Genomic DNA, 144,179 nt, shown 5'->3' with positions numbered 1-144,179 from the left:
GACAAACGAAGGAAAATAAAGAAAGCAACTCTTAGAGGTATACTCCAAAACAGAATAGAGCAGATCTGCCTAGCAGAACCCTGTTGGGCCTCCAGACCCTGATGCCCCAGGTGTCATATATGGAAATAGAAGATATGAGGCTGAAAACAAAAGGACAATGTAATGTTTGCTTCATGAATTATTTTACTTTCCCACCTCCATTTACTCTTAAGTACAGAACAATTGTACTCAAGTCCTCTATACAGAAAATAATTCAGAGGCTTCTTGAGTAAAGGCATTTAATTAAATTTTTTGGAGGAGAGGAACAGCTAACGTGAATGTTGGCACCTTGTCAATCTAGAATTTAAGGCTCCCACAACGTTAGGATGCCTGATCAAGACAGCTAGTGGGGCTGAAGCATTGCTCACACTCTACTTACCAAGTCATGTGCTAGGTCTACATTTTTCCAGAGAAAAGGTTGTCTTTTTAAAATTTTACCAAAGGCAACTTACGGCCCTCCAATCAATCATTCCTTCATCTTGTGTTTAAGTATGAAATTATACACAGGGGTTATCAGATACTTTAAGGAGTAAGTAAAAGAGAAAAAATACAAATGAAAAAGAAAAAAAAAGATTAAATTGAAACATAATTTAATGAATATAAATAGAAAAATTAAAAAATATATTGATTACACCTAAAGAATAAAAAAATGCCATGAGTAAAGAGTAAATGGCCAAGAAAGAGCTGTTTGAAATTTAATGTACTAAAGGAAATCCCTGAACATGCCAGGAGTATTAGGTTGCTCGATAACAGGTGAAATTATTGGATTAATACTTTTCTATAGTTTGCAATTTTTCAACAACAAACGTATTTATTTTATAATCATCATTTTTTAATGGCCATCAAACTTGTTAACATAAGGAACATTGCACAAGCTGAGGATTTCTTACATGCGTATGTTCTTAGGCAGGTGTGTATATTTCTTCGTATATATTTGCATGTAGTTACCAGGAGTTCATGTTTCAATAAATGAAGCTTTTGTGTGTCTCTTAGACATATAAGCAAGGATGTGAAGTAGACAGTTTCCCGTACTGCACTGAATTTTTGTAATACAGTTTCTACTAGATATAAAAACTTGGAAGTTATCTATTTACAAATGGCAAGTCAAGTCATGGAATTGGATGAGTTCAGGGAGAATATGAAGTGAGAAGACATCTCTAGATTCTAAGATAAATTCCATAAAGTCTAAACATACACTATAGATTGGGTGCCAAATATTCAAAGTTTCACATAAAATCAGAGTCTCATTGTAAAAACAAATATAATCTTCAGATAAAGAATAACATTTTTTTTTCCTTTTGAAACACCAAGAAGAGCACTTAGAATTTAAAAAATCTCAAATATAAATATGCACCAGGTTTGAATTTGTTAGACTGACACTTGTCTTTACAAAAAAAATGATAGTTTCTTCAAGGACTATTGCATAATAAATGTGGCTTTCATCTCCATGCTTAATATCTAAGTGTTCCATAAAAATAAAACAGTATTTTACTTGTTTCCATTGTTTTGTATTTATACTAGACACTTCTTTTAAAAGATTTTTTTAAAGATTTTATTTATTTATTTATTTATTTATTTATTTATTTATTTATTTATTTTATTTGTCATAGAGAGACAAGCAGGGGAAGTTGCAGGCAGAGAGAGAAGCAGGCTCCCTGCTGAGCAAGGAGCCTGACATGGGACTTGGAATCATGATCTGAGCCTAAGGCAGCTGCTTAACCACCTGAGCCACCCAGGCATCCCTATACTAAACACTTTTTAAAAGAACCGAGCATGGCGTTCAGGATGGACTCCCGATATGTGGCTGGATAAAATGACGGAACACTAAATAGATTCAGAACATGATGTCTGCAGAAATGTCGGAACTTGTCAGAGTTGATACATACTGAAGCTTTTATTTTGAGGAGCTAGAGGAGAAAGTGGGCAAGTGTTTATATAAAGAAGCATTGTAAGAGAGAAAAATGAGTTAATGGAAGTAGACTGGACTGCCCCTAACACCATACTCCATGTTTTTCTCAAAATATTTCAACTCTCTTCATAAAGAAGAAATTTTCTGAAATTATTTTCACAAGTTTAAAAGAAATAGGTCAAAAACTAATTATTTAATTTAATTCAGTTTTCTTTCTTATTTGTAACTGGATTCTGCCACAAATATTATTGAAATACAAAGGACAAAAATAAATATTTGAATCTCTATTGTGGATAATGTATAAGAGATTTTCGGTACTGTGTTGGAAACTCAACCGAGGAATCTCATATTCTCTCAGGGAAAAAAAAAAAATGCCAATAGGACCTCAGGCAAGAATTACGCTCCAGCCAGCTGTACACTACTCCTCACCTAATATTCTCAAAATATCTCCTCTGTAGTTGGTCAGCTCTTCCCCTGTGTTCTTTATGAATACTGAACAAGCTCCCATTCTTGCAAATTACAACACAGTACCAAGTACTATAACATACATGCACTTTTGATTCTCCTGCTTGACTGTAAGCACCTTAAGAATACATTTTATCTTGTTCCTGGTATCTAGCAGATAAAATGATAATTAGAAAGTACTGAAAAAAAACATTTGCTATATGAATAAATGAATCTGAATGGATGAGAAATGGACATTTGTTGAATCTTGTGAAGATAATTATCCTGTTGAAGTGTGCAAAAGAGTAGAAATGTTCCAAATGATCTCCTCCCCACACCTTTACCTGGGGCAGAGAGAGGAACTGGAGTGTAGAAAGAAAATGGAATATCAAAAAAAAATTAAAAAATGACTGAACATTAGAGTTTAAAGAGATTTTTCAAGATGACTTACCCTATTATCTAATTTTACAGAGGAGCAGACATTTTAAGTGACCTCCCAAACCACAGCTATTTAGTAGCAGAAACAGAATTATAACTCTAGTTTTTAGCCTCCAAGTCCTTTTTTTTTTACAACAATTTTCAAACTTACTAAATAAAATGGCTTTTATTATTTTGCACATAGTTTTTAAAATATCATTTCAATAAAACAAAGTGATTTTAATTAATAACTTTTCTTGCCTTATGGTTAACAACAATGCTTAATAATATATTTTATCAGCAGAGAAATTAGATATTAAAATCAGTTAATTCCTGTTTTAAAAAGAAAACATACCTTTAGTTCATAAAATACTAAAAAAATAAAATTTAGATTTACAAAAATATTAAGAATAGTTCAGACTTTTATGACTAATTTTGCAAAGCTTAGAGGTGCAAGGATTCTGGCTAGAGCTCTTTTACTACATTCTAATGCTTACAAATGGTGTTTTCCTTTGCTGTGCTGTCACCAATGCTAATATGCTGGTGAGCAGACTTCTTACATAGTGACCTATGGTTCTGAAGAAGTGCTTCTATGCCATTGAGTTTTTGAATAATTTCGAATTTTAAAGTAATGGCATTTAGTGAGAATATCAGTAGATAATGTTCAGTGAAGATACCCAGCAAATAATCAAAGAAATTATAATAATTTAAACTATAATAACTTTCTCATTACAGAACCTGTACATTTGCTACAAAACATGAAAAATCATTGCTCATGTATCTTATTTTTCCCATGTCATAGGGCTGGACTGGTTGATGAAGTGAGTATGGAGGATGTTGTAGAACATATGGACAATATTTAACTTCCATTCTGGTGTCTCCCCCTCTTTACATAACCCCCACAATGAATGCTACTAGAGTCAAATAAACAATAATAAAAGGCTATATGTTATGAAATTTCTCTTATTTAAAATTGTAAGTCTCTTCGTCTCTTGAGGAATTACCTTACCTAGGTTGGGATGAGGTTTAAACACTGAATATGCCAAATGTTTTCCAATTACAGACATCACTCTCTCTATACATTCTATCCCTGAATATCAGATGAAAAAGTGAAAGTATCTATGACAGAGAATAATTTCTTTTTTTATTTGCTTGATTGTTGGTAGTCTACTCACCTTCCTTCACATTTTACTATACTGCTAGGAATCACATGGGGCATATTATTGTTAATTAACATTATCTTAAAATCACTAGCTAAAGGGCACCTGGGTGGTTCAGTTGGTTAAGCATCTGCCTTCGGCTCAGGTCATGATCCCAAGGTCATGGGATCGAGTCCCATGTCAGGCTCTCTGATCAGTGGGGAACATGCTTCTCCCTCTGCCTGCTGCTCACCGCTGCTCGTGCACTCTCTCTCTCTCTGTTGCATTCTCTCAAATAAATTAAAAAAAAAAAATCTTAAAAAAACCATTAGCTAAATATAAATTAAATAAGAATTAGAAATATCATTGTATCTAATGTAGTGGGTACTGTGGTATACTGCCCAAAACTCCCTGCTTTGGGCCCTAGGTACCAACTTCCCCATCAGACCGCAAATTTTTGTAGGGTAGTTCTATTTTCAACTTTTTGAGGAAACTCCATGCTGTTTTGCTGCACCAGTTTGCATTCCCAATAATAGTGCAAGAGGGTTCCCCTTTCTCCACATCCTTGCCAACATCTGTTGTTCCCTAAGTTGTTAATTTTAGCCATTCTCACAAGATGAAGTGGTATCTCATTGTGGTTTTGATTTGTATTTCCCTGATGCTGGGAATTTTTTCATGTGTCTGTTGGCCATTTGTATGTCTTCTTTGGAGAAATGTCTGTTCATGTCTTCTGCCCATTCCTTGATGGAATGGGAGAAGATATTTGCAAATGTCTTATCAGATAAAGGACTAGTATCCAAAATCTATAAAGAAGTTACCAAACTCAACACCTAAAAACACAGCTGAATCCTTTCTTCAGGAATTGACCTCAACTAGAAGTCAGTGACTGCATTCAATGCTAGTTGACCTGAGGATAAATCCTAATTATAGAGACATCTTTGAAGGCCATCCAACTTGATAGCTTCCTATGGGGCTAGAGTGCACTGCAGTTCAACTTCTCCTTTATCCCAATGAGCTTTCCTCTCCCACTTATAGTATTGTTCCTGAGGATAATCCCCAATAAACTCTTCACACAAACCCACATCTCAGAGGCTGTTTCTTGGGAACTTGACCTATGACACCTATGTGTTTCTTAATAGCTGCAATGCTTTTCCTTATTAGCATTATTTTCCTTATGTGACTAAGGATTTCTTCACGCCAGTGGAAAGATTTGTTTTTAAACACTTAACAGGAATTTTTTAAATTACCTTCTAAAAGCTTATTGAATACATAACTCTACATATATCTAATGTATTGATAAGGATTATTTTGATTGCAAATAACCAAGACCTGACCTGAAATAACTTGAAGAAATTGGAAAATGTTTTATAAAGAGAACTGGAATAGAACTAAGTCCAGAAAAATGGTTTTGAGGAGTTAAAATTTGTCCTTTCTTTCAGTCTTTACCAATTCTGTGAGACTGCTTCTATTTCCACTCACTGATTTTTTTTTTTGAAGCTGTATGGAAAACATGGTTGCCAATAGCTCCCACATAGAAATTTAACAGTCCATTCACTCAGAAGAGTGATGGACTTTTCTTTTTAGATTACATTTACAAATATCACAGAAAAGGACTCATTTCCTTGAATGAGTCAGATTCTCTCCCCCAGAGAGCAATAAGCATTGGTCAGGCTTAGCAACGTATTTTATTCACATGAGAGCTTTAATAATTATGTAGATAGTGTGTGGGGCAAGAGTAATCTCAGATTACGACAGAGGTGGATAGGAAAATACACAAATTAAATAATAGATATCAAAGCATGGTGTATGCCTTAAAGTTAAAAAGAAAAGAAAGAAAAAGAATTTCTTAGTTCGTAGAACTCTTCAGGAAAAACCCATATTAACAGGCAGAAGATTGTAACACTGATTACTTTGTCCTCATAAGCTAGATAAGGGCAAAAGGCAGTCAGAGCCACAGCTGCAATTCTCAGTGACCTCATCTTCCATCCTAAACAGAAGCCCTTAATACCACCACCATACCTTAAAAACTGTATTTCACTCTCCAATTCTAGGAGAAAGATCTTACTAATAGTCCTTTACTGGGCTTGTAAAACAATAAGGAGATAACACATGCCTATGGGTTACCCTGAAGTCAGGAGGATGTTGACTTTTATGTCATTCTTAACTATGATAAAGGGATGAAACCACATCAGAGTGGTGGTTAGTGGGAAAAAAAATAATGTCACAATAATAACAGCTATTGGATAATTGCACTCCTTGTACTATGCCTATACTGCAGTCATAGTCAGAGACTGCTTTTCTTACCCCTCTGCCACTCCTCAATGTTGCAGCTTGGCAGTCTCCCTTTTAGGCTTTCCCTCAAACCGTTTGGGCCATGTAAAAATATCATCCTGCATTTGTACTTCTCTTTGAAAACCATCCAAATCAAATTCAGCAAAAATTAGTATAAAGAAATCATTAGTCAAAAGGTAAATTGTGAAAAACACTGTAGGAATTTGATAAGTTACTAAATATATGGTATGTGAAATCACTAAATTCATATATGAATACTACTAGACAAAAGGGATGCTAATTTTAATATCAGCATTACTTCACATATGGTTCTAAAATTCATGAGTATATATATATGAACATATACATATATATACTCTATTACTCTACTATAATAAAACCTGTATATACTCTCTTAAAATATACTATATGTATACAACTGTATACACTTATTTAGTTTACATTTCTTATATTGATTTATTTATATTTATATTTCTGCTATATATTATTGTGTGTGTATATATATATATATATATACATATATAATTGTTTTAATCAAGCAGACTTTGAGTCAAGAATACATTCTCATAAAACCAGAATAAAATCATGCCCTCTTGCTAATTTCAAACCTAAAAGTGGCTTGTGTATGAGATATTGAGCATGTATAGACATACAGAATGTTCAACACCAAGACTACTTAGATTAGGGATTAGGGAAACGATGTGATCCCCCCTCCCCAGGTTTAGACAAAGTATTTGGTGAAGCATTGGCATTTAACTCCCTTTTGTACAGCTTCACCAAGTGAACTTATTTTCCATGCACATTTTCTGTGATAGGCTGAGTTTATATGTTCAATTTCTTAGTAGAAAGAGGTATTTTTTTAATTCTTTTTTTTAAAGATTTTATTTATTAATTTGACAGAGAGAGACAGCCAGTGAGAGAGGGAACACAAGCAGGGGGAGTGGGAGAGGAAGAAGCAGGCTCCTAGTGGAGGAGCCTGATGTGGGGCTCGATCCCAGAACGCTGGGATCACGCCCTGAGCCGAAGGCAGATGCTTAACAACTGCTCCACCTGGGAGCCCCCCCCTTTTTTTAATTCCTTTTTAAAAGCTTTTATTTATTAATTTGACAGAGAGAGACAGCCAGAGAGGTATTTATAAAGAAATCAATAAGCTGTACGGGGGGGAAATAAAATACTATAGCAGTAATTACAAAGAAGAATAATACATTATCCCATTCCCTGTCATCAATATGTATCTTCTTTTAAGACGTATTTTGGTGGTAATATTCATATTTCTAAATAGTATTTAATAACTTTATATAGATTCGGTTAACCATAATGAAAGATGAAGATTTAACTCACATGATTTTCTACCACTCTTTTCTATTTATTCCAATTAAAAAAAAAATACTACATTTTCATTGTAAATGGGAAAGATGCTAATAATTATAAGGAATTAATGCAGAAATTAAAAAAAAAAAAAAAAAGATTTCTAATCCACTCTGACCCTAATAATATATCCATATATATATCTTTTCTGTATTTGGTAAGAGGTGGATAGTGAGAGATGGAAAGGAAAGATATAAAGATGTGCTCATAGAAAAATATCATAATGCCATACCTCTTAAAACTTAAAAAAAAAAAGACATGTTAAAAAAAAAAAGAAAAAAAAAAAAAACTCATGTTAAAAGAATTACTCCACTAAAGATAACTGTAACTTCATCTCAAAGGATAGATGTTACTTCCTAAAACATCTTTTTGTTAAAAAAATAATAATAGTAATTTAAAAAAAAAACACCATGTATTGCCTAATTTATTGGCATATAGTTGCTTATAAAACGTTCTTATAATTTTTTGTATTTCTTTGGTGTTGGCTGTGATCTCTCCTCTTTCATTCATGGTTTTATTTATTTGGGTCCTTTCTTTTTTCTTTTTGATAAGTCTGGCCCGGGGTTTATCAATCTTATTAATTCTTTCAAAGAACCAGTTCTTAGTTTCATTGATCTGTTCTACTGTTCTTTTGGTTTCTATTTCATTGATTTCTGCTCTAATCTTTATTATTTCTCTTCTCCTTCTGGGTTTAGGCTTTATTTGCTGTTCCTTCTCCAGCTCCTTTAGGCTGTGTATTTGAGACCTTTCTTGTTCTTGAGAAAGCCTTGTATTGCTACATGCTTCCCTCTTAGGACTGCCTCTACTGCATCCCAAAGATTTTGAACAGTTGTGTTTTCATTTTCTTTTGTTTCCATGATTTTGTTTTTAATTCTTTAATTTCCTCATTGCTCCTTCAGTAAGATGCTCTTTAGCCTACATGCATTTAAGTTCTTTCCAAATTGCCTCTTGTGATTGAGTTCCAGTTTCAAAGCATTGTGGTCTGAAAATAGCAGGGAATGATCCCAATTTTTTGGTACCAGTTGAGACTGATTTGTGACCCACTATGTGATCTATTCTGGAAAAATGTTCCTTCTAGGAACATTTGTGTGCACTTAAGAAGAATGCGTATTCTGTTGCTTTAGGATGGAATGTCCTGAATATACCTGTGAAGTCCATCTGGTCCAGTGTGTCATTCAAAGCCATTATTTCCTTGTTGATCTTCTGCTCAGATGATGTTTCCATTGCAGTGAGGGGGTTGTTAAAGTCCCGTACTATAATTGTATTATTATTGATGTGTTTCTTTGATTTTATTATTAATTGGCTTATATAATTGGCTGTTTCCATGTTAGGAGCATAAATATTACAATTGTTAGATCTTCTTGTTGGATAGACCCTTTAATTATGATATAGTGTCCTTCCTCATCTCTTATTACAGTATCTGGTTTAAAATCCAATTCGTCTGATGTAAGGATTGCCACCCCAGCTTTTTTTTGATGTCCATTAGCATGATGAATGGTTTTCCACCCCCTCACTTTAAATCTGGAGGTGTCTTTGGGTCTAAAATGAGTCTGTTGCAGACAGCAGATTGACGGCTCTTACTTTTTTATCCAGTCTGACACGCTGTGTCTTTTGATTGGGACATTTAGCCCATTTACATTCACAGTAACTATTAGAAGATATGAATTGCGTGCCATTGTATTACCAGTAAAGTAACTGTTACTTTATATTGTCACTGTTCCTTTGTGGTCTATGTTACTTTTGGGCTCTCTCTTTGCTTAGAGGATCCTGTTTAATATTTCTTGTAGGGGTGGTTTGGTGATCACAAATTTTATTTGTCCTAAAAGTTTTTTATCATTCCTTCTATTTTGAATGACATCCTAGCTGAATAAAGTATTCTTGGCTACATATTTTTCTCATTTAGCACCCTGACTAAATTATGCCAGTCCTTTCTGGCCTGCCAGGTAGGTCTGCTTCCAATCTAAAGTTTCTGCCCTTGTAGGTTACAGACCTCTTGTCTCAAGCTGCTTTCAGGATTTTATGTTTCTGAGATTTGTAAGTTTCACTATTATATGTTGAGGTACCGACATATTTTTATTGATCTTGAGTGGAGTTAGGCAATCTGGAGGAAATGGATGCATTCCCAGAGATGTACAAACTACCAAAACTGAAATAGGAAGAAATAGAAAACCTGAACAGACTCATAAGCAGCAAGGAAATTAAAGCAGTAATCAAAAATCTCCCAACAAGTAAGAGCCCAGGGCCAGGTGGCTTCCCAGAGGAATTCTACCAAACACTTAAAGAAGAATTATTACCTATTCTTCTGAAGGTGTTTCAAAAAATAGAAAGAGAAGGAAAACTTCCAAGCCCTTTCTATGAGGATAGCATTACCTTGATCCCTAAACCAGACAAAGACCCCACCAAAAAGGAGAATTACAGACCAATACCCCTGATTATATGGATGCAAAAATTCTCACCAAAATACTAGCTAATAGGATCCAACAGTACATTAAAAGGATTATTCACCACAACCAAGTGGGATTTATTCCTGGGCTGCAAGGTTGGTTCAATATCCACAAATCAATGTGATACACTACATAAATAAAAGAAAGGACAAGAACCAGAGGATCCTCTCAATAAATGCAGAAAAAAACATTTGACAAAGTATGGCATCCATTCTTGATGGAAACTCTTCACAGTGTAGGGAGAGAGGGAACATACTCAATATCATGAAAACCATCTACAAAAAGCCCACAGCAAGTATCATTCTCAATAGGGAAAGACTGAGTGCTTTTCCCCTAAGGTCAGGAACATGGCAGGATGCCCACTATCACCACTGCTGTTCAGCATAGTACTAGAAGTCCTATTCTCAGCACAGACAACAAAAAGAAATAAAAGGTACCCAAATCAGCAAAGAAGAAGTCAAACTCTCACTCTTTGCAGATGACATGATAATCTATGCAGAAGACCCAAAAGACTCCACCCCAAAATTGCTAGAACTCATATAGGAATTCAGCAAAGTGGCAGGATATAAAGTCAATGCACAGAAATCAGCTGCATTCCTATACACTAATAATGAGAAAGAAGGAAGAGAAGTTAAGGAGTCGATCCCATCTACAATTGCACCCAAAACCTGTGAGATATCTAGGAAAAAACCTAACCAAAGAGGCAAAGGATATTTACTCAGAAAACTATAGAACACTCATGAAAGAAATTGAGGAAGACACAAAGAAATGGAAAAACGTTCCATGCTCATGGATTGGAAGAAAAAAAATTAACAAATTGACAATTTGTTAATTTGTAATAAATTAACAAATATGCTACCTAGAGCAATCTACACATTCAAGGCAATCCTTATCAAAATACCATCAACTTTTTTCACAGAGCTGGAACAAATTATCCTAAAATTTGTATGGAACAAGAAAAGACCCTGGATAGCCAAATGAATGTTGAAAATGTTGAAAAAGAAAACCAAAACTAGTGAGATCACAATTTCGGACTTCAAGCTCTATTACAAAGCTATAATCATCAAGACAGTACGGTACTGGCACACAAACAGACACATGGATCAGTGGAACAGAATAGTGAACCCAGAAATGGACCCTCAACTGTATGGTCAACTAATCTTCGACAAAGCAGGAAAGAATATCCAATGGAACAAAGACAGTCTCTTCAACATATGGTGTTGGGAAAATTAGACAGCTACATACAGAAGAATGAAACTAAACTACTTCCTTACACCATACACAAAAATAACTCAAAGTGGATGAGAGACCTAAATGTGAGATAAGAGACCATCAAAATCCAAGAGGAGAACAGAGGCAGCAACCACTTCGACCTTGGCCACAGTAACTTCTTGCTAGACATGTCTCCAAAGGCAAGAGAAACAAAGGCAAAAATGAACTATTGGGAATTCATGAAGATAAAAAGCTTTTGCACAGCAAAGGAAACACTTGATAAAACCAAAAGACAATCGAAGGAATGGGAGAAGATATTTGCAAATGACATATCAGATAAAGAGCTAGTATTCAAGATCTATAAAGAACTTATCAAACTCAACACCCAAAGAACAAATAATCTGATCAAGAAAAGGGTGGAAGACATGAACAGACATTTTTCCAAAGAAGACACTGAAATGGCTAACGGACACATGAAAAAAATGCTCCACATCACCTGGCATCAGGGAAATACAAATCAAAATCACAATTAGATACCACCTCACCCCAGTCAGAATGGCTAAAATTAACAAGTCAGGAAATGGCAGAAGTTGGCGACAATGCGAAGAAAGGGAAACACCCCAACACTGTCGGTAGGAATGCAAGCTGGTGCAGCCACACTGGAAAACAGTATAGAGGTTCTTAAAAATTTTGAAAATAGAGCTACCCTATGATCCAGGCATTGCACTACTGGGTATTTACCGCAAAGGTACAAATGGGGTGATCCGAAGGGGCACCTGCACCCCAATGTTTATAGCAGCGATGTCCACAATAGCCAAACTATGGAAAGAGCCAAGATGTCCATCAACAGATGAATGGATAAAGAAGCTATGGTATACACACACACACACACACACACACACACACACATCAATGGAATATTACTCAGATACCAAAAAAATGAAATATGGCCTTCCGCAATGACGTAGATGGAGCTAGAGGGTACTATGCTAAGCAAAATAAGTCAATCAGAGAAAGACAATTATCATACGATCTCACTCATATGTGGAATTTAAGAAACAAAATGAAGGACCATAGGGGAAGAGAGGAAAGAATAAAACAAGACAAAACTAGAGAGGGAGAGAAACCATAAGAGACTTTTAATCATAGGGAACAAACTGAGAGTTGCTGGAGGGGAGGGGGTGAAAGTATGGGGTAACTAGTGTAAGCAATATATTTAACAGTGTAATAGCTGCATACAAATGATAGGAAAGAAAAACATAAAATAATCATAGCATTGGAAGGAGTCAGGGTAGCAAAGGGAAAAGAAACTGCTGAAAAGAAATGAAAAGACAGGGAGACAATGCCTCCTCCCTCCCCCACCATTCCCCTAGGATGCCCAGCTCCCACTTGGCCTATTAGCAGTCAGCAGACAGATCTGATATAAGCCAATAGCTCCAGACCTCAGACCTCGAGCACTTGCATGACTCTGCTGAGGCTTTCCTCAGCCACAGGAACATGTTCTGCCTGGATTATGGATGTGGCATGTTGGCCCAAGTGTTAATTATTCAGGAGGTATCCACAACCAATCAAATAGAGGAAGGTGGAGAAATATCTCAGGTTTTTCAGCCCATACTCAAATTGAAGTATTTTCTACACGGACTCTCAGAGGATGAAACCCACTCATTAGCACACTCTGAGTTTCCTTCCTTCTTTATGCCACTTCCCTACTCCTTTTGCTTCATTTTATAAGATCATTTCCCAAATACACTACTTGCCCCTAAATTTTTGTAACAAAGTTTGCTTTTGTGGAAATACAAACTAAAACAAAATGAAGATGATAAAAATAAGGCATTATAAATAAAAAGTAAAAATTTAGAAATAATGTATATGCACTGAACATAATCAGAGACCTAAGACACTTATAATTGGAGTGCCCAAAGACCAGTATTTCCAAGTATTTCAACTTTTCCAGGTCAGAGAATGATTTTTAAAATTTCCAGATTCCAATATTTATGAGAACAAAGCACTGACACCCTAAACTTCAAGAATATAGCAGCCTCCCAAAAAATCTATAGACATCTCACTTATTGGTAAAGATAAAATCCTAACTAGAGTATTATTAGACAGAAAAAAAAATATATATATATATCATAAACTGGAAGGTAAGAATGGTTAAATAGAAGGAAATCTATTAATATAATTAATCACATTAATAAATATAAGAAATCATATGATCATTTGGTTTATATATTTTGAAAAAATCAGTAAAATTAAACATCATTATGGATTAACAACTCTAACAGAAACAGAAATAGGTTCTCTCTTTATTCAGCAGCAAACTTCAGAATCAATATGAATGTTCTCTTTTTTATCATTATTACTCTAGGCCACATGGCATAGGACTACTCCTTGATGAAATTTAATATGACTTATAGCTTCAAACAGCATGCCTATACTTATTTCAAAATTTCTGACCAATTTAGGGACATTCATATTCCTGCTTTGGATTTGAATACCACATTGGGAAAATTATATCAACTTGGCAGAAATGCCAAAATATTTAATAATATTTATTTGCTCTTCTATTTTTTCCCATGATACTTAAAGAAATTCTCTTGGATTATGTCACGTACCTTCAAAGTCAGTTTTCTTATTTAAAAGACCTAAAAACAAAAATCTAATCCTTTAAATTACTTAAATCATTGTATAAATACATGGTATTTTCTTTGTACCTGGTATTTACTTTTTTAGTATCACTTAATTTTTGTTGCTGCAAATTTAGAAAAAAAAAATATTTGGAGGTTACTAAAACTGCTTTCATGCTCATTTGAGAAAACCAATAGCAAGTTAAAAATTCCATACTTACATTTTACCATTTTTTGTCTTTGGGATATAGCACTTATTTATAAAGAAAAAAAAAAAAATCTGTGCTGGGGTGCCTGGGTGGCTCAGTCAGTTAAGCATCTGCCTTAGGCTCAGCTCAGGTCATGATCCATCCAGTTTCCTGCTCAGCAGAGAGCGTGCTTATTCTCTCTCGGGCTCTCTCTCTTTCAAATAAATAAATAAAATCTTTTTAAAAAAAATCTGTCCAAATAGCATTAGGAGTTCCCACTAAAAAAATATTTTAAAATAAAATGTCTTGTTCTCTACTTGCTAAACCGATTTCATTGGCATTTATTTGTGTTATACTCATTTACCACTGCTATTTAAGGAATTTAAATTCTTTCTAAGTAAGTTTCCATGATTTTTTCCTCCAATGTTTAAGTATGTTGCACAACGACCAAGAACAGGAGATTTTAGCAGGTCAGATCAAGGAAACCTTTTGCTAAGTGAAAATATGTGTGTATATGTACCAGAGAGAAAACTGGATAGGAAGAAAGATAAAAAACTGAAGAAAAAATGAGTCATAAAAATTAAGTTAACGGTTATTCCGTGTTAAAAAAAAAAATCCTAGAAAATAGTTTAGTCGTACTTAATACTTCCTTTTTTTTTTTTTTTAAGATTTTATTTATTTATTTGACAGAGAGAGAGACAGCCAGAGAGAGAGGGAACACAAGCAGGGGTAGTGGGAGAGGAAGAACCAGGCTCCCAGTGGAGCAGGGAGCCCAACGCGGGGCTTGATCCCAGGACCCTGGGATCATGACCTGAGCCAAAGGCAGACACTTAACGACTGAGCCACCCAGGTGCCCCTACTTAATTCTTCCTAAATATCTTAAGACTTTACATATTTGCAAGTAAATATGTAACTGTACTGTTACAATTTATTTATTATTTTATAGGACATTCACCCATAAATAGTCATGTTCACGAACGACCTAACTATGCAGCATCTACTTAAGGAATATTCAATCATGATCTTTTCTAAGAGTTCATTCATTGGTTAGAGTTTTACATTAATGAGAATAATATTTCATCTGTTTTAATTATGAAATTTAATTAAGCACTAAATTAGCTATACACAAACCATGCATCCTTGTCCAATGTTTCTATTATCCATCCTTTTATTATTTGCTTGTCATCCTAAATTTCTAACCTTATAACTAATGCTCTATTATCATAATCCTCCAAAACTTTCTCTAATCTAGTATGTTCTTTCTCACCTCCATCTTTCCTTCTCTATTCCTTCTCGATTTAATACCTTTGAACGTATTCTTTTCTGATTGGAAACTCTTCTCTCTCAACCTACTTTATCTAGCTAACTCCAATTCACACTTTGTGTTGATGTTAAATATCAGCTCCCCTAACCCTTACTAAACTTAAAGCTCCCTATTACACATTCTCAGATTAACTTTTGCTTCAAAACAATTGACAAACTCTAAATACTTAATTTATTACTTTGCTTAGTATTTGCATTCTTCCTTAGACCATTAGTGACTATGTCTATCTTACTGACAGATGAAAGCCAGTGCTAGACACATAGTGGACAATTAATACTTGTTCAATATTAAAGGAATTAATTGGGATAGGGAGTGAGAGAGTAGAGGGGGAGATGTGGCAGTAAAGACTATGCATATGAGAAGGGATGGAAATAATATATGAAAGGAAAACATAAGACTTAGAATGTGAGGATGAGGGGCACCTGGGTGGCTCAGTCAGTTAAGCACCCAACTCTTGTTTTCAGCTCAGGTTGTGATCTATGGGCCGTGGGATGGAGTCCCCCGTTAGGTTTTGCATTCAATGGGGAGTCTGCTTGAAGATTCTGTCCCTATGTCCCTCTCCCCACTCATGCTCACTCTTTCTCTCTCGCTCTCTCAAATAAATAAATAAATCTTAAAAAAAAAAAAAAAAGAATGTAAGGGTGATAGGACAATGTGAAATCAGGAATGGTTCATTATTTGACGTTTTTATAGGTTGTATGTATTGGAGTATTATGATTATTAAACTGTCAATTTTCAGTACAAATCATATCACTTTAATCATATAACTGCTAACAATGGATTAGACTTTAGAAATTTACTGTAAGTCACTGGCTTGATAAATAAGGATACTAGACCAGACAGAGGAAATACTTTTCATTTTTAAATGGATTTATCAATAAAATAAACATGCATGGATAATGCATTGCTTATAATACCGATTTTCTAAGCTGAAAACTTTATTTAGAATATATAATGCTAAAATCAAGTGTTGATAGTTTTATAAAATGAAATAGTGGTAATAGTGCTATAAATACATTAAAGTTTATATTTCCAAAATAGGCATACTCTTAAGTGGGTCTGCTAAATATCATGTTTTTTGGCTCTTGAAAATAATTAATAGCTTAATATTTACTGTTTTTGGTTAAGAAGTTTAATGTAAGTAAATTTTGAATATCACTGACTTGATATACACTTGTATTAATATAATTTTTGTTATTTTTCAGTTTGATAAGTACACTTAAAAATTAATTTCATTTATTTCTAATTCATCAGTTTCTTATGTGAACATATTAGTGACTCATTTAACTGCATCCTTTTTTTTTTAAATAATGAGGCTACATTCAGATGCAATGTGAGAAGATTATAGAATAATGTGTATAAAGCACCTACATCTTGGAAGAAAACCATCCACGTAAAAGTACTTGTTACTTTGATGCTTGTATACTGAACTATATTATGTAAATGTGGGGTCCCAAGACTATAATATGTCTACTGTTTTATTTCTCAGAGGCAGTAACTTTTTGTTTTTCATTTTTGTTGCAATAATTGTAGGACTTTTTTTTTGATGTTTACAGAAGGTAAGATTGTTTGTTTGCTTTTTCTGCGGTAATAAAACCTTATTTTATCGCCTATTCTGTTTCACAATAATTATTATGACTTTGAAACCCTCCTGGCATTTTGTAAGTTACGGAACAAATAAAACCATGTTAACTTTTCTGTTTATTGTAAAATTCTAGTACTTGAAAGTTGGTTGATAAGGGACTGTGAAGCTCAGAGGTTTTATAATTGGAAAAATATAATTCAGCTCTTCAGCTGTGTTTCAAACATACCAGGACAGCTGTGATCAAATTACTAACTACTTCAATGATAGTTATTCATAAGGAAAATATATATGCAACTATAAATAAAGCTATATAAAACAATTTTGTGTATACTATACCAGGAATGTAACTCATTTTCTTCAATGATGCTGGGTTAGAGATATGTTCATATTCTGTACATAAGATTACCAGAGTTATTTATAAGCAAATTTGAATTGAAACCTATCTTAAATGCAGTTTTTTAGCATAAGCCATCATTTTTAAACTCATTGTAGCTTGTCCAAACCTATTCTAAAAACCCTCCTGGTGATCCTGACAGGCAGCAAGCTAAGAGCCTCTGATTTAAATGGATATAATTTGTTTACATTATTTAGCATGCTGCCTCACACATGGTAAGCAGATAGTAACTATTCATTATTAATGGTGATGACTATAATTTCAGTTCTGTCATATCTAAGGGTACTTGCTTGCAAGGACGTGCTTGGTTTGGTTCTGTTTACTAGCACAGTTTCAAAGTGTGAATTTGGTCCTCATACTCCACAAGCCCTTCCTAAATGTGGCTATTCAGAAAATAACAGACAAAAGGTAATGAAATATTCTTTATGAACACCTGTGTAAGCATTCCATGGTGCCCCAGTATAGGACTCCTCTTGTAAGTCTTGCCAGGCTCATGACATAAGGCACTTCCTCAACTTGAGGTGACTGAGTCTACAGAGCAGACCCTGGCTTCTTCTTTAACCACCTACATGGATAAGGATGGCCAAATGCACGGCCCTGAGACAACAAAACCTGTTCTTAGAAGCTAGGACCAGAACATGTGAAAGAGTGGGTAAAGTGTTTGCTCCTTCCTTTCTTCCTTTTTTTTTTTTTTTTTTTTAAGATTTTACTTATTCATTTGAGAGAGAGAGAGGCAGAAGGAGAGGGAGAGAGGCAGAGGGAGAGGGAGAAGCAGACTCCCTGCTGAGCTGGGAGCCTGACGTGGGGCTCCTTCCCAGCACCTGGAGATCTTGACTTGAGCCTAAGGCAGATACTTAGTCATCTGAGGCACCCAGGTTCTCCTGCTCCTTTCTTTAAAGAATAACTTTATTATCCATTCTTAAACCTGGCTCAAAGAGTGTGCTGGGCTTTGATTAATTAATTTAGCAAGGCTTCCTCTCTGGAAAAGAAGTAAGAGTGAGATGTAGTCCCTGCATAGGGAGAAGAGAGCAATGAATGTTTGAGGGCAACTGTTAATGTATGTAAAACATAGGCATACAAAAAGAAGAAACCATCTTATGGTTTAGTTACACTTAACTGTAGTTTTTGGTTGCTTTGGAGAAAATGTGAAATAAAAATCATGATACAAATCTTCAAATCCTACCTCTTTCTACTTATTAGAATTCATCTTGAAAATAATCTTGAAATACCTAATAATATTACTTTCTATCCATAAATTGGTTTTAATATTAGTCATATTTTATGAATTTGTTAAGAATCAAGTCAGACGGACTTCAAGGAGTAACATGTAAATCATTTACATGTTACCCATAACAGTAAAAGGGATCCACAATCAACTATGTTTGAGATGTATTATCTTTATCAGATGCTTTAATATGCATTGTAAATTTCCAGGGAGGATGTGGCAAGATTTTTTCCCAAAATTATTTATCCATAGAACTTCCTTTTTCAAAGAGCATTTCCAGAATTAATAATTTGCTAAAAATCCTTTGGGAACATTGAGTTAGGCATCATAAGTAAAATGACTAAGAAAGCACTTAGTGTATTATAACTTTTGTACTCTGTGACTTGTGAACAATGCATATTTTGTGTTAACCACACCCTTTGTATTAAGTTATGCTTTTGAAATGGTAACAATTGTGTAAGATTCAAACATTATGTGAATTGGAGATTTCAGGAAAGAATGGTGGGCACCAGAGTTCCACCAGAAAAGAGCAGTGGGCTGCGAGACATAGGAATAATAGGTCTTTTAATCTGAATGTCTCTTAATCTGAGGGTTTTTTAAAAATTTTTTATAATAATATTTTTTTATTATATTATGTTAGTCACCATACAGTACATCCCTGGTTTTTGATGTAAAGTTCCATGATTCATTAGTTGCGTTAACACCCAGTGCACCATGCAATCCATGCCCTCCTTACTACCCATCACCAGTCTATCCCATTCCCCCACCCCCTCCCCTCTGAAGCCCTCAGTTTGTTTCTCAGAGTCCATAGTCTCTCATGCTTCATTCCCCCTTCTAATTACCCCCCTTTCTTTATCCCTTTCTTCTCCTGCCGATCTTCCTAGTTCTTATGTTCCATAGATGAGAGAAACCATATAATTGTCTTTCTCTGCTTGACTTATTTCACTTAGCATTATCTCCTCCAGTGCCGTCCACGTTGCAGCAAATGTTGAGAAATCATTCTTTTTGATAGCTGAGTAATATTCCATTGTATATATGGACCAAATCTTCTTAATCCAGTCATCTGTTGAAGGGCATCTCAGCTCCTTCCACGATTTAGCTATTGTGGACAATGCTGCTATGAACATTGGGGTGCATATGGCCCTTCTCTTCACTACGTTTGTATCTTTGGGGTAAATACCCAGTAGTGCAATGGCTGGGTCATAGGGTAGCTCAATTTTTAACTTTTCAAGGGACCTCCACACTGTTTTCCAGAGTGGCTGTACCAACTTGCATTCCCACCAACAATGGAGGAGGGATCCCCTTTCTCCACATCCTCTCCAACAATTGTTTCTTCTTGCCTTGTCAATTTTTGCCATTCTAACTGGCGTAAGGTGGTATCTCAGTGTGGTTTTGATTTGAATTTCCCTGATGGCTAATGATTTTGAACATTTTTTCATGTGTCTGTTAGCCCTTTGTATGTCTTCATTGGAAAAGTGTCTATTCATATCTTCTGCCCTTTTAATGATTTGTTTATTTGTTTCTTGTGTATTGAGTTTGAGAAGTTCTTTGTAGATCTTGGATACCAGTCTTTTATCTGTAGTGTCATTTGCAAATATATTCTCCCATTCCGTTAGCTGCCTCTTAGTTTTTTTGACTGTTTCCTTGGCTGTGCAGAAGCTTTTTATCTTGATGAAGTCCCACAAGTTCGTTTTATCTTTTGTTTCTCTTTTACCTTTGGAGATGTGTCATGAAAAAGGTTGCTGTGGCCGATGCAATCTGAGTTTTGATAAAACTCACAGGAGGAAAAAGAAAAAAAGGGGGGGACATGGCTCTTCATCAAGTCAAGAGTTTAGAAATAGAGTTTTACGAAAGACTGGATTAAAATTAGGCTAAAAAGAGACAGGAAGGAAGGAGGGACGAGAGGGTGGGAGGGAGATCCTTAAAATAAAGGCAGAGAGATTTTAGGTTAGGAATTATACAACTGAGGAGAATCAACAAAATATTCCACAGCAATGAATTTTCCTGTAAAGGTCAGTAATTTTTTTTTTTTCTCTTGAATTGAGGGAGTCTAGACTCTTTTGTTCTACGTATGAATACTATTTATTTCTGGAAAATTCTCATATATACAGTGAAGTAATAGCTAGGTTTAGAGAGAATAGGAAAACACTGTGACTATAAGACCAAAGACTAGAAAGAAGACCGTCCAGCTTCTTGAGCAGTAATAGTTGTGGGCATAAAAGTAAGAATAATATCGGTAAGATAGAGAGCACCCTTCGTCAAAATACCGAGATGTTTCTTCCTGGTGTCTCTTACAGTCCTCCTTCACTAGAGAAGAATTAGCATCTTTGTTTCCTTATTTATTATGATATCCCATAAACTAAATATCAAAAGGCAGTACAATTTATAAGTCACTAATTCCTTAGTGTTTCTGTTCTTCTACCTTTACACTAAAATAATATTTAATCATTTAATTATCAAAAACATATTCTGAAATACTAGAAATCAAAAAAAAAAAAAAAAAAAGAACAACAACCCTACATGAATGTAAACTCTTACTGTAACCAAAATCTAGGTTAAAGGAAAATAGATCCTTAAGCTCTGGCTTTAAGAACTGCTTCCCATTGTTATATGGCTTCATCTGCACCCTATTCTACTACATGCTGCTGAGTGATTTCACAACCCATTTCCCACTCCACTCAGTGTAACTTCAATGAGCATAATTTCATATCTGTTACAACTAGAGTGTTCTGATGAATAAAAAGATATTTTAATGAGAAAAAGAAAAGAAAACCTATGATCCACTTCAAGGAAAGTCTGCCAAATACTATTTAAAATGCTAGCATTTCTCATTCAGAAACCAATGTAAACTAAAATATAGATGACTTTATTCATGTTCCGTTTAATAAAGTTTCTTAATTCCACCAGGCAAGAAATCCTGGACTGACATTTAGTTTTGCAGTAAGAGGAAATGCAGTATTATGCAGGAGCAAATAAAATAGTATTACAGTGCACCATTTTATATTCTTCCTCTAAAAGTCTATGAGATAAGTGTCACTGCTAATTGTGTGGCTAGTGCTCAGGGGTCAGGAACTGGAGGTTCCTGATGTGACAAGCTGCGCACACACCAAGATTAATCATAGGAAATGCTAAATATATCCGATTCTCCTAGAGAGAAAGTAAGAAAAAAATCCATTGCTTGTGGATTAGCAGGATTTAAAAATATCTATAAAAATTCAATTGTATGAATATTTTCTGCACTAGCTCAATGTAACCAGTATTGTAATACAAGGATGGTTGTCAAAGGGAAGAAAAACTGACATTGTAAGTCTTCCCAGTGCAATAACATGGATACAGGGACTGGAATTTTCAACAGTGAATATTTGAGTTTTATTCCTATGGTCTCTTTAGCTCAAAATGCTTCAGGTCCACCCACTGTTTGTTGAGGAAAATGAGGATATGCAAAAGGGCTATTCCAAAAGGTGCTCTGGACTCAGTCCTGTGGGGCTGCTCCATTTCTGTCTCTTCAATCTCACTTCAATTTGCTTGCTTCTTTGAGAAAGATCCCCCACTACTGCAAGTCCTCTTTAGCTACAATAAATGTAAAGCAGCTCCCTTTAGTCCTGTGTTAAGAGCTCAAGGCCATGTCCTGACTGGGAATTTGTGAGTAGGAGAGAAATACTTCCCATGCATTTTGTAACTCTGTTAAGACTCTTTACTTCTGAAATACAATTAGTTCTTCAGCTTAATAATCTTGGTTCTTTGCATCTGCCTGCAGCAATATTTTCCAAAATAATAACACTCCCATGGGGGATGTTCTCTGCTATTTTTCCCATAGACAGCTCTACCATGTATCATATGGACATAGGACAGAACTACAAGGCACATATTTGCTTACCCAATTCCACTGTGTGGTCCCTTATTAAATTTGCTTCTGTAGTTGTAGGTCTTGTTGCATGAGGTAGCTTCCACAAGTCATCACACACAATGCTTGTGATAGTTTTTAATTTATTGCATCTCAGCTCCAAATCTACTTATCATTGCAAAAAGGGATCTAAAGCTTTTAAATGTTTTTCCTTTGTCAGCTGGCAAGGTATAAAGCTTTGTCAGTATAGGGTGATAGAGATAAATACAGGAACTTGCATTCATGGTTCTGATTTTTTTTTTTTTTTTTTTTTTTTTTTTTGCAAGCTCCTGCAGCACATTAGGCTTTATCAGGGTCCACTCCTACAGTGTGGTACAGTTTCCTACTACCAGCCCTTGCCACACAGGCAGCCTCCTCAGTGCTCAGTTTCTATAGTACACAGCAGTCAGATACATCCGGTGACCAGTAGCTTCCCTGGATCCCCACTTCAGCAGTTCCACAGAGTGACTCTACTGTGACGTTATCTTCTATGGCAACCTAGAGGATAAATTTCAAGTAAGTTCCACTGTGCAGCAACACAGCTACTTCTCTGCCATTCAGGGGGGAATAGCCATTCATTTGCAAGGTCTGAAACTCAACCCTGGGAGTCCAGAGGTCTCTTCTTAAGGTGCTCTATCTTAGCTCAAGGAGTTGGCTACTCCTTATATCTGTTTTTCTTACATTCTTTAGAGTTTTTATTACCTCTCGCTAGCCATAACAGTTAATTCTATTTGTGAAGCTGGCTAGATTATGCTAAGCAGTCAATTGGTCGAACACTGCTCTAGATGTTGTTATACAATTGTTTTTAGATATAATTAACATTTACAATTAGTTGACTTTAAGTAAAGCAGATTGCTCTCCATAATAGGGGTGGGCCTCATCCAATCAGTTGAAGGTTTTAAGAGAAGACTGTGGTTTCCTGAAGAGGAAGGAATTCTGCCTGAGTTTTCAGTATTTGGAATAAAACTGCAACATCAACTGTGACCTGGATCTCCAGACCACCAACTTGCCCTACAGATTTCATTTGCCCTCACAATCCAATTCCTCAAAATAAATCTTTCCATGTCTTTCTCTATCTTATTTGCTCTCTTTCCCTGGAGAACTCTAATAAGCCAGTCCTTCATTAATCAAATCCCTTGTCTGAGTTAGTAATTTCTTATATTAAGCTTTTCCTATACATATTACTGTGTCTCCTGATTGAACCCAACTAATTCAATCCTCTTACAATATTCTGACAGCATATACATTTGTGAGAAAGTTTCTAGTAACAGAGTTGGGATACTGAAAGATACCACCTACTATCAGGAAAGTTTCACATGTTTCCTCTATGTGTATTCCTATTTATATTTTTCTAGGCTTCTGGTCATCTTGGTTTCAGGTGAGGTAGGTGGGACAGGGAGCAAGAACCCAAAATTACTACCTAAAGCAATCAGGGTTACACATATACTTTAAAAACTGAATTGGAGTCATGTGGCTATTGTTTTTGGCATACATGATTTTCCTGATTTTTATTGTGAATATACTTGAAACAAAAGAGAAGAGATAAGGGAGAGTAATCATTCACTAATGAGAAAGGACATCATATTCTAATAATGTAGGTAAACAGAATTATCAAAAGTGGTAGAGTAATAGAAGATCAGCTTAGAAATAAGTCTAGAAGAGCTCACAACTGGAAACATACATGAGGAATAGGAAATAAACTTTAAGTTTTTTTTAAAAATTTTAAAGAGGTAATTCTATGAGAAAAATAGCTTAAGAGTTCCTTCATTCTTTTCTTTTTTAAAGAAGATTTTATTTATTTATTTTAGCAAGAGAGAAAGAGAGAGAAAGAGGGAGAGAGAGAATGAGGGAGTGTGAGCAGGAGGTGGAGCAGAGGGAGGGGCAGAGGGAGAGAGAATCTCTAGCAAACTCCATGCTGAGAACAGAGCAACACAGGGCTGGCTCAGTCTCAGGACCCTCAGATCATGACCTGAGCCAAAACCAAGAATCATATGCTCAGTGGACTGAGCCACCCAGGCACCCCAAGAGTTCCTTTATTCCTTTCAATCTATATAAATATGCCTCCAGTAACCAGATACCTGGGAATCTTTTTTTTTTTTTTTTTTTTAACATCACCTCTCTTAAGTCACTATATCCAATATTTTGCAAAGTTTGGTACCTATTAGCACAAAAACATATCTCAAGTCATTCCATTTCTCTCTAATTGTACATACACTACACCAACCCTTAAATTAGTAGCCTTAGCTAATTCACTATCATTTCTCTCCTGGATTATTGCATTGGTTTCCTGATATCCTCTCAGATTTAATTATTGCCTTCTTCAGTCCAGTCTTTATAATCAGTCCGGGTGATATTTGAAAATGTCTACAGTATCATGTCACTCTGCAACTTTAAACTGATGATTATTCATACTTTTGAAAATGAAAACGAAACTCGTTAATATGAACTTAATTAAGAACAAAAGCAACTGCAAAAACTAGCATTTATTCCACTTTTACCTTAAGCCAGACACTTTTCTAAGTACCTGCATATATTAAATGATTCATATTTCACAATGACCTTATGCCTTAAGTTATGTAGATTGTATTATTACTATCATTATTATTTCATAAGTGAGAAAAACAGGCACAAGAAGATTAAACAATTTGCTCACACAACCAATGACTGGTATGGTCAGAATTCAAACACAAGCTGTCTAATTCCAGAATCGACAATATTAATCCACATGCTTTACCCAGGCTGTTGCTCAGCATAATTTTCCATAAGCTTCTCATGCAGTACTCCCTATGTTCTAACCTCACTGGTATTTTTAATGTTTCTACAATGTATCAAACTCCTTTCCTTTTCAGGCTTTCCCACTTGCTGTTTCATCTTCCTGGTATGCTTTTCCTCCCACTGTCCACATGATTATTTTTACTCATCCTTTAGGACTAAATTTAAATGGCACTCCTCTAGAAAATGTACAGATCACTGTTCAATCTAAAAAGGTCCTATATTTTTTAACGTATTGCACTTATACTTTAAAGTGTATATATTTTTCTCCATTTGATTAATCTCTCTTTTCTCTAGTAAAATAATATAAGGATGAGGATTGAATCTGTTTTGTTCACCAAAAGGCTTCCAGTGCAAGCAATAAATAGTTTGTGGATGACTGAATAAGTGAGGGGTGGAGGCAGAATGCTTGATAGGAACCCGAAGGGGTTCCCATCTGGCAGCTTCTGTTATTTCTGAATACAGGACCTTTTGTTCAGTGAGGAATGGGAAAGAATCGGGAATGTGAGAAACATGAGAAGATTTAATACACTGTTGCATAAGGTGAACAATGAATATGGAGTGTTAGCAATCTGTCCCATGGTATAAATATTTTTAAGTATCACTCATTTTTGGTAGTATGAGGGGGGAAAAAACAAAACAAAAAACAGAGTGTAGTGATATTTGGGTTTGGGATACATGGTCAAGAAGAAAAAACAGAGGTCAAGAAGCAACCCTGAACTGTAGAGCATTAGAATGGACACCATGTATTGGGGATGGAATGTGGGTGTTAAGACAAGATGACTTTATGTTCCAATCATGTTATGAAACAGTTGTAATCAGGGTGGTTGGGCAAACACACAGGAAAGAGAAATGTTGTGCTAAGAGTGGGATATTTAAGCTCATGAAATCAGAAGAGCTCTATTAGAAGCAGGTGGCTGTGGTATAATGAAGATGGTCACTGGAGATAAGTCAAGAAACTGAGGGTCCAGTGTCTGTGTACTGAGTGGGCAAAGTTGAGGATGAAACCTCCCAGGATAAAGAGAGAAGTTGAGCTAGAGATGAACACTGAAATAAAAGAGTTTTTCCAATAATTCAATGGAACAGTGTGGCATCAATAGGCAATTAAGTCATCAATCTCAGCTCTGAGTCATAGGATACAAAAATAAACCACCCAGATTTTCATAGAGTTATTCAAGAAATAGTCTATGAGGTAAATATAAATTTTGTTTTTGGCAAAGAGATGGAAATGCTCTCTGAGAGATATCAAGGATGTAAGTGGTTTTAGAATATAAGAGTTTTGGAGAGTAGGGTGGTAGATTTGGGAGAAAATGTGAGTTAGGTGAGTATCATTAAGGTAGAGAATTATGAAGATAACACAAAGGAAAACACTTAACAATTAGTAGAAGGGATGGAGCTTTATAGTTTGCTCATTTATTTAGGAAAACACATGATAGGCAGGGTGAATTTCATCTTGATATTCTAGTGTACAATTATGAACCACTGAACCTACCATGATCTACAGTTCTAGTACAGAATTAAGTTCTTGTAGTTGTGATATAAGAGTAGCTATTGCTTTCTTCATAAGCACAGATATTGGCAGCTGCCATGTCTATCCATGGGCTATACTTAGAATACGGGGGAGGGAGCATAAGGACAAATAGTCCTAAATACATCAGATAGTACTTAGTGTAGTCTGGTTGCACCTTTACCATGCCTGGAATAGTACGACACTCTCTTTACCCTTTCTCATTATTTGCCCAGCTTAAAGTCTATATGTTCTCTAAATATAAATATTGAAGGTTTTTGAAAGTTTGTGATTTTTAAATATTTCTCACTTCAAAAGTCATTATTACTTTTCTTGTATAAAATATCACAAATGTTTCTGTTTTATCCTGTATCAAGTACAAAGTTCAGCCCTTATAAAACATAATAAATCGATACCTACAAAGCAATGGTTACTTTTTCACTCTCCTGTTCATATTTTCTCCATAGCCCATCTCAGGCCCATCTGCTACATCACACCTTACATAAAGAAAAAGTGCTCGGGGTGCTTATGTGGCTCAGTAGGTTAAGCGTCCAACTCTTGATTTCGTCTGGGGTCATGATCTCAGGGTCCTAAGATTGATCACCCCCAACCCCCATCAGGCTCCATGCTCAGTGGGGAGTCTGCTGGAGATTCTCTGCCCTTCCCCGTTCCCCTCACTTGTACTCACTCTCTCTTTCCCTCTCTCTCCAAAAATAAATCAATAAATCTAAAAAAGAAAAGAAAAAATGCTTCAACTTTTTCTCTATATTGAAACCACTTTTCCTATCACTAAATCGCAAACCAAGCTCTCCTTAAAATCCTTTCCTGGCATCCCAAAGAAAGATGCAACCAAATATGCCAATGATTGGCCTAAGACAACTTCTACCATAGCCAAGTTTTTACTTTTTTGTTATTGTTTTGTAATTTGTATAGAACATCTCTTCTATCTTCTGTCCAAATACAGAGTTATGTGTAATAGTCAATCCAATTAAATCATTTTATAACCACTACAAGACATATATGACGGGTATGCACTATTATTTGATGAAAACTACATGAGATAAGAAGTTCCTAGATAGAAATATCTATATATGTCTATATACCTATATATTTATATAGATATATGTATATATGGTAAAAATAAATATTACGTTAATTTTGAATATTTACATAGGAGAAAATTGTGACATAATCCATTTATGATAAAACTAATTTTAAAGAAATTTCTAAACAAAATAATTTTAGAACATTTTTAGAAATCTATACAACATAAATGAAAAAAAAATAGAGATTATAATTTATTTCCCAAAAAGACATCTATTAGTACAATGACTGTTAATGTCTCATATTCCTTTAGAATTCAAAGCTATGAGTATATATAAGACCCTTTATTTTCTAGACATAGGAATAGTGAAAGATACATTATATTCATTTAAATGCTAGAAAATGAGTATGTCTTAAATTACATGGATAATTTAAGTTAGCTAGCTCCTGTATCTAAAGAACTAACACTGGAAGTTCCCCCCAAACAATCTTAAATGTCTTTAATTTTCTACTGTCCTTCTAACTTCTAGTTACTTTCGAACTCAGGTTCAGTCTATGAAGTATCAATTTCAAATATGGGAACCACAGAAAATGAGAATACATTAAAAATTATATGGTCTTCCAACTTGAAAGATTATAGAATTATTGGTATACACATCCCTAAGACCATATGACCCTACTTTAAAACTTTACAGTAACATGATTATATTTCATATTAGTAATCAACTTTAGATCTTAGACCACATGACTGATGGAAGAGTAAGGACATTTGGCTAACACCTTGATTTTAACACAATGTGATCTTTTGCCAATTTATATAATCTTGAAAGGCTTTAGTTTCCTTGGATACAAAAGGAAATTACAATATCTACTTCACAGCAATGCTTACTATATTGAAAAAAGGAAATGAAAGTAAAGGCACAATGCAAATAGCTTTTATTAGTAAATTCATCAAATCTTCCTAACTGACAAAAGTATTGGTAATGCTAATTTTATTGAGAGAGGGGTTGTATCTCAAGTGCAAATCTAACTTCAAAGTGAAAAAGGAAGTTAACTGTATTTATTTCAGTTATATCAACATTTCAGAAGAAAAAATTTAATGGCCTATAAAGAATAGCAAACAAATGTTTCTATTTAATTACATGGTAATCAAATTAAATTAAGGACTTTTGGCTTCTACCAAGGATAAAAGTCCAGGAAAAGCTTCACTCCCATTCACATGACAAAAATATATGAGATAATCTAAAAACTCACAATTTTCTTGTACTTCCAAGAGAGCTAATGGTACAGGTAAAAAATCTAGGACAGCTAAAACAATTCTGAAGAACAAAGTTGGAAGAATCACACTACAAGATTTAAAGACTTACTATAAGGCTATAATGATAGCAGTGTGATATTAGCAAAAGGCAGATACATAGATCAATGAAAGAAAATAGAGAATTCTTAAAAAAAAAAATCACCCACAAATACAGTGAACTGATTTTTGACAAAACTTAAAGGCAATTCAAGGAGAGAAAATAGTCTTTTTGACAAATGCTGCTGAAAGAATTGCATGTCCATATGAAATCAACAAACAAACCTCAACATACACCCCTCACTTTACACAAAAATTTACTCAAAGTAGATCAGAAATCTTACTGTAAAATGAAAAACTTAAATATTCTAGTAGAAAATATGTAAGAATATCTGTGTCACCTCAGATTGGTATTAATTTGTCAGACACACTTTCAAAAGCACAATCTATGAAGAAAAATACATAAGTTAACTGCCAAAATTAATTAATTAACTTCATGAAAGTTATTAAGAGGATAAAAAGACAAGGCACAGGCTGGTAGAAAACTTGCACACTATAAAGCTAATGTTAATTCCCAGAATACATTCTACTTTTTTTCTAGAATACATAAAAAAAAATGCTTTAATAAGAAAATGAATAACCTAGTTTTTAAAAGTCACAAGAATGGAATAGACTCTTTATATAAGAAAGCATATAGATTGCAAATAAACATATTAAAATAGTCTCAATATCATTAGCCATGGGAAATGTAAATAAAAAGCACAGTGAGGTATCATTCCGTATCTAATAAAATGTCTAAAATCAAAATAAGTTGATAACAGCAAAAGCTGCCAAGGACGCAGAACCACCAGAACTTGGATACAATGCAAACTGGTACAACCACCTTGAAAAGAGTTCGGGAGCTTCTTGTAAGGTTAAACACTTGCCATATGAACGAACAATCTGATTCACAGGAATTACCCAAACAGAATTTCTGTCTTTCAAAAACTGGTATGCAAATGTTTATAGAGGCTTTAGTCATAATTGTCCAAACTGGAAATAACCCAAATGTCCCTAATTAAGGAAAGATAAACTAAAGTACATCAATACAAATAGTTCTACTTAGCTTTTAAAAAAAGCAGTGATCTATTAATCTGTGTAACAGTATAAATAAAATTTAAATGAAATTATGCAGGAAGACAAATTTAAATTTAGATCCTGTAAGATTCCATTTTATGGCATTCTGCAAAGGCAAAACTATATTATGGATAAGTAGCTCCTAGGGCTGGGGACTGGATGAATGATAGAGTGTATGGTGACACAGAGAATTTTGCAGTTGGTTGAATTATTGTGTATTTTGTTACAGTAGTAATCACAAACATACATTTGCTGATACTCTCAAAACTATGATTAAAAGGGGTGGACTTTACTATTATAAATTATGCCTTAATTTTAAGAAAACTGAAAAAAATTAGAAACAAAATGTTTCTATATAAAAAGTAGGCGGACCACATGAGTTATTCCATTTATTTATAAGGTAAATAAGACTAGATGTGCTTGAGATGCAATAAAAGTACAGAAAGAGAATAATTTACCATTTTTATATAATAAAAACAATAACCAGAATCTAGCCATAACTTAGATCTGGAATACAGAGAATGATATTTACTGTGGCACACACAATATGATATCACCTAATTGAGGTCTGCTAAAAATGTTTAACTCAACTTCTCAGTATGAGTTAGTCACGAATACAAAAATTAGTTCTCTTTGCAGGAAATAAAGGAGAAGGCATAAGCAGAAAAAGGTGGGGGGGGGTAAAGAGGGAAGAGATGGAAACAAAATATAAGGAAGAAGAGGAACAAGTGGAAGGACTTGAATGTCTCTCAGTAATGCCACATTTTCAGAATATGAATAGAAATAAAGAAAATATGATTAATTAAAATAAAGCATAACTAAATACTAAATATGTGTTTCCAAAACTACTGTGCCCAAATGTTAATAGTTACAGAAAGGTGGTATAGCATGAAATTCCATGAGAAGGACTAACACGGAACCTATACAAAAAGATGCAGCTGTAACTTTTGCTATTTAAGTTCAAATTTTGGGTACAATTCCTATACATTCAAGTTGTAAGTTGTTCATTAATAATTATTTCAGAAATATGGCCTATCAAAACAAAAAAAAATATTACTGCCCATAATGTTCAGCAGTATTTCATCTTTATGATGACTCAAGCACTTCCAAAGCTATTCATGCCCTACGAGTGGATAAATAAAACCCTTTCCCCAAGTGTGGAGAAGCAGCAAACACATCCTGTATTATTACATGAAAGATTCCACCTTTCTTCATTTTATCTTTAAGAATCTAAGACCTAAAGGAAACAAAAGTCACTATGCTTGCTTCCTCCCATTCTATATATATTACCAACATAAACCCACCCAGGACACATCCATCAACATTTCTGCTATGTATTTCCCTGCCAAATTATAAAGAGACTCTGCCTTAATACATTTTTAGTCAATAAATGGTGAATCCTGGCACTCATGTTTACTACTCTCTAGCTTTACAGAGTCCTGGTTATGTCAGTTCTAAAATACCTTAAGAGATCACCTTCTTCTATTATTTCAATGGGATGTAGAAAAGTGAAATTAAGAAATCAAGTAATTTATTCAAAATTCCATAGATACTCTGTGGAATAGGAACAAAAGCTTACCATTAAGGACTTTCTCCCCATCTGTCAAAATATGTCCATTTTAACCATCACATCTAGAGGCAATGAATGCCCCCCATCCTTGTGCTCTAACTCAAAGAAACAAATCTACTGTTGGACATGTGAGGCCAAATGGAAAGAGAAGGTGGTTATAACAAGCTGGAGAAGATAGTGTCAGTAATTTCTTATGCTACTCAGATTCCAGGATGCCTAAGGAATGAACCAGGGTGGGCCAGTATAATATGATAAATGAGATGAAGTTGTAACAGTATATTGATTCTCTTGCAAGCTGGCTGGTGGATTCCAGGAGGCGAATCTGTCGTATGTGTCCCTTTATATGACCAGAGTCAGTAATCCTTTGTCCTTCTTCCCCCTCCATCTTTAAACCAGACTGAAAGAGCCTTGACATTCCACAAGCAACTACTGAGAGATGGTAGGCACCTGGTATTAATTATTTCCCAGAAACTGGAATGACTTTCAGCAGACTATAGGAGGACAAGCTTGCTGATACAGCACATTGTCCAGGGGTACTAGTCCCTCTAGTGGACTGGAAAAAATTCTTGAAACATTCAAATTGACCTTTTCCTAGTGGCAAGTTTATAATGGTATTGTCAAAAGAGTTTAATTTTCATAGACTTTAATAATCTTTTTGATTTATACTTTTAAACTCAAAGCTGCACTCTCAACAGATTTGCCTAGATCCTCTATTTCCTAAACTTTTCTGTCTTGGAATTATAAACCATGTTTCTGGACCCTATATTTTCTGTCTTGGACTATTCCTGATGTCTCGCTTGGGAAAGTTATTAACTCCTCTCAGTCTTAAATTTCTAGTCTGTAACATGAGCACAATTACACCTACTATATACAGAATTGCTGTGAAAATATAATGAATTTAATGAAATAAATATAAAAGTTCTTAGCGTAATGGCTGGCACATTGTGAAAAATGATGTAAGCAGAACCAATTTTAAATAAATCCAGAGTAGCCATATCACAGGAACTGCCTTGCACATTCTGTTTTCTAAACTTTTAACTGGGCCAAACCACCAACATTTGCGTAAATCAGAAAGACCAAGAAACTCCTGTTTGAAAAGGCTGATAAAAGTGAACTCTGGCCTACTGACCACAAGCCTGACCAATCAATGAAGTGCAAATCTAACTCTGCTTTTCAATACCAATGAACTCTTAGTAAAACAACGTATCAAATCTTCCTTTCCTTCCGCCCATGAAAACTCTGATTTCACCTCCTGTAATTGGCACACCATGGGTTTCTACCTAAATCTGTGTACTCCAAAATGTAATTCTTTGATCCCTCCCCCCAGAAATTCTTTGCTACTTGAACTTGGCTTCTTGTTTTTAGGTTGACAACACATTCTGGCATTCAGACCCCAGCAGAGTGCCTAACGTATAGTAGACCCTGGTTTCATGTGTACTGAGTAAATGTATATGCCTTTGATATATTTCTCCCAGCAAGTAAGCTTACGTAATTTCTAAAAATAGTTCTTTTATGTGGCAATCTCTTTTTGTGATGAATCCTAAACAAACAAACAAAAAATCTGTTGGCAGTCTTTAAGAACAGGAACATTGTTTAAAAATTATTTGCATTATAACAGTGTAGTAGTTTGGTTAGACATCCCATTATGTAATTGCCTATCGTGAAAGGAATTCCAACAGAGTTGAATTCTTTTCTCAAAAGATAATAAACTCCATAGGAGAATGTACTGTAAATGTGTGTGTGTGTGTGTGTGTGTGTGTGTTAGTTTGCACAAATATTATGTGACTTGGTTTAAATATTATTATTTTTAGCCATTTCTTATTTGGGAATCACTAAATATCATCTTTATCATGTTACCTAAATGTTAATTTTTTAAAGTTAATTTTTGCGATTGTCTCATTCTATGTTTGCTTTGGCCAACTGCTCAGCTTACTTTTTATTGCTTTTAAAAGCCTGCTTGGCATATGTCCATGCTTAGAGCTTTAGTTCTGTTGAAATATGCATTCACAAATTTATGTGCTTATTTGAATTTTACCATAACATGAAAATCTATACTTTGAATTATTTTAAGTAAATCGTATTCTTTCATTCCTACAATCTATTAGTTTTAGCAGATTGTCTTTGAATTTTAAGTTTCAACTTAATTGATTTTTTTTTTTAAAGATTTTATTTATTTATTTGACAGAGATAGAGACAGCCAGCGGAAGAGGGAACACAAGCAGGGGGAGTGGGAGAGGAAGAAGCAGACTCATAGCAGAGGAGCCTGACGTGGGGCTCGATCCCATAACGCCAGGATCACGCCCTGAGTGGAAGGCAGCCGCTTAACTGCTGTGCCACCCAGGCGCCCCACAACTTAATTGATTTTTGTAGTTGTTTTTTGATCTTCACATAAGAAACTTCATTGATGGAACTACAATTCAGAACATTTATTTTTTTATTCCCTCATTTCCCTCTTTTAACTCATGGAATTAGATAATTACTAAAATTCTAACAAAAAATCCATAACATTTCCATTTTATATTCTACTCAAAAATACTTAATTTCTAGCATGCATTTTATTAGATTCAACATAGAATACTTATCTATTTGGTATTATGATCTTTAAAAAGGGACATGAGACCAAATTATATTTAAAACTCTGATAGAGGTAACAATTCTAATCATTGACACTGACTACCCATCTAGATACTTTTTAAAACACCATTAAATTCAAGAGCTATTTTAATTTAAGATATACAAAAAGTCTAAATTCTATTTGCTTCAGTGTAACAAATAACTTTTTTAAAAGGTTATTTAGTCAAAGATTCTTATTTCCTGCTGTCAATCCTATCCTGTAAGGAAGTAAATAGACAAAAGGTAAAAATCCTATTGTTGCCATCTCAATTTGCTTCACAGAGTTCACTCATCTGGCATTAAGGGAGTTACACAAATTAAGCATGATTGTGGTATGTTAGTCTTATAATTAGTACTTTCTAAATCTATTCACAAGAGGCAACCACCTAGGGTTCTTAGTCACATCTGATCTACAAAGCAAGAAATTTGCATGTGGTAAATGGCAGTACTTTCCAAAAAACAGTTAATCATTAAAGGGGAAAAAGCCTCTTGGCATTTATTGTTCACAGCACAAGAGAAAGGTATTAATATGGCTGTAATTTTCAATTCCAAAAGAATTTCTTCACAGTTGAACATAGATTAGTGCCCAAATTCCATTAAGAGTTTCTATAACATTCTGTTAGAGACTGGAGCTCTTATTATACAAACCGATGAAATTTTTGTGCTGAAAATACCGGTCAGGTAACATTTTGAGGTACAAAGAGACAATCAGTAATTTAAAACTACTGTTTTGTTACATTGCAGAAAAAGAAGAGAACTTCTATGTTGGTGAGTAACTGGTTACTAGCTGAAGAGTTCACTGACAGGTTGTCTGTAGTTTTCTCTGCTTCTAGTTACCTAAGAAGAAATGGTCATCATGGATAACCTTACTCTTTGTGAGTAAAGGAAAGGCCTATTATAGTAGCCTAGGCAAGTAATCCCTGTATCCATAGCAGAAATCAAAGCAAATGGAGACCTTGTCATCAGCCTAGCTATTATCCATGAGTAACATCAAGAGCATCACACAATCTGTATTAAAGCAGCTAAAGTAATTGTTAGCCCATTGACTTGCAAAATTATAGTGGTAAAAGACAGGAGCATGAATACCCATAATTGGAAGGAGATCCAAACCCCTCTCTAACAGTAAGTGATGTCTTGACAGAAAATCGAATCTGATTAATTTTCACTTTCCCAAATTTCAGAGTGTGGGTCATTTTCAATTGTATTGTTATCAGGTCCAAACCTTTTATTTTTCCCCTTATTTTCCTTTGCCACCTCCTTCTTTTCTAATTCTTCCATTATTTCCAACTCCCTTCCCCACTCAAATTTCTACATCTTTCACTAAGTAGTATCAGTGAGTGGTTTTAAGATACGCTACTATGTGAATCTGATGTCCCTATAAAAATCAAGGACATTTTTATAAATCTTGACCCCAAGTGAATAATATATATTAAGCTCAGGATGGACACAAGGAAAGAAAATGGTGGAGATTTCCAAACCACCTTATCAGGGACACTAATCTGTCTTAAAAATAACTATCCTAAAATCAAGGTGTCCTTCTTTCTCTAAAACACTTTTTGTGAAAATGCTTTAAAAGCTTATTCAAATGTAAGAAGTAACACAAATGCATTGTTGTGTCATTAATATTGTTATTAATATGCCCCCTGTTGCTAGCTAGATGTGTGTTTTTCTCTCTTTTAACCATGCTCCATTTACACATTTTTCTACACCATAATTTCAGCCAATTTGTAAATAAGGGCAACAGAAAGTAGTGTCTGTCTTCTTTTCTATTATCATTGCAACTACTCAAAAAAAGGAAGAAAGAAAAAATACAAACTCAGAACAAAATGTGCATTAGGAAGAGCCCTGGACTTAGGTATAGAAGTGAAACGCTGAATGAGTTTTGGATTTTTGAACAAGATATCTGTTCTTTGCAACTTTTAATTTTATTTGTAAAATAGGGATGATACCTAACTCAAACTGCTATGGTGCACGCTACATATGATGGTTTTTAAACTATTTTACACATATAGAATAAAGTGCATAAATAGCAATAACATGAACCTATCAATTATATTTTTGTTTTATAACTACATACAGACTTATACCTATTCAATGCATTTTTAAGATAATTTTCCAGGAACCGTTTGGTTATGTTATTGGACAATTGACGTCCGACAATTTCAAGTGTATTTTCCAAGCACTGAACATACATTTTTTTTCAAAATCAGTTAGTAAATATAGCTTTTTCTATATTTTAAAGCATACATTTCAATGTATACATACATTGAAAGTTCAGAAAAGAAGTATCACTCTAGATGTCTTAAAAGCACATTATGTCAAAGAGTGGTTAAATAAAATGTACTATAATAAAGGTAACTTTAACCTGGTTAAGAAATCTAGAAAATTTAACATCATCAAAAGGAAAGTATATTTGAATTTCTTTTCATAACAGGAATTATCATCCTATTTTGTCTGTTGTTTTTCTTTATATTACATGCTAGTATGCCTGGAACACACTGATTCTTTTTCTCTAGTGGCGTCTGGTTTCACAATAAATAACTAATTTCAAGAAGAAATATGTCTTCTATAATATATTCAGATTATCTTTTTGAGTTTCTAAAATAAACTCCTGTGGTTTACTGGATAAGATGAAAATTGTATGCAATTGTTTAACCATTTAAAATCTGGATCTTATTGGAACTGAAAAATAATAAAAGGATAATAAATTACACAGAAATAGTAGAGAAATCAGCATCTGTTCCTGAAACTAAGAATGGCATTTTTATGCTAGATACTGAAAAAAAGAATAGTTCCAATGTAATACAACTAGCATCAGATTAAAGAATGCGCTAAGCAGAATTTTGACTTACTATAGTAAATAGAATGACCATTATTTGGGGAGGTAAGTAAATGATATGATAGAAAAAACTTGCTATCATGGAACATTGCATCAAAAACTGGGGATGTACTATATGGTGACTAATATAACAAAATAAAAACTATAAAAAAAAAAACCTTGCTAAAATTCTTAACTAGGAAAAGGCCATGGGTTGCATATAAGGAAAGTAGGTTTTACAATCTAAGTTACTCCAGAGCATCTGGTAACATATCAGAGAATACATCACTCACCCAGAGGTGAGCTCGATTCTACCAACACTTCATACTTGACACAGTTTAAAACCTGCGCTGTCCAATTGAGTACCCACAAACCACTTGTGACTATTGAGCACTTGAAAGTGACTAGTTAAAATACACCAAATTTCAAAACAAACAACAAAACAGTATATAAACAGAATTTAAAGTGTCTCTTTAATTATTTGTATATGGATTACATTTTGAAATAACATTTTGGATATATTAGGTTAGGAAAAATATATCATTAAAATAATTTCACTTGTTTTTTCTTACTTTTTTAAAAGTAACTACTAGACAATTTAAAATTATACGTGTGGCTCTCCCTTAGTGTTCACATTATGTTCCTACGGGACAGCGCTTCTTGAAGAAGAAAGAAGGACATAACATCATGATTCTAATTAGCTCATGACAGGAAAATAATGTCATACAGAAAGCAGGGAGTAAGGGCACTGTATCTAAGATAGCGCCAAAATGTCCTGATGATGCAGAAAACAAGCAAGCATAGGATGCTGGCAAAGTAACACTGTTACATATGAGCATTTCAAACCTTATATGGGTGTTAAAGATTCAGGACAGAAAACAACAGAATTTCTTAGAGATTTAATCTAATTTCTACTACTGTGTGACTGTACAATTCCCTTTATAAGCATGAAGAAACAGAGTAATCATGAAGAGTATGAAAATATATAGCAATTCAAAAGAGGAGAATATGGGGAAGGACCAAATCAAATGTCTTCTTATGAAATAAAATCTCTGCATTCAGTAATAAGAAGATTCAATGGAACTCTGTGTCTTATAGCTAGAAAATCCAGAGACAAAGACAAACAATAGACCAGGATAGACTGTGTCAAGACAAAAATATTAAAAACTAGTATGTCAAGTACAATGGAGGCAGGGATGAAGTTATCAAGGAGCTAATAATGCTTAAGCTTCAAGGATCCCCTCCTGCCAAGGTTGTTTTCTAGGCTTTGGGAGATGCTTTCTAATTTTTTAAAAAGATTTACTTATTTATTTGAGAAAGAGAGAGCATGTGTGGGGGCAGGGGGTTGAGGAAGAGGGAGAGGTAGAGAATCTCAAGCAGACTCCCTGCTGAGTGTGGAGTCTGATGCAGGGCTCAATCTGAGGACCCTGAGATCATGACCTGAGCCAAAATCAAGAGTAGGACACTTAAGTGATTGAGCCACACAGGTGTTCTGATGCTTTGTAATTTTGTATTTGCGTCTGTATATTTATTTATATATTAATTTTTCTTGCTCTTTTTAAGACTTTATTTATTTGAATGAGAGAGAGAGAGAGAGTGCACAAGCAGGGAGTGGGAGAGGGAGAAACAGGCTCCCTACTGAGCAGGGAGCCTGATGCGGGGCTGGATCTCAGGACCCCAGGGATCATGACCTGAGCCAAAGGCAGACACTTAACTGTCTGAGCCACCCAGGGGCCCGATTAATTTATTTTCTTAAAGAGGATCCCTAATTGTATAAATTTCAGCATCTACAAAGTTTGTATCAGCTCCTAGTACACTGAGGGACCGATAATTCACTGTAATCATTCATCCATATTTACCCACAAATAGTCACAAAACACCTGATTCGTGTCTGACATTCTTGGGAGAAGTTGTGGTCTCCCATATATTGATGACCGTGCCCTAATGAAACAAGTTTTTCCAGCAACAGAAAACAGATGATAGACATGTTATGATTGTTTAATATAGACCTACAAACAATAGCGAAAAAAGTATTAGAAAGAATACGTTCACCTAATATATCGGCTTATTTCTTTTTTCGAATTGGCTATCAAGATATAACACACAAATAAGTTAGTCATTTTCTCAGAATAGACCAGATGACAATCTGAAAAATGACTATGCTGAGTGATTTTCATCCTGTATATGTAGATGTAAACACACATATGTATACACACATATGCATACGCATAAAGCATGTATTTTATTATGGGGTTATGGATTTTTTTTTTTGTTTTCTTCATTGCACTTTGCTATGTTTTCAATTTCTAGAATAAACATGTATTACATTTTAAACAAATAAAATAAATAGTATTAAAACCCTAAGTTTTCCTTATAACAAAAGTTTTTGGTTTCCCCCCCTCTCAGAATCTCCTACTATGGAAGTTATTATAATTTTGTTAGTATTGCTTGCATTTGCATTGATACCGAGGCAGAATTTCATAGATTATGTCACAGTTTAGACATTGCCAGAATTCAACAGTGATCTTCACATACAATAACAATTTCTTGGCCAACTGGGAACAAGAGATGTGAGGAGACAGGAGGGTACTGCTTCTCATTTTTTGTTTCTCTACTTAACTCTCTAAATGATTTCCTGCCACACATGCCAATCCAGCTTTCTTTTTACCTTAGGAAGGTAACATTATTTACCTTAGGAAGGGGACTTCTGTAGAAAACAGATGAGAAAAAATGTAACTGCAAATGTCAATGAGTTGATGCACAAAAGCAGATGAGTAGATAAGTATATACTTTGAATATTTTCATGTTATTAACTAAGTAGAATGAAGAAAAAGAGGTAGACAGATTGAAGAACTGAACACATGCTTCATAACAGGTACCATGAAGCAAAGGGCATATGCAAATTTATTATGTAATGAGTGATAGTAGCAAAAGCAAACAGTGTTTTCAGAATCATTTATATTCATTCTTTAAAACTGATGAATGAAGAAAACTGATGAAAAAGTAGCAATCAATTGAAATTGTATTTCTTTGTTCAACTAAAATGATTTTGGCATGCTGACAGCGAACCCCATTTTCAGGTATTTGTCTGATTTGTGGCTACCCGTAAAATGACTGTCATATCCAGAGTTCAGAGTCAATAATTTATGAGTAGATATGTGTGCTGCCAGGACTATTCTTTCTTGTTGGCGAGCACTCCATGTGGTCTGAATGCAGCTCACCAGGTAGCTTTCCACACTCAAAATTACCCCTCTTGGTAGCTGCCAAATAACCTGATATTCTATTAGTGGAAATTTTTTCCTATGTAGTTAAGAATTCAAATGCTAATATAAAGAAGAGGGCAAATGTAAAACTGTAGTCCATATTTAATACATTATTAAGTCACATCAGATACTTTCCAATGGCAGATAGCCAAGAGCAAGAAGTGACCTGGAATAAAATTTATAGTAGATAAGCACTGATCGACCAAGATAGACAAGCATTGAGAGATCTAGAAGTGCTTCAATGTGATGCCAAGGGTGGGATAAAGGAAACATGCAGGGGTAGAATGGGGACCTAACTGTATAAATGAGGCTAATGGGAAGAGAAGGAAGTTTTATAAATGGAAAATAAACTTTATCATAGCTAGCAGTAATTGAGATCACTTAGCCTAATAAAAGGTGACCAGAAATGGAAGACTCGCAGAGGCAGACTATAAAGGGAAGTCTGATAGATAATAGAGTTGATTAGATGAATCTACAATGAATATGAACAGGGTATATTAAGGTAAGTAAATAACAATATATAAAATCCAATCTAGAGTTTGGAGCTTACCAGCCCCCTTCTTCATCATGTACCATTTCTCCTTTCTCCCTAGACTTCCACACACACAGCTGCTCTGCCTGTGGGTAGGAGGATAGCGATTCTTCCTTCCTTTATTTCTGTCTGATTCAATGATGGTCATGAAAAATATTAAAGCTGCCCATTTTTAGAGGACAAAACACCTAATGGAATCAATTCATGTTGGTTTTATGTTGGGTTCCAGAGAGCCGATGCTGAGATGTTTCTTAGGAATCAACAGTTGCAAGGGAAAGGGGAGCAAGCAGGTTGAGCAGAGGAAGAAGTCAAAGTGCGCTATAGGCCTAATAAACCCTCAGAGAACTTGGTGAAGAGCTCTGGAGCATGAAGATTGTCCCATGTTAGGGTGAAATGGCTGGAGCCTTTATGCCAGGGGTCAGCAAACTATGACTAACCTGCCATCTACTTATCTATGTCCTGTAAGCTAAGAATGGTTTCTGCATTTTGAAATGATTTAATAAAAAACGAAAAATAATATTTTGTGAAATGTAAAACTTAATACGAAATTCAAATTTCAAGGTCCATAAATACAATTTTATTGAAATACAGCCATATTTATCCATAATTTATTATCTCTGGCTACATTTGAGCTACAAGAGCAAAGTTGAATAGTTGTGACAGAAACTCTAGCCTATGCAACCTAAAACATTTACTATCTGTCTCTTTACAGAGAAAGTTTATGAACCCCTCCTTTGTTCCCCTGCCTTACACATTCAGCCCTTGGGTGAATCAACCCTCTGCTACGAGGCAAACCCTTAGCTGATAGCCAGAAACTGTCTCCTGATGTCACTCCAGAGTTGAGCAGCAAACCCCTTCTTTAAAAGGCTATGGTGACACATCCTTGGTGTCTACCACAATGCTAATTTCAGCAGATCATATGCCAAATGAAAGCTATCAAACTAGAAACTGTCACATTTAAAATATAATTCTTTTTGCAGTTGCTTCAACATATTATGTGAAAAGAGATGTTAGGATAGTAAGGGAAAAATTTATCCCCCTGTAGTTTCAGCAAATATATATAAGCTTCTCAATAATTGTTTTATTTTATTACTACGTGTGACCTTGCTGAAAAGGAGGAGTGCTATAGGACTTTTCAAATATCAAGTATTGTCCTGTCATTATGTAAGAACTGGCCTTGTAATTTTTTCCTGAGCCCCAAGAAGCATCCAATTGTTCCAGTTTTCCCTCCCCGATTATTGTTCCCCTTGTTCCTTTAGCTACTTTCATGGATTCCATTCAGAGCTTTTCCTATAATAGACTTTGCTTTTGTCATTATTTTCTCTGACAAATCAGATTCAGTTCTTTTTTTTCCCATTAATTTGCATTTTTTGGTCTAATTGCAGTACTTTTCATTCTTTCTTACAAAACACATGAGCTTGAAAGAGGGTTTTTACTGTTGCTTTAATAGTGACTAATATGCAATCATCTAATAAGCACTGTCCATTTTAAGAATATTTTTGTTAAATTCCCCATTAGCCCATTTGCAAATTGGCCAAAGTGACCACATCCAGTTCAAAGGAACAGTTTGAATTTCAAGTCCTACGATTTCAAGATGTTAATTATACTATAATTTTATTCATAGGCCTTATCATAATTATGGGTATGTCTTGATTTTATTTGGTCAGTTTATTGATTTATTGTGTTTCTTTTACTAGAGTATAAAGGCAACAGTCATACTGTCTTGCTTATCACAGTATACCTGGGAAATAAGGGATATTCAATAAATATGTGTTGAGTTGAAATAAGTTACAGATATAAAGTTAGGAGTCATTTGCTTATTGATAATATTTCAAGCCTTAGAGTATATAAAATGACCTAAAGAGTATGCTAACAATATAAGCTTGGATCAAATAATGTAAGGCAACAATAATAGGGGAAAGAAAGAGACAGAAGGAACTGACACAGCAGAAAGGATCACAGAAAGGAAGGGAGTGTTTTAAGAAAGAAATGTTTGTGTTGAATGCTACAGAGACTCAAAGTCACTTGGGAATGAATATGCTCCTGATTAATATAATGATGTGAAAGTTATTGGTATTTTTAGTGAGACCTGATTCAGGAAAGTGATGGGAACAGAAGAACAATGAGTGGGTTCCAGTTGGAGTGGAAGGTGAAGAAATCACTGCAGAATTGATTATACTTCTAAGGTGTATGGTTGTAAAGAGAAAAGCTGTGGGGGTGAGGTGGGAGTGTAGAATGACTGGTTAAAAGCCACTTCTACTGCAGCTTGCATGTACATATTAATGGCCTTTTACCTACTTAAACACGTATATTTCACACGATCCAGCTAGTATATTTGAGCAAGTTGTCAGCATCTGATTTCAAGTGAAAAGAACCTTATTATATCTCATAAGGCCACCTATCAATACTTAAGAAATTTCATGGATATTTATGATGGAATTTCCCATAAATAACATTCCCTAGAAAACACAAATAATTAAACAAATGAAAACATCCATTACTAGTTAGGCATTAATTTACACTTGTCCTAAAAAAATTTTTCTGTAAAGCTAATATCCACAGGGCATTTTAGAGCTATACATAGTTCAAAAACACCCTAAGAAGATGTAGAATTACTCTACTTTATTTTAATTAGACAAATTACCTGAAGTAGTAAGTTTTTATTTATAAGGAAATTGTCTTGCTTTGCAGTAATGCCTTCTCAAAAGGGAAAGCAAAAATCATGTAATTGCTTCCCATTAACATAACAACCAAGTTTCAGATAAGCCTTTGAAAGAGAATATTATGTGACAGGTGTGTGCACACACACACGTACACACACAAATCTCAGCACAGATATTAGGAGTGAAGATTACTTCTAAATCAGGTAATATTAAGTTACCTGTAGTTCCCAGTGTACATCTAAAACTATTTTGTTTTTTGAGAGGACGCAGCCTGTATCCTCAGGTTATGAGAGAAGTAGAAAAGGAATCCCTGTGCAGTCTAAAAGTAATTTCTCACTACAATATGTAATGATCCTCTTCATATACTCCACTCCATTATTTATGGCTTGACTAAGTAAATTATTGTCCAAACTGGGCACATAGACAGTAAAAAGAAATAGTGTTAATTATCATGGCATGAAAATACGAATAACCTGGGATTTTTCCAGGCAATCACCTTAAGTATGCTCACTGAAATTATTCATGCACCCCTAATATCACTCCTAATACATGAACTATGGCAAATTAATTTAACTTCTCTAAGGCTTGGTTTTATAGTTTGTAAAACATTCATACCTCTTAGAGTGTGATGAAGTCTGATAATTTATGTAACTTCTAGCATAGTAAAAATTCCCTATATTCCCATATATTTGTATATATGTACATACACATATATTTGTATCTAATCTATTATTTTCTATTATTATTTTATTATTTAAGTAAATACTATGAGGGTAGTATTTTGTCTTAATGCTGATACTCTGTAATATCGTTCCTAAATTACTGGCAATTTTCTACCACTTTTCTTCTAAATTCTTCAAGATTATTAGGTATAACTTTACCTTTGAAACAAAAATTATTGATTTTTTTTAATGATGTGCCTTCTCTGAAAATTGGTAGCCATTAAAAAAAGGCACCAAAATGGCATAACAGAACAAAAGAAGGAGTATGAAAGAAAGCAGAAAATATCTTGAGAGAATGTTTGCCTATTATCCATTGTACACATTACTAATTTTAGATGAGATACTCGAGAAACATGTGTATTTATTCCACAAATGTGAAAGATGCTTACTATGGTGTGGATGTTTGTGTTCATCCAAAATTTACATGTTGAAAACCTAATGTTCAATGGATGATATCAGGAGATGGGGCATCCATGCGGTGACTGGGTCATGAAGGAAGTCACATGAACAGTATTAGTGCCCTTAAAAAAGAGGCTCCAGAGAGCCAGTTTGCCCCTTCCACTATGGGGACACACTGCAACCTGTAAGAGGACCCTCACCTGGCCATGCTGACACCCTGACCTCCCTCTTCCAGCTTCTGGAACTGTGAGAAATAAATGTCTGATATTTACATACCACCCTGTCTGCAGTATTTTCTTACAGCAGCCCAAAAGGACTAAGACAATGTTACAAATGCAAAGATAAAGAAGATGCAATTTTGTTTCCAGATATTGATCCAGGACATAATTTTCCATTCTTCCTTGGAGAAGGCTACATGTTACATGACAAAAAGGGTTCCACTGTCATGTAAATGTGAAAAACCTTAAAAACATACAGAGAAGCTAAGGTTTGTTTATTTGTTTGGTTTCTCCCATATAATTTCTGAGAGTCATTAATGCTCACTATATATTATAAATCTTCAGAGTTGGAGATGGAACAGGGACTTTTCCAAATTTAGTTGACTCAAAAACTTATTTGCTAAAAAATCCTCATTTAATGCTTTGCTGTGTCCTAAGAACTCTTGCCATGGGATTACAGTTGTTTGTCTAGACTCCAAATTTCTGACTGCGTGCAGGAAATCTGGATCACTGAGATCTTGTTCTCTTCTTGGCTTTTGTAGATATGGAAAGTCTAACTCCCTCAATTTCTTATTTTAAAATTTAAAATATTCAGTTTCATCCTTCCTTACTCTTAAGTTATGACTGAAAATATCCAATCACAATCGATATTCTTTGTCAATGATATATACAACTAGAAAAACACTCAATATATTGGCTAATGTGTCAGCTTCTAGAAAAAAAAATGCAGTGATATATGGTATTTTCTTTTGCAGAGCTTATTTAAGTCATCATAGGTCTAACCCTCAGAACATGAAATGCCCAAATAAAGCTTTTCAGAGGAACTATTTGTTTATGTCTTAGACTTTTATTGCTTGGCATTTTCCTAATCTCCTCTGTTCTCTCTCATCCTGGAGGAAAGGCAAGGGGATGATTGGATGAAACTATGTGTTAAGACTCTACAGTATCTCCAGGCCTGCTTTGCAAAGTTTCCACAGTACTGAAAGAAGAAAGAGCAAGTCTTTACTGGTAATTATTTAGTAAATAAAGACTTCCTTCCCAGGTATGAACTCTATTCATGGTGCTAAAATTGCTCCATTAGGGCAATGAATCAAAATCTACTGAGTTGCTAAAGCATTAATATTAATTTCTGCCTATTCCAAGATTATTTTCATTACAAAGGACTGTAGCATTCCACAGAGTTCTGCTTCCTAGGCTATAAGGTTATCCAACACTCAAATTCTTAGCATCATGGCCTGCAGGAATGGATCAAGTTCTGCCTAAGTTAAATGTCTGTGAGGATGGCTTCACACAGACAATTTCAATTATTGATTATTCTTTAGAAATGTTCAAATCTCCCCTGCTGCCTGCCCCCCCCCCCCATATTGTTTCAGGACCTCATACCTGATCCCGTGATGTAGCTGGTCTTCCTGTCTCTGGACTTCCTCCCTCCCCTCAGATCCAATCTGTACACTGCAGCAAAGTTATAAGCAAAGACCTAATCATGTAATTCTCCCACTTAACTAGGGTGGCTGTTATTTATAGTGCAACTATTTATCTCTTATCTCTCCAGCTTCTCTTAGACTTTTATTTCCTTGCTGTTAGAAAACCTTTACTTCAAACTCAATTCAAAAGTCTTTCTGTTCTTGGGGGCGCCTGGGTAGTGCAGTCATTAAGTGTCTGCCTTCGGCTCAGGACGTGATCCCGGAGTTCCGGGATCAAGTCCCACATTGGGCTCCTCTGCTGGGAGCCTGCTTCTTCCTCTCCCACTCCCCTGCTGTGTTCCCTCTCTCGCTGGCTGTGTCTCTGTCACATAAATAAATAAAATCTTAAAAAAAAAAATAAAAAGTCTTCGTGTTCTTTTATTCATTATTTATTCAGCCAAAAATTTTGAGTTTATATTATATACATTTATACATTTATTCATTCACTGAATGTTCACTGAACACCTCTTTTATGCCAGGTACTTTTCAAAACACTAGAGATATATCAGGGAATGAAAGGGACAAAATCCTCTGGCTTCATAGAGTCAATAAATAAAACATGTAAGTGAAGTATATGATATAGTAGAAGGTAATACATTATGTAGATAATAGACAAGGAAAGGGACTAGAGAGTACCAGAAAGTGTATGAAGGGTTGGCTTAATTTTAAATCAACTAGTTAGGATAAGCCTCCCTGAGAAGCTAATATTTCAGCAAGTACATGCAGGCTGTGTGTGGGGAGGGGAGGGGGCGGGCAGGCAGGGTGGTGAAACTAAATGTTGCAATTGAAACTAAATGAAAGCCTTGGCAATGGAGGGAAGAGCCAATGCAAAAAAGGCCTTTGGGTGGGAGGAGGCCTGGTGTGTTTGAAGAACAATAGGAAGATCAGTATCACTAGATAGAACAAACAAGGATACTGATAGTAAAAAAAATCACGAATTGAAGGGGATCCCAATGAATTACCCTGTAGGCCACTAAAGGTCTTTGGCTTTTACTCTGAATGAGATTGAAAAGTACATCCAATGAGAGGATACACTATAGTATTTGAGCAGCAGTAAGAAGCTTTTTCCCTATGTATTTCCCTTTCCTTTCGAGAACCCTAATACTTTGGATATGCATTAGCTGAAGGTGTCTGTTTCTCTAGACCGGGTTTTTTGAAGAAAGAGAGTCAATGCTTGACACACAGTAGGGATTCCAGACGAGATCGGGCTCGTTCAGGGTGGTATGGCCATAGGCCATAGTAGGGATTCCATAAAGAATTTACTGAATGACCCTATCAGTCAACATATTTTTACTAAGGGCAATTTAAGATTTAACTACGCAAAAGCATCAAGTGAAACTTTAATTGGATACCTAAAAATCAACTGAATGAGGACAAATTGTTGAAGCATTCTAATTATTTCATCTATCTGCAGCATTTCTCCCAGACAGCATATTGTTAGGATTAATCATAAAGTCCAAACCGGTTTGCATTGAATCGAGTACCTTTAAAATAGTTTGTTATGAAATCCAATAGATATTTTTGGTTCCTAATTATTGTAACCTCACAAATTTGACCAAAACACATTATCTAATATTTTGACCTGTAAACATAATATTGCCATCTTAGAAATACTCGAGGGAGAATTCACAGTTAAGCTAATTTATTTTTCATACGTCCTATTATAACTAACAGCTTATGAGTCAGTTGCTTGACAGAGCAAAAAAAATCTATTTGTAAGTCCGAACTTTTTTATTTCTATGTTTTAATTGAAAAATAAAAAGAAAAGAAATAAGAAGCATTCCTCCCTCAGGACTGAAAATAATGAAGTGTTTAAAATAACATTTAGTTATTACCTTGGGGGTGACCAGTTCTGAGGACATGTTCTAACCATTTTTTACTCACTGATACAGATGTGTGAGATACCTAACATTTGCACTTGGATTTCTCCCTTGATTGAATCATACATTTAGCAATGAAATTTGTAGCAAGAGAATATATGCTATGTTCTCATTGAGCCTAGTCAAATTCACACTCAACACATGAGAATGAGAATGGTTAATGGCACTGAAAGTAATAGTAAACAAAACAGACATAATTCTCTTGCCTCATACAATTTATCTTCTGGTAGAGGGAGAAAGACTAACATAAAGGGAATATGTATGTTAATTATGGTATGTTAGTTTGTTAGTATGCTGTTAATGATGGAATTTTAGTTAAGGCTGATCCAGGAATTGCTTGCTCTCATAAGAGTTACTAAAGAGCTATAGCTTGGATTTTTAAAATGGCCCAGGTTCTTTCCTTAGCCTGGGTTCCCCTAAAATTAGCATCTGAAGCAAAGATTTCTCAGAACTAATCTATTAGAAGGTGTAAATCTTGGGAGCAGAAGGGAAAGAAAGGCAGGATGAATCAGGGAAGGAGAGAGAGACCTCATTTGGGGGTATACTGCTTAACTGGCTATTGTGTGATATCAAGAACAATAGATTTCTGCCTCTGATGAAATCATTGTCTAAGAGGCTGTTTAAATGACTGCTCTTTGGACAGTCCCTGTAAAAGAAGAAAGGGGGAAGAACTGGTCCAGTGGTTTCCATATTCAACCGGCCAAAGTTTTGCCCCAAGGTTGTTCATGACTTGATGTTAACAAGGAAGCTCCAGAACAGGAGACCAGAGGTTCACAGGATGAGTGTGAGACAAGGCTTTGTCAAGTGTATCTGAATGAGGACAATGGGCTATGGAAAACTAGTCACCAGAATAACTGAGTCAATGCAGGTGAACCCAAGAAGTCCAAGTTAGTGGTTAAGAGGTTTCTGCAATAGCCTTCAACTCTACTTTAACTAGAGCAGAAAAATTTTATGTATTTGAGTTTTCTCTAAGTTGTACCAAACAAAATTTAAAACTACTGAACTGTCTCAAGCCTCAATTATCTGCAGATGAAGAAACAGATCTAGAAGAGTAAACTGACTTGCCGTCAGCTAGGTCAATGAATGGGAGTAATCAGGTTCTGAAGAATTTACAGATTGTCGTTTACTGACAATGTTTCCTTCATAACGTCCCTGTTGCTTAAATAGGTTGTGTGTCTTCTACAAGACCCACAGATCATATGTAAAAAAGGGAGTATTAACACATGTCTGATGCTTCAAAGAATCTGAAATCTAAGATTCCATTTTGATTCATATGGTTCCTAGTATAGGCACTGTGCAAATAGGCATGCTAATGTTAGTTGTAATTAAAATTTTCAAATTGAAAACTTTTAATTGCGTGGGAAGAACAACATTGATCCTTTCCACCAAAACAAGGTATTTTCTGTTATTGCCAACTAGATGGGATCTCCCATTACATTTTGTTTGCATGTCTCTTTTGGCCTTTAGTTAATGAAAAATAATTGTTTTTAAGTCGCTTTATCCCTCCTACCAACTTATAAGCACTTGTATGCTGCTATTAAAATTTGGAAGGCACTGGATTTGGTAATATATGATACAAGTTTAAGTCTCCACACAACTATTCATGCAACCTGTTTAAATAGATTAAATCATACCGTTTCTCTGAGGCTCATCCTCTATATCTGTAAACTTGTAAAATGCCCTCAACAGAAGGTCCTTATGCATGTCTCATTAACTAAACTATGGAAAGCATTTGTAATTTGCTATTTAGATACTTAGCCTGAATAACATTCCATATAGTAAATGATGTTTTTGTTTTTCTTTTGTTTTTTGGTAAATTGAGATAAACTATTTAAACAAAAAATAGTGCGATGAGACATTAGTTTCTGGATCAGTTATTGATCGAGATTTGACTTGACCAAAATGTAACAAAGTTCTAAATTTAAAATTTCAGAAATATATGCAAACATCATCTATGGTCCTGACTTTAAAGCTCAAATATAATTTAGTTTTAAGGCTTTATGTTTTAGTAATCTCTCCAGAACTCTTCGGCAGAATTAAATATTTTTAAGTTAATATGTAATGTTTCATGTATAATTTTGAAAAATCAGTCCCACAAATTTAAGTGTTAAAATTAGGGTACCTTTCATATTTAAACTAAATCTTGAATCATTTTGACATTCAGGCCATTTCCAGTGGATTTTATAATCTCTCCCTCTCTTTCTCTCTCTCTCTCTATATGTACATATGTAACTTATACATTATATGTATATATACATATATAAGAAATTAATGATAACAAAGTCTATTCATAAAATACCTGCAAATTGCTTTGACATGAAAGTAAATATACTGACAATCTTTAAAAAAAGATCTTTTTTTCCCCAAATAAATTGTACCATGGGTCTGATTTTTATGTAAAATAATATTTTGCACATGTCTACTTCTTCATTATGCAATTCAATGCCTAAATTACTTTTGCTCACATGAAAACATATAAGTATTTACATTATCTCTGAAAACAGATGGGAAGAACTAATGTAAACTTGAATATCAATACATAAGTATAGGATAGATGATACAAGGAGATGACCAAACACCTTTAATATTAATAGAGGAATGTTCATACAAAGATTTCTGGAAGCCATTACTGTCCTGAAAGGAACCATGAAACTGAAGGATGGAACTGTCCAACACAGAACTACAATTTAATCTTAAAGTAATTAAGATTATTTAATCTCTGAGCCATAGCGCCCTCATTTATAAGATTAAATGAATCAGTAAATGTGAATAAGTTTCATAAACTGGATTATACTATGCAAATCTTAGAAGTATATTCAATAAAATTCATACTGCCAGCATACAAGGGAACACACATGTTATGAACAAAAGGAGGAATAGGTCCCCCAAACAAAAATCTAAAAGAAAATGTGCATATAGAAAAGCAATAAAGAGTTATCAAGAGGAGAAAAAATAACAACTAAATGATTATAATCTGAACGATTTATTTTAAAAAGCCTGGAATTTCTTATTTTTTTAAGAATATATTCTGATATACAAAGTGAGTGTTTCTTTGCTATTAGTTAATCTGAATTTAAAGGCAAACAAAAAGTTCACCAGATTATACTCTCTTCCCACTGCCTTTTTATAGGTTTTGTCCCTTGTAGGCTACAAATTTTCACTTTTCATCTGTCTATGAACTAGAGATACCACAATAAAGTGGTAGTCTCAAATCTAAACTCCTGACAGATGGGACCAGACACAAAAACTTTCACATCTGGTTGGTAGGATAATATACAGAGAACTGCTAGGGTAGTATCACAGAAATGGTATTTTGGCAATTTGGGAAAAGTTGCATAGTGAGTTTAAAACCTAATATATCTCTGGAACATTGCCACTTATTTGCCTACACATTACTAATTGAATAGTATTTAATAAATATTCACTATCTGAAAAATATTGTTAAACATTAGAGATAAAGATAAATATGATCAAACCTTCTGCCTGATAAAATGTCTAGCCTAGTACTAAGCATAGAAAAATAGATCCATGATCATAATATTTGGTGATAAGTGCCATAAGAGATTTATTATATAGGGTAATTTGTAATCAATCAGTCAATCAATCAATAAGATCTAAATAAATAGATAAATAGTACACTGTATTCATTATGTTTAAACTTTTCAAAATGGTCTTAAATATGTATATAGTGTCCATCAGAGTATTTGATACTAAGATTAGCTGTTGATCATCCTGCTACCTATTTACCTGGGGAAGTTTGATAAGTAATTTTACAGATAAGATATAATGATGTTAAAAATATTTGGGAACAGTGAGATGGGTTCAAGGAAAATAAATTAATGAGGTATAAAGATTAATTGTTCTCATTCCCATTTCTCTCCTACCCTACAACTCCATAACCAAGGTGGATGTTGGTGTGTATATGTGTTTGTGTTCGTACTACATAGTATGTGGGTAAGGACTATTTTCCCGTCACCAAATTCATGCATTTGTCTCAGCCTACTCTTTTTCCTCCTTGTTTTTCTAAGTGATGATGGGCCCTGTCCAGTCTTATCACCCCAGATGTGTTTTGCAGCCACCTTTTCTCATACTTTATGGGATTTGCTTTTTGTTTATCTCCTCTGTCTCTTCAAAAAAGTGTGGGCAATTTTAGGTTTTGTGGGCCATAGGACATGTTGTAATAGCTTGTTGCAGCTATTCAACTCTGCCAAGGTGGCATGAAAACAACCAAAGACTATATGTAAATGAATTAGTTTAGCTGAATTACAATAAAATTTTATTTACAAAAACAGATGGTGGTCTGGATTTGGCCCTTGGGTAGTAGTGGTCTGACTCCTATTTAAATGATACATTTATCCTTCTATTTGCGTTATTTTTAACTACACCCAAATGTATTCAATACTACCTATCATAAAGGTCAGTTTTTAATAAAAATGTCCACATACCATTTGTCTAATATTTAAAATATATAAATCAAGCTTAAAAAAAAAAAGGATAAGCCTGTTAAAGAAATAACTTTTCTCCAATTTTGACAAATCTACTTCATAAACACTCTGAAGGCCAAATCTGAATTTAGAATTTTTGGTCTTCTTGAAGTTTCACTTCAGATATGATGATAGAGACAACAAATGTCATTTCCACATTCTTTCAATTCTCACTCCTTCTCTTTCTCCCTGAAGGACATAGTTTATCCACTTCCACTTATGAGTGTGTAGTTTGCTCTCAGGAAGATCAAACTTGTAGATGAATCTCCTGAAAGTTCTAGAGCAGATCTGGGGCCCTATAACTATTGAAATCCAGAGTCCTAGGTACCCAGATTGTGATCAAGGAAGGACTGCATGATGCTTGCTGCCCACATCCTGTTGGCTGTACATATTGGCTCACTATAGGGAAAGGTGAGGACAGAGAAGGGCCAAAGTCGGGCCTGCTAAAGCACAGGGTCCAGGACAGAGACCCTCCTGCTAAGGTTTAGATACAAATATAATTAGTTAAGATGAGGTCATAATGTAGAAGCATGAGCCCCCAATCCAATATAACTGGTATCTTTAAAAAAGGGGGAAATAGGGCACAGACATGCACATGAGGAGAAAGCCATGCATAAAGATGAAGGTAGAGTTTGGGGTGATGCTTCTAAAGGCCAAAGCATGCCAAAGATTGCCAGAAAACTACCAGAAACTAGGTGAGAGTCATGGAACAAATTTTCTCTCATAGCCCTCAGAAGGAACTAACACTGCTGACACCATGATCTTGGACTATTAGCTTCCAGAACTGTAAAGTAATACATATATTATTTCAGCTACTCATTTATTGGTACTTTTTCATGGTGGCCATAATAAACTAATGTATTTCCTTAAAAAGATTTCCTTGTGAAATGTTTCTGAATGGTTACCTTCCATTTAGTTTTAATCATTGTACTCTGCTGTTTTCCTTGGGAATGGCACAAATTGTAATTATGTCTTATATACCCATTTGTTAATATATGTTTCTATTACTGTACTGCATTTGTATGGGATACACAGTTACATACTGTAATTGCATTTGATCAGCACCTGTCTGTTTTACCACCACCATCTTAACAGCACATGACACAATGATGGACATAGCACAGAATGTGCTCAATAAATATTTTATGAAGAAAAGGAAGGGAGGGAGAAATGAACAAAGGAAGAAAATGGGAACAATGTTAAAAAAAAAAACACAACTAGTAATTCTTTTTGCCTTGGCAATATTTATATATCATCATCCATTACTCCTTAGCATTTAATATACCATCATACACCCCTGAAAGCAACTGGAAACATCAATGGGTGTTAACAGTTCATTAAGTGAAGTATTGCATAATGTACTACATGAGGTAATCCATCAGGTGGCCAGTTTGGGAGCTTGAATATGTCTACATTAACCAAACTGCCAAAATTTTACACAATTTTGAATTATATAAATATTACTTAAGTCATAAGAGCTACAATCATTCATTTATTAATTCATTCATTTGTTCCTTTATTTATTCAAAAAAATATTTTTGAGGGCTTAGAATTATTTTAGATCTTGGGATATTCCAGTGGGAAAATAAAACAAAGGACCCTGGAATTTACATTCTATGCAGGCTGGGGGATGGAGACAGGCAATAAAAAAGGTAGATATAATATATAGTAAATTATATAGTAATTTCAGTGTTGATAAGGCCTATGAAAAATAGAAAAAAAGTAGAACAGGGTAGAGAGGATGGACAGTGTTGTTTGGGTTACAATTTGAAATGATGTGGTTCAGCATAGCAATCTTTTTAAGGAGCTAACATCTGACTTAGTTATCATTGTTTCTGAGAGAAAAGCATCCTAGAAAGATAGAACAACCAAACCGAAGACCCTAAGGTGGGAATATTCAGGCATATTTAAAAAGCAGCAAGGGAGTCAGTGTGTTTGAACAGAATGAATGAGCAGAATACTAAGAGGTGTGTTCAGAGAGGTAATAGGATTGATGAAAAGAAGGCTGACCATACAGGGTCTTATAGCTTGCCAAGTACACATATTTGCGTAAAAAATTTTACTCAGAACATATTTGTGTTGGGGGGGGGTCCTTAATGATAACTGAATCCAATTTTTCTACTTTATAAAGAAAATTGAGGTCCGAGATGTTAAGATGCTCAAAGTCACACGGATAATTTGACCCATCACTGGAACCTATCTGATAGAACCATGAATCTTCCACTGTTAATCAGAATGGTGCCTCTAGAACAGTGGTTCTCAAATGTAGTGTGCATAGAATCACCTATGGGGCTTTTTAAAGTAGAATGTTCAGCTCCACTCCCAGAATTTCTGATTCATTAAGTCTTGATTTGGGTTCCGAGAATTTGTATCTAACAAGTTCCCAGGTGATACTGATACTGATGGTCTGCAGACTAAATGTTGAGAATCACTGTCCTAGGCCCATGCTGTAGACATACTACGTCAGCAGTATAACAAGAATTATATATTTTGCTGTCTTACCAAACTGCATTTAGTCATTTAGATCAATCGTAATTTCATGGAAATGCTAAGAACTTCTTTGCATGTTTATTGTCAATATGATATATCTTCATTTTAGGATTATTTTCCTAGAACTTGTGGCATCTGTTCCCATTTTTCCACCTATCTGGTCTCTTCATTATTCTTTCATTTTCCTAAATGCCTTCTCCAATTTCCTTTTAGAAGAATTTTTTTTTTTGGGGGGGGGAATCAGACATCGGAAGCAAAAATTAGGGAGAGAATGAAAATGAATATATGATTTGTGGAATATGTGGTGTTGGGTCCCAGATGAGTTTATTTTCTCCAGTCAGTTATTTATTTATTTATTTTTTCTGTTTTAGGATTTTAAATTCTCTTGAAAATACATCAGGATGGAAATGTCTAACATTTTTTTCTTCTACAATAGAGTACATAACACACCTTGCCTTCTAGATTGGAGAATATTCAACTGTATATGGATTTTTATATAATTATGTAAAACTATTAGAACTGAACATCAATAGATAAGATAGAAAGAAAAAAAAATATCAACAGTTCTGAGAATTGTAACAGTGTCATGTTAGAAAACAATTTCATACCAATCTGGTAAAATCACTTTCTCAGGCTCTTAGCTGGTTTCCAATTTTCTTGGCCAGACATGGAGGACTCTTCCTTCTTCCACATTGAAATTTAGGAAGCCAGAGGAATAAAATAATCTTAATAACTCAATTTTAGAAATTATCCAATGGACAGGCAATGAATTATTAAGTCTTATTATTTATACTTTCTAATTATTTTTAAATCTGTATCACTCTTTTCCTACACACCTCTCCTGTCTTTATTACCTTTTCCATGGACATTTGCCATGTCTTTCCTATGGCTTCCCTAAGTATTCCTTTCAGAAATCCAACAATGCATATTGTTCTCAATTTATTTTTCAAAACTGAGTATGCTGTCACTTTATTATTTAATGAAAAACCTTAAGTACCTCCCTAAAACATTTCAGATAAAGTCCAAAGTCATCAGGCAATGTGCTTGAAATCTACTTCTTCAGTTTCAGTCTTGCCTCTCTCTCCTTTAAACAAAAGTATTCAGTCTATCTGAACTAGTTCTGTGTTCCTGAATATATTACACAGTGTTTTAATATGTCAGGTCCTTTGTACAATTGTTACTCTCCCTGGGGCACCCTTCCTCTTTCTGGCTTCATGGTAAACCCTTATCTATTCCTCAGTTGACATTGGCACATGTGGTAATGCTCCTTGTGCCACATTCTATAATTCAAAGCTAGTCTCCATGTTGACTAAGACTCCAGAGGGCTACAGAAATAGATCTCAAAACTCTGGATGTAAGAAGCATTGTGATTATGAAGGGGACTGTGATTCTGTATTCTAAGTAGAATACATTTTAATACTCTAAGTGGTCATTAACTTTAATACAATTTCTTTGACACAAATACATGAATAATGGGGGTGGGGTTGACAGAGAAACCACTGATGTTCAAAAGGTCATTTCAAAAGAAATGTTATATACCTTCTTCCATATTCAATCCATTTTTATAACAAGTAAAATTCTGAATATAAATTGTCTCCTTTTAAGCTATTCTTTGTGGAATGCTCAACAACCATTCTGATGCAAAAAAATATTTTGTATAAAATCTGCTTTCACTTCAACTTCTTCAAGAATATATATTGTGATTTTATAGGTTGAATTACCCCTGATAAACTGCATCAGGATACTGAATCCTGAGTGTAGAAGATATTTTAGCTTCTTAGGCAATATTCATTTCATAGAAAGAGAAAGAGATACTATTAATAAAATTGATTTGTAACATTTTCTTCCTAATATTCAAAAAAGTTCAATACTCCCATACCCCCCATCTTTGAGGTCTAGTTTGCAGATTTCCATTTTGGTTGTAATAATTGAGATGAGCTGTCTCAATCTTTTAATCTGGTGTGTGAATTATTCATCTTCAAAAATGCACAGACATTCTTTTCTTCAGATATTCATATCAATAGTATAAGAGCTTTCCATGGGAGTATGTTTTGATCCAAACTAAATCAAGTAAGCTAAATGCCAGAGTGTTTCTGTATGCTGTATACCCAATTTGCTTAGATAGATTTTGATTCTACTTCCAAAATCAATGTCATAAATAGTTCCTAATGGAAAAATTCAGGTGATTAAATCTTGTCAAATATTTAGCCAATACGATGCTGATGAACTGCATACTTCTAAAGAGTTGTTTAAACCAAAGATTAAAATTTGATTTTGCTGTGATAAGTAGAAATCTTACAAAATTCAATATTGAGACTACATCATCAATTTGAGCAATATTTAGTAGAAGTGATTTTGCATATCATTTTGAAAATAGATTAGAACAGAAATACACAGTCTGTCTTTGCATTTGCTGCTACTCAGCATTTCCTAAGCACCCACTATGGGCTAAGAGATGTATCAAAATGTATAATAAAATGAGCATCCACAGTTTTAGCTACATATGGAGAATTCGGGGAGGTATATAATGTTTAAGAAATATTATTTATGTTAGTTTTTAAACATAATATCATTGCACTGATATCTATTTTGTCAAGTATTTATCCATCAATAATTTGTGTGTTTGTGTGTGTGTGTGTGTATTTTGAACCCTCTATTCAACTGTTGAATATATGCATCAGGAACTCAGGAAAAGGTAATATATGGAACTAAAGATGAGAATAAAGATAAAAGATATGCATTTAGGTATAGGCCAAGATACATTATAAAGAATAAATACAAACAGACTTTTTGATGCATCAAATATTAATAATAGTTAAAGGAACAGGGGTAAATTTGATTAACATGAAAGGGTATATATAGTAAGAGAAAGAAGCCAAAAAATGTTTCTGGTGAACACGTAAGAGACGATGAGAGAGATAGGACCACACAAAGAAGACTAGGATGGAGAACAGTCAGAAAAAGAGAACAGAAATCAAGTAGACATTGTGTCAGTAAAGGAAGGGCAAGAGACAGCTTCAAAGTGGATGAAAGAGTCAACAATGGATCACACCAGGTCAAGTAGAAAGTTAGATTGATAAGGTTTCCATGGAATCTCTGCCTATGGCATATTGTTAATATGTGATGTGAGAAAGTGAACAACGGTATGTGAAGAGGTTTGGACTGAGAAAGCAGACTCTTCTTTATTCAAGAGTTGTGAGATAAGGTGGTAAGCTAAAGCCCAGTGTGGGGAAAGGTATGTTTTTGTGGCTTCACTTGTTTGTTTTGCTTTGTTTTTCAAAATGGAAGAAATGAGCTTGTTTAAAATCTGAGGGAAAGATTCAGTAGTGATGGACACTTGAAGATAGTACATAACTGAAAAATCAAAGACCTTCGAGTGTGTGTTGAAATGGAGTCATTGATGGGGAAGCAAGAGGAATGATGCAAGGAAAGGTATAGATAAAGGAAATCTGTCGGTTGTTTCTGGCATAAGTATAAATAGTCCTACTGGAATGACATATATATACATATACATATGTGTATATGTTTTTTTTTTTTTTTCATAAATTAAGAGCAAGAGGAGAATGGAGGGATAGGAGCCATTGTCAAGAATGAAAGAACTAAAGAAGAAACAGATGAAATAGTGATAAAAGCTAAGCTGAGGGGGCGCCTGGGTAGCACAGCGGTTAAGCGTCCGCCTTCGGCTCAGGGCGTGATCCCGGCGTTATGGGATCGAGCCCCACATCAGGCTCCTCCGCTATGAGCCTGCTTCTTCCTCTCCCACTCCCCCTGCTTGTGTTCCCTCTCTCGATGGCTGTCTCTATCTCTGTCGAATAAATAAATAAAATCTTTAAAAAAAAAAAAAAAAGCTAAGCTGAGATTGCAAACCATGAAAGTTTACTGGTGATGATTTTCATAGCTGTGTGACTTTCTTTTTTGCCAGCCTGATGGTAATCACTCAATTAACTTTCATGTCTAGCTTTTTTTTTTTTTTTTTAAACTATAGGTCTGTGAAGAGTAATACAACATGGACTCCTATCTTCTAGCTGTCTTCTTATATTCATGCGTGTCACCCACTGTGTCCTAGGTACTAAATTCTCTAGGCTCTTTATGCTCTATCACCATAAACTACCTAAGTCTTCAGGTAGTGAAAGGCACCTCCTAAATTTTTCTGGAGTTTGTTAACTAGTTATCTATTGATACTATCATCACTAAAGATGATTTTGACTGAAATTCCTCAGGCTTCCACTATACTCCATGCCAGCAACATATATATAATTTATATTCTAGCTGTGTGTATGTGAGATAGAAAAATAGGTAGATGTTATCTATCAGTATGAATACACTGATCTGATGTAATGAATAACTGAATTAATGTAATTTTATTCAGTTAAACTTTGGCATAGTGAAAAACATTTTAATGATTAATGTATTTAATGTAATTTTATTTGGTTAAACTTTGATACAGTGCAAATTTTTTTTCATTTTTTTGAGCAAGAATTAAGTGTGTTTAGCTTCAGGAATTGATTACATGGTGTTTTTTTAGTGGGTAGACAGAAATCAAATTAAAATATCAGGCCTCCTAATATACTAACAATATTCACTCATGCTTAGAATTTTCAAGTAACTCAGTTGTTCATTTCATTTCCAAAGATGACAAACCAATTTACTTGTCCACCTCTGAGTTTTATCCCTGGGTAAAATGGGTTGTATATAACCCATCTCAGACTATACATGGTACCAATAAATAGTACCTAACAACTCAGATTTAAAATCTTGGAATAATTTTTTTTTTTTATTCTTTTCCATTTTCTTGACTCTCACACATAATTTGTCTCTAAACTCTATTATTACTTCATTAACAAGTTTTTTTTTTCGTCCAGTTTTATTGAGAAATAATTGACATACATCACTGTAAAACTTTAAGGCCTACAACACAGTAGCCCGATTTACATATACTGTGAAATGATTACCACAAATAGAGTCAGCTAACATCCATCTTCTCACATAGATACAATAAAAAGAAAAGAGAGGAAAAAAAAGGGAACAATCTTACTGTGATTTGCTTTCATAAAAACTTTCCTATATATTATAGAGCAACGTTAGTTATAGTCATCATGTACATTCGTCCCTTGTACTTACTTATAAGAGGTTTTCCCTTTCGATCACCTTTCTCCAATTCTCCTCATCCTTCCCCATGTTTCTCGTAACCACAAATCTGTCCTTTTTCTATGAGTTTGCCTGTTTCTTTTTGGATTTCACATATAAGTGAGATCATACAGTATTTTTCTTCTTTATCTATTCATCCATTCAATGGACACTTAGGTTTTTCCCATGTCTTGGCTATTGTAAATAATGCTGCTATGAATATGGAGATAAAGACATCTTTTTGAGTTTCTGTTTTCATTTTCATCAGCTATATTCCTGGAAGCTGAATTGCTGGATCTTATAGTACTTCTATTTCTAATTTTTTGAGGGTCCCCCATACTGTTCTCCATAGTAGCTGCACCAATTTACCATCCCATCAACAGTGCACAGGGTTCTCCTTTCTCCCCATCTATGCCAGCATTTGTTATCTCTTGTCTCTTGATGACAGCCATTCTAACAGGCCTGAGGTAGTATCTCACTGTGCTTTTAATTTGCATTTCCCTAATGACTAGTGATACGAGCATCTTTTCATGTAACCATTTCATTTTCATATCGCTTCTTTGGAGAAATACCTATTCAGCTCCCTTGCCCATTTTTAAATTGGGTTGTTTTTGCTACTGAGTGGGGGTAGGAGTTCTTTTTAACAGTTTCAGACAGTACTGCCATTCTAATTTGAGTATGAATAACCTCATACTCAAACTGCTACTATAAAAACTTCCTAAGTTATTTCCTTATACGCAGTTCATCTAACTACCCCCCTATTCTGTCTCTTATATATAACTATCAGACTAATTACCCAAAATGCTTGCTCAAACATAACATATTCCCATTTAGAAGCCTTCCCTGACTACCCATCAGAATATCAGAATTTGAAATCTCAAAGTTACCTTAAAAATTAGACTGTCCAATATGTAGATGAGGGAAATCAGGCCTACAGAGAGGAAATTACATTACTATCGTGTACCAAGAGCTCGTTTAGGTAGTATCAGTACTTGAGTAAAAGAGATGAAGTCCTTAACCTTATAGAGCTTATCAAAATAAAGTAACAAACAATAAATATATTAAAACTATATGACTAGATAATGTAAAAACAGGTTTTGACTAGTGCTATGAAGAAAATTAAATCTGGGCAAAATGAGGATATGATGTGTGTATTAGGGTGGAGGTTATTTTAGAAATTGTAGTCAGGGATGATCTTTCAGGAGGGGTTTGCTTCATTTGAGTGAACGTGAATGGAGTAAGGGAGTGACCCTGCAAATATCTATGGATGCCAGGAATGGCCAGCAATCCCGGTAGCGACAGGGAGGAAAAACTACTCCAAACTTTGCTGTGAAAGAGAGGAGAAGGGAAGGAGGTCAGCGCTCAGAGAGGAAGACCCTTTGCTCTTCTTTGCTCCTGCTTTTATTGGTCCTTCAAGATAATCACAAATCCTTATCACTGGGTCTCAAGCAGGTGATGTGTGTGTGACAAGGGGTCTTACTGGAACTAGGAGGATCTGTTTACCCAAAAGATACAATATACTAATTTGCGTGGTTTATGAGTTCGGCTAAACATAGCCTAAGGGACAATACTTACATCTCTTAGATCATCGGGTGGCTGTTTGGGCTAGGAAAGTTTCCGGAAGGCAACTCCCCGCAGCATTCCAAAGGCCTACGCCCTTCTCCAAAACCTTCTCTGCCCTCAATGTTACATTTTAGCAAGCCAGGTATTATGGCTGATTTCATGCCCTACATTAACCCCAACATGTGGATATTTGGGGAAAGAGCTTTTCTGGCACAAGAAAATAAAAGTACAAGATCCAGAAACAGGGGCAAATTTGCTTGTTTGAAACATAGCAAAATAGTCAGCATCACTAGAGTAGATGAAGCTTGGGGGCAAGGAGTTGGAGAGAAATTATGTCAGGAAAAGTACTTGGGGGGAGACCATAAGGATAAATCACAGTGAGAAGTTACTTTAACAGTCAAAAAAATTAAGAAGCAGCCCATGGAATGGGAGAATATATTTGGAAATGATACTACAGATAAAAGACTAGTATCCAAGATCTACAAAGAACTTCTCAAACTCAATACACAAGAAACAAATAATCAAGTCATAAAATGGGCAGAAGATATGAACAGACACTTTTCCAATGAAGACATACAAATGGCTAATAGACACATGAAAAAATGTTCAAAATCATTAGCCAATCAGGGAAATTCAAATCAAAACCACAGGGAGATACCACCTTACGCCAGTTAGAATGGCAAAAATAGACAAGGCAAGAAACAACAATTGTTGGAGAGGATGTGGAGAAAGGGGATCCCTCCTCCATTGTTGGTGGGAATGCAAGTTGGTACAGCCACTCTGGAAAACAGTGTGGAGGTCCCTTGAAAAGTTAAAAATTGAGCTACCCTATGATCCAGCCATTGCACTACTGGGTATTTACCCCAAAGATACAGACGTAGTGAAAAGAAGGACTATATGCACCCCAATGTTCATAGCAGCATTGTCCACAATAGCTAAATCGTGGAAAGAGCCGAGATGCCCTTCAACAGATGACTGGATTAAGAAGCTGTGGTCTGTATAGACAATGGAATATTACTCAGCTATCAAAAAGAACGATTTCTCAACATTTGCTGCAACACGGATGGCACTGGAGGAGATAATGCTAAGTGAAATAAGTCAAGCAGTGAAATAAGTCAAGCAGTGAAAGACAATTATCCTATGGTTTCTCTCATCTATGGAACATAAGAACTAGGAAGATCGGTAGGAGAAAAAAGGGATAAAGAAAGGGGGTGGGGTAATCGGAAGGGGGAATGAAGCTTGAGAGACTATGGACTCTGAGAAACACACTGAGGGCTTCAGAGGGGAGGGGGGTGGGGGAATGGGATAGGCTGGTGATGGGTAGTAAGGAGGGCATGTATTGCATTGGTGCACTGGGTGTTATACACAACTAATGAATCATCGAACTTTACATCAAAAAAATAAAGTAAAATTTAAAAAAATTAAAAAAAGGAAGTTACTTTTATTGGAATGCCACTGAAAGATTTTAAGTTTGTGTGGGGTGGTGATATAATCAGACTCCCATTTTTTAATAGTATGACAGACTATGGCAGGGAAGAATGGAAGTCTAGATAAGAGGATATTGAGGTAGTGGTGGTGCTGAGGAGTGGTTAGATTCAGTTACTGTTTTACAGGTAGAACAGATTTGCTATTAGAATGTATGTAGAATATGACAGAGACAAATTAAGAGGGAATCCAAGGTTTAGGAACAGGAAATTAGGTAAATGGACATGAGGAAATTACAGAAGGAACAGGTCTGTGGGTATAATTTAATTTTATTTTGGACAGGGTTGGGTAAAACACCCATCAGCCAGCTGAGTAGTGACTGGCCTATCTGAGTGGAATGAAATTTTTGAGATCTCAGTGTGTAAGATGTTATAGGAAAACTGTTATTTGCCTATATGACATCCATTTCTAATTCTATCCTACTAATAGAATCCCATTATTATCAGGAGTAATGATAATAATAATTTCTAAACTCTTTTGCAGATTGGGGTTTTCAGTGAGATGTTCCCATAAGTTGTTAAGTGAGGCTTCCAGGAAGACCCATCAAGGGACCTAATTTAGCCAGGACACTTTCGTTTAGTGCTTTTCTCTCCCATATATCTTGTCCCCAGCTGAACACGAGGAGATCCAGCAGCCTAATTGTGCCTGTGAGGATGGACAAAAACTTGGAGGCTGGGCCACAGATAAGTGTGAAACTCCTATGCCTGCTCTAAACTGGCCCCTTTGGATTATTTCTTTTTTAATTGGAGAGAAAAATACTCATCTTGCTTAAGCTACTTTTTGTGGTGAATTTTTGTTTGTAAGAAGTAAAATCTAATTTGAACCAGACACAATGAGAAAATCAAATGGTTGCATGAGATCTCCAAGGGAGTAAGTGCAAGTAAGAGTACAGAAAGCTGAGGATGAGCCCTGAGGCAAACCAACAGTAGCCAACTGAGAAGGGGGAACATTCTAGCACCGGACACTGGATTGGAGCAGACAGGGGAGCACAAAGAAAATAAGTCTGAAAGTTGACCACTGGATTTAGAATTAGTGACATTGATCTCTGGGGACTCAGCGGAGTGGCAGAGAAGCAGAGTTGTTTGAAGATCAGGTACAACAGTATATATAAGAAAATATATATTGATCTGTTTTAAAATCATTAAACTGACATATATTGTAAGTAATAACTAGTCTGAATGGGAATTTACTTTGAGGGACTTATTGCCTATTATACTATTCTCTATGCTATCTTTATCCCACTATATAAATACTTTGTTTACAATTTATGATCTTAGTCTTGTTTGGTTTTGTCTTTGTTATAGTCTCAAGAAATTCGTGTCAGAGAAGAGATATGACAGTTAAAAAAAAAGGAAAAAAAGATAAACAGGAAAAGGCAAAGTTGAAATCCTAAGTATATATACCAATATCATTCTTCTTAACTTTCAAAATTAGAGAGTAGACATGACATTAAGTGTTTTACTAAACCATGGGCACATGGATTTTTAAAATGTCATCATATAGATGTATCAGAAATTATAATTACCTTAAAATTAGAATATTTGCAAGAGAAAAAGTGAAAGAGTGAAGATGAAAGAGATTTGAAATATTGGCCATTCTAAGATCAATGTGTTGTATAATTCTGTCTAGAATTCCACATGTCTTATAACACAGCTTATTGAGTTAAAGAAAGCTCTGAAACTACAGAGTTTTGCTAAATGATTTCAAAAATTAGAGTAATTTTCCCTAGGTTCACATGGATTTTTCCCCCTAGTTTAGTGAAATTTAGTATAATATAAATGCTCTTAGAAAAGTCAAACTACCTCCTGTTCTGCCAAGGAATTTCAATACAGTAGTTTTAGAATTCTATTCCTCATCTACAATAGAATTACCAGAGAAGTCAGAAAATTCATCATTTAGAAAACAAAAAATATCCGGAGAGTCCCATTCAGGTGAGAAAATAATGTTATGTAATCTAGGTTTGAAAATTATTTCCTATACACATAGGTCATCTCTGAAAATTAATCCTCATTGCTTTACTTTCCTCAAATCCTCTGTTCCATCATAAACCCCAATTCCTTCCTTATATCTTTTTCATTAACAAGTCAATGTTTATCACTCTATTTTCTAAACTGTTGTCTTAGCACATAGTGGCACAAATGTTGTATATTTTATTCTTTTATACTTTTTTTTACTCATTTTATTCTTATTTTATTTTTTTTATTATGTTCAATTACCCAACATGTTAGCTAATACTTTATCTTTAGATTGTTACAATTGTGTAAGTCATTGCTACTACATCAAAGTTCCCTTGTTAAAGTACGCCAAGTTCTCATCATTATTCATCAACATATGCAACTAATGAATCGTTGAACACTACATCAAAAACTAATGATGTACAATATGTTGGCTAACCGAACATAATAATAAAAAAAGAAAATGGTATTTTATTCTTCATATTAGTGTTTTTATTTATTTAATTTTTTGTTTGTTTCTTTTTCAAGTAGTGATAGAAAAAAAACCTCAGGAAATAATTCATTGAGAATCTAAAACACTCCTTTCAAGTTAAAAAAAGAGAGCGAGAGAGAGAAAGAGAGAATTAGAAGGGCACCTGGGTAGCTCGGCTGGTTAAGTGTCCAACTCTTGATTTCAGCTCAGGTCATGATCTCAAGGTTGTGAGATAGAGCCTTAAGTAGCATGGAGCCTGCTTAAGAGTCTCTCTCTCCCTTTGGCCACTCCCTCCACTTAAAAAAAAAAAAAAAGAATTAGAAATTTCTCAAAGATTTTGTTTTTCAAACCTTCAATCACTATGAGAGAGAGAAAGAGAGAAAGGCAGAGACAGAAGAAAGAGTAAAAAAGATGGCAGGGGCTGACTCCATATTTTGCTAAATTTTTCCCCATGAATTTTCTGATGATCATCATTATATAATTTGTTTTTCCAAACTACCCCAACTCATGCCTAAAAATGCCAGTGTATTATTGGGAATGCTAAACATTAAATCTCTTTGTTACTTTTCTTAATAGCTTAGCAGCCAATAATATTATTTTAAGTACAAGAATATCTGGTCTCAATTTCTCTGTCATCAATTATATTAGTAGAATAATGTTCATTATTGGGTCTTTTTGACAGTTTACACCATCTTTTTCTAGGTTCCATCCCCTCTCTATTAAGAATAACCTACTAACAAAAATTGTTAAAATGTCTATACTACCCAAAGAAATCTACACATTTAATGCAATTTCCTTCAGCAAAAGCCTTTTTCACAGAACTAGAACAAACAATCCTAAGATTTGTATGGAGACACAAAAGACCACAAATAGCCAAAGCAACCTTGAAAAAGGAAAGTAAAGCTGGAGGCATCACAATTACAGACTTCAAGTTACATTACAAAGCTGTAGTGATCAAGACAGTATGGTACTGGCACAAAAATAGACACATAAATCAATAGAAGAGAATAGAAAACCCAGAAATAAACCCACAATTACATGGTCAATTAATCTTTGACAAAGCAGAAAAGAATATCCAATGGAAAAAAGATAGTCTCTTCAACAAATGGTATTGGGAAAACTGGAGAGCAACATGCAAAAGAATGAAACCGGATCACTTTCTTACATCATACACAAAATGAACTCAAAATGGATTAAAGACCTAAATGTGAGACATGAAAAAATAAAAATCCTAGAAGAGAACACATGCAGTAACTTTTTTGACTTCAGCTGTAGCAACTTCTTTCTAGATACATCTCCTGAGGCAAGGGAAGCAAAAGCAAAAACAAACTATTGGAACTACATCAAAATAAAGAGCTTCTACACAGTGAAGGGAACATTCAACAAACTAAAAGGCAACCTACAGAATAGAAGAAGATATTTGCAAATGATATATCCGATAAAGTGTTAGTATCCAAAATGTATAAAGAACTTATAAAACTCAACACCCCAAAAAACAATTAATCCAAATAAAAATGGGCAGCAGACATGAAGAGACATTTTTCCAAAGAAGACATCCAGAACACCAACAGAAACATGAAAAGGTGCTTATCATCAGGGAAATGGAAATCAAAACTACAATGAGATACCACCTCACACCTGTCAGAATGGCTACTATCAACAACACAAGAAACAGCAGGTGTTCATAAGGATGTGGAGAAAAAGGAACCCTTGTGCACTGTTCCCTTGTGTGGGAATGCAAATGGGGGCAGCCACTGTGGAAACACACTACGGAGGTTCCACAAAAAGTTAAAAATAAAACCACCCTATGATCCAGCAATCACATTAATGGGTATTTACCCAAAGAATATAAAAACTCTAATTCAAGGTTTATATGCACCCCTATGTTTATAGCAGCATTATTTACAATAGCTAAGATATGGAAGCTGCCCAAGTGTTCATCGATTAAGGAAGGGATATAGAAGATGTGTGTGTATATATATACATGCACACAATGGAATATTCAGCAGTAAAAATAGAATAAAATCTTGGGGTGCCTGGTTGGCTCAGTCAGTCAAGTATTAGAGTCTTGATTTCAGCTCAGGTCATGATCTCAGGGTCATGAGATTGAGCCCCATGTTGGGGTCTGCAATGGGCATGGAGTCTGCTTAAGATTCTTTCTCTCCCTCTGCCCCTACCCAACTCATGTATGCTCAGGCTCTCTCTCCTCTCTTTCTCTGTCTTTAAAAAAAAAGAAGAGGAGTTAAGATGGCGGAGGAGTAGGGGACCCCTTTTTCAGCCGGTCCCCTGAGTCGAGCTGGACAGGTACCAGACCAGCCTAAATAACCACGGAATCAGCCTGAGACGCAGGATGATGCATCTGGATCTCTACAAATGAACATCTCCAGCGCTGAGTATTGAGGTACGAAGAGGGGAGCTGTAAACCGTGCACGGATATCAGAAGATAAACGGAAGGGGGAGGGAGCCGCCGCGTTTGGGCGCCGGGAAGCGGCAGCCACCTGCACGGGGGAGCGGGCGGACTCACAGAGGGCACCCGCGAGAGAGCGAGAGAGCGGACTGAGACCGGTGAGCCGTGAACGCTCGCGCCACCAGGCATCTCCCGGAACACCGGAATCCCGGTGTGCTCACGGGATCCAGACTGAGACCGGGAGCTCCTGGAGCGTGCGCGCGGGGCGGCTGGTGGCTGGCGGGCCACCTGCACGGGGGAGCGGGCGGACTCGCGGTCGGCACCCGCGAAACAGCAGACTGAGACCCTGAACCGGGTGCGCGCGCCACCAGGCTTCTCACGAAACTCTGGAATCGAGGTGTGCTCACCGGGCATAGACTGAGACCGGGAGACCCGGAGCGCGCGGGGCGGCTGGCGGCATTAGAAACACAAAGGACAGAGACGCGCCGGCCCTGGAAGTGAGGGCAGGGACGCCGGGTTGGTGCGCACATCCCAGGACGCTGTAGGGTTGAGCAGCACCAACAGTAACAGAGTTAAAGTGGCCAGAACATCAGTGGAGAACGGGCCGCAATCCCTCTGTTCTGTGACAATGCAGCCTCTGCTGCTCTGACCCTCAGAAGAGGCATAGCCGACCGCCAGGGAAAGCCGCCAGAGAACAAAAGCCTGGAAATACCGGCTCACAGCGTGCCCATCCCCATCCTCCCCTCGCAGGGGACATGGAGACTCTACCCAAACAGGGCTGCCTGAGTATCGGCGCGGCAGGCCTCTCCCCCAGAACACAGAAGGCAGGCTGAAAAATCAAGAAGCCCACAACCTGAGGCGCCTGGGTGGCGCAGTCATTGAGCGCCTGTCTTCGGCTTAGGGCGTGATCCCAGCGTTCCGGAAAGGAGTCCTTCATCGGGCTCCTCCACTGGGAGCCTGCTTCTTCCTCTCTCACTCCCCTGCTTCTGTTTCGTTCTTGCTGACTGTCTATCTCCCTCTCTCAGATAAGTAAATAAATAAAATCTTTAAAGAAGAAGCCCACATCTCTAAGATCCCTATAAAACAAGGGGCACGGCCTGGGACCCAGTCAATAATTTTGGGCTCTGGAAACCCCGCAACCTCTCTTCATCAGAATGACAAGAAGGAGAAGCCCCCCCCCAGCAAAGAAAAGACAGTGAGTCAGGGGCCTCTGCCACAGAAGTAACGGATATGGATGTAACCAAATTATCAGAAATGGAATTCAGAGTAACAATGGTCAAGATAATGAGTAGACTTGAAAAAAGTATTCAGGAGAATATTACTGAGAATATACAATCCCTAAGGGCGGAAATGAGAGCGAATTTGACAGAAATTAAAAATTCTATGAGCCAAATGCAGGCAAAACTAGAGGCTCTGACGGCCAGGGTCACGGAAGCGGAGGAAAGGGTTAGTGAATTGGAGGATGGGTTAATAGAGGAAAAAATAAAAATAGAAGATGGTCTTAAAAAAATCCACGCCCACGAATGTTGGCTACGGGAGATTACTGACTCAACGAAACGATCCAATGTTAGAATCATCGGCATCCCCGAGGGGGTGGAGAAAAACAGAGGTCTAGAAGAGATATTTGAACAAATTGTAGCTGAAAACTTCCCTAATCTAGCAAAGGAAACAAACATTCGTGTCCAAGAGGCAGAGAGGACCCCTCCCAAGCTCAACCATGACAGACCTACACCACGTCACGTCATAGTGCATTTCGCAAATATGAGATCCAAGGAAACAGTATTGAAAGCGGCCAGGGCAAAGAAATTTCTCACGTACCAAGGCAAAGGCATCAGAATTACATCAGACCTGTCTACACAGACCTAGAATGAGAGAAAGGGTTGGGGGAGCATTTTTAAAGCTCTTTCAGAGAAAAACATGCAGCCAAGGATCCTTTATCCAGCAAGGCTGTCATTCAGAATTGATGGAGAAATAAAGACATTTCAGAATCGACAGTCACTAGCCAATTTCGTAACCACGAAACCAGCCCTACAGGAGGTATTACGGGGGGTTCTATAAAAGTAAAAAGGCCCCAAGAGTGATACAAAACAGAAAGTCACAGCCAATACAAACAAAGACTTTACTGACAACATGGCAGAATTAAAAGCATATCTCTCAGTACTCAGCCTGAACATTAATGGTTTAAATTCTGGCTTCAAACGCCACAGGGTTGCAGATTGGATAAAAAGAAATGACCCATCCATTTGCTGTCTACAAGAGACTCATTTCGAACCCAAAGATGCATTCAGACTGAGAGTAAGGGGATGGAGTACCATCTTTCACGCAAATGGACCTCAAAAGAAAGCTGGGGTAGCAATTCTCATATCAGATAAATTGGATTTTAAACTACAGACTATAGTTAGAGATGCAGAAGGGCACTATATTATTCTTAAAGGAAGTATTCAACAAGTGGATATGACAATTATAAATATATATGCCCCCAACAGGGGAGCAGCAAGATACACAAGCCAACTCTTAACCAGAATAAAGAGACATATAGATAAAAATACATTAATAGTAGGGGACCTCAACACTCCACTCTCAGAAATAGACAGAACACCCTGGCAAAAACTAAGCAAAGAATCAAAGGCTTTGAATGCCATACTCGACGAGTTGGACCTCTTAGATATATATAGAACACTACACCCCAGAACCAAAGAATACTCATTCTATTCTAATGCCCATGGAACATTTTCAAGAATAGACCATGTTCTGGGACACAAAACAGGTCTAAGCCGATACCAAAAGATTGAAATTATCCCCTGCATATTCTCAGACCACAACGCTCTGAAATTGGAACTCAACCACAAGGAAAAATTTGGAAGAAACTCAAACACTTGGAGACTAAGAACCATCCTGCTCAGGAATGACTCGATAAACCAGGAAATCAAAAATCAAATTAAACAATTTATGGAGACCAATGAGAATGAAAATACAACAGTCCAAAACCTATGGGATACTGCAAAGGCAGTCCTAAGGGGGAAATACATAGCCATCCAAGCCTCACTCAAAAGAATAGAAAAATCTAAAATGCAGTTTTTATATTCTCACCTCAAGAAGCTGGAACAGCAACAGAGGGACAGGCCTAATCCACGCACAAGGAAGCAGTTGACCAAAATTAAAGCTGAAATCAATCAAGCAGAAACCAGAAGTACAGTAGAGCAGATCAACAGGACTAGAAGCTGGTTCTTGGAGAGAATCAATAAAATTGACAGACCACTGGCAAGACTTATCCAAAAGAAAAGAGAAAGGACCCAGATTATTAAAATTATGAATGAAAAAGGAGAGGTCACGACGAGCACCATTGAAATTGGAAGGATTATTAGAAATTTTTATCAACAGCTATATGCCAATAAACTAAGCAATCTGGAAGAGATAGAATCCTTCCTGGAAACCTATAAACTACCAAGATTGAAAAAGGAAGAAATTGATTTCTTAAACAGGCCAATTAATTATGAAGAAATTGAGTCAGTGATAAACAACCTTCCAAATAACAAAACTCCAGGCCCGGACGGTTTTCCTGGGGAATTCTACCAAACATTCAAAGAAGAAATAATACCTATTCTCCTAAAGCTATTTCAAAAAATAGAAACAGAAGGAAAGCTACCAAACTCATTCTATGAGGCCAATATTACCTTGATCCCCAAACCAGGCAAAGACCCCATCAAAAAGGAGAATTACAGACCGATTTCCCTAATGAATATGGACGCCAAAATCCTCAACAAGATACTTGCTAATAGAATCCAACAGTTCATTAAAAGGATTATCCATCACGATCAAGTGGGATTCATACCTGGGATGCAAGCGTGGTTCAATATTCGCAAATCAATCAGCGTGATACATCATATCAACAAGAAAAGACTCAAGAACCATATGATCCTCTCAATCGATGCCGAAAAAGCATTGGACAAAATACAGCATCCTTTCCTGATTAAAACCCTTCAGAGTGTAGGAATAGAAGGTACATTTCTCAATCTCATAAAAGCCATCTATGAAAAGCCTACTGCAAATATTATTCTCAATGGGGAAAAGCTGGAAGCCTTTCCCTTAAGATCAGGAACACGACAAGGATGCCCACTCTCGCCACTATTATTCAACATAGTACTAGAAGTCCTTGCAACAGCAATCAGACGACAAAAAGGGATCAAAGGTATTCAAATCGGCAAAGAAGAAGTCAAAATGTCTCTCTTCGCAGACGACATGATACTCTATATGGAAAACCCAAAAGAAGCCACTCCCAAACTATTAGAAGTTATAGAGCAATTCAGTAACGTGGCGGGATACAAAATCAATGCTCAGAAATCAGTTGCATTTCTGTACACGAATAACGAGAACGAAGAAAGAGAAATCAGGGGATCCATCCCATTTACAATAGCACCAAAAACCATACGTTACCTTGGAATTAACTTAACCAGAGACGTAAAGGACCTTTATTCTAGAAACTATAAATCACTCTTAAAAGACATTGAGGAAGACATAAAAAGATGGAAAGATATTCCATGCTCATGGATCGGAAGAATTAACATAGTTAAAATGTCCACGCTACCCAGAGCAATCTACACTTTCAATGCTATCCCGATCAAAATACCGAGGACATTTTTCAAAGAACTGGAACAAATAGTCCTTAAATTTGTATGGAACCAGAAAAGACCCCGAATCTCCAAGGAACTGTTGAAAAGGAAAAACAAAGCTGGGGGCATCACAATGCCGGATTTCGAGCTGTACTACAAAGCTGTGATCACAAAGACAGGATGGTACTGGCACAAAAACAGACACATAGACCAATGGAACAGAATAGAGAGCCCAGAAATGGACCCTCAGCTCTTTGGGCAACTAATATTTGATAAAGCAGGAGAAAACATCCGGTGGGAAAAAGACAGTCTCTTCAATAAATGGTGCTGGGAAAATTGGACAGCTACATGCAAAAGAATGAAACTTGACCACTATCTCACACCATACACAAAAATAAACTCCAAATGGATGAAAGACCTCGATGTGAGACAGGAATCCATCAAAATTCTAGAGGAGAACATAGGCAGCAACCTCTACGACATCAGCCAAAGCAACCTTTTTCATGACACATCCCCAAAGGCAAGAGAAACAAAAGATAAAATGAATTTATGGGACTTCATCAAGATTAAAAGTTTCTGCACAGCCAAGGAAACAGTCAGAAAAACTAAGAGGCAGCCCACGGAATGGGAGAAGATATTTGCAAATGACACTACAGATAAAGGACTGGTATCCAAGATCTACAAAGAACTTCTCAAACTCAATACACGAGAAACAAATAAACAAATCAAAAAATGGGCAGAAGAAATGAATAGACACTTTACCAATGAAGACATACAAATGGCTAACAGACACATGAAAAAATGTTCAAAATCATTAGCCATCAAGGAAATTCAAATCAAAACCACACTGAGATACCACCTTACGCCAGTTAGAATGGCAAAAATAGACAAGGCAAGAAACAACAATTGTTGGAGAGGATGTGGAGAAAGGGGATCCCTCCTCCATTGTTGGTGGGAATGCAAGTTGGTACAGCCACTCTGGAAAACAGTGTGGAGGTCCCTTAAAAAGTTAAAAATTGAGCTACCCTATGATCCAGCCATTGCACTACTGGGTGTTTACCCCAAAGATACAGACGTAGTGAAGAGAAGGGCCATATGCACCCCAATGTTCATAGTAGCAATGTCCACAATAGCTAAATCGTGGAAGGAGCTGAGATGCCCTGCAACAGATGACTGGATTAAGAAGTTGTGGTCCATATATACAATGGAATATTACTCAGCAATCAGAAAGAATGAGTTCTCAACATTTGCTACAACATGGACGGCACTGGAGGAGATAATGCTTAGTGAAATAAGTCAAGCAGAGAAAGACAACTATCATATGATTTCTCTCATCTATGGAACATAAGAACTAGAATGATCAGTAGGGGAAGAAAGGGATAAAGAAAGGGGGGGTAATCAGAAGGGGGAATGAAACATGAGAGACTATGGACTATGATAAACAAACTGAGGGCTACAGAGGGGAGGGGGGTGGGGGAATGGGATAGACCGGTGATGGGTAGTAAGGAGGGCACATATTGCATGGTGCACTGGGTGTTATACACAACTAATGAATCATCGAGCCTTACATTGAAAACCGGGGATGTACTGTATGGTGACTAACATAATATAATAAAAAATCATTATTAATAAAAAAAAAAAAAGAAAGAAAAAAAAGAAAAAAAAAGAAAAAGAATGAAATCTTGCCATTTGCAATGACATGGAGAGAGTATAATGCTAGAGAGTATAATGCTAAGCGAAACGAATCAATCAGAGAAATCAGTCAGAGAAAAACAAATAACATGATTTGACTCAGATGTGTAATTTAAGAAACAAAACAAGGGCACCTGAGTGGCTCAGTCAGTTAAGTGTCTGCCTTTGGCTCAGGTCATGATCTGGAGGTCCTAGGATAGAGCCCTGTGTCCAGCTCTCTGCTCAGTGGGAAGCCTGCTTCTCCCTCTGAGGTCCTAGGATAGAGCCCTGTGTCCAGCTCTCTGCTCCCTGTGTCCAGCTCTCTGCTCAGTGGGAAGCCTGCTTCTCCCTCTGAGGTCCTAGGATAGAGCCCTGTGTCCAGCTCTCTGCTCAGTGGGAAGCCTGCTTCACCCCCCCCCCATTCCTGCTTTCTCTCACTCTCTTTCTCAAATAAATAAATAAAATCTTTAAAAAAGAAACAAAACAAAGGAAAGAAAATAAGAGACAGAGAGAGAAGTCAAGAAACAGATTCTTAAATATAGAGAACAAACTGATGGTTACCAGAGGGGAGGTTGGTGGGGAGGGTATGTAAGGAAGTATTGAATTATTCTATTATATACTTGAAACAAATATAACACTGCATGTTAACTAACTGGAATTAAAATAAAAACTTAATTCATGTACGTACACCACGTTTTAACCTAATATATTGTTTCTTCTTAGTTGAAAAATAAGCAACAATATGTTTAAGCAATATCAGAATTATGGTAGAGACTGCTGTGGGATTTTCAAAATACTCAGAATGACATTTACTAAAATTAATAGAAAAAGAGAAATTATTTTTCTTAAAAAAAGAATAACCTACTAGGATCACAGCTTTATTTTGGACAAATACTTTTCTTTTTAAATAAGGGAGCCTTATTTCCTATGGTTTGCTCAAGGTAACAGAAGCTAGTTAACATAGGGTTTTGGTAAAATGCTATGTATGACAGATCCATGTGATAAAATTTTGAAATTTCTATGTATTGATTAAAACCAAGTTTTAGTAAACCATTTAGTGTCATGGGACTATATTATCACTTTATGACATGATAAAAGGGGATACAAAATAGTATATTAACAGGATTCAAGTTTGTAAGTAAAATGTAGATTTAAAAATCTAGAAGGGACGGGTGCCTGGGTAACTCAGTTGGTTAAGCATCTGACTTAGGCTTTAGGCCATAATCCCAGGGTCCTGGGATGGAGCCCAAGTCAGGCTCCCTGCTCAGTAGGGAGTCTGCTTCTCCCTCTGCCCCTCCCCCTGGCTCCTGTTCTCTCTCTCTCTCTCCAACAAATAAATAAAATCTAAAAAACAACAAAAAAAATCTAGAAGGGAAAAAATAAAAATAATAATCTAGGAGGGTAAATGTTCCCTTTTTGTTTCAAAATTTCTAAAGTTTGCACAATGTATAAGCACAACTTTCATATTTCCCAAAAAATTCTTATTAAAAAGACAAGTATACTTAAATAAAAATAAAATAATTCAAAGGACTAAATACTTCTGGATCATTTGATTTTGGAAATAGCAGTCCTTATTATCTCTGAATCTGATCATCTGTGTTTGATTTTTAAGTACAGAGCAGATCGTTGAATTATCAGAGATTAAGCTAGGACTGCAGATGGTGTAATCCCTAGAGACATTTGTTCCCTCAGGCACCCCTGTGTCTGCTGCTGAGATAGTGTCAACCCACAGTTTTAGCATAAATTTTGGAGTAAATCCATATATCACTTTCAAATGCTGATGTCACATGTACACTTGGTCTCACTAATACTGACTCTAATTACAGTATGCTTCAGTGAACCATGGGACTGTTATACGTGTGCGCACACAGATGCATGCACACACAGATGCACATTGACTTACCATCAGCAACTGACAAATAAGGCCCCAGTCTCAGGGCACCACATGAAGTTGTGAAATGTTACTTGGGATTTACTGAAGCAAAAGCTGCATTAGGCATTCCATGAAGCATGACTGATTCATCCACGTAGAGACTAATCTTATTTTGATCCTATATTTTACTTTTCCCTGAGTGTCTGAAAATCAGAGAGTGTGAAAAAATGCTCCTGAGAATTGAAATTCAATGTAGAAAATGGTACAATAAATAAAACCCCATGCAACCTATGGACAATTTTGATCATCCCACTCTTACTAATGGTTCCAAGATTTAAGACCCAGATCATGAAAAGCATTTTCTAGAAAGGGCTCTTGGCTTTGATATTTCCTTTCCATCCCAGGCTGACACAGTCCTAATTTACTGATGGTCAGGGATTCATGATATATAGTTCTACTTCATGCATCAGTTTCTAATTGGCAGGGAGAGTTTTCTAAGATAGAATGTCCTGTAAGCCTGACGTTTCGCTTTCTTTTCTAATTCTAGACAGGAAATCTAAGATATATATTTATTGAGAGCTTTATGAAACAAATTAACTTAATAAATATTTAGGAAATCTATTTTCAAGATGAGTTTATTCTATCATTATAAGAGATACAATAAATTAATGACTAGCTTTGTAAGTCTGTTCATTTTATTTTAAATTTAATAAGATTTCTATACTTGGATAAGGTTCTAAAATGTTATCTTTCTTCATAAAGTACTTTTCCAGAAAAAAAAAAAATAAATGTGCTCAAAAATTTGTCATGTTTAGCCTGACAAGCATCTTGAAATAACACAGGTATTTACCTACAACAACAATATCCAATTGGAGAATAAGTAATTGCCTGTTGTTACTATATTGAACATTTCCCTTCAAAAAAGCTTGTATCTCTGGTATACTCTGGATATTAAGAACACTGACAAATAGACCAGATACTGCCATCACATGTAAATGATCCATTGTGATTAGAATGCTTCATCTATATGTTACAAAAAGTAGGTAACAGAATATTCTCCCAAACTGATTTATTGAGCACCTAATAGTCCATATACTGAGCAGGCACTTAATATATATACTATTTCTGTTAATACAACTCTTCAAAAGGAGGTAGTTTTTTGTTGTTTATATTTTTGCTAGCATTTATTGAGTATTTAAGAGTTTTATAACCATTAATAATTTCATATCACAACAAAGTAATACTTAGCAGATAAGGAAAGTATGAATCAGAGAACTTAAAAAGGTTTTCCAGGCACACAGTTAGCAAAGGTAGAGACACAAGTCAAGCCAAATTTCCTATGACTCTAATTCATGGTTTTGTTTTTGTTTGTTTCCTGCAATGATGTCTTCCTTTTACAGATTTCCTTCTTCAATATTACTTATGAATATCCTAGCAGAGCATATGGACATGTAAAAAGAGCATGCTCCATTCATGTTTATGTTGACACAATACCTAGAAGAGTACCTTATATACAGTAAGCCTTCACTGGAAGTTAATTAAATATAAATCAGCACTATGAATCAGGAGCTCACTATGATTAGTCATCTCCAAACATACTGAGTATTAATCACTTCACAGACACCCATAGTTCATTTCATTGCAAAAGGTCATTTTGTTGAGTCTACACAGTCTCTGTCTTGAGGGCCTGTGCATGTGTGTTCAACTTGGGTAAATTCTAAAGTAATTTCACATAAACCCATGCAAATATCTTGGACTTCACATTTTTCTTTGATAACTCTGAGCCCATCTTACCCCATGGCTAATACCTACTGCAGATAAGCAGTTAATCCATTTAGGGGGAACATGTGCCCTCCAGTTCACCACTGTCCCACCTGCTGTGTCCTGCAGTCAGCTTGCTTCCAACTGTAGAATACTGGTTACCTTTCTGGTCCTATAGGTAACTGAATTAGTGATTTCCTGTTGTGCAATGACATACAACTGGGTATTTCCTGAACTAACACAATTCGGCGGGGATTTAAAAAACAAAGGCCCACATGCATGCCACTTCAATATTACGCTGTGATATTTAATATTTATATCTAATGGGCACAATTTCATTTTATACTTGACATTATCAAAGAACATTTGAAAATTAATATTAAAACTGATTTTTGTAATAGGATACTGTGTCCAGATTTCCAAAAGAGCTAGGAGAAAAGAAAAATGTCAGTAAAAAGTCACTTAAAATATTAAATAAATTATCACTCAGCTTCTACACACAGTTGTGATAAAACCACAGATGAAGGCTGCTGTAGGGGAAGATTTTCTCCATGAGTAGAGCATTTGTGATGGCAAAGGGACACCATGAGGAGAATTGACATACGGTCCCTAAATAGCAGTAGTTGCTCTATCCTTTCCTAAACACAGAGCATACCAGAGGTTTTTGTAATACATTTTGATAATGATGGACCTCTGCATACTGAGACTCCTGGTTAGCACCATTTCCTTGGCTTGGAGATCCCCTTTTGTTATTTGAGTAAAGATAAACTGTCTTCTGGAACAGAAATTCAACATTCGCTAACCTTGTTTCAACTTTCACTTTAAGAGATGACTAAAACACTGCTTTAGTTTTCAAATGAACTTTACTGTTCAAATATTCTAGACATAGAAGTTTATTCAAATGTTAACTTAGATATATATAAAGTTTGAGTGACACATTTTAATAACTGAAATGTTCCAAAATCTCAAATCTTGAACAAAGATTAGAAGGATTAGTAAGGATTTTATTTTTTCTCTTTGCACTGTCATCATCCAGATAAAGCACTGAGATATTGTGCATGTAAAAACCCAAGAAAGCTTAATATGTAAGAAGGAGATGTTTTATGTGGCTCTGTAAAGCAGCTATATAAGAAAGTAGTTATTTAGGCTTATTAAACAACATGCATTGCAGATTGCAAGTTCGGGTTTTATGTGAAGATGTTCTCCAGTGTAGACCTACCTTCACTAGAGGTAGTGGGGTGTTTAATCAATTGGAATTGATAAAGGTAGTGATGATGATATGATGTAGGAATAATCTTTGTCTAAAAAAAAACAAAAACAAAACACTAAACCGAAACTCTCATGTTTGCTATTTAGGTAGCAAACAAGCTTAATCAAGTTTAGTATTGTTCTTAGAACAGTGACACTTTTAAGTATTGCACACTTTTTTCTTTCTTTGGAACCACTCTTACTGTGGTTGACAAGGCTATATTCATGAACTAGCCGAGATATTCAGCATTGTGGGCTTCATTTGTCTCATAAATAAATGGGAATAAACACACATTCTTGGTCTAAAGCAAGATTCAAAAAGCTGGCAAGATGCCCTAGAAGTGTAGGCTTATCCAAACTATGTTTTCAGTAATCAATGCATGTAGACAATTTGAAGAACATGTTTTTATTCTGAACGTAGTGATGGCTTTGCACACATCTAAGATCACAGTATGAGTTGATCTAAAAATTGTAATTTGCTTTTTTTTTCTCAGTAACCATTTTGCCTTTCTCTACTAGTTCCCAGTATACTAGTACCCAGCAAACACAATTATGCAGATCTCAGATCTTCTTTACGTTGTTTATTCATTTTTCTTATAGCAATTAGAAACCTATAGTATATGCAATGTGCAAAAAAAGTTATGTGCAGAAAAAAGCAATATTCTTAATAGAGAACTAAAAGTAATAGTAAATCAAACTACTTAAATTTTAAAATTCTAATTGAATAACTTGAGACCATATGATAGGCTAGACTGAACTATTAGCCCTAAGCCTCCTATACTCTAGCATATTACATCTTTTTTTTTTTTTTTAAGATTTATTTATTTTGGAGAGAGAGAGAGAGAGGGTGTGTGAGTGGGGAGAGGGGCAGAGAGTGAGGGAGAGGAGAAGCAGACTCCCACTCAGTGAGGTGTCTGGCTTGGCACCTGCTCTCAGAATCCTGAGATCAGGACCTGAACCTAAACCAAGAGTCCAATGCTTAACCTACCGAGCCACTCAGGCACCCCAGCATATTGCATCTTATATCAATTTGTTCTACTTTTAAAATACCTTTAATAGCCACCAAAAGGCATAAGGTTTGATTTGCCCCATATAAACTGCATACTTTATAGATTGGTCAAAATAATTTAATTAAGACAGATATTCTCACAACAGAAAGGTTAAAACAATCAGTCCACTTAACAAGGAGAAACTTAATTTTTAAACTCACACTCATAAAACAGCAAGAAATGAATATTGTATCTGAATAACCATTTTGTCAATCCAGTATTCACATGGGTTATCAATTTCATTTATCCAAAATACACATTATCATAATAAAAATTATGATATTAAGTGTACAATATGTGCCAGACATTTTACCACATAACTTACATATCAATCTATTCTATCTTCATCACGAATATGCTTTATTATGGTAATTTGGAAGATGAGGAAACTGAAGCTCAAACAAATTTCACTAAATTTGTCAGTTATCCAGCTGTAAATTTGTACAAGTGAAATTCAAAGCCAGTCGTATCTGATTCCACAGTTTATGCTCTCTACAGCGATATTAACAGAGAAAGAATAATCTATTGTGCAAAGGAAGTTATCTCCCAAAATAAAAATTTCAGAATAGTAAAAGGAGTAGAAGAGTGAGATATTGTAGGACAATATATGTGTGCATGTATACGCATATGCATACTTTTATTAACATAAGCAATGTAAGTATAATCTGAATTTTGTTATGCTTTCCAATTTTATTTTAATGGTTGCATTTTAACCATGTAATTATTATGCTGCAGCTAGAATGAATTAGTTTCTTCAATTATGGAAAATGTGCTAATGTGATGGCATGTCTTTCCTAAAGTGAATTTGTCATTGATTCAACTCTTTGTTTTAGAAATAAATATGTTTATATTTCAAAAAACAATAAAAATATTGTTTGTCTCAAAAGGCTACAACACATGATGATTGCTTTTTAAATTTTATTAAACAATATTTGTATCTATTTTTGTTTAGTTTTCACAATAAATGTGAGGGACAGACTTAGTTTTATACAGAAAAGTCAACATATAAAAGGAAAATCCAACTTTTCTAGAAACCAAACCTCTTTTTTGGTAGGCTGAATATGGACATTAATATGCTCAATATTCACTGTAATTTCATCCTCTGATCTTGCAGACCAGCAGCTACTGAATGTACAAGGATGTAGTCCTTGTGAGCCGGCCTATGTGGAGCAGGTAAAAGAGACAGCTGCCTATTGTCCTGATGCGTTGAGGATGGAATTAATGCCATATTAGTGTTTGCATACCCAGCATCTTGCACCTTCTAATAGGTATTCAGTACATACTGACAGAATGAGTGAACAAATACCGCTTCTCAGCCTTTTGGCTAAGATCAAGTACACAGAATGAGTGAATCCATAAATAAAAGAAATCACAGCTTTTTATTTCTCTATAGATGGACAGTAGGTTTCATAGATTTAAAAGCAACACACATCTTTAACACCCTGCTTTGTGTTCTGAGGGAAAAAAATGCATAAAGTGTCATTCTTGCCCTCAAAACCCTACACAGAGAGATATTATGACATAAATATTTGCAAACTTAAATAGTCCTCCAGAAATGATCTACTTAGAAATTCTGAAAAGTAACTACAGAGATATTACTTGACAGTATATAATTTCCTGACAAGGATGGAAACTTGCCTTGATATGAAAGCTCAGAAGTTTGAGTAATCAGTTCAGGCTGGATTGGCCATGGGAAACTTTTAAAGAATTAGTAATGGACTACTAGTTTTAAAAACTGAGTATAGTGAGTCTAAAAAAAGAGTAGAGAGAATGTCATTCTGGTCAATGGAATGGTAACCACCAGTGCAATGTTAAAAAGAAAAAAAAAAAAAAAAAAAAAAAAAAGGACCAGTTCTGGTTTGGAGACCCTCCAAATAAAACACTAGTTGAAAGGAGAAAGATAAGAAGATAAGAATATAGATTACACAGCCAGAAAGAAAGAAAGAAAGAAAGAAAGAAAGAAAGAAAGAAAGAAAGAAAGAGAAAGAAGGAAAGAAAAGAGGGAAGGAAGGAAGGAAGGAAGGAAGGAAGGAAGGAAGGAAGGAAGGAAGGAAAGAAAGAAAGAAAGAAAGAAAGAAAGAAAGAAAGAAAGAAAGAAAGAAAGAAAGAAAGAAAGAAAGAAATCTTACCATTTGCCATGACATGGATGGAATTAGAGGGTATATGATAATTGTCTTTCTCTGATTGACTTACTTCACTTAGCATAATACCCTCTAGTTCCATCCATGTCATGGCAAATGGTAAGATTTTCTTTCTTTCTTTCTTTCTTTCTTTCTTTCTTTCTTTCTTTCTTTCTTTCTTTCTCTCTCTCTCTCTCTTTCTTTCTTTCTTTCTTTTTTTTCTCACTGATATGTGCAATTTAAGAAGCAAGGCAGAGGATCATAGGGGAAGAGAGGAAAAAATAAAACAAGACAAAATCAGAGAGGAAGACAAACCATAAGAGACTCTCAATCTTAGGAAACAAACAGAGTTGTTGGAGGGAGGGGGGTGGAGGGATGCAGTAACAGAGTGATGGACATTGGGAAGGGTATCTGTTGTAATGAGCACTGGGTATTATATAAGACTAATGAATCATAGACCTGCACCCCTGAAACAAATAGTATATTATATGTTAATTAACTGAATTTAAATTTAAAAAATTTTAAAAAAAGAATATAGAGCACTAGTTGAAAGGAGAAAGAAAAAGATTATAAACAAGTAGGTTAAACCTTATAACAAAAGATTATGAAAACAGTCATTTCTTAGATTTAGTTTGGACTTGAAAGCGAGATATATTGAAATGCTATTATAGTAACCAGACTTTGCCCCCTAATTCATTGTAGTGCTCTGTTCCTTCCTCCTTTCCTTGCTATTTTATAAAATAGTCTATGCTCAATTTTCTTTCAAAAGTAGAACCCAAAACAGTATTAGTGTTTAGGAAGAATAAGAAGATTCAATTACAGAGAAGTGAGGTCCATAAGAAATATACAATGTCTGTGTGAAAAATGGCACTTGCAAAATACCATTCAGTAACAGAAGCTCAACACATGTAGGACAACTACATTAATACTGCTAAGGTCATGGGGAAAAAATGAAAGGAAGGGAAAATAAGAAAACAAATCCCATTAGAGATTATGTTAAACTGAAATCTGAAGAACAAAATGAACCTTTTAAAATCAAATAACTATGAGCATATCAGTTTTATCTGTACTGCTTTAACAGAAAGAAAAAAGACCCCGAAAACTGATGATAGCATATCAACAAGGGACTGAATATCTAGGGTGATTCACCTGTCAATAACTAGCTAATATAATTTGTCACCTTGGGCAAATTTCTTAATATTCCCAGCTATCCCAAAAGGAAATGTCATGTACACCAATTTGTTCTCATGTCCTTTCCCTTAAACAGCTGTAATAAAAGAGACCACCAGAATTTTTTCTGATTTCTCCTTCTTTGTGAGCATGATGTCTAAGATTCACTTGTATTTCAAGACAGCTTTAAAATATTTTCCAACATTTACATTCTTCTGTTTCTATTAAAATGAATCCCAGATAATTCTAGTAGCTTTGAATTTTTGTTGTGGATCTTTCAAAAATTTCTAGCAAATAGCTGATTGTCAGTTAATGTAAAGAATTTTAGCCTTTGGGTATATATTGCCATCATAAAAATATAATACTTTAACTTTTTATATTTTTGTTTAAATGCCTCTCCCATCTCTTAGATAAGCTATACGAGGTCAGGGACTATGGTGTCTTTTCACCTTTTAATCTCATAAAGCATACCTTCTTTCTGGCACAGGACCCCATGACCTTGATTTAATTCAAATAAACAAATGTGAAAATCAGAGATAGACTCAAGTTTCTGAGGGAGCGAGGGAGATTAATAAATAACCAGATGATTGTAGCAAGTGTCATAATAGAAGTTCCAGGGCCCAGCACAGCACGATTTCTGGCACACACAGCCCCATCCCTAATTATGTGTTAGAAGGAAGGAAGAAAGAAAATAAGAAGTAAAATAGAAAAGGAGGAAGGGAGGGAGGGGGTCTTTCCTTATCTTGGCCTTCACAAACCACAGAAATTTAAATTTACTAATCATTCTTATATGTGACTTCCCCCAGAAATATGGCATACCTATATAAACATTAAAGTTTGCACAACATTTGAGGAATTATGGAATTCCTAGCATGACTACCCCAAATCCACAATCTCCAAGTCAAGTAAACCTTTCTTACTATTGTTACAATTAATGTTTTCTCTTACTCCACAGATAGTAGCCTTTACTTCAAAATGTTTCAGGGTGGGGCGCCTGGGTGGCACAGCGGTTAAGCGTCTGCCTTCGGCTCAGGGCGTGATCCCGGCGATCTGGGATTGAGCCCCACATCAGGCTCTTCCGCTATGAGCCTGCTTCTTCCTCTCCCACTCCCCCTGCTTGTGTTCCCTCTCTCGCTGGCTGTCTCTATCTCTGTCAAATAAATAAATAAAATCTTTAAAAAAAAAAATGTTTCAGGGTAATTTTCACCTCAAACAAACTTGAAAAAAAAAATCCTGTTTTTATTTTTTTCTCTATGAAATCCACAAAAAGGTGAAAAACTGGGTGCAATGTTTACATCAGTAATTCTTTTATCACTCAGTCAATTCAGGTTAGTTTAATAAGAATACATTGTTCACCTACACCTGCACTGCCCAAGTCTGCAGAGATTCAAAGGCATGAAGGCAAGAAAGACCCATTCACAAGGGCTTCACAGACTACTTAGGTTGCTGTTATATGTCGTTGCAGATATCTTTCCTCCTCCTTCCCATCCTTCTTTCCTTCTCTCCCAGCCTCCCTCTCCTGCTTCTCAGGCAGCATCTCCTCCTGTGTTCTTCTCTGTGTAGGTTTGGATAAATCTCATAGAAACCTAGATTCCTCTAGCAAACATGACTAGTTTAAGTCTGATCGTTTAATTTGCAGTGAAAAATCTGTTAAGTTGTAGCAGACTGCAAATTATTCTAACCAAGAAATTAAAGCTTTAGCTATCTAAAGTTTTCAAGTGTTACATGTCCTAAAATATTAATGTATTTAAATTGTAAGTGACCTAAGACAGGCTCTGTTTACCATAATTTTAAAATGTGATCTTAGGGGCGCCTGGGTGGCACAGTGGTTAAGCGTCTGCCTTCGGCTCAGGGCGTGATCCCCGCGTTCTGGGATCGAGCCCCACATCAGGCTCCTCTGCTGTGAGCCTGCTTCTTCCTCTCCCACTCCCCCTGCTTGTGTTCCCTCTCTCGCTAGCTGTCTCTCTCTGTCAAATAAATAAATAAAATCTTAAAAAAATAAAATAAAATAATAAAAAAAATAAAATGTGATCTTAGTGAAAGTTCAAGGGTGATCTTAGTGAAAGTTCTCTTCATTTTCTCTGATGTGCTTGGATTTATGCAAAGTTGTGATTAGCATTAATGGAAGTTATAGATGTACATAAATGTTTATTCTTTTCTATTTACTCGGGGCCTCCTCCTTACTATTTTCAAGGCTTTTTATTACCACTAATGTCCAGGAGAGGCTTTTAAGCTGTGTCTCCACAACCAAAGGAATCTGGAAAACTTACTAGCATTCAGATATATTCATCATATGCTTCAACTATTCAAGTCAGTGTTACCATGTTTTAGTTTTCTCATTTGCTTCACAATTTTGTTTTCTGGGCTAGTTTTCTTCATTTTTCTTCTCAATTTCTATATCATTTGTTTTGATATATGAATTTAGATGTTAATGGCAGCTCAGCTTGTTATTTGTATATCCATGAAAGCACCATGAGTTTTCTACTTCCTAAATCTTTGAGGTTTCTTTGCTCTTCCTTCTTATCTTTTGTAGTTAATGCAAGGAAGGGCCCTGTTATGGATAGTCAGAATGTTTGTGTTCACCCAAAATTCATATGTTGAAATCCCAACCCCCAAAGATGGTGGTATTAGGAGGTGTAGATTTAGAAAGTGCTTAATTCATGAGGCTAGATAACCTCATGAATGGGATTAGTGCCATAAAAAGAGGCTCCAGAAAGTTTTCTAGCTCTTTCCACAATATGAAGATACACTGAGCAGTCTACAACCTGGAAGACAGCCCTCAGCAGAACCCAATCAAGTTGGCGTCCTGATCTGTCAGACTCCAAAACTGTGAGAAATAAATTTCTGTTGTTATAAGCCACTCAACCTATGGTATTTTTTTTTTTTTTATAGTAGCCCAAATGGACTAAGACAGGCTCTTCCGTATCACCTGTAAGCTATAATCTGTGCTGCATGAAATGTAATAGGTGGGCTCTTCTAAAGCTAAAAGTCAAAACCAGAGTTTAACACAGGTGGCCACCAGGCAGCTGCACTGGTAGAGCTGTCAGAAATGCTGCCCACATGCTTCGATTGAGCCAAATGTAAAATAGTAACGTAAATGAATAAAAATAAAAACAGTATTCTCAAGTAGAATATAAATCTTATCATTTTCTGAGCTCATGAAAGAGACATGTTAATATGCTGGGGAAACATAAAAAAATATAGTAAGTAGTTTTAACTAGAACAGGTTTCTACTAAAGTCATTTAAATTGTTCCTCAAAGTGTTCTCTGAACTGAACGAAGCAAGTGGATTTACTTTATGTATTTTGAGTTCCTGTTTTTCCTGCTGCTGCCTTTGTTTTGTGACTCCAGAGGAACTCTCCATTTATTCCTCTCATCAGTGCCACTTAAAGCAGAGAAGGTGGAAGTGCACTTGACTGAGAAGTAGTAGACAAGGTATAATTTTTACAGGGTTCTTTCCAATAGCTTTTCCTATAACTTTATCCATCTTGCCCATTATTTGAAGTCTCTGACATACATTAGTAATTAGAAAATCCACAAGTTGGAGAGACAAAATAAATACTGTAGCAGTCCCTCTTGTTTTTATATACCTGTATATCATGATACTTTTCCATCACAATCTATCCTTACCCAAAGTCCTACAATATATGAATTCACTGCACTATAGTTTGTCAAATACACTTCCATTCTAAATCCTTATTTATAGGCAATGAATATTTGATATAATATGAAACTAAGAAATAATGTACCTGGCAATGTATATTATCAAAAGTAAAGAAAAAAATGTAACATCTTTAAACTGAGAGATAGTGATCATGAGGTAATAAATGGAAACAAAATTTTCAGTAACCATTAACCAATCACTAATAAAACAGTGTAAAATGACATTCGTAATCTCTTAATTTAGCATGCAATCTGTATTTCTAATCTCTTCAAACACACACACACACACACACACACACACACACATCTAAAGAGCCTTCATAGTTTTATCTTTAGTCTCTTTTCCAATACTTCATTTTACGCAATAATAGTAACACATAAGTCAGAAGACCTCTAATGTGTTGAGTACTGTTTTAACTCTATTCAAACATGTTGAATTGTTTAATATTTATAAAAGTTTCACAATGTAGACACTATTTTCATCCTCTGGTTTTTTTCGTATTTTCCCCCCATTTTGGAAACTTAAGCACAGAGAAATTGAGGATTTCCCCCAAATCACACAACAATTAAGTGGCAGACTTAGAACGAAGATTTTATTTACTAGCTCTGAAACTGATGCTCTTAATGGATCAGCAAAATTGTCTATTCATCCATCACAGAGAAGTTGTAGGAAGAGTATTGAAAAGAATGTAGAGCTCAACATCACTCATCATCAGGGAAATACAAATCAAAACCACGATTAGATACCACCTCACACCTGTTGGAATGGCTAAATTTAATAACACAAGAAACGACAGATGTTGGCAAGGATGCAGAGAAAGGAGAACTCTTTTTTTACTGTTGGTGAGAATACAAACTGGTGCAGCCACTCTGGAAAACAGTATGGAGGTTCCTCAAAAAGTTAAAAATAGAACTACTAGAACTACTCTACACCCAGAAATTGCACTACTAGGTTTTATCCAAAGGATAAAAAATGCTGATTCAAAGGGGCACATACACCCTAATGTTTATGGCAGGATTATCAACAATAGCCGAATTATGGAAAGAGCCCAAATGTCCATCAACTGATGAATGGATAAAAGAGATGTGGTATACACACAGACACAAACACACTAGAATATTACTCAGCCATCAAAAAAGAATGAAATCTTGCCATTTGCAGCAACGTGGATGGAACTAGAGAATACCATGCTAAGTGATATAAGTAAGTCAGAGAAAGACAAATGCCAGGTTATTTCACTTGTATGTGGAATTCAAGAAACAAAACAGATGAACATAGAGGAAGGGAAGGAAAAATAAGATAAAAACAGAGAGGGAGACAAATCATAAGGTACTTAACTATAGAGAACAAAGTGAGGGTTACTGGAGGGGAGGAAGATGGGGGATGAGGTAACTGGGTGATGGGCAATAAGGAAAGCACTTTCTGGGATGAGCACTGGGTGTATATGTGAGTGATAAATCACTAAATTCTACTCCTGAAGCCAATACTTCACTGTATGTTAACTAACTTGAATTAAAAAAAAAAAAAAATGTGGTACAACAATAGTAGGAAATGCTAAATTTAACACAAAAACAAAAAAAAAAAGAATTTAATAAATGTACACTTACACTATGAAAGTTTACTCGAAAAGACTTCAAGATATTGCAGAAGAAAATCTGTATTTCTTTCTCATATACCTTGTTGTGACCACCGATATAATTTACAAAATGGCAAACATTTTTGAAACCTCCCTCTAATGTTAAGGAAGGCATTCTGGTAGACAGGCTAACTGACATGTTTGCTTTGTTGAAGCATCATCCAAATTCTCCAAGGTATTTTCTAACAACTGTATTTTATGGATAAAGAAATTAAGGTTTGTAGAGATTATTCAAGAGTTTTTCATGACACACTCAGTTAACTGTGGTATTGGGATTCAAATCTAGATCCTTCTAACTCCACAGATACCTAAGAACTACCACAGTGTCAAGGGATAGACTTAGAGGTTTTATAGCTCTTCCACTAATCCCACTTCTTATCACAACAATTTATGATGAAATGAGACTTCTGTCTTTTCCCTAATAAAATTTAATTTCTTTTTATGGAAATTATAACCACTTGATAATATATTTTATTGTCATTTTTCTCTGTTATAAATCAAGCTGTGAAAAGGTGTGGAGTTTATTTTATTCAAGCAATATACACCTGAATAGGAACTCAAGAAAATTGCATTTAGGGAAGAAATACATCAGGGCTAATTAATAGAGAGGCAAGTTACGAAGGTTTAAAACTTGATTTCCATTTCAAAATAACCTTAGTGCTTTGGCTGATATCTGCTTGGGAAGGCTCTGCTTTATCTATCAGATAAACAAAAGTTTTCTTAAAAATAATTTTTTAATGTTTTACATTAAAATGATTGCATTACAATTAATTAAATGTCATGCAATAGAAATAAATGAAGACATTCTCACTTAGGAAATACAGATATCAGATTCCCAGAAAGATAATGACTTTTTTTTTTTTTGCATCTCATAGAAAATTATCTAAAAGAGCACATAATGGGACAGTAATCTGCCAGTACTGCATATGTCATTTAAAAGCAAAGAATTTGGAGACAGATGACACCAGTTTGGAGGTTTATACAAAGATGAGGGAGTTTCCAAGAATGCAGATGGAAAAAAATTAATAAGTTCATCATAGCTGTATTAATTTTCAGTGACTTCTTTCTTGGTCACCACAAGAAATGGAATCCATTTTCCTACTCTGTGAATCTGAGCTAGTCTGTGACTTTCAACAGAAATGATGGTATGTGAGTAACAAACTGAGGCTGCAAGAGGCCTTCTGTGCTTTTATTTACTCTTTTATAGTGTTGCTTCCACTGTGTGAACAAGCCTGGACAATCCTGCTGAAGAAGAAAAAGTCGCAAGAGTCAAAGTCAGCCTGGATGGCCCATCCATACCCTAGAGATGGAACTGATTCCAGCCAAAACATTAAAGGCTCAGCAAACTCATAGTTAACCACAAATGATTAAGCAAGCATAATTAAGAACAGCTGAGCCAAGACCTGAACAGAAAAAAATGCCCCAGCTGACCTTCAGACTAATAAGCAAATAAATGTTACTGTTTTAATACACTGAGGTTTGAAGGATGGTTTGTTACAAAGCATTATTATTGCAACTGATAACTTATTCACGAGTGTAATAACACTGCAAGTTGTTATCTTAATGGTCTAGCTCTGTCATTAACAGGGTAAATATACATGAAGGAGTCAGCTTCTATTTCGCCATTTTCACAATGGCAAAAGAGAAAAGAGAAAATTTACTCAGATGGCTTCTAAAACCTCTGTCATCATATTGTAGGGCTCTAGGAAATTGAGCAAATAGAATTCTATAATATAATCCATAAACGTAGCTTTTTAAATAAAAATATACTTTTATCTATAAAAATATTGATTAGAGAGACTTCATTTCTAATGTATCATCTATCATATATCATTTCTAGTGTCTACAAATAATAGCAATGAAAAAATAGAACTTATCACTGGAAGATATTTGTCAGCAAAAACATTAAAAACTCTAAAAGCAAATGAGCTATTTGCTCAGCCATGGCAAAAACAAAATCAAACTAAGACATTGGAAGTACATTACTGCTTATGAATGAAAAAATGTATTATCCATACAAAGGAAATCAAAGCCCCAAAGACAGTATGAATATATTTGGATCTCATAAACGGTAAACAAATATATAGAATTGTGCGCGCGCGCACACACACACACACAGTACGGGACTTCTGAAAGAATAATGAAGAGACTTTTTTTTTTTTTTTTTTTTTTTTTTTTAAGGAAATAAGACATTAACATAAGGTCCTTCTGGCTCCTGGATGTAGAAAACCTATATCTCTTAAACTAAGTGAATATGATGCATATTTATCTCAGTCTTTTGTATTTTCAAAAGTAAATCCAGAATACTCTCTAAACATTGATACTAAATAAAAGGGCTAGACTTAGAACAAATCGTGGCAAAGGTAATGTTGATTTCCTCTTGTGGGCTTTCATTTAAGCTAAGTAGCGAAGTAGATGATTTAACTGATAAAGTTATTCAAGGCCAGATATTTCTGAATTCTATCTCTCTATGATAATGGTTTTACGTTTTTACAAGACTTTTGAATATCTCAACCAAAAGAAATAAACACTCATGGGATATATCGGTGAGAATGAAATTCTGGGGTAGTTGTGTTGCTTTCTCATTCCACACCATGATGAATCTCACTATGGAGAAACCTCTACTTGTATGCAGAGAATAACATAAATAGAAACAAATGACATTGTTTGAAGTACTGAATACTAAAGAGCTGAGACCTGGAAACTGGTAACATATAAGTAAAATTCTATCACATGTGTAGGCAGGTGAACATAACTATCATACAAAGAAAAACTACTGCACCCAACTAAATGATTGCATACTGATTTACATTTTTAAACCAATTACATTTCTCATGACTTTCTATAAGGGTATTTAAGAAAATTACACTTTACGTTTTATTAAAATACTTAAATTTCTTAGATTTAAAATTAAGATGGAATATACAGACAAAATAGGTATAAATCTATGTGGAATGATTGTTGCATATATGCCTACATATAGTTATAATGTCCACTAACATTTGGATCATTATACATGGCCACTCTCAATTATTATTTCTGACTTCAGTAAACCAGGGGAGAACTTGCTTATACCACAACCAAGTGAAATTTATTCCAGGTACACAAAACTAGCTCAACATTCAAAAATCAATTAATGCAATCCATTACACATCAACAGACTAAAAAAGAAAAATCACATGCTATTAATGATAGATGCAAAAGAGTCCAACCCATTCATGACGAAATCTCTCAGTAAACTAGGAGTGCATGAGAACTTCCTTGGCTTGATAAAGAATAGATACCAAAAGACATAGCTAACATACTTAATGGTGAGAAACTTGAAGTTTTTCTACTAAGAGGAAGAACAAAAATAAGAATGTCTCATCTTCACATTGCTTTTCAACACTGTACTGGAAGACCCAGCTAAGAAAAGACAAGACAAGACAAGAAAAGCACACAGATTGGAATGGATAAATAAAACTGTCTTTGTTCATGGATGACATAATCGTCTACGTAGGAAATCTGAAAGAATAGAAAAAAAAAAACTGGCTCTAATAAGTTATTATAACAAGGTTGCAGGACACAAGGTTACTACATAAAAGTATATCACTTTCCTATATACCAGCAAGGAACAAGTGTAATTTGAACTTAAAAACACATCTCATTTACATTACCACCCCAAAAGTGAAATACTCAAGTACAAAATTAAAATATATGTACAAGATCTATATAAGAAAAACTACAAAACTCTGATAAAATAATATATATCATATAACTATAATATATATCATATATGATATAATTATATAAGTAATATATTATATATACATTTATATAACTAAATAAATGAAATGATATTCCATGTTCATGGAAAAGGAGACTCGGAATTTTCATAATGTCAGTTCTTCCCAATTTGACCTATAGATTTAAAACAATTTCAATCAAAATCCCAGCAGATTATTTTGTGGATATCAACAAACTGATTCTTAAATTTATATGATGAAACAAAAAAACCCAGTATAGCCAACACAATACTGAAAAGGAACAAAGTTGGAAGACTGATCTGATCTGATTTTAAGACTTACTATAAATTTAGGGTAATCAAGATAATATGGTTTTGATGAAATAATAGTTCAGTGGAATGGAACAGAAAGTCTAGAAATAGGTTTACAAGAATACAGCCAATTTAGCTTTGACAAAGAAGTAAAAAAAAAAAAAAGCAATGTAGTGAAGAAAAGATAGTCTTTTAAACAAATAATGCTAGAACAACTGGACATCTACATGCAAAGAGAAAATGAATTTATACACAGGTTTTACAGCCTTCACAAAAAAATAACTTAAAATGGATGACAGACCTAAATGCAAAACTCAAAAGTATAAAACTCCCAGAAGATAACATAGCAGAAAACCTAAGTGAATTTGGGTGTGGCGATAACTTTTTAGGTATAACTCCAATGGTACAATTCACGAAAGAAAGAATCAATAAGCTGGATCTTATTAAAAACTTTGCGAAAGAGAACATCAAGAGAATAGAAGAGAGGGGCGCCTGGGTGGCACAGCGGTTAAGCGTCTGCCTTCGGCTCAGGGCGTGATCCCTGCGTTATGGGATCGAGACCCACATCAGGCTCCTCCACTATGAGCCTGCTTCTTCCTCTCCCACTCCCCCTGCTTGTGTTCCCTCTCTCGCTGGCTGTCTCTATCTCTGTCTAATAAATAAATAAAATCTTTAAAAAAAAAAAAAAAAGAGAGAGAGAATAGAGGAGAAACCAAAGACTGGGAGAAGATATTTGTAAAAGACCCATCAGAGAAAGGACTACTACACAAAATATACAAAGACAATTTAAAACTCAGCAATAAGAAGACAAAGAACCCAGTGAAAAACTGGGCCAAAGACCTTAACAGACACCTCAGCAAAGAAGATATACAGATGGTAAGTAAGCATGTGAAAAGATGTTCCACATCATAGGTCATCAGGGAAATACAAATTAAAATAACACTGGCCAAAATTAGAATGGCCAAAATCCAAAACACTCATGACACCTAATTCTGGTGAGGATATAGGGCAACAGGAAATCTCCTTCATTGCTGGTGACAATGCCATATGATGCAGCAACTTTAAAGATTTTATTTATGTATGTATGTATATATGCATGTATGTATTTGCGAGAGCAAGAGAGCACAATCAAGGGAGCAGCAGAGGGAGAGGGAAAAGCAGGCTCCCTGATGAGCAGAGAGCCCAATGCAGGGCTCGACCCCAGGACGTTGGGATCATGACCTGAGCCAAAGGCAGATGCTTAACTGACTGAGCCACCCAGGTGTCCCAAGGTACAGCCTCCTTAAAGACAGTTTTTCATTTTCTTACAAAACCAAATATGCTCCTAATCCTATGATTCAGCAATCATGTTCCTTGGTATCTACCCAAAGTATTTGAAAACATGTCCACACCGAAACCTGAACATAATGTTTAAAAGAGCTTTATTAATAATTGCTAAAATTTAGAAGCAATCAAGATGTCCTTCAGTAGGTAAATAGATAAATAATCAGTGGTATATCCAGACAATGGAATGTTACTCAGCACTAAAAAGAAATGAGCTATCAAGCTATGAAAACACATGAAGAAACCTTAACTGTAAACTACTAAGTGAAAAAAAAATCGGAAAAGTCTACATATCATACTGTATGGTTTCAACAATATGACATTCTATAAATGAAAAACTATGGAGACAGCAAAAAGATAAGTAGTTGCCAGAGAATGGGGGAAAAGGGGGAAATAGGTGAAGTGCAGAGGATTTTTAAGATTTTATAGTGAAAATTCTCTGTACAATACTGTAATGATAAATACATGTCATTGGCCATAGATTTTACAATACCAAGAGAAATCCCTAATGTAAACTATGGGCTTGGAATTATGAGTGTCAATGTACATTTTTCAATTTTAACAAATATACTATTCTGGTGAGCAATATTGATCAGGGGTGAGTCTGCACATGTTAGAAAGCAGGAAATATACGGGAAGTCTCTGATTCCTCCTGTCAATTTTAGTGTGAACATAAAACTGCTATTGAAAAAAAAAAGTTTTTTTGTTTTTTTTTTTTAAGATAGAAAACTTGCTAGGCCTCCATATTCTTCTTTTTAAAGACACATATATTTTCTAACGGCTCACTGTATGTATGTATGTTCGTAAGTATGTATCTATGTATGTATGTATGTATTATGTATGTATTTTGGACAAAACAGGTCTTTAACGCATTTTCCCCCAAAGGCATGTCCTCACGAGTTCCTTCTTTTTCTTTAAGTTTTTTATTTAAATTCCAGTTACTTAATTTACAAGAAACAGATAACCTGAAATTTTTATTTTTGATAAAAATCATAAAATTTTGAAGTTAGAAAAAACTTTACATATCTATGAGTTCATCCATATAATAATCTATTATGTGTGGGAAGTGAGGATCCTATTTCAACCACTCTGCAAAGTTCCCAGGTCCTAGAAATCTAAGCTAATATTGCAGGGACACTGGAATAAAAGCTAGCCTAATGAGAGATTCGCTTATAGATGCTCGGCTAAAAATAAAACAAAAACTATATATTATATATGTTGTGGGGTTAAAACTTTCAATTTTACCATTAAAAATTAAGTTCAATGCAAATAACTGAGACAACTGAAATGCTATCTAACTATACACTTAGTGGCAAGGGACTAATATTAAACATTACCTTGGGAGGAAGTTCTGATGGGAAAGTAAAAGCTAAGAACAGTAGAAGTTTAAAGGAGGATGCATATTACTAGAATGTACTCAAAGAGGGTGTGGTTATGGTGTCAGTTTATTGTCAATCATGCATACCCTTATCACAAGTCCTGTCAAATGCTGGTGGCTTATTCCTTGTATGTGTGAATCTGCAAAAATAAACTAATAATTGACTAAAAAAAATTCTTTAAACGTGGAGGGTCAGAGGATGTGGCAAAGCATCTAAAACAAATTTTATCCGGGTGACTGGAGGAGCTGTAGTGCAATTAGAGCATTTTGTTTATATTAGAAAAGAGAATTTGGCTAAAGTTTCCAGTTTCTTATCCTGCTCCCATAAATGTCAGAAAACAAAGCCATTCAGTGTAAGAATCTTGATGGATTCTTAATCTGGACAATGTGTTGTGGCTTCTTGTCACTACTACCCACAGATTTATGAACTGTGGCAAAATAATAATAACAACAACATCAACAACAATGATAAATCTCCCTTAGAGAAACAAAGGACGCTTGAGTGAAGTGAGACCATAGTTCAGTGGTCCAGTAAATCATGGGATCCTCTGCTTAGAGATCTTAGTGATTCTTATGCACATACATTGCTAAGAATAAAGAAAATCTGAACTAATGTTATGAAATTTTGATGAAAACAGTTGCAGAGTAAAACTGTTATAATGAGATATTTCAAATACAAACCTGACAGATTCATATTTAGCTTTAGGAAAAAGACATAATACCAATTAAAAATCTATTTATATTAGTAAATTAAGTTATATGGTCCTGACTTTTAAGATACTTATGTTGTTATATATCTAATTTATAGTAAGAATATTAGGGCAAGTACCATTCGTTGGCTTTTAAAGTTAACTTCTATGTGAGCATTCTACTACTATAGACTAAATAATAATCGTTTTTTGCCCAGACTATTAAGTCTTTTAACTGGCTCCATTATTTCTTCTCTTTTTCTCATATACCTAATTCTCTAGACAGCAGCAAAGTTTAACTTTTAAAATGTAAATCATATTGTGTCATTCCTATGGGGGGGGCATTCAATTGTCTTTTGCTTTATTTAGAATAAAATCCAGAATATTTGCCATGACCAATAATGTCCCACATTGTCTCTACGGTTTGTTATATGAATTTTATAGTATGTGTTACTAATTAATGTCTTTTAGCAACCTGAGATATATTTTTCTGTATGGTGCAGGGTGGAGATCCATTGTTTTATAAAGTAAATATATTTGTCCCATGTCACTTAAAAATATTCCTTTCTACAATTAATCTACAAGGCTCTCGTCATAAAGCAAATCCCCATATATGCCCCATTGTGTTCTTAGACTTTCTTCCTTATTCCATTAATCGATCTATCTATCCCTGCACAAATAACACTATATTCATCTCTAAATCTCTAAAATATTTTTTTTTTTAGATTATATTTATTCATTTGACACAGAGAGTGTGCACAAGCAGAGGGAGCTGCAGGCAGAGGGAGAGGGAGAAGCAGGCTCCCTGCTAACCAGGGAGCTGCATGCGGAGCTATAACGCTAAAATAATCTTGATCTCTGATAGAGAAATTCTCCCAAACTTATTTTTCCTCAAAATTATCCTGATTTTCTTGATTATGTTTATATCTAAATTAATTTAATTTAAAATTTAAAATCAGTTGGAAATTTAAAAAATCTTGATGGGATTTTTATCAGATTAACTTTAGATACATAATCTTGGGAGAATAGATATTTTTTCTAAAATTGACATTCCTTTTTATAAACATAATATTTCTCAATTTATTTGGATCCTTTTAAATATTTTTCATTAAAATTTATTTTTCTCCATAATTTATGGACATTTTTCTTAAAGGTATCTGTTGCTATGGGATGTCATTATTATTTAGTATTTATTGCAGTTATATAATAAATTTAATTTTATATACATTACATACAGCAATAATACTAAAATTATTAATTTTTAAAAATTTTATTTGTATTGTATATTTTGCAAGGTATACATTTAAATTTTTGTTTAAAAATGTAATTTTTGTTTAAAATGCCATTATCATCACCCTTAACAAAATTAACAATTATTACTTGGCATTATTGGGATCCCATCTCATGTTCAAAATTTCTCAACTGTGTCAAAAATATATTTTTAAAGATGGTTTCTTAAAATAAAGATCCAAACGAACCCCCAAATCGCCCCATTTTTAATGTTATTGTTATGTTGAAGAAACCAGGAATGCAGTTGTCCTGAATTCTAGATTTATCCAATTGTTCTTTCATTGTGTCATGTAACTTGTTCCTCTATAACCCGGGTTTCCTGTAAACTGGTAGTTCTTACATCTAGGTTCTATTTCTTTGGGCAAAATCTTATACAAGTTGTGATAAGTACTTCATATTACATCACATTTGGAGGCACATAACGTCTGAATGTCCCAATCTTCCTGATGTGAAGAATGGTCAGTGAGTTTAAAGATGGCAATGGAAGTTGCAAAACGGTTATTGTTTAATACCATGTATTTGGTTACTCTGAAATACAATTTTGATAGGAAAGAAAATAAAAAGCTTAATCATCTCTCCCACTGACAATTTTCAGGGTAAGAATCAGGTTTTCCACTTAGCCTCCAACTGTGAGCAGTGAAAGTGATATATTTTTTTTTTTTTGAGGAGCAGTGATTTTTTTTTGAGTAATATTAATCCTAAATGTGTATGTTTTATATGCAATGTTTTAATTAGCTGAGTTGATTATTATTCTTCTTGCTCAAATTATTCCATTCTTGGTCAATGAAATCTCATTTTTTTAATTGAGGCATGAACTCTACACACAATGTATACGTAATATACAGTAAAACATTCAGATAGTAAGCATCCTATTTAATCATTTTCCATAAATGTATATACTCAAAGTATACATGTATGTAACTCATAGTCCTATCAAGACACTGACAATTTCTATCACCCAGTAACATCTATTCTTCCAATTTCTAGTCAATCTCCTACCAGAAGAAAGAGTGGATCTAATTTCTTTTCTTTAAGATGTTTATTTATTTATTTGGCAGAGAGAGACAGCTAGAGAGGGAACACAAGCAAGGGGAGTGTGAGAGGGAGAAGCAGGCTTCCCGCCAGCAGGAAGCCCAATGAAGCTCGATCCCAGGACCCTGGGATCATAACCTGAGCTGAAGGCAGACGCTTAACGGCTGAGCCACCCAGGCGCCCCATGGATCTAATTTCTAATTAGATTAGTTTGGCTATTCTAGAATATCATTTAAATGGAATCATACAATAGGTATGTTTTGTTTGTTTGGCTATTTTCATTCAGCATAAATTTTGAGATTTGGAGAGAGGTCAGAGGTGAGTTTTTTCCCCCCAACAGAGATAATCAATTGTTCTGTCATGGTTTTCTGGAAAAATTAAAAATTACTGTATGTATGTGGCACATTTCTGTACTTCTGATATTGCTATATTGATAAATCTATCCTTTTGACAAAACAATGCTGTCTTGATATTTTTATCCTTAAAGTAAATCTTGAGCTTAAGGTGAATTTCCAATTCTGTTCTTTTCTTTTCAGGTTTATTTTGACTACTCTTGGTCCTTTGCCTATACAGATTATTTTTAATCATCTTATCCATTTCTAGGGAAAAAAAAAAAAACAAAAAAAAACAACTCCCAGAATTTTTAGTGGGCTTTTATTAAATCTATAGAACTGTGGAGGAAATTGACATTTTAATTTTATTGGGTCTTTAAACCATAAGCATATAAGCATAAGATCTCCATGTAGATCTTCCGTGATTTTACTCAGGTATGTTTGTAATTTTTTTTTTAAAGATTTTATTTATTTATTTGACAGAGATAGAGACAGCCAGAGAGCGAGGGAACACAAGCAGGGAGAGTGGGAGAGGAAGAAGCAGGCTCATAGCAGAGGAGCCTGATGTGGGGCTCGACTCCATAACGCCGGGATCACGCCCCGAGCCGAAGGCAGACGCTTAACCGCTATGCCACCCAGGCGCCCCAGGAATGTTTGTAATTTTTTATACATTAACTTTATCTAACTTTAAAAAACTCCCATTTGGAGTTTTATAAGATTTTTCTTTTGTATTTTAATAGTTGGAGACTCCAAATAGGAGTATGTGTGTTGTGCATGCATTTAGTTTGTGAATGTTTTGTTTAGAATTATTGTGTCCACACACAAAAGTGAGATTAGCTGGTATATATATCTTGTCATCAATCAAATACTAATATAGTAAGATTAGATGGAAGGAATGGCTGTTCTTTAGTCAGTAATTTCATTTTGACCTAAATGGGCACTCCAATGTTTCTAAGAACTTGCTCACATAAGTATCTGTAGCTATGTTTGTTTGTTCATTTGTTTGTTTTTGTTTGTTCGTTTGAAAAATATCAAATGTGGCTTTAATGACTTTAATGGTTATAATCTAGTCAGGATTTCTACTTCTCTGTAACTTGTGGCAAGTTATATTTTAATAAGTAATTTTGCATGTTGTCTAAGATTTTAAATTTAATGGAACAAAACTGTCTAAGCATTCACATATATTTTTTTTTCATTTTGAATATTTCTTTAATTATTGCCACATTCAACTGTTAATTTCTTTACCTCTGATCTTTTTTATTATTAACATATAATGTATTATTTGTTTCAAGGGTACAGGTCTATGATTCATCAGTCTTACACAATAGACAGAGCTCACCACAGCACATACCCTCCCCAATGTCCATCACCCAACCACCCCATCCTCTCATGTCCCTCCCCTCCAGCAACCCTCAGTTTCCTGAGAGTAAGAGTCTCTTATGGTTTGTCTCCTTCTCTGGTCTCATCTTGTTTCGTTTTTCCCCTCTCTTCCCCTATGATCCTCTGCCTTGTTTCTTAAATTCCACATATCAGTAAGGATCTTTTTAAAGGTAATCTTATCAGATTTTACTATTTCATTAGACTTTTCAAAATGGCATTTAGTTTTGCAAATCTTTCCTATTTTTCTTTTGAAATATCCCTTCTCATCTTAATTGTTACTTTGATTTTGCCTACTCACACTCTAAGCGAGATTTTTAGTTCATTAATGTTCAACCTTCTTGTTGCCAAGAACAAATTCCAACCAATACACTGTTTCAGGTGAATTTTATAAATGTGGTAAATTGCATCATCATTATTTCTTATTCTGTAGTACTGCAGAGAATAGTTATGATTCTTTTCCAACTTTTTGTTGTTTAGAATTGTTTTAATTTGAAAACATTAATTATTGCATATTTTTGGTATTTGATTTTAACAAAATTAAACTGTGGTTAGATAAATTAAACTGATATTGATTTACTGAAATTTGTGAAAATAATTGCCTACTACATAATTCGTTTTTAATAAATAATTCTAAAAACTTGAGATTGAACAGGTGACTTCCATATTTTTAGTGCAGTGCTCTATTTTTATCAATAAAAAGATAGTGTTTTTTTTTTTTTTAAGATTTTTATTTATTTATTTGACACAGAGAGAGAGAGACAGCCAGCGAGAGAGGGAACAAAAGCAGGGGGAGTGGGAGAGGAAAAAGCAGGCTCCCAGCGGAGGAGCCCAGTGCGGGGCTCAATCCCAGGACTCTGGGATCACTGCCTGAGCCAAAGGCAGATGCTTAAGCACTGAGCCACCCAGGCGCCCCAAAAGATAGGTGTTTTTATAGATGTGACTACAGTTATGGACTTGTCAATTTTTCTCATAATTCTGTCAAAATTTTCTACATAGATATCAGGCTAAACATATTTAGAATTATTGTCTTCCTAGTTAATTGTAAATTTATCATAATATGACATGACACTTTATGTCTAATAATGCTATTTTTACATACATTCTTTCATAATATTTTTATAATATAATATATACAAAGTATTTTCCTTTCGTTTAGTTTTCTCAGTTTATCTTTGTTCTTTCATCGCCAATCTTTAGGAATCTTTATGTTGTATTTCTTTTTTTTTTTTTTTTTTTTTTTTTTTTTTTTTTTAAGATTTTATTTATTTATTTGACACAGAGAGAGAGACAGCCAGCGAGAGAGGAAACACAAGCAGGGGGAGTGGGAGAGGAAGAAGCAGGCTCATAGCAGAGGAGCCCGATGTGGGGCTCGATCCCATAACGCTGGGATCACGCCCTGAGCCGAAGGCAGATGCTTAACCGCTGTGCCACCCAGGCGCCCCTGTATTTCTCTTTGAAACACAAGACTGTTCACTGTCTTTTTTTTAATTTTTATTTTTTATTTTTTTTATTCTTAAGAATTTAATATTTATTTGGGTGGGTAACTCACGTGCCTACAAAGAAAACTAAGATTCAATTAAAAGAAATATGAATATGTAGAAATTAGTTTCTTCCTACCTAGTGAAGAACAAATATATAAATGATCTAAGACTTATATACTTATGAGTCTCACTTTTTTCACTGTCTTTTTAAATTCAATTTGACAATGTCTTTTAGGGAAAAATTAATATATTTATATTTATTATTATTACTTAAATATTTAGATTTATCTCCACTAGCTTGTTTTGATATTTTAATGTTCACTTGTTTCTATATGTTTTTTCTTTCTCATTTTGTAAAATTAAGGTTTATTTTAATTATATTAATCTTAAAATAGAATCAGTTATATATTCACTTTAAGTTTTCAACTGATTTACTAAAAATTTTGTCTTCTTTTAACATTAAAATTTATCAATATGACTATTATCTTCTGTACAATATAAAAAATCTGTTATTATTCAACTCTGATCAGTCCCATTTTATAGATATTGTTGTCCGGTATTTAAGTATACCTAAAATTTTTATTTCATAATTTAGTAATGTTTATCATTATACTTTTCATTAAATATTGTTTAGCTTTATCCACAGGCTTACCAGGGCTTTTGTTTGTTGTTTCTTTTGTTTTACTTTTGCCACTGTATTTTTTTCCATCTGTATTCCATTTCTGTCTTAAAGTATATCTTTTAAGGAGTCTTTTAGCTGGGAACTGATACCTGAAATCTCAGTATGTCTCTCCCTCTCTCATCTCTTCTGATCTTGAAAATATCTTAATAGTGCTTTAAGAAGTTGTGGTCCATATATACAATGGAATATTACTAAGCTATCAGAAAGAACGAGTTCTCAACATTTGCTGCAACATGGACGGCACTGGAGGAGATAATGCTAAGTGAAATAAGTCAAGTAGAGAAAGACAATTATCATATGATTTCTCTCATCTATGGAACATAAGAACTGGGAAGATCGGTAGGGGAAGAAAGGGATAAAGAAAGGGGGGTAATCAGAAGGGGGAATGAAGCATGAGAGACTATGGACTCTGAGAAACAAACTGAGGGCTTCAGAGGGGAGGGGGGTGGGGGAATGGAATAGACTGGTGATGGGTAGTAAGGAGGGCACGTATTGCATGGTGCACTGGGTGTTATACACAACTAATGAATCATCGAACTTTACATCAGTATCCAGGGATGTACTGTATGGTGACTAACATAATAAAAAAAAAAACAAAAAGACATTAAAAAAAAAAAGAATCCTTATCTTTGGGGCGCCTGGGTAGCGCAGTCCTTAAGCATCTGCCTTCGGCTCAGGGCGTGATCCCGGCATTCTGGGATCAAGCCCCACATCAGGCTCCTCTGCTGGGAGCCTGCTTCTTCCTCTCTCACTCCCCCTGCTTGTGTTCCCTCTCTCACTGGCTGTCTCTCTCTCTGTGTCAAATAAATAAATAAAATCTTTTTTAAAAAAAGAATCCTTATCTTTGCACACGATTCTCAACTGACACAAAATACATTATATAATTTGGAAAGCATTATTCTACAATTTCTTGATTTTATTGTTGCTGTTGACAAATCTGTTATCTTGATTGTTGCTCTTGTGTACTTAACTATCTTGCTTTCTCTAGTTGCTTTTAGGTGAGGTCTGTTTAGAACTTGTGTCCAATTTTTAAATGGGTCATTTTCTAAATATTGAGTTTTAAGAGTCCTTTGTATATTTTAGCAGACAGTCTTACACAAGATGCATCTTTTACTAACATTTTTTCCAAGGCTGTGGCTGTCTTTTCATTCTCTCAGCAGTGCTTTTCACAGAGCAGTTGTTTTTAGTTTTAATGAAGTTCACCTTACTAAATTTTCTTTCAAAGATTGTTCTTCCGGTGTTGTTTCTAAAACGTCATTACTAAATCCAAGGTCACGTAGATTGTCCTATACTATACTCTAGGAGTTGTACAGTTTTGCATTTTACCTTCAGGTCTACAATTCACTTTGAATTATTTTGTGTGTATGACAGATGTAAAATCTGTATTTAATTTTTTTTTTGCAGACACGTTTTTTAAAAAAATTAAAATATCATCATCATCATCATCATCATCATCATCATCATCATTTGTTACTCCTTTATCTGTCTCAGAAACACACACACACACACACACACACACACACACACACTCTTCATTGCTGGATTACATATTATCTCACTGTAAGTGCCTCAAGCAAATCTCTATCTTTGCATGCTGTCCACATCGGTCTTTATTTAGTTCTTATAAACATACATATTCTTGCCCACTATATGGCCTTTTCCCCGTACTTAAATATTTTCCCTATCTGTACTCCCTTGCCTATTTAAATCTCCTTCCTTCAGATAGCAGAAAATTATTTTTTCCAGAAACTTTCATCAGTTTTTTGTTTGTGCCTCCCTAACTCATTCATCTGTACACTCAAATACGCAAGTACTTCTTTCTCATAGATAGAATGTAGAGAATGTCACATGTATTCATGTAGTTTATTATTTTCTGTCCCCTCCATTATAGAAATACTGAGTATAGAAATCTTGTCTTTTGATTTCTTTGCCATTGTATCTTAAGCACTACTACAGTATAGGACATACGCTATTTTCTTAAAAAAATATTGTTTTTATAAAAATTTAGTAACTGAGTAGGTCCCTTGGCTTCCTCTTGCAGTTAGGGTAAATGTCTTTCAGTCATGGAGATTTTCTGTGATCCTTCAAACTAGATATAATTTCTCATGTAAGCTCTCTAAATGCCATTAGCTTCCTTCAAGATATGTATCACATTAGGAAACACACACACCCACAGTTGTTTTTGTTATTCTTTAAAGTCTGTATGTCTCACTAAGTTCCTTCATGGAACTTAATAATCTAACTTCCATTAAAGCAAGGACCGAATAAATACACACAGTTTTCCAAAATAAACCCAACTGCCCAGCACAATGCCTATTCCACAGAGGGAAGTAAACAAATATACACGTTAGGCTGGATATATGGAGGAAAAATAGAAAAGAATGAAGGGAGAAGGAAGGATCAGGGAAAGATCAGAAATTGGCAGTGAATCATCAAAAACAATTTAAGTTATTTACTTAATGTCAGACAGATATTAGGTGTCCAATTCTTTTTATCTTATTTTATTTGCAATACTTATTTCTGGAGAGTCTGTACATACCCACACTTTTATTTACACCTACAACGCTTTTCTTCCATTCTACAGAAGGATGATTCCCAGAAATTTATCTTGCTATTGATTTACATTTTGAACTACTATCAATACCATAATCAATATTAACTGTTTTGTTTAACGTAATTGTAAGGTCATTATAGATGCATGGTATAACATAATGGGATATTAATATAGCTCAGTTTTTGTTGAGAGTAGGGAGGGAGAAAGAAAAACTGGGCCTTGGGAAGAAAGTATCCTCCAAGGAAGAACAGTCTTAGAAAGGTGTTTCACATTGGCACTACAGACAGAGGAGATAAAATAATAAATGCACAGAAATTATTAAAAATAAATGCAAATATGAGGATTACCTCACCACTTTAACTAGGATTCCTCAATCAAATCTCACTTTAAGCTATTTTCATTGCGTTCTCTTGTTTCTAAATATATTATTCTTACCTTAATTCTGATACATTTTTGTTTCCTGAACATCCTCCCACCCATCTCTGTCTCTGTCTCTGTCTCTCTCTCTCTCTCTCACACACACACACACACACACACAAACACACACACAGTGTGTGTGTGTACACTTCCTGGACCATTTTGACTTTGACCATACAGATCATTCTAACACTAAGTAAATTTACTTATCAAATGAATGCATCTAGTCTGTTACATGTGTTGGAATTATTATTTTTTTCTCTTTGTTCTTCTTTGGTAGTGAAGCCATTATAACAATTTAGTGATCGTGTGTCTATCAGTCTCTACTACTGGATCTAATCTTCTTAACAGAATAGACTATGGTGCTTTCTTTACTATACCATTCTCGATAACATATATCTTACCTATAGAAAATATTTAATACTTGGGATGTAATTAACTTGAGTTATATTTTAACTTTTTTGATAAGTGGCTTAGTTTCTGTAAAAATGTTTATTCCCTAATATTTGAGGTATTTTTGAATTTACAGAAAAACTGAAAGAAGGGTATAACCTAAGTACAAGAAAAGTTAAGATTTTGTAGCTCTATTAGGTTTTGACTGATAGAACGATACACAAGATTTTGCTGAAGGACTATTGGACCCTGTGAGATGAATGCAGAGCTCTTACTATCAGTACCAAATTAGATTCCAACTGAATTAGCTAACAAATTCTAGACTTGTAAACCCTGGACTTGTTGGTGTGTCTGTGGAATTATGACTAATATTTAGCAATACCTTTAGATTCACTAACACTACTTTGCCAAGAAATGCATGCCTGAAAGCCCCATTTCACACAAAAATATCCATTTTCCAACAACATGAATCCATTTTAGGCAAACCCAAATAAGAAAGGTTAAAGATGTAGCTTAGAGAATTAAGAAGGGTTAAAGTTATCATAATGAATCAGTAAGTATGAAGGATGGACAAGAACCAGAACAAACAGGGAGTTAGAATAGGAGGCAGTCTCAGACAGCTCCGTACCTATCTTAAAACTGAGTTCCACTGGTGAGTTGCAGTGATATTTAGGTAAAGCTATTAATTTCAATCACAATTACCCTTTTTCTGAGTTGCTACATACAAACTACTTTTCATCTACAAATAATCTCATCCTTTTGATTTTTCAAATAAGTGAAAATCCACTATCCCCAACAATACTGCTTTATTATGATTGTCTCCTAGTCCATGATTGTGTTCATATCCTGAATTCCTGTATACATTCCAGTATATGCACATTACTTTAATAGAAACATTAAGTATAGTTAAATCAGAAGCAGAGATAGAGAAAATTAAAGTTATATTAGAAATATGGGTCATCATCTGTCACAACAGGATGACATATTTAACTATTGAGTTCTGTGTGATAAGGAACATTATAACTTAGAATTGGATTGACTCCTATGGAAAGAGGGTTTTGTAAGCAAAATATGATGTACGGATGATCCTTTAGTTGGGGAAAGAAAGAGAAAAAAGTCGCCATCACAATAAACAATGTAATGAGAAAAGAGTGAATTATCTTAATTTTTAGTTGAATTATTTTAGGGTACTATGACACCACATTACAAGTAAATAACTCAGGGTTTAGTCTCTTTAAAAGAACAAAGTTGAAAAGTGAGAAAGTTATCACCTACTCTAAACACCTAACATATTTCAGTAGTTGCAATGAATTTGCTTCAAGAAGACTTACTTTTTAATTTTTTTTAATTGTGGTTGCACATTCTTCAATATATTTAAACACAGCTTTGAACGTATTTTATTAATATGCAAAAATATTTAATGAATTTTTTCCCATCTAGCGATAAAAATGCTTACCTGGAAGGTCAGTACACTTCTAAATCCTTCTAGATTATTCATTCAAATATATTTTATATTCAAAATAAGCAGATGTTGACATATATAGAAGTAAAGTTATATTCAACTAATGAATCATTGAACATTAGACCAAAAACTAATGATGCACTATACCCTGGCTAGTAGAATTGAAAAAAAAAAAAAAAAAAAGTAGAGGTTTCTACAGCACAGGCATTCCATGTTTCTAATAAGACATTTGTATTCTCTTAGCAATTATTTTAAGAGTTGTGTAGGTGCCATACTCCTCAAACTGCGGCTCAGGTTTGAGATTATATAAATGACACAGCTAAAATGTGTTCTAAATGTGTGCAAAAAGAAGAGAAAAAACTTTTTCTCCATTTTAAAACATAAGATTTCCTTTCAAAGTTTATATCACTTTTTAAGGTGAAAAAGTAAAAACAAACAAAAAACATAACTGTATTTCCAATCACAATGAGGGAATCACAAATGAGTCAACTGATAGTGAAAAGCAATGTCCTTGCAAAGTCTCGCACTTATACCCTAAAAGAATAAACAGTGCAAGATTTCTAGGAGTAAACAGCAATAATTAAGAGACCAGAGGTATATTAAGCACAATGAATTCCAAGATACTAATCTCTACCTCAACTTTTGAAGAAACTTTAATTTATGAATTAAATCTAAACTTTAACAGTTTAAATTGTATCTATTTTGTCAAAATATGTTTCATTTAATTTAAAGTATTACTAGGGAAAAAAATAGGTAAAGTACTACTAGGAGACTCCATAAAGATTCCTTTAGAGTGTTAAATAACTACCACAAAAATCACTTCTCTGGTAAGCAAATATAAACATCTAAGGAAAAGGGAAGGTATTAAGTATTTTCCAAAACACATAGTGAGAGGATACAGAGTTCAAGAAATCAGCCGAGTCATTTTCAGAATTCAAGTCTATTGAAAATAGTGGGAGAACCACAGATGAATTCACTAAAGGGACGGAGTTAGGATGTAAAATGCTGGACAGGGATGCTAAGTGAATCTGGCCAGGATAGAGCAATGCTAATATTGAATTTCTTACTGTCCATTGCAGCTCCAGTATCAACTAGGATTGAATAGAAGGTGTTAGATCAGCTTGTACATTGTGTTTTTATTTAGAGCCTTACATGGAACAACTCTCACCTTTTCTCCTGAGTCATGAGGTATAATTTCAGAGATCATGGTGCACACCCCCAGGAGTCAACTTAAAGTTCTAGCTCTGAAATACAACAGAAAAGAGACAGATTAACACAATCAGGGGCTTAAAATTGTTTCCTGCCTTATATTTACCCTAAATTTATAAAAATACAATTGAGGTAAAATCAAACAAACAAACAAACAAAGAGACATCATCATAATAACTACTAACTCTAACTGTGTGATCATTATGTACCAGTCACCATGTTAAATTATTTACATGCATTATTTAGTTTAATACTCAAATATGTGTCTGTGTTGTGTTGTACTTTGCGGTATGTACTTTCATTATCACTATTTTTCATATGAGGACTCAATGACTTAGAAAACTTGAGCAAATTACTTAAGGTCCACAAGATTTGAACCTAAATTGTCTGATTCCTATTTTTTTATTCATTTATTAAATAGCACATATTATTTATATAAAAACTACAAAGAGTACAGATACGTTTACTAGAGGAACTTCCATCTTCAAATTCTGTTTTTCAGAAATGATTGAAAATTAACAGTTTAACACTCCAGTAATTTAATATACCTATCTATCTACCCCCCAAAATTGGTATCCTATTTTATGAGTCAGTGCATCAAAATTTTCTATTTTAATCTATCATATTACTGTCTTTGTAGAATATAAGTTTTGGGGATTAAAGAAAAACTTAATATTTTGAAATATGAAGTTCCAGGGATATTACTAAAATACATTTAGTTTTCAATATTTGTTTTTATTCTCTGTTGGCTTTCCATTTCCTTTGTTCTAAATTTTTAATTTATAGTAACAGTTATTTATAGCGATTTTATATATAAATATATATAAATATAAAATATATAACATATATTTTATAAATGTATTTTATATAAATATATATTATATATACATATAAATTTAAAATATATAAAATATTTATATATGTATATAAATGGTGATTTCTGTGCCTGCTTAGTTGAATTTTGTCATTTGGTGATTTTTTTTCTAAATCTCCCCTTTCCTCAGAGAACAAGCTCCTGTGAGACTGAAAATGTCTTTGTTCTACCTATGTATGTGTATATAGATAAAAATTCATAAAAACTCAACTCAAACTTTTTCCTTCCCCCTATTCAATTCTGTATTTAACCTACTAAGTATTCTGGAAATAAGTATTAGTATGGAAAAGGCTAAGTTCAGAATGACATTATACCTGGCTGGTGCCTTGCATTTCTTGTCTGGGTACTTCTTAGTTCAACTTTCTCATTAACTTTGCTAAGATATATCTCAGCATAACTCCCTCTTTATGATTTTTTTCTGGTGTGTAATGTACCTACTCAGAAGCAATTAATTTGATAACTTTATTCAATATCTTTCAATTGTTTTTACTCTTTATTTTCTGTTTCAGAATCACTATTATGGGTGTGTTGCATTTCTTTGGACATCTCTGTGCTGCCTCATGAGATGTAGTTAGCGTAAGGATTAAGAACATGCACTCTGATGAAAGCCTGATTAGGTTTCAATGGCAGCTCCGTAATTTAGTTGCTGTGTGAACACAGAATAATTTAATCTCTCTCAGCCTCAGTTCATCCACTGAGTTTATCCACTGTAATATGGAAATAATAATATGATTTTCATCAGAAGATTTTTGTGATAATTAAGTTAATATATGTAAGGTGCTTAGAACAGGTCCAAAAAATGCAGGTTTTAGCTATTATTATCTCTACTCTCTACTTTGTCATTTATTTTCTCTGAATGACTTTTATTCTCTTCTCTTTCTGTATTCTATTTCTCCAATATCTTAATACCAATCACTGATTTTAGTAGTCTGTATTCTAATTCCAATATTTCTAAATTTATGTAATGATTTTATTACTATTTTTATTCATGGATAACTGCCAGGGCAATGTGCATTTTTTCTATCTTCTTCTAACTTTTTAATCTCTTGTTGCCTCTTCTGTTTAAGTTATTTGTAAAAAGAGTTCTTTTTTCACTAATTTATTTTAGATTGTTTAAAAAATGTTTGACCAAAATATTTTTATATGTCTATAGCCTGAAATTCATAAATCATCTATAACTTTATTTTTAGTTTTTTTGAAGACTTACTTTATTTGAGAGAGAGAGAGAGCACATGGTGGGCGAGGGACAGAGGAAGAGAGAGTTTCAAGCAGACTACATGCTGAGTGCAGAGCCTGATGTGCGACTTGATCTCATGACCCTGAGATCACTACCTGAGCAGAAACCAAGAGTCAGAGGCTTAAGCAACTGCACCACCCAGGCACATCAAATCATCTATACTTTTAAATACTTCTCCCTTTTAATGCTATTCTAATGTGTCTGAGTGTATTCAAAGCTACCAACTTATTCAGATTTGAGTTGGGGCATTTCAATTTGTCTTTTTGTTTTAATTGTATTTGTTTGTATATTTGTCCAATAATTGACTAGAAATGAACATAGGTCACTGATCCACTACTTGAAAGTGGAAAAGTGAGCACCTAGTATTCTAAGTCTTCTGATTCAGATTTGGTCTCCTGTTGAAAGTAAACAGATAAGCAGGACAAAAGTTCAGTGGGGCTCATTTTTATGCCTCTCCACTCACAGGTTGTTTTTGTTGTTGTTGTTGTTGTTTTGGTGAGTAGAAAGTTTTAAAATCAAATCCAGGTGATCCTGGGTAGTGCCTTCAAATAACGGCATCTTTCATCTTCTGTATTCTTCTCAATGCCTCACTTCCAGCAAACTATTCTTTTAGAAGTCTTATGTCTTGGGATGAATAGAATCCTTGGGTTATGTCTACAATATCACTCTGTGCTGAGGAACAAGAACACTACAGAAAAAAAAGTCACAACCTCACAAACCTTAGTCATACTATTTTTAAAACAGTTCTCTTGAATTACTACTTAAAAAAAAATTAAAGAAGTCTCTTAAGTTACTATTTAAAAAAAAATAAGACTTTACTCAAGAGAGTGCCTCCATTCAGTAAATACAAATGGAATGTTTTTCCTTGTTGCATTGTTTTGATCATTTTGAAAGGTTTCAAGTGTAGGAGTTGAGTAAGCATGCCTTGAATCTATCATATTTTATTGGAAGTTGCTTAAGACATTTTATTGTCTTTCAAAATAAAAATCCCAGAAAGCAACAATTTCAAATATGTAAACAGCATGGGTAATAAAACCTTTGATTATTCTTTTGGATGTTATACCATAACGATCTGTTATTTTTTTAGATGGAAATAAATGATTGACTCCAGAACTACATCGTTGCCCTGAGTTAAGAAATTACAAGTATTTACATAACAATTAGATTGGAGCTTATACTATGATGAATCAGAGTGAATAAATCTATATTACTATGTTATAATGTGTGTGTGTGTGTGTGTGTGTGTGTGTGTGTGTGTGTGTGTGTGAATGGCAATTTACTTGTATCCCTGGCCTTGGGAGCAAGACATATGAAAAGTTTATTGGTCCTAGCATAATGGTCTTGAGAATATATTATTTTTATAGTAATTTTATTATCTTAGCATAATGGTCTTGAGTATATATTATTTTTATAATAATTTTATTATCCAGGATTCTTCAGAGAATCAATAGGATGTGTATATATGTATGTGTGTGTGTGTGTGTGTGTGTGTGTGTGTGTGTGTCTTTCTATTAAAATACATATGCATATAACCTCTGTGCATTCCTTTGAGACCCCACTCAGCCCATGCTATGTGGCCTAGAGAAACTCTTGCATTTGTTGGAATTATTTTCGATTTCCTCCATCAAATTTCCAATGAAATATATCTCAGGGGAAGTTTTTTTTCTTCTGGGAGGCTGCCAAAAATAGTCCTTTACAAAGTGGTAATTTCTGGAAGACAGGTCATGGTTTGCCTCCCTAGCAGGTACAGGAAAACTGCTAGCAGCTTTGTTATTTCCTACGTTACGTTTGGGCATTTGAGTTACTCAGTGGCAGAGAAGCTTCTGGACTATATCAGGAGATTTTCTCTAACTCTAGCACATTCTACTTAACACTGAAAAAATACTGGCTTTCTAAACTCTGCTCACGTTCTTTTAAAAATGTCTTCCTTTAACTTTACACATGAGACAGCCTGTGTACTACATCAAAAACAGCATGTTCTGCAGAAAACGGGTGATTAAAAAAAAAAAAAAACGGTTGACAGAGAATACCTGATAATTCCAAGCAATGTGCTCACTAATGAAACCACTTTATAGAATACTTAAAAAGTAACTTTTGCATGGGAAGTTTCAAGCATTTTCTGGTAACCCTACAGATGTTTATGATATTAATGTGAACAAAGGGACAAAATTTCAATAAGGAATTTTATATATGATGAAGTGGGAAATAAATATTTCAATTATTGAATTTTATTTTTAATCTACAATAGAAAAACTGCGGTGACTCTGGAGTAGAATGACAGAACACAGAACGTAAAATCAGAAGATAAACTTTCAGTTTCTGCCTTTACGGCTTGGGCATTTCTGAACCAAGCCATAAAATGGTGGCAAAGACACTGTGCAGTTACTTATGATGCATATATAAGCCAGAGTTATTTGAAAATTAGAAGTACAATATAGTTACAAAAGAAGTATTGGCCAAGTGAGAACATGATTTATATTATGGAGAGGTGTTTCCTTTTGATTCAACATTCATATCTTTTATTTTTCTGGGTATAGATTAGTAGTAGGTCAGAGCATATGTATTCTATAACTCATGAATATTTGAAAGTCTGAATAAGTGGGCATAGCATAGAATTGACTTAATTATGGCATGTGGTGTACAAAATTCAGAAGTTTCATCTTTCATTACGTACTTTGAAATATGAAAAATTACCTGATGGAATGATGGATGGTAGAGACAAGGACAGATGTGAGATAAAGTAAGCACGTTGATACATAGGTAGTGGGTATGTGGGTGATCATTATATCATTATTTCAACTTTGCTGTATAGTTGATATTGTTCATAATAAAATGTTGGGGAGAAAAGGAGTAAGTGGCTCTTATGAGGGTTGAAATTGTTTTTTTTTTTTTTTTGAAGATTTTATTTATTTATTTGGGAGAGAGAGAGAACATGGGGGGGAGGGGCAGAGGAACAAGCACACTCCCAGCCTAGTGGAGAGCAGGACATCGGGCTTGATCTCAGGACCCTGAGATCATGACCTGAACCAAAGCCAGATTAAGTAATCTACTGAGCCACCCAGGCGCCCCCAAATTGTCTTTGTTCTGACTGAAATCCTGAAAGAAAACTTGCCAACAGAGAAAGGCTAAAAGAGCAGCTGCTGACATGGGGTGAACTTCCTTTCAGGGAGTAGGAAAAAATAATAAAAAATAATGTATGTCTTTTATGTTTCTGATTGCTTGTTAAAGATCACAGACATTATAAACCCTCCTTAGATGTGTACTGGACTATAGAAATTTTAAACAGTGTAAGTTTAATGGCAGGCCTTATAAACTTAAAGTAATGTGGAGGAATTATTTGAGACAGAACTTTTGACTCCACTGAAGCTTTGCAATTACTTAATTAGTCAATTAACCCACATGCCATCTATTTAAAGATTCTTTGCCTATTTAAAATATGTACACATTTTATGTTGTCATTTGTTGCCCTCTAAATCATTCTTACAATGGGCATTTTGACTATACCATATAATTATACTAGAAGGTTCAACTTACATTTTGCTTAAAATCATAAGTACAGTTACTTATCCCAAAAGTAATAAATAAATGAAAAAATATCTAAATCATCATAATAAACTAGATAAACAAAATAGTCTAAATAAATAAAAGAGAGGAGAAGAAAAGGAAAGGAAAAGGGGAGGGAGAGAAAGAAGAGGGTAGGAAGAGAAATATGAGATTTTCCTTAGAATAAATGAAATGGCAAACCAGTGATATTTAGATGGCTGGAAAATTAATTTCATTTTGGGTTCATTTCATTTGAACTTACATTAAACTTAAGGCTCAAACTCTGTACTGAGAATCTTTACATTTTCTTACCTTCCCCCAAAAAATTTCCCCTCAAAATATTTTTTAAAAATTGACTTTTGGATATCAGGCAAAATGTACATATTCTATAGTGATAGGTTAAGGGACCTGGCTCATAGATGATCTTTCTCTATCTCGGGTGGTTCTTAAACATGGACTTACGACACTTGATCTCTTTTTGTTAATGTGTATCCTGGCTTTTGAAGTTTCCACGACTGTGGTTTCTGTTATCTTGGCACACTCAGGGCTTGGTTCTTCCCCCTGCCCTTCCAACCCAGCTCTGTTAAGGTTGATTAGGCCCACCTCTTTTATAATAGTGCAGATTCTCTGAAACCCATGAGGCATATGCCTCATCCCACCCCTGGCGTCAGCAGTTGACCTTATAGTTACTGTTACAGAATCACCTCACTTCACACCAAAGCAACACTGTGGCAGATGTGCACATTTTCAATTCTCAGTCACCTTTTACATATGACTATGGTATCATTCCCATATCAGGAAGAGACCTAAGTGCCTACAAAATACACTCCATTCTGTATGAAACACGGTGATGCTGTTTCTTCCAGGATCCAAAAGGAGAAGGCCACATGCCCATCTGCTTTAGCTCTCCTCTCTACCTGAGGTTTCCGTCTTCTCAGGAATCTCCACTTTTCTGACCAAAGCTCAGAAATGGAAAGTGATGAAAGTCTGGTTTTCTGATGGATATAGATAGTTTTGTTTGTTTTGTTTTTAATCATCCAAAGCCCTCTCTACATCCTTCACCAGCATGAGTCTTCTTTTTTTTTCTTTCTTTTGTTTCTAAGCAGAATCAACGCACCTTCTTAATGGAGTAATAGAGTATCGGGGTCTTATTTTAAGGGTGGGAAGACTGCAAAGGATGACAAGTCAATGAAGGAAATATATCCAGCAATTTCATAAAAATATTAATGCTACTACTAAATTATTTATCCTATATGTCATGATTTATAAAAATAAGAACAATTTTTAGAGGACAAAACTATTATGTGCCAATCTTATCTATTTTCTTCATATTTATATCAAAAGTGCTTAGAATACAAAACATAAGTCAATTAAATAATCAATAAATACATTTAAAATCAAAAGTACTAATTAAAAATTCAAGAACTCAATCTATTATTTCTATGGTGCTAAAAACTCCCAGGTCAAATCTAGAATTCTAGTATATGGTTCTGGTAATTTCTTTCTTATCAGTCAACATGCTGTACTTTCCGTTAAAACATCAATTTACTAAAGCTGCCTATGTACCTGCTCTCAGATTCAACAATTGCATTCTTAGAGATATATCCATGGAAAACGGGTGCATGCGTTGTTCAAAAGATAATACCATAGGATTTCACTCAATTGTGGAATTTAAGAAACAAAACAATGAGCAAAAGAAAGAGAGAGTCTGAAGAGAGAGAGATCAAGAAACAGACTCTGAACTACAGAGAACAAACTGATGATTACCAGAGCGGAGGCGGGTGATGGGGATGAGTGAAATAGGTAATGCGGATTAAAAAGCACACTTATCATGATGAGCACTGAGTAATGTACAGAGTATAGAGTGGTAACTACACTGTACACCTGAAACTAATATAACACTGTATTTTAACTATACTGGAATTAAAATTTAAAAAACTAATAAAATAATAAAAAATTACATACAAAAATTTCTTATTAGCTTCATTCCCGATGGCCCAAAACTGGAAGTAAACCAAATGCAAATGAGTGATTAAAAATGTGGCACATGCCACGCTGATTAATCCCACAGATATTACGTTTAGAGAAAGAAAAAATGCACATGCTGTGTAATTCCATTTGTATGAAGTTCAAAAAATGGATAAAATTAATATGCGGTCATAGGAGACAGAAGATGTGTTAGTTTTGGGGCGCCTGGGTGGCACAGCGGTTAAGCGTTTGCCTTCCGCTCAGGGCGTGATCCCGGCGTTCCGGGATCCAGCCCCACATCAGGCTCCTCTGCTAGGAGCCTGCTTCTTCCTCTCCCACTCCCCCTGCTTGTGTTCCCTCTCTCGCTGGCTGTCTCTGTCTCTGTCAAATAAATAAATAAAATCTTTAAAAAAAAAAAAAAAAGAAGATGTGTTAGTTTTGATATGAAGGAAGGTCACTAACAAATATTTCAAGGGTGGTAGGTGTGTCCATATCTTGATAGATAGTAGTTACATGAGTATCTACATATGTAAAATACTTCAAAGTAAATGCTTATAGATTAATTAATTTTGTATTTTACACACTTCACCATATTAATGTTATACCCCTCCCCTCCAAAAAAGAAAAAAATATATAAGCAATAGGTTTTAAACTGATGTACCTTTTTCCCCTAAAATGTTATTCATAGCATAATCATATTAGTATCTGAATTTATTACTATCTTACTCTTTCTCTTTAGATGTTATTAATGCCAAGAAGACTGACATGTGAAACTAACTAACTCAGAGTGTTTAGATAAATTCTTAACCTCATAATACTGAATAGGAGAACATGTGGAAATTTCAGGGTCTTTGGGGTGAATGGACCTATATTCATGACTATTGCTCTTTTCATGTTCTAGTTGTATGAGCTTGAGCACTTCTTTTAACCTTGCTAGAGTATCCTTTAGTTTTCTTCTCTGTAAAACTAAATACTTTTAATACTTATTGCACAGGGCTGTTTACGTTAAAAGGAATAAAAGATTAAATGATTAAATAATAGATTAAATGCCTAATAGAACAAATGATAAAATGCATCACCAAACATGTAGTCAGTCCTCTATCTGTTAAAATCACCCCTGCATATTTTCAGACAGAAGTGGAATGGTGAGGATACAGGTTGAAGTGGAAAGATAAATAAGACTCAGCCTCTGCTCTTTGTCCATTTACAATCAGTCATAGTGAAACTAGGACACACGTGTCTATAATGAGAGATACAGTAAAATAGTTATATAGGAGTGATACAAAGCAGTAGGGGGATTAAGCATAGAAGAGCTTCTTTCCTTTGGGGTTCAGGAAAGAGCATCTGAGGGACAAATATATTTGAGGTAGTCTTTTAAAGATAATTGATGTTTACATAGGCAGATTATATAAATGCTATATATGTAGGAATACCTAATACCTCTAGGAACCACAGATTTAGTTCAAATTTGGCATAAATATTTAACATGTATAGTAAATAGCAGATAAAGCAATAGAAACTAAGGTGGAATACATAGGTCACAGGCATGTTGTAAAATAACAGAAGTTCCATATGATGTCAATGGAAAAAATAGGTCCATACATATCTTGTATACGAAATGACACAAAAATTAACATTTTCCCTCCTTCACTACAGAATTTATACTGAGGATGTTATTTACAAATACAGTAAAATACTAATAGCAGTAATGAGAATGCATGTAGGAGGATGCAAAATGATTAATTTTTTTAATTCTTAAGAATATAAGCAACTGGCCCTCTTGGAGATGCAAGAAAATACTTGTCTTTCTAAGACAGATTTCTTCATTTCTATATCCAGATCAATAAACAGTCTTTGGATAGAATCTAGTGAGAATAAAAGTTGACTGCTCTCCTATAGCCTATTTGTGTCCTCCCAAAATTCATTATGTTGAAACTTCTTTTTTAATTTATTTTTTTATTATGCTGTGTTAGTCACCATACAGTACATCATTAGCTTTTGATGTACTGTTCCATGATTCATTGTTTGCGTATAACACCCAGTAAACTTAATCCCTAGTGAGGTGGTATCTGGAAGGTGTCCTTAGGAAAATCATTTGGTCGCGAGGGTAGACCCCTGAGACCACAGAGAGCTCCCGTATCCCTTCTGCCTCAACGTGACACATGTCATTAGGACACAGCAGAAGATAGCTGTCTATGAATCAGAAAGTGGACCCTCACCACAGCTGCTGGAGCCTTGATCTTGGACTTTCCAGCCTCCAGAACTGTAAGAAATAACTGTTTGTTGTTTAAGCCACCCAGTCTGGTATTTTTGTTATATGGCCCAAATGAACTAAAACAACTCTAAAACAGGGAAAGACTCAACTGCGTGGACTTTCCTTGAGACCCAGGTGAATATGATTCTCAAATTTCTAGGGAGATAGTATTTAGCAAGGAGAGAGGGGAGCCAAAGACCTCAAGGCTCATATATTGGGACAGATAGGACTATGCTTTCCTCTGAAGTCCCTAAGATAATAGTAACACCAGCTTAGCCCTGCAGCTGAGAACTGCCATCTTTACTCTCTGTGATCTGCCTTTTCCCTCTTGCCTTGGTCTCTACCCTCCTATCATTTCCCTTCTCTTTCACGCTCCTCTTCCCACGTTCTCTCTGCACACACATACACACACACACACACACACACATGCACGCACATATATTTTGGCATTTTGGTGGTAAAACTGTCATTTGCTATTTCCTCAACATATCTAAAACTATAGTTTAGCATCAAAAGTTAAATTTAACTTACTTCTTTGAAGTCAACATTCTGCCTATTGAAAGATTATCATTGCTTTCCTCCAAGTGAGAAATATTCTCTTAAAATAATGGCTTATTGCAGAAATACTATAGATACTCAACATTAGAAATACATATAGTGCTGCAATTCACCTGTTTGTGAACAGATGTGAACAATCCTAATGAGCATTTGTCAATCTGATCTAAAAGCAATTATAACAATTCATTCTCTTTCTTACACAGATACTGAAAGGATATTGCAAAACACCTTGAAAATGAGTGATCCGAAATGCCTTACTAACGTGGAAACAGGTTTATTACTAAGAAACAGAAGCATGATTATTTGACAATAATGATAACAATGTTTTTGTTATTTCTGCACGTTACCTGTATCTAGGCTATATTTCTGTAGGTGATCTAAGATTTGTGAGCCTTGAAGCCTATTAAAATCATGGAACCCTCTACAAGAATATAAAATTATAAACACAAAATTAGGTACAGGGCCTTGGAAGGGCCAGTACAAGTAAAAGATCTTGAAGCTTAAATTTTGTTACATTTAGGGCAAATTCAATCCAGCACCTCATCTAAGATGTGTGCAACTTATTTATGAGTGCTTAGGTTTTCTGAGATTTCCTCTGATAAAACATTTTTGAGGAAGCCAGAAAAATAGTTAACACATTCCACGCTTTTGATAGAGGTCACCTGATCACTAGGAATTTGAATCTAATATTTTAAAGGTGAAATGATGTTTGTTCAATGTGTATCCTAACCTTACACATATCAATGTTTTTACCTTTAATTTCTTTTTAAGAAATGCCTATTCTACATATTTCAATAAATAGTATATTTCATTTTCATTTATTATTCTTAGTTATATATGACCTCTACTCATTATTATTTGTTGTTGAAAACTGTCTTATATTTTGCTTTTCTCTTTTAACACAGCACATACTATTTATTTGCCCAATTTCTTGACATATGAACTCTTGACCTTCTATAGAAACAAGATTCTTAGGATGATTTTCTGGCTTCACTACATGAGTCTGGGAGTAAAACAAAAACAAAAATAAAACACAACTTGCTTCTAGTTGGTTTTAGAATTTTGTGTGCTTGCTTGTCCATCTCTTCTACACTCAAGAATGTCTTCATCTTTGCCTGAACGTTACATCAAATTAACCCTAGGCAAAAGCTTTTTCTGAATGGAAAATGAACTGAGTTCTTCTGTTTGTATTTCAGTGCTTCATTCAAAATTGCTCTGAAGAAAGGATTTAGCCAGCTTCCTTAGCCTTTTATCCTCTAGTTGACAAACAGTTTTTTGTTTTCCTCTCAGTTGTCCCGAACACTATTCAAAATATATTTAAAAAGTTCTCACGGTTGGAGACACAGGTAGTTCCTAACTTATAAGCTACCAAGGAACCCTGATGAGCTCATTATCATGACTACTATTAAATTCCAACTGAAATAAAAAGAACTACTGCAACAAAAATAATCAACATTGTTCATAAAAATGTCTTGAGACTGAATTGATGGTCTCCACATGATTTTCATTATTTTAAATTTACCTATATTTACAAATACATTAAAGTAGAGGCATGAAAATCTTGGTAAGATCTGAGACCTTAGTCTATATTAGTCAAATCTCCTGCTAGTATAAAATATTTGACAAAATTGGGTCTTTTTGCTTTTAATAATTTAAAAATGACATTTAAAAACTTCTTTTAAGATGGATGTGGTATTTTGTATTTAAAAAATCCTGAACAATATCACTAGCTGTGCAAAAACAGCAACATTTAATAAAGGTTAAACAGCTTTCTTTGGCAAATGGCAAATTGCATTGATCTCATTTCAATTTAATTTAATGTAATTCAATGAGTATAATTAAGCATTATTTATTTCACTGAATTGCATGATGGAAAATCCTTATAACACAGATTCTCTATCATCAAGAAGACTGTACGATTTAAGGACCTAACTTATATAAATCAAAAATAAAATAGGATTTTGAAGAATACAGATGCTTAAAAAGTACACATTTTTAAAAATCATTTGCTATATGTGTGTAAGAACAATGCAAGCCAAAAATGAGAATGGTTGCTCAAAACCACAAATGTGACAAGATTTCTAAGTATATGTGTTAAATACTAACGTCATATCTAGTACTAAAACAGATTTTGGATTCATGCACATAGCTCATTAACTTTATTATTTCATTTTATTATAATTGGGACATAACTGACATATAACATTGAATAAGTTTAAAGTATACAATGTGTTGATTTGATAACTTACATATTGCAATATGATTACCATTGTAGCTTTAGCTAAAAGCTCCATCATGTCACTTAATTATTTCTTTTCTTGTGGTGAGGATATGTAAGATCTAGTCTCAGCAACTTTGAAATATATAATACAATACTGTTAACTATAATCACAATGCTGTGCATTAGATTCCCAGACTTATTAATCTTCTGAGAGTTTGTACCCATTGATCAACTTCTCAATTCTCCCATCCCCAAGTCCCCAGTAATCACCATTCCACTGTTTCTATAAGTGGAGCTTTCTTAGATTACACATATAAATGATATATACTATTTGCCTTTCTCTGACAGAATTATCTCATTTAGCATAATGTCCTTAAGGCCCATTCATATTTTTACAAATGGCAAGATTTCCTTCTCTCTCATGGCTGATTACTATTTCATTGTGTGTGTCTACATATATTACAACTTCTTTATCCATTCATCTCCTATAGACAGCATATAGTTGGGTCTTATTTTTTTAATCCATCCACCTATTTTATACCTTTTGATCACAGAAATCAAGCCATTCACATTTAGAGTAATTATGATATCTGAGGACTTACTAATGCCATCTTATTCATTGCTTTCTGACTGTTTTGTAGTTCCAGTGTTCTTTTCTTCTTTTGTTGCCTAACTTTGTGGGTTAGTGCTTTTCCTTGCTGGTAGGTTATGATTACTTTCTCTTTATTATTTGTGAATCTACTACAGGTTTTTGCTTTGTGGTTATCAGAAGGTTTATATAAAACATGGTTGCAGATGTAACAGTCTATTTTATGCTGATAGCAATTTAACATCAATCCTATACAAAAACTACTGCTTTCTCTTTCCCTTTATGTTTTTAATGTCACAATTTACCTCTTTTTTATATTCTGTATTCATTGACAACTTATAGCAGGTATAGTTATTTTTAATATTCTTTTCTTTTGGGGCACTTGGGTGGCTTAGACAGTTAAGTGGCCAACTCTTGAATTTGGCTCAGGTCATGATCTCAGGGTTGTGATTTTGAGTCCCCAGTCCCCAGTCAGGTACCAAGCTCAGCGGGGAGAATGACTGAGATCCTCTCTGCCACCCCCCACCCCTAGCACTTGTACATGCGTGCTCTCTCTCAAATAAATCAATTTTTTTAATATTATTTTCTGATTATTTTGATCTCTATAGTATAGTGAAGAGATTAACCCATAATCATATTAGAGAATAGTTTCCGAAATCAGAATATACCTTTAACTTGACCAGTGTGCTTTACAGTTTCACATGTTTTCAGGTTACTAATTAGTGTCTTTTCATTCGAGCTTGAAGAAGTCCTTTCAGGATTTCTTCTAAGACAGGTCTAGTCATGACAGCTTCCTTCAGTTTTCGTTTGTCTGTGAAAGTTCTTTTTTTTTTTTTTTTTTCCTTTTTTTCTGAAGGATAACTTTGTCATATAGAGTATTCTTGACTGCCAATTGTTTCACTCAGGACTTTGAATATATCATCATCCCATTCTTTTCTGGCCTCAAAGCTTTCTCCTGAGAAATCTGCTGATAGCCTACTAAGGGCTCTTTTGTAGGTTAAAATCTTTTTGCTTGTTTTTGTTTTTCCTCTTTCTGCTTTTAGGATTCTCTGTCTTTGATTTTTGACAGTTGCATTATAATTTGTCTTAGAGAATATCATTTTGGATTGAAATGATAAGATGATCTATTAGTTTCATGAACATGGATGTCCAAGACTGTCCCCAGGTTTAGAAAATTATGTAATTTGAGGACACAGCAAGAAGGTGACCACATGTAAGCCAGAAACAGAGCCCTCATCAGAAGCCAAACCCTACTAGTCCTTCTTTTTAGATTTTCAGCCTCAAGCACTGTGAGAAAAATAAATATCCCCTAAGCACAAAAGGTGAGGACATGCCTGGGGTCCCTGGGACAACCTCTGAGAGAGTCACTGTGGGCATACACTGTGGGAGGTGGCAGTTTTCAGCACAGAAACGGAGACTGTTTGACCTGGAGGGTTTAGTGAAGACAGCCAACTGGGATTTCTCTGCTCTGGGACAGGGGTCTGGGTGTGGCCATTTTTGCTCTGACCCTCAGAAAAGGCAGAAAAGCTGCCACAGAAAAAAAGCTCAAAAAACGAGTTTCCACTGAGCCTAGACCCCCCTCACCCTGCCGACAGGGGGCAAGGAAATTCTGCCCAAGCAGGACTGCCTGAGAAACAGGGCCGCAGGCCCCTCACCCAGAAGACAGGCTGAAAGAACAAGAGGACAACAACCCAATGGTCCCCATAAAACTGTAAAATCCCAATACCAGGGAAAAATAGTATATCGAGCCCCAGGTATTGCCTCATAGCTTATTTATTTTCCAGATACAACTCTCTTTTTCTTTTTATTCTTTCTCTTATGGATCTTCTTTTTTTTTTCTTTTTACCTTTTTCTCATTTCAACTAGATGTTTAATATATCAACTTATATTTCATAGTAGCTTTTTACCTTGTACTTTTTCACATCTATTTTTTATAGATATATGCTTCAAAGTAGACTTTTATCCCTATTCAATATTACCTTTATATATATATACAAGTTTTACTTTCCCTGGAATTTGGGGAAGTAGTATACTCTAACAAACTGAACAAAATACCCAGAACAACTGAAACACCATACTTTGTCCACACTGAGAGATTATAACCCCCTTCCCATCACCCCCATTTTTATTTTTTTTAATTTGAAAAAAAATTATAAATTTTATTCTTGTGTTTCATTTTGGCTTTGTTTTTTCAGCAGTGGCTTCCAACCACTCCGGATTTTCCTAGGGTGCATCTTCCTTGGGTTGTGGTTGATATTTTGGACTCTGTACATTCCTTCAACCAACCCTTAACAGAATGACTAGGAGGAGGAATTCCCAACAAAGAAAAGAACCAGAGACAATGGCTTCTGCCACAGACCTAATGGATATGGACATAAGCAAGATGTCAGACATAGACTTCACAATAGCAATTATGAAGTCAATAGCTAGGCCTGAGAAAATGATTAGCGACAATATAGAACCTGTAAGGGCAGAAATGAGATCTAATTAGGCCGAACTTAAAAATGCTATGAATGAGATGCAGTCTAAACTGGATACTCTAACAACCAGGGAAAATCAGGCAGAACAAATTAGTGATCTAGAAGATAAGCTGATAAAAAGGAAGGAAGCCGAGGATCACAGGGATAATCAGCTAGAAGCCCATGAGATCGGATTGAGAGAGATCAATGATGCCATGAAAGGTTCCAATGTCAGAATTATTGGGATCCCTGAGGGGGTGGAGAGAGGACTAGAAGGTATATTTGAGCAAATCATAGCTGAGAACTTCCCTAATCTAGGGAAGGAAATAAGCATTCATGTCTAAGACACAAAGAGGACCACTCCCAAGATTAATAAAAATACACCAACACCCTGGCATATAACAGTAAAACTTGCAAGTCTTAGAGCCAAGGAAGCTATCCTGAGAGCAACTAGGGGGAAGAAATTCAAGTATGGAGGGAGGAACATCGAATAATGTCAGACCTGTCCACAGAGACATGGCAAGCCAGAAAGGGCTGGCAAGACATATTCAGGGTACTAAATGAGAAGAACATGCAGCCAAGAATACTTTATGCAACAAGACTGTCATTCAGAATGAACAGAGAGACAAAGAGCTTCCGGGACCAGCAGAAACTGAAATAATATGTGACCACTAAGCCAGCCTTGCAAGAAATATTAAGGGGGGGTTCTATAAAAGGAGAAAGACCCCAAGAGTACTACAGACCAGAAATTTACAGAGACAATCTATAGAAACAGGGACTTTACAGGCAATATGATGGCACTAAATTCATATCTGTCAATAGTTACCCTCGATGTGAATGGCCTAAATGCACCTATGTAACGACACAGGGTTGCAAATTGGATAAAAAGATAGGACCCATCCATATCCTGTCTAGAAGAGACTCATTTTGAACCTAAAGACACCTCCACATTGAAAGTGAGGGGATGGAGCACCATTTATCATGCCAACGAAAGACAAAAGAAAGCTGTGGTACCAATTCTCATATCAGACAAATTAGATTTTAAACCAAAGACTGTAGTAAGAAATGTAGAGGGACACTCTATCATACTTGTCTATCCAACAAGAAAATCTAACAATTGTAAACATTTCTGCCCCCAACATGGGAGCAGCCAACTATATAAGCCAACTGTTTACCAAAATAATCATGTTGATGATAGTACATTAATAGCAGGAGACCTCAAAACTCCACTCTCAGTAATGGACAGATCATTTAAGCAGAAGATCAACAAAGAAACAAGAACTTTGAATGATACATTGGACCAGATGGACTTCATAGATATATACAGAACATTCCACCCTAAAACAACAGAATACTCATTCTTCTTGAGTGCACATGGAACTTTCTCTAGATTAGACCACATACCAGGTCACAAATCAAGTCTCAACTGATACCAAAAGACTGAGATTATCCCCTGCAAGTTATCAGACCACAATGCCTTAAAACTGGAACTCAATCACAAGAAAAAATTTGGAAGGGATTCAAACACTTGGAAGTTAAAGAATATCCTGCTAAAGAATGATTGGGTTAACCAGGAAACTAAAGAAAAACTTAAACAATTCATGGAAACCAATGACAATGAAAACACATCAGTCCAAAACCTATGGGGTACTGCAAAGGGGGGTCCTAATGGGGAAATACATAACCATTCAAGCCTCTCTCAAAAAAGTAGAAATATTGCACAAGCTACCCTTACACCTAAAGAAGCTGGAGAAAGAACAGCAAATAAAACCTAAACCAAGCAGGAAAAGAGAAGTAATGAAGATTAGGGCAGAGATAAATGAAATAGAAACCAGAAAAATAGTAGAACAGATCAACAAAACTAGAAGCTGGCTTTTTAAAAGAATTAATAAGATCAATAAACCTCTGGCTAGCCTTATCCAAAAGAAAAGAGAAAGGACCCATATAATAAAATCATGAATGAAAGGGGAGAGATCATGACTAGCATCAAGGAAATAGAAACAATTACTAGAAATTATTACCAGCAACTATATGCCAACAAATTAAGCAACCTGGGACAAACAGATGCCTTCCTGGAAACTTATAAACTACCAAGGCTCCAACAGGAAGAGATTGAAGCAGTAATCAAAACCTCCCAAAAAACAAGAGTCTAGGGCCAGATGGCTTCCCAGGGGAATTCTACCAAATATTTAAAGAAGAAATAATACCTATTCTACTGAAGTTGTTTAAAAAAAAAAAAGAAAGAAACAGAAGGAAAACTTCCAAACTTGTTCTATGAGGCCAGCATTACCCTGATCCCAAAACCAGGCAAAGACCACATCAAAAAGGAGAACTACAGACCAAAATCCCTGATGAACATGGATGCCAAAATACTCAACAAGATACTAGCCAATAGGATCCAACAGTACATTAAAAGGATTATCCATCACAACCAGGTAGGATTTATTCCTGGGATGCAAGCCTGGTTCAACATCTGCAAATCAATCAATGTGATAGAACACAATAAAAGAAAAAAACAAGAACCTTACGATCCCCTCAACTGATGCAGAAAAAGCATTTGACAAAATACAGCATCCTTTACTGATTAAAACTTTTCAGAGTGTAGGGTAGAGGGAACATACTCAATATCATAAAAAACATCTATGAAAATCCTAAGTGAATATCATTCTCAATTGGGAAAAGGTGAGAACTTTTCCCTTAAGGTCAGGAACATGACAGGGATGCCCACTCTCACCACTATTGTTCAACACAGTATTAGAAGTCCTAGCATCAGCAATCAGACAAAAAGAAAGAAAAGAAAAGAAAAGAAAAGAAAAGAAAAGAAAAGAAAAGAAAAGAAAAAGAAAGAAAGAAAGAAAGAAAGAAAGAAAGAAAGAAAAGGCATTCAAACTGGCAAAGAAGTAAAACTCTCTCTCTTCACAGATGACATGATACTTTATGTGGAAAACCCAAAATACTCCATGCCCAAATTACTAGAACTCATACAGCAATTCAGCAATGTGGCAGGATATAAAATCAATGCACAGAAATCAGTTGCTTTTCTATGCCCTAACAATGTAACTGTAGAAAGAGAAATTAAGGAATTGATATCATTTACAATAGCACCAAAAACCGTAACATACCTAGGAATAAGCCTAACCAAAGAGGTAAAGGATTTATACTCTAGAAACTACAGAACACTTATGAAAGAAATTAAGGAAGACACAAAAAGATGGAAAAATATTCCACGCTCATGGATCAGAAAAATAAACATTGTTAAAATGTCTATGCTGCCCAGAGCAATCTACACTTTCAATGCCATCCCTATTAAAATAACATTGGCATTTTTCAAAGAGCTGGAGTGAACAATCCTAAAATTTGTATGGAACCAGAAAAGACCCCGAATCGCCAAGGGAATATTAAAATAGAAAAACAAAGCTGGGGGCATCACATTGCCTGACTTCATGCTATATTACAAAGCTGTGATCACCAAGACAGCATGGTATTGGCACAAAAGAAGACACTTAGACCAATGGAACAGAATAGAGACTCCAGAAATGGACCCTCAATTCTATGGTCAACTAATCTTTGACAAATCAGGAAAAAATATACAATGGAAAAAAAGGCAGTCTCTTCAATAAATGGTACTGGGAAAATTGGACAGCTACATATAGAAGAATGAAACTGGACCATTCTCTTACACCATACAGAAAGATAAACTCAAAATGGATGAAAGACCTCAATGTGAGACAAGATTCCATCAAAATTCTAGAGGAGAACATAGGCAGTAACCTCTCTGACATCAGTCACAGCAACTTCTTTCAAGACCCATCTCAAAAGGCAAAGGAAACAAAACCAAAAATGAACTTTTGGGATTTCATCAAGATAAAAAGTTTCTGCACAGCAAAGGAAACAGTTAACAAAACTAAGAGGCAACCCACGGAATGGGAGAAGATATTTGCAAATGACTTTTTGGATAAAGGGCTGATATCCAAAATCTATAAAGAATTTATCAAACTCAACACCCAAAATAGAAATAATCCAGTCAAGAAATGGGCAGAAGACATGAACAGACAGTTCTCAAAGGAAGACATTCAAATGGCTAACAGACACATGAAAAAATGTTTAAAATCACTAGCCATCAGGGGAATTCAAATCAAAGCCACAATGAGATACCACCCTACACCAGTTAAAATGGCAGAAACTAATAAGGCAGGAAACAACAAATGTTGGCAAGGATGTAGAGAAAGGGGGACCCTCTTACACCTTTGGTGGGAATGCAAGCTGGTACAGCCACTTTGGGAAACAGTATGGAGGTTCCTCAAAAAGTTAAAAATAGAGCTACCCTACAACCCAGCAATTGTACTACTAGGTATTTACCCCAAAGATACAGATGTAGTGAAAAGAAGGGGCACATGCACCCCAATGTTCATAGAAGCAATGTCCACAATAGCCAAATTGTAGAAGGAGCCGAGATGTCCTTCAACAGATGAATGGATAAAGAATATGTGGTACATATATATAAAGGAATATTACTCAGCCATCAGAAAGGATGAATACCCACCATTTGCACTGACATGTATGGAACTGAAGGGGATTATGCTAAGTGAAATAAGTCAAGTAGAGAAAGACAATTATCACATGGTTTCACCCATACGTGGAACATAAGGAATAGCATGGAAGACTACAGGGGAAGGGAGGGAAAACTGAAGAGGGGGAAATCAGAGAGGGAGACAAACCATGAGAGACTATGGACCCCGGGAAACAAACTGAGGGTTTCAGAGGGGAGGGGGGTGGCAAGATGGGGTAGCCAGGTGATAGGCATTAAGGAGGGCACGTGTTGTGATGAGCACTGGGTGTTAATACATAACTAATGAATCATTAAACACTATATCAAAAACGAATGATGTATTATATGATGGCTAACTGAATATAATAAAAAAATAAATTAAATAAATATCTCCCAAGTCACCTGTTCATGATATTTTGTTATGGTGGCTGAAGCTGAATAAAACAGAGCACCACAAATAATAATTTCACTTCTACATGCATTATGTTCAAATTGTAAAGAAGCCCGTTGATCACATTGTATAAAACCTATTAATGTGATAGAAAAATCTTTCACTGGTAATATTTATCAATGACTTCCAAAAAGTTATCATTATGCCATAATTGCATTATTATATATGATAAATTATATATTTTATATTTACTATAAGAATAAATTCATTTAGTTTATTACTATTTAAGCTTATTTTTACTATAAACTCTTGATTATTTTTTTTAAATAGGTAATTTCTCAAACCAAAGAGAATATATGGGATATTGAGGAGACTACAAATAGGTCATGTTGTTGCACAAGATTAAGTAGAAAACAGTTCAGTTTAATGTCAGACTCCTACAACCTCATTCACTGAAGGTATGGAACTGATTACTAGTTTGTGTATAGAAAAAAATAGACTTAATTTTAGATTTTGGGCTGTGATAGAATTATAATACATTATCTAAGGCCTAAAGATAAGAAACTTGCCTCAAGAAGCAGTAAAAACCTATACCAAAATCTGTTCAAATCAGAATCATACTCATATGTCCTTCAGATATTCTGAAAATAATAACTCAAACCACTATTCTCGTTTTCATCTCTACTCTCAACTTGAAATTTTGTACCAACAGTTTTAGAATTAATGAAATAAAAAAAAAAAAAAAGAAAGAAAAGCTATCAAATTGAACCATGCATCTTGAAAACTAGCTACTGTATTATTTAGGGTATTTTATATCTCTGAAAATTGATTTTTTTGGACTAACTTGAGAAACGTGTGTGCAAAATATAAATTTTGATCAACTATTAATGGTTTATTTTTGTCCCCAGTTATATGTGTGCAAAGGACCAGCAGAAGTATGACTCAAGAGAGAAATGTCTTTTGCAGCCAAGACAAATTCACAGAGCAACACTTCTTCCCATCTCATGTTTTATCAGTCGAGGGAAGGTGAGCCAATACTAGTCATATTATATCATCCAGTACAGAGCTTACAGTAAAGCTAGAAGCCTTACCCATGATTAGATAATGTTTGGGAGAAACTTTATTATCCACTGACCCTGCATGGAATGGCACAGAAGGCAGAGCAAGAATCCTGGCAAGTTGTGCCATGTTTTCTGAAAACAATCTATTAGCTCAAAGAAAAAGACATGCCTCTGGGCTTAACTCCCTGCTTTTTTGCTCTTCTCTCCCTATCTATGATTTTACAAATTAGGTCAACTTCCAGTGCAAGGCATATTAAGCAAGTTTCAGGGTATTGTGTTTATTTTTAAAATCCTACAGACAGTGTCAACTTAATAATTAAGTTTACATTGCCTTTTTCTAAAGAAAACTATATTTTTTCTTTCACAAATATTATAAAACCAAAGTTATCCAAATGCAAAAAGCAAAATATAAAATCTATTTTTATTCCAACAAGGTAAGCAGTTTATCAGCTTTTTTGAGAGAATTTTTCTTAAAAATACACATCATCATTGTAAATGAGATGGGAACAGGAATGCCATATATTAAGGGTATGTGAGGAGTCTGAATATTGGGTCCCTAGACAATGCCAGTGACCAAATACCTACTTTTCTTCTAGGAAGGCAGAAGAAATGCATGTTATTAGTACTACAGTCTAAGAAAAAAAGACCAATTAAAGAGAAAGTATTAATATAAAAAATGGCAGTCTTCTTTCTTTCTTTTTGGTGTTCATTTTTTTACTCCTATCTGGTACTCAATAGAAACATATAGAGAGATGATAGATTAGATGATGATAGATAGATAGATAGATAGATAGATAGATAGATAGATAGATAGATGATAGATAGATAGATACACACACACACTAATGAGCTAGTAAAGAGATACGTTAGTTCTCTTAAGGGTGCTTCCATTTAATATAGAAGAGAGGACAGTGTTTGCTGTAATGACAATAAAAATAAAAGTGAAATTTCATAATTTATGAATAGTGATAGATTTGGATGGCAGATTTTCAGGCTCATGTCATGGTCATGTCTTTCCACGCAGACTGCTGTGTATGTTGCCTCAACTTAATAACTCAGCAAAGAAATGTGGCATGATTTTCTCACAAATTAGCTAACAGCCTTCGATCCCAATTACTTGGGTACATCACACAGTGCTTTGTGATATTTGACTGCTTGAGAATAACAACATGGTCAAGACTAAGAAATCACTTGCAATAGTGAATTCTGCTTTAGCACATGGCTTAGAAAATCTTTCATACTGTAAGCCATTCCTGCGCCCTAGTTGTCTTGGTCACCATTCTCACTGGAAAATGTATTTATAATGACGTCAACAAAGCACCGCTGCAAGTCAATGTTAGGTGGAGCTTAGCCCCCTTCTTTAGCATGAGCTGTGTCATGCACAATTGTGAAAATGCAAGATTTGCCTACTCTGCCTTCCTGTTTTCATAATCACATTTGTTATCTCCTCTTCACTCTACTTGTAAACCAACTTGCCACCCCAAAGAAACTGTCAGATAATAAGGATCAATAAACTAATTCAAGCTGAGGTATCAGTCTTTCAAAATGGTTAATCATATTAATTTTGGATACTGGCTAATAGCTTAACTGAAAGAAAGACATCTCACACGTGTCATTGTGTTAGGCAAGGAGAACTTTGTATCACACCAGTGTTTTCCAACTCCAGTGTGCATTAGGGTTTTATCATTTAGAGGGACTTATAAAACACTGACCATGAGACTCCTCCAGAAATGCTAGTAGGGCCTGGGAATCTGTGTTCATGAAGCACAGCCAGGATTGGAAACAGTTGATTAAATCACAGCTTTGAACAGCAGCAGCCTGTTCTGTGTGAACTGAAGACTGGTGTGGGTGATTGCATTTATTCACTACAGTGCAATTTGATAAAAATTTTCTTTACTGCATATTTTGATAAATTAAGGAGATTCTGCAAGTTGAATTAATCATAGGTGAAATGAGGCAATAGAAGATAAGTTCATATCTATGGTGCTACATGTCTCATCAGTGATGCACCCTCTATCAAAGTCCAACGATTCTCTTTTAAAAAAGTCATTGTCACTATATTATCACACAGAAGTTGGTTCCCCTCAACAGCTTAATAAAAGCTTTTTTAAAAAATATTTTTTTTAAAGATTTATTTATTTATTTATTTATTTGACAGAGATAGAGACAGCCAGAGAGAGAGGGAACACAAGCAGGGGGAGTGGGAGAGGAAGAAGCAGGCTCATAGCGGAGGAGCCTGATGTGGGGCTCGATCCCATAATGCCGGGATCACGCCCTGAGCCCAAGGCAGACGCTTAACCGCTGTGCCACCCAGGCGCCCCTAAAAATTAATTTTAACAAGAAAATATCGATTCTCAGATGTGTTTTAGTAGGAAAACATATTGGTAGAAATGTCTGTAAATTAAACCACCTTTTGAATTGTACTTTTATTATATTCATTAGACATGTATTGTCAAATACTACTACCTATTTGAGTGTTATTCGGTTTACAGAGAAGTCGCAAACGTATCCACTGGCGATTAATAGCTAGTTAAAACTGTCCTTTCCTCCACACTCCACCTTAATTCAGTTTTATGAAAATCCTGGTTAATGAGGCCACAGCAAGTTTACAGAGATGTGTTTATTCTAATCAATGTGCCCCCCAAGAAAGAGAAAATCACACTCCAAGTTACAGATGGCATCCTGAGTTCTAGGCAAACGCAGCAGTTTAGGAAATGTTTTATTTGACATTCAGTGTACCTGCTCCTACAAAATCCAAGCAATTTTTTGTTTGTTTTAATTTTGCTTCACAGTTGAGTATCATTGTATTATTCTTTAAGGGTTCAGTTTGTTCTCACTGCTCATCTGTATCATGCTCAACTATTTTCTGTAACTAGAGAAATCTCAAAGCAGGTATTTAAAAACACTGCTATTTTCCATTTGGCTCACAAAAGGAGAACAATACAAACAGCCACTTCCCTCAGCTTTGGATCTGCACCAGTTAGAAAGTGCTATAACAGAAGCAATCACTCAGAGAGAAAGTAACATGTTTTCCCTCTTCTGGGAAAGGTACAGGGCACTTGAAAAATGATTGGCTTGTGGGACTAGCATTTATGAAAAGGGAATAATCAAAATCCAGCTGTGATGAGAATAGGGAATAAGGAACAGGTGGATATATATATATATATATATATATGTGTGTGTGTGTGTGTGTGTATATATGAATGTATATGTAATATTAAATTAAAATATACATTGTATATTATATAGCCATATTAATATTATATATAATAATGAAAAATATTAAATATTAAAATACGTATATTTAGATGACCCCATTTTCAGATCATTACGTCTTTTATCCTTTTTATATCAGACAACAGAAGACAGCCCAAACTCTTAGGTCATCCTTTATTCCCTGTACCCAATCTCTGTATCAGTCTGCAAATACCTCTTCTGTCTCCTATGTCACCCCTTCTCAACTCCTGAAATGCTTCCTTTTTGGTTTCTGATATTCATCCTCAAACTGCTTTCTGATTATACCCATAACTTTGTCACACTAACAGAAATTTGCCCTTCTTTGAAGACACTTGTGCTCCCTGCAGCTCTCTCAAATTCTGGTAGTTTTGTATTTTTTATTTTATACCTTATTTTATTTTATTTTGTTTTACTTTGCAACTTTCATACAACTGAGTCTAGAAGTTACCTTACTTTTCCATCTTTAGTCCTCATCAATTTGCTAAAAACTTCTTGTCAAGTATACCTACGCTTCCATGTTTTTAAATCCAACTATATTATTCTTCACGTTTATGATTAGTCTTCATCTTTACTGACTTAAAGATGATATTTGATTCAGTTGATGATTATCTTCTTTGATGCACTTTCTTCACATTGCATCCAGAATACCACTATTGATTATCCTACTATATCACTGGTTAATCCTTACCAGTATCTTCTGATGTTCTCTTCTGTTCTTTATAGCATCTGTTAGCATTCCATGGGATCTTAGAGTTATCCTTGGCTTCTTTCTCCAACCCTACATTTAATTAATCAGAAAGTCCTATTGGCAGGTGTTGGTGAAAATGTGGAGAAACTGGAACCCTTTTGCACTGTTGTTGGGAATGCAAACTGGTGCAGCCACTCTGGAGAACAGTTTGGAGGTTCCTCAAAAAGTTAAAATAGAACTACCATATGACCCAGCAATTGCACTACTAGGTATTTATCCAAAGGATACAAAAGTACTGATTCAAAGGGACACACGTACCTCAATGTTTATAGCAGTATTATCGACATTAGCCAAACTATGGAGAGAGCCCCAGTGTCCATCAACTGATGAATAAAGTTGTGGTGTGTATATATACATATATATATGTATACACACACATACATACATATATATATATATATATATATATGTGTATATATATATATATATATATACACACATACATACATACACACACATACACACACAATGGAATATTACTCAGCCATTAAAAAAATTAAATCTTCCCATTTGCAAGGACGTGGATGGAGGCAGAGTGTATTACGCTATGTGAAATAAGCCAGAGAAAGACAAACACCATATGATCTCATTCATATGTGAAATTTAAGAAAGCAGATGAACTTATGGGAAGGGGAAAATTTAAAAAAAAAAGGAGAGAGGGCAACAAACCATAAGAAACTCTTAAATATAGAGAACAAACTGAGGGTTGAGAGAGGGGAGGGGAGTGGGGGGATGGGTTAGATGGGGGATGGGTATTAAGAAGGGCACTTGTGATGAGCACTGGGTGTTGTCTGTAAGTGATGAATTACTGAATCCTACTGCAGAAACCAATATTGCACTGTCTGTTACCTAACAAAATTTAAATTTAAAAATAATTTTAAAAAAAGTCCTATTGGCTCTACCTTCACTTTCTCCTAAATATGACCTTCAGTGCTACTTCCCTATTACCAGTTTCTCCCACCTGGATTAATAAAATAGGCACAGAACTAATATATTTGCTTCCAATTGTGTCTTGATCATTTAGGGGTTGATTTCAGAGAGAAACAGCAAATTATTTGCTTCCAAAACCTAGGAAACAAAGTCTATGTGACCACCTTAGTTTTCAATTTTGCTATCATACAAATGCAGAACTGTGGCTGCCCACGGTCAGAAGACAGGAAGAAACAACAGATAACTTTAAAACTTCTCTGCAACCCTATAATGGGTGAAAAAACAGGGAATTTCAGAATGTTAAACTTTGCACCTGGGAAGGCCACATATCTGCTCATAACTGTCAGCAGAGAAAGAAGAAAAAATACTTCTACCTCTTCACTTTCTGACGATAAATTACAAGGTCACTCTACCTACACAGTAAACTTCCAGCCATCATACCTCATTTTCTCCATTGGTTTTTATTCTACAGTGTCAATACTTAGTAGGAGAGACTACTACTTTCAAAATATAGGAAGTTGCTATACAAAATGTCTGGTGTATGGAAAGAGAAAATAATGAAACTTGATCATGGCTAAAGTATAATGACACTAAAATAGTACAGTCATAAAGGAATCTATCTTTAATCTCTAACAGTAGTAATAGATATTGTTTTGGTACTGTAAGGAAGTAACATAACATACTGTAACATAATATACTGTAAGCCACTTAATGTGGAGAGAGCATACTTAGCTTAAAAATCCTTATAATTAAGCAGCATTTGTTTTTTTATAGCAACTACAAATACTTATGTCGTCCAAAATATGTTGATTTCCCCTCCATTTTCTTGAGTTTTATAAAATAATTTTTAAAAGAATGTTAATTTTAATAAATCAAACTCTATGCAATTTATAAAAAAAGAAATTGGTAATATATTTTTACATATTCAAATTTTAACTCCTTCAAATCAAAAGTACTAATTAGTTTGGTGTATTTTCATGTATATAATTGTCTACCCTTAAAAAAAAAGAAATACATAAACATTTACACACTATGCTTTCTTGAAAAATAAAAATTATATTAAACACTCTACTAAAAAGATCCTTTAACTTAATAATAAATCCTAGGTATGTCTCTGATAAATCTTAGAAAGATCTAACTCACTTTTTAAAACCTCCCATGCCGTTTTCTATTAGGAATGCATCATATATTATTTAATTATTCCTCCATTACAGAGTATTTGTGTTTTTCCAGTTATCTGCACCTTTGAAAAATTCTGTTATAAACTTACATAAATCGATGGGTAGATAAGTGAGTAGAAAGGTATACAGATGAGATCAAATATGGAAATTGATATAGATAATTTCTTAGCTTCTTATACATAACAGCTTCTACATATTGAACTTATGTGAAATATTCAATTTTAACATTTCTGTTTCCATTGCAATCATTTGAGTATGATTAACATTCTCTTATTCCGTCATAAAATTATTGCGAGACCATCAAAGACATTTTTACCCAATTTTTTTTTTAATTTATTTATTTTGAGATGGGGAGGCAGGGGCAGAGGGAAAGGGAGAGAGAATCTTAAGCAGACTCTGTCCTTGAGTGTGAAGCATAATGTGGGAACTGATCTCATGATCCTGAGATCTTGACCTGAATGGAAACCAAGAGTGCAACACTTACCAACATTATTTCTAATAAACAAAATACTTTAAGGAAATCATCTTCATATGAAAAAAAAAATCTTCCAAAGAAAGCTAATTTACAATCTCTCTCCCCTGAAAATGTTAGTCATTTTAACGAACTGAAATGCCTAGTTTCCATTACAAACATCAGCACATGTAACCAAATTATAAGTGGATACTCAGCTAGCAGAGTCCCTAAGTAATGTAGTTTCAAAAAAGCAAAAATCAGCAAAGAAAACTTAGTTAAAACTCATTTTAATCTTTAAACCATTTCTTGAGGACAAGGAAATCAGGGTGAAAACAATTTTAATGCATGAAAAGTATCTTTAAAAAAACTTTTCTCAAAATCTCACCCACTCTTAATTTTCTCTACATGAGGAAGTTTTCCCTCAGGCTTCAACTGCCTTATAAGAGACCCATTATACAGTTCATATGGATCTCTTTCATTCTACATCACTTCCCCTGGACTGCCTAAGTAATCACCCTATTCTGAAGCAAATGCCCCTTGTTATTTCTTCTCCTTATTGTTTTTATTCAGTGGCACAAAATACCTAAGAATGAGTTGAGGAGAACATTAAATGCTAAGAAACACTCACATATTAGTAATTTTTTGTCCCCATCACACTGATTATTAGATGTTCCACTTTCAAGTAGCTTCTCCTTCTTTTGTAGATCTTCCTATGGTGGTTAATTTATTAGGAGGGTGATTACCTCGGAAGTGATTTGGTTACTCTCTTCTATTCAAATATTTTATATCTAAGCACTATTTGGTTGCATAGAATCACTGGAACTTTTTTATAATTTAAAGAAACATAAACAAATATTTTCATAACCTAATATCATGTATTAGGTAGCATAATACAGTATAGCATAATATAAATATTTCTATAACCTAATGCTATATATACCATAAGCTATTAGGGCAGAATGTTCATCAGATATTTATAAATGTGAGAAGAATTGGCACATTAATTAATTGGTACTTCTATATTATGTTTCTCTTGTAAAAGATAATTTTTAAATAAATCTTATTTATTTATGGATACAGACAAGAAAATGTTGATCTAGACAGAAGGCCTAGTAACAAGGTTAAATGTTTTCTTTCACAAATAGGCAGACAAAAACGACTAATCAATCTGGAATCATCTGCTCTAATAAACAGACTAATTATTGACATTAGTTTGAAACTAATTAATAATGATGGACTAATAAATTAACAGTTTGAAAATAATCACTATAAACATAGTCTTATACAATCATGATGTAGCTGTTATCATTATTAGATATAAAAGTTTTACCTGATAATTATCTTGTCATATTCTGCATTTCATATATACCACTAATGCTCTGTTAAAAAAAAAAAAAGAATCTAAAAAAACAAAACCAAACAAACATGAGTGAGTGGTTGGGCCAATTATAATCTTACATATGGTTTCCAAATGTTTCAAACTCAGACAATGGAATCTAACAGAACTGGTACAATATATTCTATAGAGTGTATGTTCAGAAATAATTACATAATAAGATAAAACCAGATTTTATTCATTTCATTAGTTCCTAAAGAATTTGGTTGGTAAATTAATTGTTCAATTAATACTGATTCTGAACTTGCTTGATAAATGAAACAATCTTACAAAAGTATGAAGAGTGGATGAAATAAAAGATCATTGTAAGTCAGGATTGAGAAGGTAATCCTGAAAAATCCAATAGCTTTCTGCTCTTAAGTAATTCACTTTATTCTAAATGGAACTTTGGTCTTTATGAGTGAATTACTGAAGGAGAATACAGTCAATAATCTAAAGTCTTAGAAAATACACTCCTACAAATACTTATTGAGCATCTGTCTTCAAGGCTCTCTGCTAGGCACATCACAATCTTTTGACAGAGTGCTGGCTGGGTAAAGGGCATCCCAACCTGACAAGCTTTTTAAATTGTTACTATGAAGTCCTGAAAGCCCATATACCATAACTCACACATCACGCATAGACACACTCAAATTTTTTCATACAAATGATGAGGAATCAAATCTGTAAATACTAAAGAGAATGTCCATGTGATTGTGGTATTTTCTTAACTTCTGTTGTTTTAGTTTTCCTAGTGTAGGGGAGGAAAATGTCTTCCTCAAACTTCTTAAAGTCCCTGGCAAGGCGTGAAAATTAAAGTGACAAAGACATTGTCAGGAGAAAAAGCTGCAAATTTATTTTACATGAATTTTCTGTGACACAGGAGCTCACATAAGGAAATGAAGACCTTAAGAAACAGTTAAACCTAACTATTTTTATACTAGGTTTGATGAAGAGTGGTCAGTCATGGAGAAATATGATAGGGCAAAACATGATGTAGGTACTTAGCAAGGCCTGTTTGTTTGGATTCTTCCCAGAATCCTGTCTTCTGAGACAAAAATGCTCCTCTCCTCAGTATATAGGGACAGTTCCCACATGAGGATCTTATGATCTGCTTCAGGAGGGAAGGGTTAGGGGAAAATTAGGGTGACCTTCCTGCTTTTGCTATTTTCTCAAACTTCTTTGTCTTAAAATATTCAACATGCTAAGGTGTCATATTTTGGGATAGCATGTCCAAAATATCATCAGTAAGGTAGTGAATGTGATTCCCCCAAGGTAACCTAATTTATCTTGTGGCATTTGGTTGTTTTCCACAAGAGATTCAAGTATAAGTCATTTATTCCATAATATAATTTAGAAAAACACTGAAGGTGATAAGTGGTTAATGTGGCCACTGTGGTTAAGTGGTATTAAGAAGCAGCGTGAATAAAATGCAACCACTAAACCCTCATTGTGGAGTTTGGGAGGATAGTTCATCTTCGGATTTTATGTCACCTGCCAGCACTGACTTTATTCATTGTAGCTTTTGCTAGCCATTAAAGCATCATTAAAATAAATTCTATGAAAAAGCACTCTCATCTTTGCCTCTGATTACAAAGACTGAAGACTGTATATCAATGCAGATTTTAAATATTTGTATCATAATTGGACACAAGCTGCTCTGAACATCTGCTTGTTATCAAGAACAAGAATGACGTATCTCTTGCTCTAGATTTGTTTAATGAATAAATTCAGAAATTATGCCCACAATATGCTAAGACATTGAGCTGGGCCCTCCTTTTTTTTTCACAAGAAGTTGTAGGAACGTGATCAGTGAGAAAAAGATGCTGCATCCAGCACACAGACAGTTCCATTCTTCAAAGTTATTATTTAGGACAAAACTTTGACTTTGGATGTTAGTCCATGTTATAATATATTTAGTCATAAAAACCATGTTGGCATCAATACCAAGGTGCATAACCACTCATTCTTATCCTCTGCATCTATTAAAGTTGCTGTTAGTAATTACATAATATTGTTTATTTTTTATCAGTTTTCTAATGTCTCAAGTATTCTTTTATTGCTTGTTTATCATTTTGTTACTTAAGATGCATATTGATTAATATTGTTCATTTTTTATCAGTTTTCCAATGTCTCAAGTATTTTTTTATTGCTTGTTTTTTTTTATCACTTGTTACTTAAGATGCATATTAATCAAAAACTCCTTTAAAAGTCTCAACTACATATTACAAACAGATTTACCCGACCACCAGTGCTGTTTGGAAATTTGTTACGCATAGTCTCTCAAAGTATAATTCATTCATTTATTTAACATATATTTGCTGAACAATTGTGTGTATATATGTGTGAGAGACATGTTACGCATGGAAGAATCAGGGATAAACAAGGAGAGATGGTCCTGATTCTATAGGGGAAAGAGAGAAATTATTCAAGTAATTACTCAGTGATGCATAAATACAAACCGCTATGTGTTATGATGGAAAGGGCCTCAGTCCTATGTGAAAAGGTAACAAAGATTACTGACTTAGACTCGGAGGTCAGGAAAGGCATCCCTATATGATAAAAACCTATGCTGAGTTCTTAAAGATTTTGGCAAAAGGAGAAAGGAGCAGAGCTGGAGTAAGAGCTTTCCAGATATAGGACAAGTATAATAATCATGTGGTAGAATAGAGCCTGACATACTATAGAAATGAAAGCAGGCCCAGTGTGCCTGGAGTATGTGATGCCAAGAGATGCATGCATGAGAAGAGAGCAGAGAAGCAAACAAAGACTATAACTACAGCCACGTTAAAGATTTAGGTCTTTATACTGAGAGCAATAGGGATTATTGGTTTTTAATAAGGATATAACATTGTCGTATTTAAACTCTGAAAATATTACCTGGGGCAGCAGGGAGATAAGGCTTAGAGAATAAAGAAAATAGATACTGGTAAGCAGTTAGTGGAAATATTTAATGTGTGCCACAAAGCATGATGATGAATGACGAAAATGAAGCCCCGTAGTTGATTTTAAAATGAGCTACCAGGCCCCTTGTCTGCTAGTGTCACTGCCTCTTCTTGCCCCCTCACCATTCACATTAGATCCTCAGCTTTCAGAATCACTGTATACTGGAGATAGGAGAGCATGAGTGCCATGAAAGAAAGCAGTGCCAGGTCTGCTTCTTAAAAAGCAGATGTTTTGAAAGATGATCATAGATGTTCTCTCTATCCCACTGTTGGTTCATGTATTATCCTTTCCATGCAAATGGTTTGTTACTTGTCTGATATGGACATGATTTTGTCCTTGGAACACTATAATAGATTAGTAAATTCCTTGCACTTTTTAGAGATACATACACCATAGATAATTAGAATATATTTGTTATTATATTTAATGAGATATATTTTTTAAAGATTTTATTTATTTGAGAGAGAGAGTGAGAGAGTGAGAGAGCACGAGAGGGGGAGGAGCAGAGGCAGAAGGAGAAGCAGACTCCCCGCTGAGCAGGGAGCCCAATGCAGGAATAGATCCCAGAACCCTGAGAGCAAGACCTGAACTGAAATTAAGAGTCGGATGCTCAACTGACTGAGCCACCCAGGCGCCCCTATTTAATGAGATATTTAAGAGATAATGTGTCCCTTAGGGGTGCCTGGGTGGCTCAGTCTATTGAGCATCCAACTCTTAATCTCAGCTCAGGTCTTGATCTCAGGGTCATAACTTAAAAATAAATAAATAAAAATTTAAAAAATTTAAAAAAGATAAAGTGTCCTTTCAAAAATTCATCCCTGATAGCCTATTGAAGTAAAGTACTTGTATTTTTTTTTTCCTATAACGATCTCTTGCTATGAATTGAGACTACAGAATATTTGTAAAGTATGCATTCTATAGTATCAGAACTTTGAGTTCCTAGTGGTAACTATGCTATTGTTATGCCTTGTAACTGGTAAATCATAAAGTAAAATTTTATACATGAAAAAGGTCTTGAGAGAGACAAATATGATCACAGTCAACAAATCCAGTGCCTGGCATAGGTTCATGTGAAGGGGCAAATAAATGCCAAAAGTCTCTGTTGGACAATCATAAATAAAGACAAATTTATCAAAATATAGAGGGAAGAATTCAGGAGACAATAAACTCATCTTTTGCTCATAACCTCTTATATTTTCACATCAACTCCAAGGGTTGAATTTATTAATTTGTTCACTTTTTTTCTATATTTTGTAAAGAATCGGAGGATCAAAAGTCTGTGATAGTATACTACTACTGAAGTCTGGACTGCTGGAGTAAGTATCTCTCCATCATCCAACAGATTATGGGTCATATTCAACAGTCTTCTTTCATTCTCTTTCAAAACAGCCCCTTCAGTGAGCTTTTATCAATAGAATATCTAGATTTGGTACAAAAGAACGCTCCTTTCCAGTCAGCTAGTTAACACATCAAAGGGCTCATGGTAAATGAAATTCTGTTCAGAAGCAAACAACTAAGCCAAAGTAAAGGGATCTTGTTTTGTGTTAGTTGAGCCAATTCTGCTGATACACCACTCAGGCATCCCATTGTGCTCTAAGGGGGCAAACTGAAATCAGGGGTACCATGTGAAGCACTATGTCTGGCCAGTTATGAATCTTAAAGTTGCTGAGTCAGCCCCAAATTCAGTAACAATGTGGGAGGTCAGAATATCCAAAAAAATATTATTTGTTCATTTAACTTCCTCACTTTATTGAGAACAGCTACTGAGAAAACAATACAAGAAAATATTGCTTCATGTATCTATCTGTGACATCTTATATGACAGATGTTAGGACCACAACCCTTTGTTGGCTTTTATGCCTGTCAAACCAAGAACTCCTATGTTCCCTATATTAGTCAGCTGGGACTACCATGACCAAATACCATAGACTGAGTTGCTTAAACACAGAAATTTGATTTCTCAGAGTTCTGGAGCCCGAGATTTCAAGTAAATGGTGTTGGCAGAACTGGTTAGTGGTGAGACCTTTCTCTTTGGCCTACACATAGCTGTCTTCTTGTCTGTCCTCCTCTGGTCATTTATCTGTGCATGAATACTCCTGGTGTCTCTTCTACTTGTTATAAGGTCAACAGTCTTATTGGATTAGGGTCTCACCACTATGATTTCACTTAACATTAATTACCTCCTTAAGGTTCCTAGCTCCAAATGCAGTCACTTGGGAGTTAGGGCTTCACATAATGAATTCTGGAGAGATGCAATTCAGTTTACAACATTCCACAATACTATCTCAATTTTTTGATGGAACCAGAAGTGATTCTTGAATATAACCCATAGTGGCAGCAGAAGGAATGTTATCTAAGTGTTTGAAAATGAAACTATGAAAACGATATCATGAGTTTCATTGTATCCTTTCTGGTTTATCCTTACTTATACATTTTTAACAAAATGATAAAGCTAAGTAATAGACTTTAGTGGTATGAGGCTCCCTTTAAAATCCCTAACTGTCCCATAGTTTGACGAAGCTTGGAGGTTGGAAGTATTTGTTGTTATTGTTTGCTTCTTTTATCTCTAAGAGCATCACACTAGTTTAAGGCTCACACCATCCGCAGCCACAGGGATAAGATGCACTCTTTCTCATAAGTAATAACTTAAACACAACCACGTGTTTTGTTTTGCTTTTTGTTGTTGTTGTTTTTTTATATATTAATGACAGATCATCATACTCAGGCACACTCACCAAAACAAACAAAGAAACAATTTACAAAAAGACAGTTTCAATAAAATAAAAGAAAAGCAATA

The sequence above is a fragment of the Ursus arctos genome, unplaced genomic scaffold, assembly GCF_023065955.2.
Source record: "Ursus arctos isolate Adak ecotype North America unplaced genomic scaffold, UrsArc2.0 scaffold_4, whole genome shotgun sequence".
NCBI classification, from domain to species: Eukaryota; Metazoa; Chordata; class Mammalia; order Carnivora; family Ursidae; genus Ursus; species Ursus arctos.
Note: the sequence above shows the minus strand (reverse complement) of the source record.